The sequence below is a fragment of the Marmota monax genome, unplaced genomic scaffold (assembly GCF_021218885.2).
Source record: "Marmota monax isolate L192 unplaced genomic scaffold, Marmota_monax_Labrador192_F-V1.1 WCK01_AAM20220418_F8-fsc00045, whole genome shotgun sequence".
Lineage (NCBI taxonomy): Eukaryota > Metazoa > Chordata > Mammalia > Rodentia > Sciuridae > Marmota > Marmota monax.
The window spans coordinates 5966064-6110242 of NW_026692132.1; the positions used below are offsets into that span (position 1 = coordinate 5966064).

At 35.5% G+C, this 144179-nt stretch overlaps 2 protein-coding genes across 3 annotated transcripts; both read right to left on the bottom strand.

The window, feature by feature from the left end:
- Positions 1-468: 468 nt before the first annotated feature.
- On the bottom strand, positions 469-89107 carry Cul5 (cullin 5). Of its 2 annotated transcripts, XM_046466381.2 has the most exons (19): positions 88634-89107; positions 71319-71428; positions 57324-57423; positions 53474-53650; positions 51665-51806; positions 49836-49981; positions 49664-49744; positions 35434-35527; positions 33498-33628; positions 32963-33070; positions 28645-28709; positions 13447-13579; positions 12832-12963; positions 9724-9847; positions 9080-9255; positions 8383-8544; positions 7441-7559; positions 6696-6819; positions 469-4030 (listed from the first exon to the last, which is right to left on the bottom strand). In XM_046466381.2, the coding sequence occupies exons 1-19, from the start codon at positions 88655-88657 to the stop codon at positions 3836-3838; spliced, it is 2343 nt and encodes a 780-aa protein (XP_046322337.1). In that variant the 5' UTR covers positions 88658-89107; the 3' UTR covers positions 469-3835. The 2 variants fall into 2 exon arrangements, with proteins under 2 accessions (XP_046322337.1, XP_058442522.1); XM_058586539.1 differs by lacking the exons at positions 57324-57423; positions 88634-89107 and having other exon boundaries at positions 71319-71434.
- A 23894-nt stretch (positions 89108-113001) lies between these two features.
- Positions 113002-139884, bottom strand: Rab39a (RAB39A, member RAS oncogene family). Its single transcript, XM_046467137.2, has 2 exons — positions 139516-139884; positions 113002-114970 (listed from the first exon to the last, which is right to left on the bottom strand). The coding sequence occupies exons 1-2, from the start codon at positions 139740-139742 to the stop codon at positions 114544-114546; spliced, it is 654 nt and encodes a 217-aa protein (XP_046323093.1). The 5' UTR covers positions 139743-139884; the 3' UTR covers positions 113002-114543.
- Between the last annotated feature and the right edge of the window lie 4295 nt (positions 139885-144179).

The window sequence follows — 144179 nt, forward strand, 5'->3', positions numbered from 1 at the left end:
GTTTAGGTTAATATTACACCGAGACCAAACTTTTCTCTAGCTTCATTTCCAAGTGAACCCATCTCCTTCAACTCCCCTAGATCTCACTCACTGAAAGTCCAAAGCTGAGTTTAGGGGTCATTATGAAGTCAACTGTGTTTGTCCAGCCCAACTGCCTGTAAATATTTATTTCACAACTACTACAGTAGAAATAAATGAATTCTCAATTTAAAGAGATCTTTTAAACTTATTTGAAATTTAGTTAGTTTGTGCAAATATGTAAATATACCTGCTATATATTTTTTTTCTTTGAGACAAGGTCTTATTATGTTGCACATGCTGGCCTGAAATTCCTGAATTCATGTGATTCTCCTGCTTCAGCCTCCCAAGTAGCTAGGACTACAAGGGCACCACTACACCCATCTAAAAATTTTAATTAAACTCTTAGAAACTATTTTATAGTAGAAAAATCAAAATTTGGGGGATAAGTGAAAGCTTTTATATTACATTTTTATTTTGCAAGAAAATAAATTATACAACTTAAAAAATAAAATCCAAAAATTAAGCAGTTCATCAAAATATTTCAGCCTACTGCATACAGAAACTGCTACCATTTAAAATTGTACAGCATTATCATCTCAGTATGTAGTGGCACACATTCAAAATCGTATAGACCATATGAGGATAGATTACACCTTAGAAACTCAAAATTTGTTCAACACTCCAAAAGACATTAGTGTAGATGACAAGAAAGCTCTCATGTAATGTTTTTATCTCACAAACATGACCTTGGAAGAATTTATAAGACAGCATCCCAGTCATTCACATGAAAATAGAAAAACCAGCTTGAGTTTATGATAGCAAATCTTTCTTTAAAACTAGCAAATCTTTTACCCAAACTGAATTTTAAAAATTTGCCCTTTGAGCAGGACTAATGACATCGTACTGCAAATAATGCAAAATCCTTTCTTAACAACTAAGGTCATGTTTTGTATTAAATTTAATAAAAAGTAAGAAGAGAGCTAACATTTCATTTTAGGAAACTTTAACATTTATGCACAAAATAAGATCAAGGGACTTAAATAAACAGATTGAAAGAACTTGGGGACCCCTCCAATAAATGTAAAAATTGGAAGACTTCAGAATTTATTTCAAGATCCTCATCAAATCATTGGAACAGTAATGTTCTAATATTTATTATATCATTGTAAGCAACAAAATTGTCGTATATTTTTACTTCGTAAATTGTTTCATATCTTACTCTGGCAATGAGGTGGCAACAAAGGTTAACATTTTCAGACGGCTCTATCTTTAAAATCAGAAGATGAGTGGTCAAAACTTAACCTGAGGTGCCCTCTTGCCATGCTACTCATAAAAAAACTTAATTATATTTTGGTGGTGAAGTTGGTGACTGGGTTTTCTTTTTCCTTAACTATGTTAGGTTTCATTTCTGCTCAGATAGCACTAAGTGTTCATTGGAGAAAAGAACCTGATAAAGGTACACAGTTACAACTAGTATACTTTAACAAATTGCTGATAAAATTTTCTCTTCAGATTCTATTTTTTAAAATTAGCAAATCTATTGTCAAAACATATTTAAAGAAAATTCAACAATGGTATAGGCACCATGTCAACTAAATGGTTTTCATAAACACCAAAAAGTAGTTAAATTTTTGTATATATAACCCAAAAAAAAAAAAAGATGAAAACTTAAGTGTACAGTATTTGTTGCTGTTTAATCCCCAAAATACAATCAGGACATAATTAGCTTTAAAAAATCTATTAAAAAATTTAATAGAAAACTTTGCTATGGATTTAATCTTACTCACTTTGCATTAAATTTGCCTTTAGAAATCAAAACATTATGGCTCTCATTCTTAAATTAAATGATCAAAAATGTTAGAAATTCCAAAGAAATTCTGAGAACAATTATGGTTTAAAACAATAAAATTTAAATATAAAAAAAAGGCCTAAAATTTTTCTCCCTTAGTTTCTTCTTTTGTTATTCTTCTATTGGGACAAGCAAATCTGCAATACCAAAATATTTGTTAAACCTAAGGGTCACAGTTATTAAAAAATTATTTCTTCTAAATTTCAAATTTAATTAGAGAAAACAATGAACACTAATTTTAAATTTAATTCTTCACAATATCTTGGTCTAATGATTGACATATGCTATCTTAGAGCTGAAGTATATTTTAAATTCTAAACAAAATTCAAATTTCCTATGAGTTTCAGAACAGGCATTTGATTATAATCAGCAAACCATAAATGTTTTAAATTGACTTTCCTTCTTTGCATTGGGGAGCTCATAAAGCTTCTTGGGATAGGGAAGATTCCATGAAATGCTCTTAAAAGCTCTCTGCTATAATATAATACTGGATGCCTTTCAGCACTCCATTTCCTACCATTTTCAAAACCATACTTTTAAATATTACTGAACATCAAAAAGATATAAAATAATTTATAAGAAAATTCGAAACGTGCACCACAATGAATAAAAATCCATGTTGAGCCATTTTTTCCCCAATGGAAATAGTTTTGTTCTTCTCAGTTGTTCAAGTCCTCAAGTCCTAAAATTTGCACTGCTCTGGGTATTCAGTTGCCAGCAACTAATAAGTTGCTGCTTTGGATTGACTGAAAATAAAAAGGTAAGTGTTGCCTTCTGAACATTTTAAAAATGTTTATTTTTAAAATATATAAATATATATGTACATATTTGGCAAGTATACTGCTCATATTAAGACTGGAATAACTTTGCTTATGCTTTTCAGGTCTTATGTTTTTTCTTCTCCTCCTAGATGACTGATATTACTTTTTAAAAGAGAAGTCTTTCTTTCCAGAAACCTGAGGCTGTAAAAATCCCTAATCATGAGACTTTAAGATACCAAAATAGTTCTATGCTACAGATTGAGAGATCCGTTCCATAACTGTATTATATCACAGCAGGAGATTTCTGCATTGTGTTCAATAAATTTAGATATGGCATAATAAATACTAGGTATATAAATATTAAGTGTGTTAGTGACAGACACACTTAATGTTTGTTTTGCTGTACTGACCCTGTAGTCATAATGACCTACCTCTCTCCATAAATTTCTTTTGTACAACTGAAGCAACAATATAAGCTTCATTTTTTTCAAAACAAACTCTCCAGCCATATAAGATTTTTCAAAATTCCTTATCATTTAACAAACAACTAAAACAGCAGTCTCCTGCTTAAAGAACACCAACATTTGTAAGTTGGAAATATTTAATATCTTTTTTTAGGTCACCATTAAAATCCAGTTATCATACCAAAGCAGTGTTTGAACTAATAATTTGAAACTATGAAATACTTATCTTCTCACCTACATCTGCCCTCTCCCAATGTTGTATTGACCAGCTCACTCTCATCAAAAGAGGCCAAGAGTGCTACTTCTAGTTTTAATTGCATTTTTTTAAAAACAAAAGATAACAGCATTTTTCAGTGCATGAATATCTGAATATCCTTCCTTGTGCAAGTACATTTTTTTAAGAGAGGAAAAAAGCAACAAGAACCCCGCCCTCTCCCTTCCCAACTATATTTCTTCTGGTGGGTAAAAATCAAATTTACTTTTAAAAGTTCATAATGGGCTCTTCATGAATGCAAGTTTCTCCACAAAACAGCATGCTGTTACAGAGTGCGCAACATGAAGGGAATGCCATCATGCTAACTAATGTGAGTGGCAAAATAGAGTCACTTTATAAGGTAAGGCAGAGATTTTCATATTTATGTAATCAAAGTCCAAATAAACCTTTCTCCAGCTCAAACTTGTAACTTTCTGCCCAAGCACTCCAAAATCTGGGTTCTTAATAATGTCCATGATATTCAAAATTATGCCATATAAATGAAAGTGTTGATATCGGATTCATCTCTTCTGATGTATTTGTGCTCTATAAGCCATTCTATTTGCTCTTTTATCATTTTCTTTTGTGGCAAGAACATGTTTTTCAAAATTTCTACTAATTCAGTCTGAAGTTGGGCATTACTAATTTTCTTTCTCATTTTCATTATTTGTATGATAGCTTCCTAAAAGAAAAAAGAAAAAAAAAGTTAATATATTAAGTAAAGCAAAATGAAAAATGATTTTTTATATATATTTCATCCTCTATCCAACATCTATCAGAATGCACAGCAACTATTAAGGGATTAATCTTCTTTTAAAAATTTATATATGTGTGTGTGGGTATTAGTTGTTGATAGACCTTTATTTTATTCATTTATTTATATGTGGTGCTGAGAATTGAACCCTTGCCTCATATATGCTAGGCAAGTGCTATACCACTGAACCACAAACCCAGTCCATAAGGGATTAATCTTAAGACCAATATTTATTTACAAAAAGTAAATTAGGGGCTGGGGTTGTGGCTCAGAGGTACAGCACTTGGCAAGCACGTGTGAGGCACTAGGTTCAATCCTTAACACCACATACAAAACATAAAACAAAAGGTATTGTGTCAACCTACAACTAAAAAATAAATGTTAAAAAAAAAAAAAAAAGTAAATTAGCCAGGCACTGTGAAACATGCCTGTAATCCCAGTAACTTGGGAGATCAAAGCAGGAAGATCATAAGTTCCAGGCCAGCCTCAGCAACTTAGTGAGGCTGTAAGCAAGCAACTTAGCGAGACCCTGTCTCAAAAAATAAAAAGGACTAGGGATGTAGCTCTGTGATAGAGCGCTCCTGTACCAAAAAAAACCAAAAAATATGCAAACAATAAAAAAGCCATGTAAATTTATTTACTTAATAAAACACTTTTTTCACTGCTTATAAAATAAAATTTTATTAAAGAGATTTTGAAAATAAAAGCAAAATTACCCATAATCTCTTGGCTGAAAGAAATACGCATCACATCTATTTTTTAAATATATATTTTTTTAGTTGTAGATGGACACAATAACTTTATTTTATTTATTTATTTTTATGAGGTGCTGAGGATCCAACCCCGTGCCTCACACATCCCAGATGAGTGCGCTATCATTGAGCTACAACCCCAGCCCCATATCACATATTTTAATATATTTCCTTTCACTTCTTTAAATACATTTTTAAAATTTATCTTACCTGCGAACACAATATGTATATAAACTGATATTGTGTTTAACATCAATTATGATAAAAATCTGTATGTACAAATTTTCCCCTGTACTCAAAAGTTATTTCTTTGTGTGATAGTACTGTTATAAAATCAGTAAGTACTATTCTTTATATTTACCTAATTAATAAGCTACATTTATTATAAATATTACTTTTAATTTGAATTAATTCCATTAAATGTTTTAGCTTTCCTTTCTCTAGCTCTAACTGGTAACTTTCTGCTCAGGCACTCCAAAACTTGGGTTAATAGTGTCCATGATATTCAAAATTGTGGCATGTATATGAACGTGTTGGGCTTCATCTCTTCTGATGTATTTGTGCTCTAGAAGCCACTCTATTTCCTCTTTCATCATTTTCTTTTGTGGCAAGTACATGTTTTTTATATTCATGGAAAAATAAGTATTTTTTCATATAGGTAAATTTCATCAATATTTTTAATTTTGTTTTTATTTGTTCTTTTTAGATGTATAACAATAGAGTGTATTTTGACATATTATACATACATGTAGTATAACTTCCCATTCTTGAGGTTGTACATAATGTGGAGTTACACTGGTTGTGTATTCATATATGAACACAGGAAAGTTATGTCTGATTCATTCTACTATTTTTCCTATTCTCACTCCCCTTCCTTCATCAATATTTTTCTTGGCAATTTCTTTAATTATTATTAAGCTCGTTATTAAATGTTATCTGAAAATTATTAAATATTCTTTTCCTTTTACCTTTTCCAGTATAAGCATCCTATCTATCTTAGTGGAGATTAGAATTTGTTATAAAGGAAATGTGAAAAGAGAAAAAAGAAGAAATACATTTGGCCCTTTGTGTCTATAGGTTCCACATCCAGAGATTCAACCAACCTTATAGTCAGTTGTGCACCACTGCACCCAGCCAATTGAGTCTTTTAATTCATTGTTTTTCTGTGCTACTTTGTCATATTATATGATCTGTAAGTAATCAGATCATATTATACGATCTATAAGTAATTCTTCCTCTTGCTTGACATTTTATTACACTGACCAGAAGATTTAAATAATATTAAATAAAAAATAATAAACGTGGAACAATTTGGCTTTAAAAAATATTTCAAAGTTAAAATTATCATGTTAGTTTAAAATGGGTACTTTTTTAGTTGTAGCTGAATACAATATTTTTATTTAAAAAAATTGAAATCCTTATTTTTTTAATTGTAGTTAGATACCTTTATTTCATTTGTTTATTTTTATGTGGTGCTGAGGATCAAACCCAGTGCCTTGCATGTGCTAGGTGAGCGCTCTACTGCTGAGCCACAACCCCAGCTCCAAAATGGGTATTCTTTATCATGTTCAAAAGTATCATATTCTGAATAAATAAAAATGTCCCCTGGCACTGGGGATTGAATCCAGCGATGTTTTACCACTGAGCTACACTCCTAGCCTTTTGAATTTTTTATCTAGAGACAAGGTCTTAAATTTATGATCTGACCTTAAATTTATGATCCTCGTGTCAGACTCCAACTAGTTGAGATTACAGGTGTGTACTGTTAACCCCTCTAGTTTGAAGATTTCAATAAACTACCCCAAGACTTAATTTACATGTTTTATCATAATATCACAAACCTGGGTTCTTAATATTCTTAGTTGCACTATTCCTTCATTCTCCTCTTCTCTCATCCTTTCTGTAGTGAGCTGCAAGCGTCCAATCAAGTTGATTTTTCCTCTTTTCTGAACTTTTGCATTTTTTCTGTAAAAAACACTGCTCAGTGAAAGGGTTTTCAAACACTGTATTATAGCAACAATATCTGAGAGAAAAGATTTAGAAATATTCTAAAAATTAAAATCTAGAACTATTTAAAGGAGAAATAACAAATAACATATACCTTTATTTAAAACAAACCCTATTCTTCTCAATGATTTCTTATAACAAGCTTGATAATTTATACTGCCATAAAAATAATTAGATAATTGAACAGACATGGGTTGTGATTCAACTTTACCTAATTGAGCTTCAGGGAAAAATGCTCTGCCTAGATAAAATTGCTTTAGAGCACACAAAAAAGTTTACTTTTAAGATGAATATAGTATAATGTCAGACAGCAAAAATGTGTCCATATAAATATGGTAAAGAAGTAAACATCTTTACAGTTCATTAATATATTTTTTTTCCAGAGGCCCCCATCCTCCTGAGCCCTCTGGCCCCCTAATAGTTTTAATAAAAAACTAAATGACATTAAATTTAGATTGATGGTAATATATAGTTATTGTTATAAATATCATGTAAATAAAAGTTATTTTGCTTAAAAAAATAACAAACTAAAACTCAAACAAGGCATTTTTATTTTAAATTGACCAACATAAACCTTACATTAAACTGAACTCCTGGTTCACTGAGAAGAGGGTACCTTCTGTAAAGTCTTTGGGTGAATTCACTTGAGGTTCGTACAATAAAACTTGCCGTTTGAGCTTTGGGAAAGCTACTAAAGACTGAAAAATAAAGGAGAAAACAATTAGTATTTATAAGCAGTATGGGATATTAAGATCAATTCCCCAACACAACCAATATAAATAAGAAAGGATTATAAACACAAATTTACAATCCAAACTTGTATTTGGTATCTCTATGAATATAACAATTTAAATGTATGAAGCAGAAAAACAGGAAAAAAGAGTTGGTTATAAGGAAGAAATAAATATTCCCTTTATGGGAAAATAAAAAATTAGAATTGGTCACATAGGACAGTAGCAAATACCACTTAACAGTTATATACCAGCTCTTTCCATCATAGCAAATAATTACTCTGAAACTTTAAGTTGCTTATGGAGTAAGGACAGAAAGTAGTTACAAAGCAAAAAGCTAAAGAGAAAATTTTATAAATTCTGAAAAGATCTAAAGTGTTCTCTTAGATATTTAGTCATCATAAATTCTTTGTACACACTCTTGGTATAAAAATTAACATTAATATATGTATGTTTTTGGGAAGACTCCCACAGGCAAAAAATACCAATTCAATCTTTCTCCTTTTTTTTTGCCTTTCTCTGTCTTGGTAACTTGCCTCTTTTCAATTCATTTTTTCCAGAATACCTCATTTTTGTATTTTTCTTGGTTAAATGTCATTTTGAGAGTGTTATAAATTAAAAAATTCATCAGGGTCAGGGTTAGCTCAGTGGTAGGGTGTGTTGTGTGCCTGGCATGTGGGAGGCCTTGGATTTGATCAGCACCATCACCAAAAAACAAAAAAACCACCACCAACAAAAATAATCACAAATTTCCAGAATATAATTTGATAAACAAAATAAATAAACCAACCCATAAAGTCCTTCTAAGTTCAGCATCAGGGAGTTCAGTTGCAAGTTTTAGATTTTCAAAGCTGATTTTCTCTCTAGGTCTTTGGTTCCATGCAAACAACACAGCCAGCTGAAACGTGGTAACCTCCAAATCATATTGACCAACTTCATTCTTAAATGTTATCTATAACAGATAAGATAAATTTCAATAAGAAGCTCTTCATAATGATTACCATCTACCTAATAAAACATCTGTTACATGAGATTTTATGTGAAAATACTGTTACGTGTCTTCCAATATCCATTATTCCTTTCTTACAGGCTATGTAATTTTAAGCAAAGTTTAATGACTCATCTTCTGGCTTTCCCTATAACAGATAATGGCCATGTGACTGAGATCTGTTCAATGTGATACAAGTGGAAATGATGGAGGAAACTTCTAGAAGTCACCCTTAAATGAAGGTACACCTTCTCCTTTCTTTTTTGTTGGTAGGAAGATATACAAAGTGGGGATCATACTGGGTTATGCTGATAAGGGCAATACTAGAAGCATGATGGTGCAATCAGAAGACTAAGTTACTAACAATTTCATGGAACAGATCCACTATTCCTGTGAAAATTTTTATCTGTGAGAGAAGCAGAAAATCTGTTTTGTTTAAGTAACTCTTATTTGGAGTTCTTCCACTTTCACCCAAATAGAAAACTATATCATAACTTACAATTCCATTTGACATGAGATGATGCCAATGTAGTTTTCTACCACTATGATTTTTTTTGTAAAATTCTTCTACTTCAGGTATCAAATCCTCCAGTTCAGTAGGAAGCGAGACAAAGACTTTTTCAGAGCTTCTTGACCAGGCACCAGCATTCAGAATTTTTATATTAACTGAATCAGCTAAAGGGCAGAATATCAGAAAATATAAAACAATCTTGAGAATAGATAAAATTTACAAAATAAAATAAAAATTAAAATAATACAGGTTAAATTCTGGTAAAAAATAAACACGACTCTAAAGATTTTGTTAAAAAATTCTTTTGTTTCAAAAACTGGATTCACAAATCTACCATTCTGCTTTGACAGATGTCTCCAGGAATGTGAACATCATAACATTTCTGGGTCTATTACTGCTATTTAACTTTAATTACCACAAACACAGATATTCTTTTTTAAAAGTTTGAAATAGGGCTGGGGCTATAGCTCAGTGGCAGAGTGCTTGCCTAGTGTGTGTGAGACACTGGATTCGATCCTTAGCACCACATAAAGAAGAATAAATAAAATAAAGGCATTCTGTCCATCTACAACTACAATAAATAAATAAAGCTTAAAACATATACACACATATGTAATTATAAAGTAAAATACCTGGTAAAGCCAATTTATTATTTTTGTGCATTTCCTTAAAAGCTTGGTTCAAATCTTCAGATACTTTTATGTCCTGAAACATTCTAGCAAGTTTGTTTACATAATCTGCTGGCATACCAACTTCCTACAAAAACCAAAGACAGAAGAGACAAATGTATATAATCTAATATATTACCAGAATAAAAAATTTAACAGAAAGCTATCTTAGATACTTTAACAAAAATTTTTTTTCCCTTGACTCTTAGAAAAAAATAGGATAGTGAGGGTAGTCCTTGCTTTACACAATTTCAGTCTGCACAAATTTTACAGAATAGTTTTACCATCAGTTCTAAACAACACAGCTCAACCTCAGTTGCTACTATATAATAAATGTACTTGCATAAAGTACAAAACTTCACTTCTAACTCCTCAATCCATAAGTTATGACAAAAATAACAGAAACACAGGCCTGGGTGTGTAGCTTAGTGGTAGAGAGCTCACCTAGCATATTCATGGCCCTGGGCTTGATCTCCAGCACTCAAAATACAAACAAACAAACAAAACTTAGCAGAAACATAACATCAGCTAACAAACACAATACTTTATTAAAAATCTATCAGTCACTTGTTTATTCAGTTCACCCAACAGAGAGCAAAGTGTATTGTTTTTGCTGGCATCCTTGCCTTATAGTGATAAAACCACATATTTTACATAAATGGGTAATCAAAAGGCGCTTGGCCAACAAAGATGATAAAAATACATTAGAAAATTAACATACGTTGCTGGGTGCAGTGGCAAATGCCTGTAATTCCAGGGAGGGTGAGAGGAGGAGGATGGAAAGTTCTAGGCTAGTTTTGGCAACACAGTCTCAAAATAAGATAGCAAAAAGACCTCTAGCTCAGAGGTACAGTGTTTCTTCAATCCCCAGTACTGCCAAAAAAATAAAAGTAATAATGCTGGAAGTGAAAAAAAAAAGAACATAGAGTTGTAGAACAAAACTGACTGTGGAACTATAGTTGTAATGTTAATAACGCCAATGCTGAACATTCATTATATACAGAGGTATAAAAACTTAGTGAAACAAAGTTGTTGACATAAATGAGAAAAGTGGTAAGTTGCATGCTAGAAATGGATCCAAACTTAAATGGGTATGCCATCTCTTCAAGGCACAGAAAAGATGTTTATTGTACTGGAAGAGAGTAAGCAACTGCTATTAAACTATCTTCATTTTAATGATAGCTTTACTGAGACACATAAATCACCTCCCATAAGATTCATACTTTTAAAATGTAGCGGATTTTAGTATATTTATAGAGTTGAGCAACCATTACCTCAAATCTTAAGAACATTTAATTACTCTAAAAACAGGCCCCACGTTTATTCAGAGTCACTTCTCATTTCTACTTCTGGCCCCAATTTCTGCAAACCACTGAAAGTACTTTTTTTGTCTTTGTAGATTTGCCTACCCTCACATCTCATTTTACTGGAACCATATGACATATGGTTTGTGACTGGCCTCTTTCACTTCAGCATTATAATATTTCCTAAGTACATCCAAATTCTAGCATGTGTCAGTACTTCAATTCTTTTATTGAAAAGTCATATTCCACTGTTTGAGTAAACAACATTTTGTTCCTTCCTCAGCTTATTAACATTTGTCATTATTTCTAAATAATAATATAAGGAACATCCATATACAAAAATTTACATGGATATGTGTATATGTCCTCATATCTATTGAGTAGAATTACCTAGCAGTGAAATTGCTTCATCAAGTCTGTTTAACTTTTTGAGGAACTATCAAACAGTTTTCCAAAGTGGCTGCCCCATTTTAAATCCCACCAGCAACTTACCAGAGTTCTAATTTCTCTTCTTTCTCAACATTTGTTATCACCTCTATTTTTTATTTTAGCTATTATAGTAGGGATAAAGTGATATATCCAGTGATTTTGATTAGCATTTCACTAATGATTACTAATGCTGAGCATGTTTGTGTGCACTATTGCCCATTTATTTATCTTCTATAAAGCAATGTCTATTCACAATCCCAGATACTTGGTTTGCTAAGGCTGGAAATAGCCAAATTTGAGGCCAGCAAAAGGGCCTGAGGATATAGTTCAGTGGTAAGATGCCCTTGAGTTCAATCCCCTGTGCTGAGAAAAAAGAAACAAAAATCTATTCAAATTCTTTGCCCATTTTTAATTGGGTTATTTGACATTTTGTTGTTATATTTTAAGAGTGCTTAAAATATTCTAGATACAGTATCAAGAGATAAATTATAAAATATTTTCCTAATTACACTTGATGAATTTTTAAAATAACTTTATTTTGTTTATTTAGGTTTTTTTTTTTTTTTTTTTTAATGTGGTGCTGGGGATCGAACTCAGTACCTCACATATGCGAGGCAAGTGTTCTACCACTGAGCCACAACTCCAGCCCTGATAAGCTTTTTACAAAGAAAACAAATACTTCAATATAAAAAGTTTCTTGTGTTTTAAATTGGTGTACTAAAAACATATTAGTTTTGCTATTTTTCATCTTCCTATATGACAATAAGAGTTTTGACAAAAAATTTTTAAAAGTCACAGAACAATCATTATTTTTCCATCTATGCTCTTTCACTTAGTATGTTGCTACTTATTTACAAACAGCTCTATAATTAAGCATTTAGCATTAAAAATACCTTAAAAATGAAATAATTTACTGGGTGTGGTGGTATATGCCTGTGGTCCCAGCTACTCTGGAAGCTGAAGCAGGAGGATTACATGTTCAAAGCCCTGTCTCAAAATAAAAAAAGGCTGGGGAGGTAACTCTATGGTAGAGCCCTTGCACAGCATGCACAAAGCTTGGGGTTTAATCCCAGGTATCACAAAGAAAGAAATTATTTGTCCTGTGGTCTATTTAATAAGGTAATTTTTAGCAAGAGTGTATACAAAAGGGAATAAAACAGTAGAAACAAGGGTGCTTTACTAACTTCATTAAGAAAATGTACTTTAGTAGGTATCACTTTATTTTACAAGATATTCTGTTCTTACTAAAAGATCACTATTTCTTTAACATTACCAATATCACCACAGATATGAACCATGTGCGATATTAAAAACCAAATATTTAAAAAAATTTACTTACTCTTAGCCACTCTACCATATTTTCTTCAATTTCACTATCGGCAGAGATGTCTAATATGAGACGTCGTGTCAAGTGAGCTTTGTGATACCTCATAAAAACATCTTTGTTTTGTACGTATTTAAGTACCAAGAGCTGCACAGAAAGCAAAGATACTTTCAATTCTTATATATTCTTAGCCATCTGTCTCATTTAGGCCTTTCCATATCCCCTAAATGTCAAAATTCTGAAATCTATATAAGCACATAAAAATAGAAGCCTACTAAATTATTTCTCTGAAAAATCAGTTCTGATATACGTCACTGATTCAAAAGTCAGCAAATTTGAGACTAATAAAATAACCTCTTAGTCTTAAGAAATACCAGTTTTTCAGACTTTACATAAAATGCAACAATATTTTTTCACATGAAAATCAATGGTTCTTTCCCAATTTTCTTTTCTACTTATCTTTAGCCTTCCCCTTTTTTTTTTTCTGACACTAGCCATCTCTGTGATCCTTTTTATCTATACTTGTCCTCTAGCTTCACTTCTTTGCTCCCTGGCTTATTACAATTATGCTAAGCAGATAATAAAAGAATGAAAGCAACTAGCTATCAGAAATAGAAAAAATTTATATACCACTTCTTTAAGCTTTGCTTCAATCTCTTCAGAAGTTAGTTTTTTGCTTAATGGCGTTTTTCTTAGCAACATGTCACAGTAATTGGCAAGCAACTCAGGGCATTTTGATTCCGGTTGAGTTTTCAATCCCACTCTGAAAAACAAAAGCAGATGATGAAAAATGATTAATATTTGCAAAGTTTTTTTTCTAAAGTCAATTTTTTCAGAAACTAATTTTTTATGTTGAACAGCAAAATTCTTATGTGCAATAATCTAGGGATCAGGACTGGGGTTAAGGTGAGCAAGATATCTACAGTGCATAATTTAAGGAGGCATTCACTCTTGGGGTCCTGTAAATGCCACCCAACTCCTACAGGACCCTGAGAACAAGAAATTCCTTAAATTTTACCCTCTCAGTACCTGTTTGTTTAACCCTAATTTGGGCTTGCAATGATCTTTATTCAGATACTTTTATTTATATAGATACAAAGATTTATTCATATATCTGCTAAAATAGGAAAAACCATGTAAGTTCTTGGATAATTATAACCTAACATTCAAATTTTTTCATTATTAATGTTAAGATAAATCCATTACTTTCCTTTTTGAAATATATCTGTATTCTGTAGTGATGTGATAGCTACCAAAAACCATTTTAAATATTTGCCAAGTTTTTTTCTAAAGCCAATTTTTCTAAAGCCAAATTTCTCCTAAACAATGAAAAATTTATATATTTCCCTTTTCTGAGGAAATTTGAAAACCAGTATCATACTTTCATGCTTGAAGTCTTGCATTTATTCTTTTTTTAAAAAAAATATTTATTTATTTGTAGATAAAAATAAGTAAAGATACTGTGTGTTTGTGGTACTGAGGCTCAAACCCAGTGCCTTACACATGTGAGGCAAGCACTTTACCACTGAGCTACAGCTCCAGCCTTGCATTTATTCTTTATTCTACTTCTTAAACAACATTTGTAAGTAAACAAATTCAACATTTTAAAATTTCTCGTGCATACAAAATTCAAGTGTTATTTTCAAGGATTGAGTGATCTATATTATTATCAGTATATATATATCATCAAAAACCAAAATTATATTGTGTGTACATAAACATAAAATGTATGCAAATGTCTATTTTTACTGGATACATCAACTCTTTTAATTTTTTTTAATTAAAAGAAATATTTTGCCTGTAATCCCAGTGACTCAGGAGGCTGAGGCAGGTGGATCGTCGCACTTCAAGGGCAGCCTCAGCAACTTAGTGAGGCCCTATCTCAAAATAAAAAAATAAGGGGTGAAGATGTAGCTTGGTAGGAAAGCTCCCTGGAGAATGTGGGGAATGAAACTCAGGGCCTCATACATGCTGGGCAAGAGTTGTATCACTCAGATATATCCTTAGTCCCTGGATAAGCAGACTTTTTTTTTTTTAATAATTTTTTTTAGTTGTCAATGGACCAACTGATCGATCGATCTATCTATCTATCTCTGTATAGTGCGGAGGATCAAACCCAAAATAAATTTTTTTAGTTGTCAATGGATCTTTTTATGTAGCTTTATTTTTATTTATTTTTTATTTACTTACTTATATGCAGTGCTAAGGATCAAACCCAGGGCCTCACCCAGGAAAGTGCTCTATCACTGAGCCACAACACTAGCCTCCCTTTTAATTTGATGAATTAAATTGTTTCTTCTCCCAATTATGCCTTTTTTGTGGGTGGGGGAATGATGGGGATTGAACCCAGGCCCATGGGTGTTCTATCACCAAGCCACACCTCCAGACCTTTTTAATTTTTTTGAAACAGGGTCTCACTCATTTACTGAAGCTGGCCTCGAACTTGTGTTTCTCCTATGTCAGCTTCCCCTATCATTGGGATTACAGGTCTATGTCACCACGCCCAGCTTTTTCTTACCAATTATGAATCAGCATCAATTCTATTTCTACTTATTTTAATAATGTCTTTGTTCTGAAAAATCTTCATCATGTAAGTAAGCAGATGGGACTAGAATAAATTTTTCTTATGACATCAATTTTTTCCTCAGTCATTTGCTTAAAAAACTAATGTTGACCTAACATTAAAATTTAATTTTAACAATTCATATTTTCAATAATGACTAATTATAAACTACCCAACTTGCAAAGGCTCTGATAGCTAACTCATTAGAAATTCATTTTCTATACATCAGTACCACATGGCAAATACCTTCTTAGGCAATCTGGAGGCTTTTCTATCCACAGGCAAAACACTATGGTATGAAGGACAAGAGGTATTCCTTTCTTTACAAAGTATGGAGGGCTAATTGTGGAACAAGTAGAAAAGAAAAACTGCTATATGATAGTTCCATCAGAGCTCAGTTTTAGAAAAAAGTTGACACAGAAGTTCAAGATTAGGAACTGATTTCCTTGAAAGTATCCACACATAATATATTCATTCTCTAGGAAAATCTTTCTGTAATCCTCAACATAGGCATATCCCACTAATAATATGATAATTGGATTTCCATCTTTTCAAATCTTTTGCAGTGCAGATGCCAAGGTCAGGCATGAACTCCTGTGATAATCCAACTGCTATGGGAAGGGGGTGACCACTTTAATCCAGTTAGGAACAGGGCTGGTTCAAGGTCGGGTTGCAGTTCCTGCTAACAATCTGTCTACCTCTGGTTAGCCCCTGAATTTAAGGAATGTTCCTCCTTGGTTTTCAATTAAGGTTCCACCAGGTTTTGTCTCTTCAGTCCTGTGTGACCACCAAATCTCTCTATTGCCCTCCAGAAGCATTGCTCAGTCTGGGCCAAACCTTCATTTCCACGTACTATTTCTCTTTAAGGAAACAGTTCAAATTCTCAGTTAACCTCTAACAGGTTTTCTTACCTTCTGTTAAATTTCAATCCTTTCATCATAGCTGCTTCTGCAGCTCTTTGATAACATTAAAATTACTATTTTCTGTATTTACGTAATCATTCTAGTTGTTATCAGTGGCAGCACTGGTTTTTCACTTCTCAGAAGTGAGTCACCCAAATAACTTGAAAGCTAGTAAAAGTTTATTCTCCTAGAACATCACCTCCCCTACCTCTGAAAGCCACAATACCTATGTTCCGCTATCTGGGTCAGCTACTGATATTCATTTTGTTCCACAGAAATTTTTTACTTTAATCTGGAGCTAAAAGATATGGTAATCTCAGAATCTGAAAATACAGAGAATTCAGCAATCCTCACTTTTGGGAAACTATCTTGAAGACACAGGTTCACATATGTAAAATGACAACTGTACAATATTATTCCTCTGTTGCACTAAAGGTAGCAGCAAACCATTAGAAATAGGTGCAGGATTACTTAAATAAACAAGGGCACACCCACCAGACAGAATGCCATGGTACTATTAAAAATAATGAGATTATAAAAAAACTTACAGCTTATATCATAATGGTGAGCACAACTGAGAACAAATCCCCTAAAACCAAGAAAAAGATAAGGATACCTGAATTCACCATTGACATTCATCGCTGTACCAGAATTTCTAGTAAGAGCAATTGAGCAAGAAAAAGAAACAGAAGACATCTGAATTGGAAAGGAAGTGGTTAAAGTACCTATTTTCAGATGTCATGACCTTGTGTATAGAAAATCTAAAAGAACCCATAAAAAAGCCATTAGGGCTAATAAATGAATTTAGGAAAACTGTATAGTACAAAATAACATTTAAATCATTTATATTTTTATATACCAGCAACAAATAATCTGAAAGAAATAAAAGAAGACCTAAATAAACAAAATGACATCACATTTTCATGGTCTGAGAGACATAAAATTAAGATGTTAACAGTACCCAACATAAGCTACCAATTCAATGCATTTCCTATCAAAATTCCAGGAGCCTTTTTTTTTTTCCCCTACAAAATGGAAAAACCAATCCACAAATTCATGTGGAATTGAAAGAGAACTCAAATAGCCAAAACATTTGGGGGTGGGGAAGGTGGAGCATTCACATGTCCTGATTTAAAAGCTTACTAACAATGCTATAGTAACAAAACAGAGTGGTACCAGCATAAGGACAGACATATAGACTATAGGAATTAAATTAAGCATCCAGAAACAAACATAAATCCATGGCAAACTGATTCATGGTAATAGGGCTAAGACCATTCAATGGATGCAGGGACAACTTAATATCCACATGCAAAATAAAGAGGATATATATATATATATATATATATATATATATATACACACACACACACACACACACACACACACACACACACACATACATAGATAGATCTATATCAATATATATAATATTTATTTCTCTCTCTACCACTGCCACCCGCTGCTTTGGTACCATGGATTGAACCCAGGAGTGCTTAACCACTTAGCCATATCCTCAGTTTTCTTTTTTTATGTTTTTGAGACAGAGTCTCACTATGATGCTTTAGGCCTCATTAAATTACTGATGCTGGCCTTGAACTTGGCAATCCTTCCACCTCAGTCTCCTGAGTCGCTGGAATTACAGGAGTGCACCACCACACTTGGCTAGACCTAAACCAAAAAAATCTTAGAAATGTAAAGATGAATCTTCATAAACCTGGATTTAGGAATGAACTCTTAGATATGAAAGCATAAGCAAAAGCAACAAAAAAAAATTGTACAGTAGAAAATAGGATTTCATTGAAAGCTTTTGTACAACAGGCTGATGGTGTAGCTCAGCAGATTATTTGCCCACCATGAATAAAGTCCTGGGTTCAATATCCAGCACAGAGAAAAGGAAGATGAAAGAAAAGCTTTTGTGCAGGAAAAGACAATTAACTATAGAATCCAAAAAAATATTTGCAAATTATCTATCAATAAGGATTTGATGCCAAAATACCTACAAGCACATAAAAAGATGCTTAAAATCATTAGTTGGTATTAGGGAAATGCAATTCTAACCACCAGACTCCTTATACATTACTGATAGGAATGTTTAAACAGTTCAGTCACTATGAAAAACAGTATGGCAGTTCCTCAAAAAGTTAAATATAGAATTCCCATATGAACTCATTAATTCCACTCAGAGATATATACCCAACAGAAGTATTCAAGAAGTGCATGTACACGATACTCATGTTTCTAAGCAACATTACTCAAAATTCACAGAAGGGGAAAACACCCCAAATATCCATGGGATAGGAGGAAAAAAAATTATGGTCTAAACCATGTTATAAACATACCACAATATTATTTAGTCAAACAAGGGAATGAAGTACCAATACATGTTTGGAGGGAGAGCTCTTGAAAACAATGATACGGGGCTGGGATGTGGCTCAGCAGTAGAGCACTTGCTTAGCATGCTCAGGACCCTGGGTTCGATCCTCAGCACCGCATAAAAATAAGTGAATGAAATAAAGGTACTGGGTCCAACTACAACTAAAAAAAATAAATATAAAAAAAAAACCAAATGATAAATGAAAGAAGCTAGACACAAGGTCACATATTGTGTAACTTCATTTACACAAAATATCCATAGAGACAGAATGCAGATCAGTGGTTTCCAGGGGCTGGTATGACGGCAGAATGGAAGAAATTGCTCCGGAAAGTGTTTTACTTGAGAGTGTTAGAAATATTTTGGAACTAAATAGAGATGATGGTTGTACAATATTGTGATTGTACTAAATGCCACAAAATTGTTCAGTTTAAAACTTAAAATGTCTATTTTTAACTTGTTCAAAGTTGCTTCAATAAATTTTTAAAAAGAACAAGGAAAAAGTCCAACTTGAGAATGAGCAGAAAACTTGCATTATACCAATCTTCCTCCAGGAAGCAATTATAAACTCTGGAGATTTTTTTTTTTTTTCCAATAAACAACTGCCATGAAGACAGTGAATAGTGATCCACTATAGGTAAATCTCTAAATAAAGTTACACTTTGAAGAAAGTAATGGTACTGGTTAAATTTCCAAAAAGTAGACAATTTTGCTTTGAGGAAATCCTATCAATGCCACCTGCAGGGAAGCTAAAATTCAGATTGAAATCTGCACTTTCTGGCAGAACAATCAGGACAGTTCAAACAACCTAACAGGAACCATTCTGTGCAACATATCATTACACATTCAGGATAAAATCCAACACTTCCAAAGATGCAAAGATACATGGAAATGTTATGTATATATAAGAAAGGCAGTCAACAGAAATCTAGGATAATTTGAAAATCCAAATACAGGGCCATCAATTGTAATCCACTGAACAAAATAGGAAATAAGTCCCTACTGATATGATAAATCACTGTACAAATGAAAAATCTGATGAGGAATGGAATCTTTTATTTTGGTTTGTATATTTTTTTTATTTGTTCTAGTTAGTCATATATGACAGGAGAATGTATTTTGACACATCATACATAAATGGAGTATAACTTCTCATTCTTCTGGTTGTTTATGATGTAGAGTTATACAGGTTGTGTAATCATATATGCACATAGGGTAATAATGTCCAATTCATTAATGCTACCATCATTCCTTTATCCATTGCTCCTCCCCGCCCTTCAGTCCCCTCTGTCTAATCCATAGTACCTCTAAGGAATGGAATCTTTACATAGTTTTAAAGTACTACCCAAAAATATAAAGAGAAAAAAAGAGTACCTTTGCAGCAGGAAGATCCAATACATATCAACTTAATGAAGTGACCAAAGTAAAGTCCAGTAGTAGAGTAAAACAAATCATGTTCCTTCAGATAAGAACAAAGTTTCACTTTTTTTTTTTTGTTTGTTTGGGTATTAGAGATTTAACCCAGGGGTGCTTCACCACTGAGTCACATCCGCACATCCCTAGCTTTTTAAACTTTGAAACAGGGTCTCACTAAGTTGCTTAGGGCCTTGTAAGTTACTGAGGCTGGAGTCAAACTTGAGATCCTCTTGCCTTGGCCTTCTGAGTCTCTGGGATTACAGAGATGCACTACTATGCCTGGCACAAAATTTTACTTCTGCCAAAGATGCAAACCTGAATCTCATTTATAGGAACCATCAGATTAACATAACCTAAGGAACACTATAAAAAACTGGCCTGTATTCTTCAAAAGGATAAGGTTACAAGAGTCAAAGAAAGAGCTGGTTTCTGACCAAGAAAGATCAAAGAAATATGACAACATAAAAACAACACATAATTCTGTATTGAATATCTTTGCTGAAAAAACATTTATGGTCAATTCATGAAATTTAAATGGGTCTGACGATTACACTGCAGTATGTATCATAATTTCCTGATTCTGGAAGTTGTTTTGTGATTATGTTTACACTAATATACTGAATGATAAACAATTTACTCTCAAATGATTCTAGAAACAGTATTTTCAGTATTTGCTATGAGAAACAGATAATAAGGGCACAGTAGTTATGACTTTATGCATATATACACAGTTGACAACTAGGAAGAAATGAGTAAATTCCCTGAAAATCTAACTTAACCAAATAACTAGATTAACTGCAAAATCTGAAGACCTTTTATCTACTAAAGAAATTGAACTCATATTAAAAAAAACTTTCCACTAGAAAACTTCAGGCCCCAATGGTTTTACTTACGAATTCTACCAGACATTTAAGGAAGAAATAATACCAATTACACTAACTCTTTCAGAACATACAGGAGAGAGTAACTTCCAATCCTTATGAGGCCAACATAATGATACCAGATATTATAAACATTATTAAAAAGTAAACCATAAAAGCTACAAAGACCAGAAAGAAAGGCAAATCCTTCATGAATTGGGAATGAATTGGGGTGGGGGGAGAAAAAAATTATACCACCTAGATTCAAGATTTACTATAGAACTATACTAATCATGATTATGTGATAATAGCCTAAAGAACCCAAATAAATCACTGGAACTGAACAGAAAGCCCAGAAATGGATGACCATTTTAAAGTCACCTAAGGTTTTTATGGAAAGGTAATGTATTGGGGAATGGAAAGTCTTTTCAATAAATGGTCTGAAGCCTCTTTTCAATAAATGGTCTGAAGCCACTTACTAACCATATGGTAAACAAAAAGTAAACAAAAGAAATTTAATCTCCAACTTACAACATACACAACTATTAATTTAAGATAGATCTTAGATGTAACTGTAAAAGCTAAATTATAAAGTTCCTAGAAGAAAACAAAGAACATCTTCATGTCCTAGGGTTGAAGCAGAAAAAGATTTCCAAGATACAGAAAGCAACAACAACAACAACAACAAAAAGAAACACACACACACACACACAAAATTGCTTAACATCAGTAACATGAGGGAGAGGGGTATCAAAACTATAATGAGGGCTGAGGCTGTAGCTCATTGGTCGAGCACCTACCTCACAAGTGTAAGGCACTGGGTTGGATCCTCAGCACCACATAAAAATAAATAGATATTGTGTCCAACTACAACTGAAAACCAAAATTTTAAAAATGTGAAAAAAAAATCTATAATGAGATACAACCACATACATCTGGAATGACTAAGATTAAAATGACATTATCAAAACACTGATGAGAATGAGGATCAAATGGCACTTTCACACTTCGTTGGTGAAAGTGTAAAACAGTACAATCTCTTTGGAAAACAAACTGTTACATTCAAAAATGGAAAAATCTCAGACAATGCTGAATGAAAGAAGTTTTTTTTTTTTTTTTAAAATATTTATTTATTTATTTATTTATTTTAGTTCTCGGCGGACACAACATCTTTGTTTGTATGTGGTGCTGAGGATCGAACCCGGGCCGCACGCATGCCAGGCGAGCGCGCTACTGCTTGAGCCACATCCCCAGCCCCTGAATGAAAGAAGTTTTATATACACAAAGCACATATTGTATGATTCCATTTATATGAAGTCTTATATTAGACAAAACCTATCTATACTGAAATAATTAGACCAACAGCTGCCTCTGAGAGGAAGTAGGGTGAGACTTACAGGGAATAGATATGAGGCAATGATCTAAGATGATGGAGATACTGTATATCTTAATAGGAGTATGCATTTGTTAAATTTGGCCCAATTATACACTTAAGATGTATGCAAATGTCTATGTAAATTTTACCTCAAAACAAATTTCAATTTTTTTTTAATTTTTTATTGTTGGCTGTTCAAAACATTACATAGTTCTTGATATATCATATTTCACAATTTGATTCAAGTGGGTTATGAGCTCCCATTTTTACCCCATATACAGATTGCAGAATCACATCAGTTACACATCCATTGATTTACATATTGCCATACTAGTGTCTGTTGTATTCTGCTGCCTTTCCTATCCTCTACTATCCCCCCTCCCCTCCCCTGCCCTCCCCTCCCCTCTTCTCTCTGCCCCCTCTACTGACATTCGTTTGTCCCCCTTATATTATTTTTCCCCTTCCCCTCACTTCCTCTTGTATGTACTTTTGTATAACTCTGAGGGTCTCCTTCCATTTCCATGCATTTTCCCTTCTCTCTCCCTTTCCCTCCCACCTCTCATCCCTGTTTAATGTTAATCTTCTTCTCATGCTCTTCGACCCTACTCTGTTCTTAGTTACTCTCCTTATATCAAAGAAGACATTTGGCATTTGTTTTTTAGGGATTGGCTAGCTTCACTTAGCATAATCTGCTCTAATGCCATCCATTTCCCTGTAAATTCTATGATTTTGTCATTTTTTAATGCAGAGTAATACTCCATTGTGTATAAATGCCACATTTTTTTTATCCATTCATCCATTGAAGGGCATCTAGGTTGGTTCCACAGTCTAGCTATTGTGAATTGTGCTGCTATGAACATCGATGTAGCAGTGTCCCTGTAGCATGCTCTTTTTAGGTCTTTAGGGAATAGACCAAGAAGGGGAATAGCTGGGTCAAATGGTGGCTCCATTCCCAGCTTTCCAAGAAATCTCCATACTGCTTTCCAAATTGGCTGCACCAATTTGCAGTCCCACCAGCAATGTACAAGTGTACCCTTTTCCCCACATCCTCGCCAGCACTTGTTGTTGTTTGACTTCATAATGGCTGCCAATCTAACTGGAGTGAGATGGTATCTTAGGGTGGTTTTGATTTGCATTTCTCTGACTGCTAGAGATGGTGAGCATTTTTTCATGTACTTGTTGATTGATTGTATGTCCTCCTCTGAGAAGTGTCTGTTCAGGTCCTTGGCCCATTTGTTGATTGGGTTGTTTGTTCTCTTATTGTCTAATTTTTTGAGTTCTTTGTATACTCTGGATATTAGGGCTCTATCTGAAGTGTGAGGAGTAAAGATTTGTTCCCAGGATGTAGGTTCCCTATTTACCTCTCTTATTGTTTCTTTTGCTGAGAAAAAACTTTTTAGTTTGAGTAAGTCCCATTTGTTGATTCTAGTTATTAACTTTTGTGCTATGGGTGTCCTATTGAGGAATTTGGAGCCCGACCCCACAGTATGTAGATCGTAGCCAACTTTTTCTTCTATCAGACGGCGTGTCTCTGATTTGATATCAAGCTCCTTGATCCATTTTGAGTTAACTTTTGTGCATGGCGAGAGAAAGGGATTCAGTTTCATTTTGTTGCATATGGATTTCCAGTTTTCCCAGCACCATTTGTTGAAGATGCTATCCTTCCTCCATTGCATGCTTTTAGCCCCTTTATCAAATATAAGATAGTTGTAGTTTTGTGGATTGGTTTCTGTGTCCTCTATTCTGTACCATTGGTCCACTTGCCTGTTTTGATACCAGTACCATGCTGTTTTTGTTACTATTGCTCTGTAGTATAGTTTGAAGTCTGGTATCGCTATACCGCCTGATTCACACTTCCTGCTTAGCATTGTTTTTGCTATTCAGGGTCTTTTATTTTTCCATATGAATTTCATGATTGCTTTCTCCATTTCTACAAGAAATGCCATTGGGATTTTGATTGGCATTGCATTAAACCTATAGAGAACTTTGGGTAATATCGCCATTTTGATGATGTTAGTTCTGCCTATCCATGAACAGGGTATATTTTTCCATCTTCTAAGATCTTCTTCTATTTCTCTCTTTAGGGTTCTGTAGTTTTCATTGTATAAGTCTTTCACCTCTTTTGTTAGGTTGATTCCCAAGTATTTTATTTTTTTTGAAGATATTGTGAATGGAGTGGTTGTCCTCATTTCCATTTCAGAGGGTTTGTTGCTGATATACAGGAATGCCTTTGATTTATGCGTGTCGATTTTATATCCTGCCACTTTGCTGAATTCATTTATTAGCTCTAATAGTTTCTTTGTAGACCCTTTTGGGTCTGCTAGGTATAGAATCATGTCATCTGCAAATAGTGATAATTTAAGTTCTTCTTTTCCTATTTTTATGCCTTTAATTTCTTTCGTCTGTCTAAATGCTCTGGCCAGTGTTTTGAGAACTATGTTGAACAGAATTGGAGAGAGAGGGCATCCCTGGCTTGTTCCAGATTTTAGAGGGAATGCCTTCAATTTTTCTCCATTCAGAATGATGCTAGCCTGAGGCTTAGCATAGATTGCTTTTACAATATTGAGGTATGTTCCTGTTATCCCTAGTTTTTCTAGAGTTTTGAACATAAAGGGATGCTGTACTTTGTCGAATGCTTTTTCCGCATCTATCGAGATGATCATATGGTTCTTATTTTTAAGTCTATTGATGTGGTGAATAACATTTATTGATTTCCGTATATTGAACTAGCCTTGCATCCCAGGGATGAATCCTACTTGATCATGGTGCACAATTTTTTTGATATGTTTTTGTATCCGATTCGCCAGAATTTATTGAGGATTTTTGCATCTAGGTTCATTAGAGATATTGGTCTGTAGTTTTCTTTCTTTGAAGTGTCTTTGTCTGGTTTAGGTATCAGGGTGATGTTGGCCTCGTAGAATGAATTTGGAAGTTCTCCCTCTTTTTCTATTTCCTGAAGTAGCTTGAAAAGTATTGGTATTAGTTCCTCTTTAAAGGTTTTGTAAAACTCTGCTGTATACCCATCCGGTCCTGGGCTTTTCTTAGTTGGTAGTCTTTTGATGGTTTCTTCTATTTCCTCAATTGATATTGGTCTGTTTAGGTTGTCTATGTCCTCCTGACTCAATCTGGGCAGATCATATGACTTAAGAAATTTATCGATGCCTTCACTATCTTCTAATTTATTGGAGTATAAGGATTCAAAATAATTTCTGATTATCTTCTGTATTTCTGAAGTGTCTGTTGTGATATTGCCTTTTTCATCCCGTATGCTAGTAATTTGAGTTCTCTCTCTTCTTCTCTTCGCTAGCATGGCTAAGGGTCTGTCGATTTTGTTTATTTTTTCAAAGAACCAACTTTTAGTTTTGTCAATTTTTTCAATTGTTTCTTTTGTTTCGATTTCATTAATTTCAGCTCTGATTTTAATTATTTCTTGCCTTCTACTTCTTTTGCTGTTGTTTTGCTCTTCTTTTTCTAGGATTTTGAGATGAAGTATGAGATCATTTATTTGTTGGTTTTTTCTTTTTTTAAGGAATGAACTCCAAGCAATGAATTTTCCTCTTAGAACTGCTTTCAATGTGTCCCATAGATTCCGATATGTTGTGTCTGTGTTTTCATTAATCTCTAAGAATTTTTTAATTTCTTCCTTGATGTCTTCTATAACCCATTGATCGTTCAGTAACCTATTGTTCATTCTCCAAGTGATGTATTCTTTTCCCTTCCTTCTTTTATCATTGATTTTCAGTTCCATTCCATTATGATCAGATAGGATGCATGGTATTATCTCTACTCCTTTATATTGTCTAAGAGTTTCCCTGTGACATAATATATGATCTATTTTTGAGAAGGATCCATGTGCTGCTGAGAAAAAAGTGTAACTGCTTGATGTTGGGTGGTATATTCTATATATGTCAATTAAGTCTAGGTTATTGTGTTATTGAGTTCTATAGTTTCCTTATTCAACTTTTGTTTGGAAGATCTGTCCAGTGGTGATAGAGGTGTGTTGAAGTCTCCCATGATTATTGTATGGTGGTCTATTAGACTCTTGAACTTGAGAAGAGTTTGTTTGATGAACATAGCTGCACCATTGTTTGGGGCATATATATTTATGATTGTTATGTCTTGTTGGTGTATGGTTCCCTTAAGCAGTATGTAGGCGGACACAACGTCTTTGTATGTGGTGCTGAGGGTCGAACCCGGGCCGCACGCATGCCAGGCGAGCGCGCTACCGCTTGAGCCACATCCCCAGCCCACAAATATCAAATTTAATTAATGAGTTCATGCTAATGTGTTCAAGGAATAAGATTATCAATGTATGAAACTTCTTTAGAAATTCATTTAAGAAGTTGTCTGATGGAGGGCAGGGGTTGTAGCTCAATGGTAGAGCACTTGCCTAGCACATATGAGGTACTGGGTTTGATCCTCAGCACCACATAAAAATAAATAAATAAAACAAAAGTATTGTGTCCATATACAACTTAAAAAAAAAAAAAAGAAGTTGACTGATGGATGTATGTAGGGAGATATATATTTGGTAAAGCAATTATAGTAACTTTACTCTGAGTTTGAATCTTTCACAAAAAAACACTTGAGTATAGGAGAGTAAGGAAAATCTATATAATCACACATAGTTATCACAAAGATGTAGTATAATGTTTCATATATTTCATAATTGCTAAAAGAGAATGTGACCTATGCCCTTCACATGTCAATTACTATCATACAACAAATGACTCAGATGTCTTCGGTTGTTTTTTGGGGTTGTTTTTTGGTTTGTTTTGGTACTGGGGATTGAACCCAGGGGCACTTTATCATGGAGTCATATCACCAGCCCTTTTTATATCTTTTGAGACAGGGCCCTTACTAAGTTGCTGAGGCTGCCCTCAAACATGATCATCCTGCCTCTCAGCCTTTCAGATTGTTGGGATTACAGTTGTGTACCACTGCACCTGGCTCAGATGTCTTCTACTGTAATACTATTCAACCTATGTAGATCAAAAAAGTAAAAAATGAAAAGATTAAAATAAAAAAATCTCTAATTACTTTTCCTTAAAAAAATGTTATTTTTCAGGGCTGTAGTTGTGGCTCAGTGGTAGAGTGCTTGCCTAGCATGTAAGGCCCTGGGTTCAATCCTCAGCACTACATAAAAATAAATAAAATAAAGATATTGTGTCCATCTACAACTAAAATAAAAAATAAAAATAAATAAAAAATGGTACTTTTAAAATATTTTGGCATTATATATACATTTTCTTTAAGATAGTAATTAGCATCTAGAAAGTGTATCAAAATTTTTTAACCTTTATTGCAACTTAGTACTATACTCTGAAGGGAGTATAACTAGTTCATGGAGTAATATTTCATAAATTTCAATTCTCAGATGTTCTGAAATTATACATAGCATATGTAAATTCATCTTAGCAAAGTATTTGTGTGTGTGTGTGTGTGTGTGCGCGCGCGCGCGCTCTGGGGATCAAATCCAGAGCCTCATGCATACCAGGCAAGTGCTCTATCAAAGAGATCAAATTTTAAAAATGATAATACAACCTACAGTAAAATGATTTTCTGGGTGGGAGAGGAAGGGAGGAAGCATGGGGGTAGGAAAGATGGTAGAATGACTTGGACACCATTACCCTAAGTACACATATGAAGACTCGAATGGTGTGAATATACTTTGTATACAACCAGAGATATTAAAAAATATGTTCTTTATATGTAATATTAATTGTAATGCATTCTGCTGTCATATATAATAAATTAGAATAAATTAAAAAAATGACTTCTCTTTTAATTTTTATTTATTTATTTTATTTGGTACCAGGGATTGAATCCAGGGGCGCTTAACCACTGAGCCATATCCCCAACCCTTTTATTTTCAGACAGGGTCTTACTAAGTTGCTTAATGTTGCTAAGCCAGTCTTCGCTTTGAACTGGCAATTCACCTGCTTCAGCCTCCTGAGTTGCTGGGATTATAGTCATGCACCATCATGCCTGGCTTGATTTCCCTTTTTATATCATTATAGTGAATCCTCATTTTCTGGGTTTTCCATGTAATAGAATACCTTTAGCGACTAACAAAGGGAAAATAATCAAGTAGAGATTCTAAAAGATTAGGAACAACATTTTCTACTTCAAAAGATAAAGACAATATATTTTGGTCATAAAAGAAGAAGAAGAAGAAAAATATAAATTGAAGAGTTTTAATAACCAAGGACAACAAGAATCCTAAGAGAAACAACAATAAAAACAAACCTAATAGGGAAGTAGAGTACTCTGCTGACCTAGTAACAATACAGTCCAAGCAATTTAAATATTTTTAAATATGGTTTTTAAAAGCTTACCCTTTTTGCTTCAAAGGTAATTCAAGTTTAAATATAGTAGCATCATTTACAACTGCTTTATACGCCTGCAAAAAATAATTTGAAATGGAATATGAGCATTATTTTGAAGATCTGAGTAAACAGATAAATCAATACACTATTAAAAACATAAAAATACAAGTCAGGTGGTTTTTGTCATTTTGTTTTGTTGTGGTGCTGAGGAAAGAATAGAAGGACTCACAGATCTACATCCTCAGCCCATTTTTTTGTTATTTTAGTTCGGCTTTTTTTGTGGTAGTTGGGATTGAACCCAGGGCCTCTCCCATGCAAAGCAAGCACTCTACCTCTGAACTACACCCCAGCCCCAGCCCAGTTTTTACTTTTAATGGTATGTCTGGACTCAGAGAATATGTTTTCATAGACTTTGTTCAAAACTGAAATGCACTCTGGCATGCTATAACTATGAATATTCTCAAGTGAGGTATTAAAGCTGCCTGACAAATAATTCACTGTTTTCTCTCATCCTTCTAGAGGGTTTTGTACCATTTCCTTTCTCCTCAAACCTCCAATGGTTTCTTCTTCATGAATGCTCTCAACAAATAACGTAGCTTTCTATTTTACTGATAAAACTTAATCAGAATTTCCTCTTTTTACTCGTTAATTTTTCCCTTTCCATTGTTCCTCTAGTCTTAGCATACTGCATATTGTTATGCTCAACTCCTATAGAATAATTAAATTACCATCTCTAATTTCTTTCTGGCTTTTTTTTTTTTTTTTTGTACCAGGGATTGAACCCAGAGGTGCTTTACTACTGAGCCATATCCCAGCCCCTTTTTTTTTTTTTTTGAGACAGGGTCTAAGTTCCTGAGAACTTAGGACCTCTCTAAGTTTCTATGGCTGACTCTGAACTTATGATCCTCCTGCCTCAGAAGCTGAGCTGCTGGGATTACAAGTATATGCCACCACACGAGGCTTTCTTTTCTGCATTCTTATTGAAAACCACTAATCAGGCTTTCAGACCACCAGTCCACTCAACTACTCTTGTAAAAGTCACTCACAACCTCAATGTTGATAAAGACAATAATTAACAATTTCCATTAATTCTACCTATCAGTAGCGTTTTAAAATAGCATGTTACACTCCCCCCCCCCACCCTTTTCAAGCACACTACACTCTCCTGGTCATTCTCCTTCCTCCTGCATAAATGATGGTTCTTCATTTTTCTAACAACTAAATATCAGAATGCCATATTCTCTTTTCAATCTTCACTCATTACTTTGGTGACTGTAGGCAGTATTAATTATTTAAAAATCGCCTACATACTGGAGCTGCAAAAAATTATTTTTCCAATTCTGCTCTCTCCCTTAAACTCAAAATTTCCACATGGATGCTTAACAGACATTTCAAAGTTAATTTGTTCAAAACTGACTGTCTGATTTCTCTGCAACCATATCCCCAAAACTTATTTCTCTGAAAGTCTTACCCATCATATTATGTTATTTTAAATATTCAGATTAATGAATCTGAATGCCATGCTTTAATGGTCTCTATCACCTTACACATTTAATTCATTAGCAAGTCCTGTAGAGTCTTTTATCATAATATGATCTTAATCCCAGTGATCCCTTCTCTGGGAATATACTCAAAGGAAATAAAATCACTATTTTATTAATTTATTTTTTTACATCACCACTTTATAAAGATATCTGCACTCCTTTGCTATTTGTAGCATTATTCACAATTGCCAAGAGATAAAAACAACCAACCTAAGTGTCCACTGAAGGATAAATGGATAAAGAAACTATAGTACATATATAAAATGGAATATTATTCAGCCCTAAAAAGAGTGACATCTTGTCATTTGCTACAACATGAACAAACCTGGAAAATACATGCTAAGTGAAATAAGCCAGACAAAGAAAAAAATCTTGCATGATCTTACGTATATGTAGAATAAAAGCAAATTAAAAAATACAAAGGTACAGAACAAACAATGGTTATCAGAGATGGGAATGGGGAGTAGAGCAGGGAGGAAATGGGGAAATGCAGGTTAGAGAATACAAAGCAGTGGATATACAGGATAAGCAAGTTTAGAGACCTAACAATGTACAACATAAGGATCACAACTAATAACATATTACTGTATATAGGACTCAGGCTAATTAATTCATTTTAGCTGCCTTTGCTACTAAAAAATTAAAACATGTGACACAGTGGATGTTAACTGAACTTCACTCAGCAACTTTTTACTGTCTATATGTAGCCCACAATGTCATGTTTAAACTTAAATATACACAACTAAAAAATGAGAGGAAGGAAGGTGGGGAGGGAGGAAAGGAGGGAGAAAAGGAGGAGGATGGAAGAAGAGAGACATTAAATTTGAGAACTCAATAGGATGTTAGAGTTAGTAAGACGACAATGGCCTGGCATAACATCAGTGTGGACAGAGATTAGCACTCTAAGAACATGATTTAAAGACATGCTTTTGGGGGGTGGGGGTCAGCCAAAGCATCTCTGAGAAGTCACTTTTAGAGGCTATTGTCCCTTTTATCGTTAAGTCCCAAGCCACACAGCTAGTGAAACACATTTTGCCAATTCTCTTTGACATTCCCAGACTTTTTCCATTGTTCATACCTGTATCTGTACCTTAAAGGTGTTTTTTCTAAAACTGGAAATATGTGCAGATTAGAAAATGCCAGAAAATCAACACTTTCTTGGTGGGGTAATTTGAACAGTTTTTAAAAACTTTCACAAAGTTTCCTTGCAGGATTAAGCTATAGTAGCTCATTGCAGATATGACAAAAAAGAAAAAATTTGACAAAAAATATGACAAAAAAGAAAAAATTTTGTTGGCTACAGTTCCTTCTATCATCTTCTGTTTTCACCTGTGCTCCCTCAATTTTCCAAATAAATTACTTGCATTAAAAAAAAAAAAATTAACCACTTTTGACCACCTCTCCATCACTGTAAGTCTCCAACATCATTTATTTGATTATCTCGTGTTCTTGCTGCTTCTATTGACTTTCTTCACTTTTTAAAAAATTTCCCCAGTAGTCCTGTTAATATGTAAGCCAGGTCCTATGACTCTCTTCAAAATCTTTTGATGACTTCCCATCCTACTCACAGTAAAAACCAAACTCCTTACAAGATCTGGGATCCTGTGTGACTTCATTTCCTACTATTCTCGCCTTCACTCCCATCTACTCTGGCCACAATGACTTCTGCTGTTCCTGGATTATGATAGGTTATTTTCCTTCTTAAAGCCCTTGCATCTACTGTTTAATCTGGCTGCAACACTCGCCCCTTGGTCAGTCCCATAAACTTATTCCTTTCAGTCTCAATTTAAAGCTCACCACAAAAGCCTCTGTAGAGTACTTAAGACTTTAAATCACCTCATCACCTTCATATTCCATTAATTATTTCCTTAATTATGTTCTTAATTATCTAAAACAAACAAAGAGTGAGGGAAAAAGTCAACTAGAGAAAGCTGATTGTCCTTTCAGAGTCACAGGAAAAAAGTCAAATTTGGAAAGTAATAAAAGGTAGTTGAAGAGGGGACAAAACAAATGGCAACTTTTCATGATAGGTTTATGACATTTAAAAAGTATTCTCAGGACAATATGATGTTTCATTATCTTTGCCCCACGCTAGTGAGGATGGGAAAAGATGGTTCATTATGCAAATTCTTCCCTGGGAAGCAAAGACAAAGGTGACATTACTCTGGAAGGAGTCTTAGAGGACAAAGAATGGAAGAATCAACTCTGCATGTAATGAGCTGGAGACAGGTGGGGTATAACAAGGAAGTTCCAGATGAAGTATACATTGAATTAAGTCTTTGGAAAGATGAATAGGAATTCAATAATCAGTAATATTCAAAAACAGGACAACATTCCTGGGAAAAATGAAGAAGAGAATAATTTTTAAGCTAAGTTCTTGTTCAGAAGGATATCCAATGCTTACCAAAAAATCACCAAACCAAATATAATAAATACACTATGTTCACTAAAGAAAAAAATAGAGTTGCTAGGTTTTTAGTTTGAGATTTAATAGCATGATAATTAATGCTTATTATGCCAGGCACAGTGGTGCATGCCTATAATCCCTCAGCTCGGGAGGCTGAGGATCGTAAGTTCAAAGCCAGCCTTAACAATTTAGTGAGGTCCTGAGCAACTTAATTAAAATAAAAAATGTTTTTAAAAAACGGGTCTGGGATGTGGTTCAGTGGTTAATTATCCCTGGGTTTAATCCCTGGTAACAAAAAGCGAAACAAAACAAAACAAAGCAGTAATTAAAACAGAAGCACTTTTAATATAAAATGTCAATATACACAAATGGATACCTTATCTCTTGCAGTAAGAAATCGTGGATCATCCTGAAAAGCTTCTTTGACAAGTTTACTAAATCTATTGAATAGCGTAAGCAACTGTTCAACATATTTCTCAGAGTCCTGAAAAAAAAAAAATGTTTTACATTTAACTGAGTTTAATAATGGGATTCACTGTGACATTTTTGTACATGCATATACTGTACATTGTTCATGTCCCTCTATCCTAATTATGTTATCCTAATTACTCTCTCCCCAACTTCTTTCTATTCCCAATTTTTCTAGTCTTTTCCCAGTCCTTAAGTCTCCTTTCTACTTTCTGGCCTTCTTTTTAAAATTGAGTTTTAAAAGGAAAATAATTATACAAAAATGAGAAAATATAATTTTAATATAAGACTATAGTCTTAAAACTAGGGAAATTTTTTTCTTAAAAATAAAAGGTGTTCCAATATTACTATTTTGCCATTTCAATTATTATTTTAAATACTTGATCCTGCATTTAAAAAATAATCTTGATATACTTCTATCATTGCCACTGGAGAAAACTTACAGTAGTAATAGTTTCAGCAGCTGCTACCATATCTGCCAATCCAGCACTAATGATATGTTCTTCCAAGTCTTTCAACATTGGCTCTATCCCATTAGGAACTTTGTCCATCAATGAAAACATTAAATGTAACTCTGAAAGGACAGAACATACTCATATAATTATTTTATTCACTAGAATAAATTTTCTCTCTGATTTACATAATGAAATGCCTGTGGTAATAAGAATTTGGAGAGATATTAATTAGAAGTTTATAAAGGTAATAGTATTGTGTGAGTACAATTAGTTAGGAGTTGTAATTATAACTTCCTGATCTATCTTCTCAGTTTGACAAAAATTATTTTTAAAAAATATAATTAAACATTATTACCCTATGTACATATGTAACTATATGACTGATGTGATTCTACACCATGTACAACCAGAAGAATGAGAAATTATACTCCATTATATATGATGTATTAAAGTGCATTCTACTGTCATGTATAAATAATTAAAACAAATTAAAAAATATCTAATTAAAAGTGATCACAAACTGTAAAACCCAATTCCCATTTGACCTCCCATGACATTTTTTTTTTTTTTTTTTTTTGGTGGTGGTGCTGGAGATTGAACTCAGGGCCTCACACATGCTAGGCAAGCACTTTACCACTGAGCCACATCCCCAACCTGAGATAAAATATTTTTTATTTTAGAAAGCATAAAAGTACCAAAGTTTAGACAGAAGACTAGTACATTTCATAAAGTAGTTGTATTACTACATATATAGCCATATAATTAAAGGGTTAAAAAATTACAAGTAGTAAAAATTATAAAAGAAATATGGTAGAGATAATAAAAAACTGTATTCATAATTTTTCAATTCACAAAGCACTTTTTCCTGTTATATATCACTTAATTGACACAAAAACCTTAACAGTACTGATTAACACTAAGTATAAATCCTTTATTATAGAGAGTTCAACATGGATCACACCTACTTTACTTATACTGGCATATAAAATTCAAACATTTCACTTGTGCCAATGAGTAGCTTTCTCCCTACCCACATCTCCAGTATTGGGGATTGAACTCAGGGGCTTTCTACCACTGAGCTACAAACCTGCCTTTTTAGTTTTTGAGACAGGTTCTCACTAAATTGCCAAATCTGATCTCAAATTTGAGATCCTCCTGTCTCAGCCTCCCAAGTAGCTGGGATTATAGGCATGTGCCATAGCACCTGACTGAACTGCAACTAAAGATTAAAGGGGACCTTGCAGTTAAACACAATAAAACCTAGAAAATACACCAAAATGTTAAAAGTGGTTCTCTAAGGGTAAAAAGGATATGAACAATTTTTTTTTGTTTTATTAAAATACTTGCTGCCTACCAAAATACCTTTCTTTAAAAAATTTTCAATTGGAAGGAGGTAAGAGAATAAAAATTATTAACACAAAGTATTTCATTACTTTCTAAAAATATTTACCACAAGGTTCCACAAAAAAAGTCAAATACCAGGGCTGGGGTTACGGTGCAGTGGTAGAGCGCTCGCCTAGAGTGTGTGAGGCACTGGGTTGGATTCTCAGCACCACATATAAATAAATTAATTAAATAAAGGTCCATTAACATCTAAAAAATATTTATTAAAAAAAGTCAAATACCTAGTCCTATCCTATACTGTAAATTTACAATTTAAATTGGTCTTTAAATGCAGAGTTCAACTTTTGAGAAAAAAATGGGAAATTCACCACATACACCTAAAGAAATGAAATGCTTACAAATGAAATTTGCAAACTCCTTAATAGTCTTTCTGTCTTAAATATTTTACCATTTTCTTTAAGCTTAGGTTATGCTAACAAATATGCCTATGTGTAAAAGAATAATCTAACAGCAATTTATTTAGTGACCTGCTTCAAAGACACTCTTAAAACAGAAAAGTTTTATGTGATGTTTTACCTACTTTCAGTTTCATTTCGCTTGATCATGCCTTGGCACTCTGCTAAGATAGTCTCTTTAAATGACGTCACCAGGGCATTTACACAGCATTCCATGAGCTGAAACACAGTAAAAATTAGTCATGGCTACTCTAATTTTCATAGCACTAATCTATCCAACACACAAAATAAACCATGTTATTCAATAGAAAAAAATTAAGTAAACTAAAATAGATTTTACTTACCTTTATTATAGGATTATTGAGGATGGATACTTTATCCTAGTTTACCAAAGTATATTTCTCTCTAAGAATAATGCTATAGAACTTAGGTTCTCTTTAGAAATTTTAACAAAAGTCCCCAAGGAGGGGAGAAAAAACTAAAAATATACAAAAACAAAATAAAAAAAACCTTTGATTAATTTATCCTATTTGGAGAGAACCTATACTAGAATTAGATTCTAAAATATAGTGACATTCATTTAACAAACTATTACTGGATACCTACCACATGAGTGGGCATCAAAGATATGTTTAGAAGACACAAAAGAGTAAGATATAACCCCTGTTCTGGAACAGATCACTATCTAATTGAAGGTGAAAAGGAAAACCTAAAGTGCTCCCACAGGATAATATCTAAATTGGATCTTGAAAAATTAGTATAAGTCCTAAAATTAACTGCGAATTCTAGGGAAAAGAAGGTGCACATGGAAGGGAAGACACAGTAGAAGTCGGGAAAGGAGGGAGGGAACCACAAACATTAACAAAAACCTATGGTTTGGGATTTTATTCTACAGCTAGGAAAGAAAGAACCAAGAAAGGTTTAAACAGAGGATAAAAATAATGAGATTCTCATCTCCTCAAGTCACTGTTACAGATCCGTGTCACAAGAGGAAGGCAGGTGGTATGCAGTAGGTGCAAAAGACTGGTAAAATACTTCAAGTAAGATGGTGTCTAGAATTCTCGGAGGCCATCAGGAAAAATCCCCTAAAGGGAGCAAAAGATATCCACACTATTCCTGCTCCTTCCTTGTTATGCAATTACTTATTCCTCTTGAAGGGATCAAATAAAATAGGCTGTGAGTTCTGAAGTAAGATATCTTAAGGCTGATTATCTGTTTTTCAGAAGAGATACATCTATCTGTATTGGGGGGGGGGGTAGTATTTTTGTCTTAAAATTCTTTGTTAAAAATTCCTCTCTTGGGGCTGGGGTTGTGGCTCAAGCGGTAGCGCGCTCGCCTGGCATGCGTGTGGCCCGGGTTTGATCCTCAGCACCACATACAAACAACGATGTTGTGTCCGACGAAAACTAAAAAAAAAATAAATATTGAAAAATTCTCTTTCTCTCTCTCTTTCTCTCTCAAAAAATTCCTCTTGGAATCGATATAATGTTGATAATTACTTAATTTGAATTTAATTAATAAGTCATAATTACACTATTCTTCCTATTTTAAAAAATGTTTTAAAATTTTCCTTTAATAAAAAAGCTTTTTTCCTTCAAGGTTCTCTAATCCATGTATCTATCTCATTTCTGTCCTACCAAAAAATATAGACTTGAAATGGTTGAGAAATTCTTGCCTTGTAATGTGGGAAGCTCCTCCAGTCTATATTAGCTCTGGAATATACACAAGTGAACACTCCTACCCTTCTGCAGAAAAACCTGAATGAGAACGGGCAAAGCTAACTGTATGTAACTACTGGAGGACAAAGAAAAATTGCAATTTAAATAAATTTTAGGCCTCAGTCTCTGATCTGTTTTCTATTTCACTGAAAATTTTCACCTTGCATATTATCCTGGTCAGTCCAAATTTTTCAGATTCCAAAAATGTCGACCACTGTTTCAAACTGTTTGCTGTGGAATCATGCTTTCTTTCTTTCTTTCTTTTTTTTTTTTTTTTTTTGTGGTGGTGCTGAGAATTGGCCCATAGCTCAGAACATGCTAGGCAAGCACTCTACCACTGATCTATACTCCCAGCCCTTTTTATTCATTCATTTTGTTTTTTAGAGACAGATCTTACTAAGTTGCTCAAGCTGGCCTTGAACTTGGGAAACTTTTTCCCCAGCCTCCTCACAAAAGAAATACAAACAGTGCCTCAGAAGTATGCCACTATGCCCAGCATGAAATCAGTTTCAATGGCTGTAACCAGTTTATTTACTTTTATTTATTTAAATGATACAGAACAGGAAAAAAAAAAAAATAGAACACATCACACATTGTAACAACAAAACTTTTGTTTCAGATTATGTGCAAATGAACAAAGAACAGTAACCTGAAGTACAAAATGTATTTCTTATTGTGGATTACAATGAGGATTAAAAGAATAGACTAAACTGACAAAATATTGAAGAAAAATACACAGAACTTGGTAACTGTTTAGATAAAAGGCATTAGGGAAATAAAAGGTGTTGAAGTAGTTTTCAGCTTGAAGGGTTAAATAATTATTATAGGTAGGTTTATGAGTGCTTACTATACACTAGGCATAAGGCTAAATTCTTTACATCTATTATCTAATTTAACAAGCACGACCACCTTGTGAAACAGCTATTTAATTTATGTAGACATAGGCTTAGAGTGGCTAAATAACTTGCAAACTTTACACACTTAGTTCATAAGGACTAGAGCTATAATTTGAGGTTGGGTATGTAAGAAAAGCCTTCAACTTCTTTTTTTTTAACGACACCAATAGAGTATGTATGTATTTAGTAATGCCTACATGTTCAGAACTGAGTTAAGTGTTTCAAGGATTTCAGAAATAGAAAAAAAAAACAAAACGGTTCACACCCTCTATGATTCTATAGTCCAGTTGGGAACATATAATTTGGGGAGGTTAGATGAGTACTGGAAATTGAACTCAAGGCCTTGGGATGCTAGGCAAGCACTCTACCACGGAGTTACACTGTCAATTCAGGAACATATAGTTACATACCTGAAAACGTGCTTCATATATACTGATGAAAAGAAGTTCAATTTTACTAACAAGCAAAGAAGCAGAAATAGATGCATTATCATTACACCACAAATTCACAAGGACAGAGACCATACTCCATTCACAGCTATATAGTCATGGCCTTGCAAATCGTTGGTGCTTGATAAATAACACAACAAAACAGTCTATAATTTGCTACTAAATCTAGTGCAGAAACAACAGATACTGCGGGAATTCAAGTAAGAGGAAAGTGATAAATGCTGAAGAATCTGGGATACTTTATTACAAGTGGGTTATAAAGATACTATTAACATGAGTCTAAGAAAAATAATATAGAATGAGTTATATCAATGAGTAAATATTCCTCACCGAGTACAGTGACTCTTGCTGGACAGAATTAAATTAGAAAAACAGGTTAGGGCAAAATTCTGAAGAGTCTTGAAAATCAGTGTAAGAAATAATGATACTATGATTTTTAAACAAAAAAGTAAAATAGTAAAAATGATGTTGTAAAAGATCAGTTTAACTCAAAAGAAATACAAATGGTCAATAAGAACAAATATGCCCAGCCTCATTAGTCATTTTTAAATGCACATAAAATCATTTTTAATCTATGATTCTGGGAGACTGGCAAACATATACTGACAAAACCCTAATCAGCAGATATATGGATACAGAGGTACACTCTTGATGGGAGTAAAAATTACAAGATTCCTCAAAGTCATTCTGGTATTACAGAGAAATTTATAAATGGCTGATATCCTTTGTTCAGTAATCTCATTTTCAGGAGATTCCATTCCAAGAGAATGCCAAGTATGAGGAAAGAGGCATACATAGAGATATTAAAAAAGAAATAGACATATAAAGATATTCCAGGAAGTAGTACTTATAAGAAATAAATTATAAACAATGAAAATTGCCATTATTTAGGTATATTACAGTGTGGATAGACTGTAATAGAATTGTGTGGTGTAAAAATGCACAATGTCATATATTTCTGTTAAAATGCTAGAACAAGGAAGGAAGGAAAACAAATATTTTAGAGGGAAGAAAGTAAGAAAAAAAGAAAGAAGAAAAAACATAAGCCAAACAAGTATGACACAATGATACTACTGGTAGAATCTGGAGGCTGGGTATGGGTGGGTAAGGTTCACTATACTATTTTATCCCCTATGTAAATATTTGAAATCTTTCACAACAAAGCTTTTTTTAAAAACATAGAATAATTATAGTATAGATTCCTGTATATTGAAAAATCCTTCAGAAGACTATTTTATCTATGCAAAAAGAAGAAAGGGATACTACTAGATAGGGTTCTTTCCTTATTTCAAATGAGTTTTGTCCTAAATAGTGTTGGTTCCTTGAATTAAATTCTTCAAGGAGGACAGAGAACATGTTAATACTCTTCTAAATGTCTTCCCCATCATTTACCAAATTACTATATACATAGACTCGAACCTAAATATATACTTGTTATTTGAAAAACACATCTTGTATGGAAAGGATAGTGATAAACCATCTCTCTCACCTTGTATTCCCTTTCTGTCTCCTTTTGCTAGCTTCCGTGAAGAAAAAAACTTTTTGCCATATGCCATCAACTCCTGTACTTGTTTGCCTGAGATGAGCACAACTTCTAAATCCATAGCAATCTCTCCCCAGAGGTCTGCAAGGTGAAACACTTTAACTATCAATGTGCTTGATGTTTTACTCTCTGCTACAGCAAGACTATAAACTCTTCAAAGATGTGCCATAAACACAGCAGGCACTCGATAACTATTTGTTCAATGATGAATTCACAGGTCTTTGAAGATGAAAGGCAGGCTATGTGATATGGTAGATTCTTCTTTTGGTGGTATTCAGTTTGCACAATTAATTCTATTTCATTGAAATTTAGTAAAAAGCAACAAGAATAGTTCCGACTACCATTAATTATAGAAGTTTTTGTGAATAATAATTTGCCTTGCCTCAGCTATAAAATTGAGTTGAGCTAAAAATTATCTAAGTTTTTTCTACTTTAAGACAACTATCATCAGGCCCTTAACAATACAAGGATATCTGTACCATATTCAAGGGTTAATTTATTCTATGTGTGGTAGGCTATTCTCAAAATTAATTTCTCTTGACCTTTCTACCTTGGTTGAGATTCTTTTTCTATCAATATAACTGGTGGTCCTTGTTTCATTTCTAAACTATAAAAATAACCCTTTATAATAAGCAATTAAGAATGACTCCTGACTTTTAAAAAAATATTTTTTAGTTGCAGACAGACATAATGCCTTTATTTCATTCATTTTTATATTTATTTTTATATTTATTTTTTATATTTATTTCTTTTTTAGTTGTAGCTGAACACAATACCTTTATTTTATTTATTTATTTTTATGTCATGCTGAGGATCAAACCCAGGGCCTCGAACGTGCTAAAGGAGCGCTCTACTGCTGAGCCACAACCCTAGCCCTTTATTCATTTATTTTTATGTGGTGCTGAGGATCAAACCCAGTGCCTCACACATGATAGGTAAGTACTCTACCACTGAGCCACAATCCCAGCCCTCTTTTTAACTTTTGGGATACTGTCCTTAACATGCCAAAATACTGAAGGTTAACAAATATTTATTGTTATTTAATAATTTATAACTTGTGACCTACGTGATTTTTTTTTTTTTTTGGTAGGAGGTATTGAACCCAGGGGTGCTTTGCCACTGAGCCATATCCCCAGTCCTTTTTATTTTTAATTTTGAGACAGAATCTCACTAAGTTGTAGATGCCAGCTTTGAATTTGTAATTCTCCTGCCTCAGCCTCCCCAGTCGCTTGGATTACAGGTGTGTGACACTGTACCCAATACTTATTCAGTTTTTAAAGTCAGTTTTGCATATAGATAAGATAGTGAAACAGTTTCTACTCTTAGAATTGGTAAGCAATTTTCTTCAAAGTAGAACCTAATAATATAAGCTATCATTTAGGCACAGTCCTACATGTTTAATATACCATGTATTTTATTTAATTCTGACAAGAATGGGTATTATTCCATTTTATAGTTACGAAAACAGGGATACAAAAGTTGAATAACTTGCCAAACACAGACAGCTATAAAATAATAAGAGCGGAATTCAAATCTTTATTTGATTTTAACATACGTGCTTTTAACCATTATAATACACTGCCTCCTTATCTGTGCCCTGGTCATTCTAAAGAGATGAAGGCTTATACTAACAATACACTTTTTCATTACACTACTGTATAAATAATTCATTTGCCTTTGGCATCTTCCTAAAAATAGAGACTAGATTTATCTTATCATTCCCAAAAACCACAAGGCCTGGCACTATAGGTTCATAATAAATTCTAACTGAATTCCTTTAGGAAATGACCATCACCTAAAAACTAACAACCACAGATAAATTTTAAAAGTAATTTTGGTTTATTTTTTTTCCTCACTCTTTTTTGAAGTTGTATCACATTTTGCTGCCAATATGCCTGTTCAGCAGCACAGCTCTAGGGCCACTTAACCTTGTTTTACTAATATACCACTGCTCATTTGTTATAGACTCACATTCTGATAATCAAGTTTATCAGAGTTTTTATAAATTTGGACCCGAGAAGGGCTTAGTGGCTATCCCTTAAATAAAAGTTAACAGTGGGACTTCCAGACATCTAGTGCAATACTCAAATGCTCAGAACTCTTGGTTTATTTTCTAGATTCCCCACTAAATTGCAAATAAATAGCTAAACTTACTAAAAGGACTGTCCTCTGGATACATGAAGTACTACTATATTACACATACAAACGGAGACTCAAGTATGCTTATATACACGTGCAAAGACACACACTCAAACACATAGCATTTGATTCAAATTTGGGTACTTGATCCAAGCTGGGCCAATTAGAAATGTACTAACTGAAACCAGGAAGAGAAGATTTATCACCTTGGATCACAAATTAGAATAGGCTGGTAGATTTCATATTACCAACTTCAACAAAAAGCCTATCAATTGTAGGAAATAATAAAGTAGATGAGCAGAAAAAGACATTCTAAAAAGTCCTGACAGAATTCCAAGTTTGCATTTTGCTGTTGGTTTTTCCTTTTTCTTTGCAGTACTGGGGATTGAGCCCAGGGTTGCTCTACCACTGATCTACCTCCCCAGCCCTTTTTATTTTTCATTTTTTTGAGTCAGGGTCTCACTCAGTTGCCCAGGCCGGTCTCAAACTTGAGATCCTTTTTCCTTAGCTTCCTGAGTTGTGTGCACCATCTCCTGGCCAGAGTTCCCAAATTTCTGAACCCAGATGTCCTTCCTTTTGGTCTTCCCCTAGCCCTTTCCATGGTGGATTTTCCATGAACCAACACATTCACCTTTCTTCTCTATCCTTACCTTGTATCGCTCTCCTCCCCTCACCTACCATGTTCTTGACATACTAACCTTTTTTTTTTTCATTTGAGATGGGTTCTTGTACTAAGAGTGTTACATGTGATCATACACACACACACACACACACACACACACACAGTCTCTATGGCACAGCAGACACAGGTGATGCAATATGAGCAGAACACTATCTTTACTCTTCTAATGAAGGTAAACAGATAGGGCAAGTAAACAAACAAGTGAGAAGTAATTATTTATGATATGGAGTAATGCTACAGAGATTGAATGTGTGTGTGCATACATCCAAATTATTTACCAAACTATTTACCTTTTCTTTATATACTCCAAAGTACCTAACATTACCCTTAGGAACTCAAGATCTAATATTAAACTGAACCCCAGATTCACCATTCCCTAGTTATGGAGTGAGGTCCAATTCCTGAACATCTCTAAATTTCAGTTTCCTTGTTTGTAAAATAGAAAGAACAGCACTTACTTACTAGTTATACTTTCAAAATATATCATGAATCCATGTACTTATATATCCACCTCCACTGCCATCAACATCTCACACCTAGATTACCAGTCTGTAATTTAAATACCACACTGCCACCCAAATACTATTTTGTAGTATGGAGATCAAATCCATTCCCTGCTTAAAACCCTTGAATGGCTTTTCACTGCTCCTGCTTTCTTCTCTATCCTTATCTTGTATTGTTCTCCTCCCCTCACCTACCATGTTCTTGCCACACTAACCTTTCTCTATTCCTATAATAAATTAAACTCATGACTGCTTTAAAGTCTTTATACTAGCTCTTCCCTCTGCCCATAATGTTTTTGTCTCAGATCTTTAACAGGTCAGCTCTATACCATTTGGGTCTAACCTCCAATATCACTCCCTCTTATTTTTATTTTTTATTGGTACTGGGGATTGAACCCAGGGGTGCTTTACAACTGAGCCACATCCCCAGCTGTTTTTATTTTATTTTTTGCTCATATTGTATCCCCTCTGTCTGCTGTGCTGTGGAGGCTAAATAAATATTACAGAGCAATTGAGTACTCAATAAAGACAGGTAAAATGATATAATGAAAAACTGAATTAAATCAAGGAGACACAAAGAAAAACGAACGACAAAATTAAACCCTATAATTTTTACCCACATCCCTTCAGAACATCATACTATAAGAAAGGCAGTTCAGGGGCCGGGGTTGTGGCTCAGAGATAGAGCACTCGCCTAATATGCATGAGGCACTGGGATCAATCCTCAGCACCACATAAAGATAAAATAAAGATATTGTGTCCACCTATAACTAAAAAAGAATAATAAATTAATTAAAAAAAAAAAAAAAAAAAAAAAGAAAAGCAGTCCAGTGGGAAAAAGACTAGCTTGGAGCCAGGCAATTAAAGCCATAATTCATCAATACTATATAACGTTGAAAATGATGATTTTTCATTATTTTTCTAACCACACTGTATGAGTAAGACAATTACTTACACATGCTCCCCTCCCAAACTTATTTTTAAAAGAATATACAATCTGGCCAGGCAAGGTGGTGCATACCCATAATCCAAGTAGTTTAGGAGGCAGAGCCAGGAGGATTACAAATTCAAGGCCAGGCTCTACAAATTCAAATTAGTGAGGCCCTAAGCAACTTCACAAGACTCTATCTCAAATAAAAATATAAAAAGAGTTGAGGATGTGACTCAGTGTTTAAGCGACCCTGGGCTCAATTCCCAGTACCACAATAAAAATGAAAGAATTACCGGTGTATTATTAAAATGAAAAGAATTCACAGTATATTATTACATATCTAATGCTGAGGAGTTTTAGACCCTCCCCAAAATTTTAAGTTAAAATTCATTAGGATTCCTTAAGTTCTTTCAATTAATTATTTAAAAACTGGCAAGGCTCTCAAAATTCACTCCCTTTGACTCTACTCAGATTCATCAAATAACTTAAGCAATCTTTCAATCATTTTGAACAATCCTTTAAACCATTAAAATATCTACTGATTCTTCTTCAAAATGCTTTTCATATCCTTTCCTCTCCATTCCTTTGTCATCACTTATCTAGTTGGAAACTTTATTATATCATTGAAGACAGCTATAAACAAGTTTCTTACCTCTCTATAGACACTGAGATACACTCCAGGACAGATGAATCCTCCAGACTCTGCATCATCAATTCAATGGTTCTCAAAACTATCAAACCCACACTTTCTTACATAGCAAATATTAAAATGTGTTATATCATTTCAGAAACACCCACATAATTCTTTAATTATAATATACAGGAGAAATCAAAGGAAAAAAAACTTTATAAGAAGCCAATATATATTTCAACCTATAAATATTTGGCAACAACTAAAGTAGAAGAGATCATAAAGTAGTCCAATATCTGAACCTATAAGCAGCACAAATGGGAATGTGAAAACTACAAATGAATCTCACACACGTACACTGCTAACTTAATACCATAAGCAGTTTCATTGCAGGTAATATAAATTTCTTCTAGTGAAAAAAATTTTAAGATTCCAAACAAAACACCTTTCCTCAATTTATACAATAACATCATCCCTAGAACAGCAGATTAATATCATGTAAAAAATAATTTTTTTAAATTTACAAATAAAAATAAGTTCTGTTTTCCAAGAAGTAAAAATGATATTTCCACTTAGACGAGTGGCCAGTGGGACATTTTAAGGTCATTTGGCCTGTGGGGTAATTCTTGTTTCTGTGGGACACCATACTTTTTGAAAAGTAATGAAAAATCATTGGTCTCAGTATTATGTATGTACTGATGAGTTACACATTTGATTGCCCGACTCCAAGCCTTGTTTATATAAGACTGTGAGACACGTGGCATTCACAAATCCTTATTTACACTCCTAGACCCCTATCTTCTAACTATCCAATCATTTTAATAATCACAAATTGCCTCCATACATTTTTATAATGCTCCCCGGAGGTAAATACTACCCACACCGAAAACTTCTGACTTAAGAGATTTCAATCCAAAGATATTAGCCTTAAATTCAAAATGTCCTTTATAATGAGATCAAAATCTATCTCCTACTTTTTTACATTCACTTTCACAATGTTCCAACATAGTCTAGGCTTGAGAGAAAATAATTTATCTTCTCACCACTCTAACCCTATCTTTTGCTTGCTTTCATGTTTATGATGTCTAAACAACATATAGCATAACTAACTTTCCACTGATTCATCTGTCAGAACCTGCTATACTAAACATAAGCAAAAGAAAATAAAAGTTCATTAGGATAAACTTATAAAAGAATTCTAAAATATGATTCTGGGTACATAATTATATGTAAAATAATATCTAAAAATTTTACATACATAAAATTAGAGTGTTTTGTTTTGTGATGCTGGAAATTAAACCCCAGGGCCTTTCACATATTAGGCAAGTGCTCTAGCACTGAGCTATATCCCCACCCCAAAGGAGTAACTTTTACTGGCTAGATAGAATATGTCAAAATCCCTTTAGAGTGTAAATTTTTATCCATTAAAAATGTGATTTTCGGGGCTGGGGTTGTGGTTCAGCGGTAGGGCACTTGCCTCGCACATGCGAAACCCTGGGTTTGATCCTCAGCACCACATAAAAATAAATAAGTGAAATAAAGGTATTGTGTCCAACTACAACTAAAAAAATAAATATTTTTAAAAAATGTGATTTTGCGGGGCTGGGGTTGTAGCTCAGTAGTAAAGTGCTTGCCTCACATGTGTGAGACACTGTGTTCAATTCTCAGCACTGCATATAAATAAATGAATAAAATAAAGGTCCATCAACAACTGAAAAAAATTTTTTTAAATGTGATTTTGGGTTGTGGTTGTGGCTTAATGGTAGAGCACTTGCCTAGCATGTGTGAGGCACTGGGTTCAATTGTCAGCACTGCATATAAACTAATAAAATAAAGGTCCATTGACAACTAAAATAAATAAATAAAAATAAATGTGAGTTTTGTGAACACTCCTAAAGTAGAACAATGGTTTAATGTTAGGGATTCTGTTAATATGATTTGAAAAATTCATTCAATAAGGAAAATACCATATGGTAATCTCCGGTGATGCCTTCAAATAAAAGATGGCATTCTTCATAATATTCTTTATTTTTTAAACTTTCTATTTTGATTAAATGATTACAGAAAACTTGCAATAGCACAGAGAATGCTCATACCTCGATCACTCTACTTTTCCTAACATTAATATCTTACATAACTATAGCATAACAATCAAAATCACAAAAAATCATTGATACAATGTTATACTTGAAAATTGACTTTTTTTTTTAAACTAATGTCCTTTTCCTGTTGTAGAATCCAATCCTCAAGCACACATTTCATTTAATTGTTATATTTGCAGTCTGTTCCAATCTGACAGTTCTTTTGTCCTTTGTTTGGTCTGTTATGACATTTTTTTTGGACATTTTTAAAGAATATTAGTTATTCAGTAGGACATCCAGGGATACATAATGTCGATGTGTCCTATTACTAGTGATGTTAACTATAATTACTTGATTAACTATTTTAAGTTTGAAGCTTTTAATTCTGGGAATATTTCAATGAAATTGGCTCAGGTACATTAAAATAGGTTGGAAATCATAATCTAGAGCTTATAAGTGTGTTTGTGTATGTGTGTGTATAAACAAATATCACAATACTATAATAATTCTTATAATTATATTATTATTATATAATTATAGTATATTATATAATTGTGTATTATATAATATACTTAAGTTTTTAAAGGTGTTCCACATCTGGGACAATGAGTTAAGATGGTATTTTTAAGGTTTTTCCATTGTAAAGTTATTATTTTTCTTTTAGTAAATATCTTGGGGAAGATCTTGGAAACAATGAAAATAAACCTATTTTATTTCAAACTTTTGGTCACTAATTTTTGTATGCATTTGGTGGAGCTTGCCTACAACAATTATTACTGTGAAATCTGCCTAACAGCGATTATTTACTTCCTTTTACTCTATTTATAGAGTGGAACTCTTCTGTAAGAATGAGTTTTAAGGCTGGGCACAATGGTGGACACCTATAATCCCACTGCCTTGGGAGGCTGAGGCAGAATTGCAAGTTCAAAGCCAGCCTCAGCAACTCAGCAAGGCCTTAAGCAACTCAGTGAGAGCCAGTCTCATTTTCTTACTCTTAGTTGGACCTTTATAGTTGAATGGCCATAAGTCTAATGTATATAATACAGCTAAACTTGAAACACTGGGGTATTAAGATCAGAACAATTCCACCTTGTAAAATGGTAACACTCCCACTCAGATGCCACAGGAATATAAACCTATAAGAGAACTCAAATTTCCAAAACTGAACTCATCTTTATAAGACTAATTTTCATATGGAATCTCTCTGTGGCAACACTATTCTCCTGAGCTGAAACCTTTGAAACACTATTGGCTTGATTCTCTGCAATATATAGCTGCATACATGACATAATTTTCCACCTGTGGCAAGTCTTCTTCTGTACCTTCATCCTTTCCAACCCTATTATTATAACCCTATGTGGTTCTCCTAATGCCTTGCTTATTATTGCAATGTTAACATTGAGTAGTTATTAAATGGTAGATAAATGGTTATATGTTCTCATGAGCACTTTTAAGACAAAATCCTTCTCCATAAAAAATTAATTCTCCTTAGTAATTAATCTTTACTATCACCAGATTAAATTCCTGAGAGACAACTCAGTTCATGACACACATATTTAAAAACATTCAATGGCCCTGCCTTCTGCATAAAGCCCAAATCTAGCTTTAAATTTCAACAAATAATTTATACAACAACCACTAAGTTAGCTCCCAACGCTCGCCTTTCTTTGCCAGTATTAAAATGATTTTAATCATTGAAAGGACATATATTGCCAGTTATGAACAAGCAACCACCCCCCAAAATAAACACAACTATCAGTCAAGACAGATGAAAAAAAAATTTTAAAAGCCAGAAGTAAAATAAAACAAAACAAAATAAAAACATTTCTAAATCTCATCTATAGTTGCGAAATGGTTTGGTCATAGGCAAATTGAAATGTTAGTCTTGTCAATGTAAATTTAAATCTTGTTCACAGGTTCCAAATACTGAAAGGAATTGGAGGAAATACTACTGTTATTTGAGCGGATTCCAAGACTCTCCCAAACTTGATTACTACCTTCATTATTAAAGCAATACTAACATGAATTCTTTTTTTTTAATGAATTCTTGTATTAAAAACAAAACAAAACCCTTGACCAACCTCATTTAAATGAAGAACTTATTATATAATATAAAATAATAAATAAAGGTCGATGTTCCTACATCAAATAACAAAAAGAAATGCCTCCAAGGGGTAATAAGTGATTCAATAATGACTAATTCAGTTTTTGCAGCCACTTTACAGAATATATCTACTGAAAATAATGAGAATCATCTCAAGGACAGAGTGTGTGTGTTTATTAATATTTTTTAGTTGTAAATGGGCACAATATCTTTATTTATCTTTATGTGGTGCTGAGGATTGAACCTAGGGCTTCACACATGCTAGGCAAGTGTTCTACCACTGAGCCTCAATCCCAGCCCCCAAAAGTATATTTTACTTGCAACATGAAAAATCACTAAAATGATTGCCTTTAGAAATGTATAGAAAGAGGAAGTTGATTAAAAATTAAGTAGTGTACACTAAATACAGTAAAATTTAGAGCAGGGATGGCAAATAGGCTTTATTTTGCACACCAGCTCTGAGGAACAATGTGTTCTGAATAAGGTGCTTTTTTGGAACTTTGCTTTTACTTACTGGGAAACAATTAGTAATGCTGTAACCAATTAGTAAAGTTGGTCAGAGACATGAGAAAGGATAATGTCATTATATAAAGGATAGATAGTGTCATGTATTTGCCATCCCTATGCAATTGTACTTCAAATAATCTCATAAAATGTACAATTACAAAAATTACTTACTGCTTCAACAGAGTTGCATTCTCGTCTTGTTTCTAAATAACGTAGTGCTCGTTTTTCTTCTTCTTTTAATTTAGCATCTGCCTGTCCAGAAGCAAAATAGCAATCATTTTAAGACTATCAAGAATATCAAGATAACATTTCAAATTACCAAATGTATGAAGTTCTGACTTACATATTTCATATAATTCTGTACACCATTTTGTTGTAAATATGAGGGTGCCTGTGTTCTATAAAATCTCTCTGTTGAATCCAAATATGCCTTCTCAAAATTGTCCCTATAAATCTGAAGTTTATCTTCAGGATTAGAACAAAGGTTAACTGAAAAATAGAAAATAAAATTTTACTTTATATTGAGGAGTTATTATATGGAAGATGACAGTGTTCGTGAGAACATATAATTGTTTAAGACAAAAATCCTTTATAAGACAAAAATCTCCATAAAAAACTTAAAAAGATCAAAGCAGTTAAGTAACAAATACAAGAAAGAATATGAACTACTTTGTTTTGGAATAGTAAAGACACTGATTTCTAAATCAATGATCAAGAAATCATTTGCAGAACAGATGAGATTTAAATTGAATTTAAAAAAATAAATAAGAATTTGCATAGACAGATTAGTAAGATAATATTCGGAAGCAGAAAAGCACAAGCTATAATGATTAGGTGGTCTAAGTCAACTATAAGGTTAATAGAAAATAAGGAAGAATGGTAAATTAGGAATGGCTAAGGAAAGTCACAAATCTCAAACTATGTAGTCTGTATTCAGGATGCTGTTGGTAAAAACAAAAAACAAACAAAAAAAACAATAAAATAATACTAAAGAAATATGGGAGCAAAAGGGAAAAACCAGTCAAAAACACCCTAAAGGTTCACTAATACTGGGGGGAACAATACTGACCAAATTATATTGTTATATCATGTGCATGTATGAATACGTAACAACGAATCCCACTATTATATGCAATTACAATGCAAGAGTAAGAAATGAAAAAAAAAAAACAAAACAAAACAAAAAAGAAATGAAGGTTCATTAATTCAACAAATGCTTGTTGAGAGTGATTTTCTGTCAGGCATTCTACAGAAAGATACAGGGTCAACAAAATACTTAGTATTATTCTAGGGAGACACAGATACTATGAAACATGAAGTGATAGGATCTAACCTAGTGTGTGAATTAGGAAAGGCCTCCACGAGGAAACAAAGTATAAAAAGGAATCAGAAGATGAAGAGAGTATTCTAAGTCAGAGGAAACAATATACATGATTGAAAATACAAATGAAAATACTGCCAGAAGCTGAGAGGTAGAGAAAATGTTCAGGGTGAAGTAAGTTCCTGAAAACAAACACAAAAGCAGTTACCTTTTATGACTCACATCCAAATTTACATTCAAAATTTATGTATTTAAAAAATACATCCAAATTGTCATTTCTTTAATTTAGGTCACTAAAAAGATTTGTTAGCAACCAAGTGTGGTGATGCAAGCCCATAATCCCAGTGACTCAGGAGGCTAATGCAGGAGGATCTCAAGTTCCAGGCTAGCCACAGCAACTTAGTGAGACCCCGTCTCAAAAATAAAAAATAAAAAGGTTGGGGGTATAGTGGTAGAGTGTCTCTGGTTTTAATTTCTAGTACTAATAAATACATACATAAATTAACAGTCAAGAAATTAATGATATGGAGGAAATATGACAGACACATCAATATGATTTTTTGCAGGTTTCTTAAAAGTACAATAAGCGTACAATCAGAGATATGAAAAATTGTGCTCTATGTGTGTAACAAGAATTGTAACTCATTCCACTGTCACATATAAATAAAAAAAATTTAAAAATTTTTTTAAAAAGAAACTCTAAAAACAAGTATAATGAATACCATTTGTGTACTATTAAAAGCATCTGGAACAAAAAAAAATGTCAATTTATATGCTGATAAACATAACTCTGACAAAACTATAATTGTCCTGGAATTTTTATGACAAAGAATTAAGAATTTAGAACATACCATAGGATTCTCTTACTCCAATGACCAGCTGAGAATCAAAAGCTTCTCCCAGTCTTTCAGCATGTACCAGCTTCATTGCACTATCTTGAAGTCTGTTTTTTATATTTGAAAAAATTGACTCATTCCATGTATCAAGCATGAGCTAGGAAAACAAGAACAAAATATGGAATTATTTTCAACTATTAACATAATGAGTATACCACCTCCAAACAAACACATATTTTAGTATGAACACTAAAAGAAATAAAATTCTTAGGCACACATTTAGCATTCTTCAGGACAGTAGTATAATGGTAAAAAAAAGTATTTCAGAATCAGACATAACTGAATTTGAATCCCAGTTCTGTTTATAAAAATATACATTAGTGAATATGTTTTAATGCTTGGAGTAATAGTCAGGTGTAGAATAAATGTTAGTGATGGCAGCAACAACATAAAGAACTCACAAGGCATTAATATTCATTACATATCTGAGACTGCTCTAGGTACTTTCCATGTATAACTCAACCTTCATCATCTTGATATAGGTACACTCTTATCCCCTCTCTAGATATGTGGAACAAGGGACAGAGAGAGCAAGGCCACAGTCATGCAGTTTGCAGTTGCAACACTGGGATCTGAATCCAATTCTGGTTCTCAGAATTGATGCTCTTAAGGGATGCCACTTCCCACAATGCATATAGAATTGCAAAAAATAAAGGAATAACAGAAAAATAAAAGAGGATAAGATTATAGAATTACAAATTAAATAGCATCTGAATGTGTCTTTCTTTTCTGTGCAAATTAAGAAAATTTTAAGAGTGGGATGAGGTAAGAATGCCTAGACCATGATATTATTATTACTTTTTTTTAGACCATGCTATTTTAATGCCTGAGTTTTAATAATCATCACAGCAAACAGTAGGTTATTTAAAGTTCAAATGGCATTTTTAACTTTTCAGTTCTCTGGTTGGGATTTAGGATGTAACTCAGTGGTAAAGTGAGGGCTTAGTATGTGTGAGGCCCTGAATTCAATCCCTAGCACCCCCTCACCCCTGAAATATACCTCTAGTTACTTTTGATTCTCACAAGTAGGAAGATACTTGGTAAAAGAAGACAAAAAGTTGAAGAGTGATTTAGAGTTCCAAGGGAAACCTTTATCACTTTCCAGATTGAGTTCTTTCCATTAAATCATGACGAGCTACTGGGCATGTGCTTTTAATTAGAATCCATGCAAAATATAAAAGTATGATACATACTGAGTTTATAAGATTATAAAGATGATAGCAGTTTATCAAAAATTAAACACAAACTTATTAGAAAGCAAGCTAATAAAAGGATTACTAAAAACAATAACTTACAGAAAAATAAAAGGACAAAAAAAGAACAGGAAAATTAAGTACTGAAGATAATAAAAAAAGTTGAAAGTAAAAAGGAAAAGCAAACGAGATGTTTTATTTTTTTTAGTTGTAGATGGACCAATACCTTTATTTATTTATTTATTTATTTTTATGTGGTGCTGACGATCAAACCCAATATCTCACACATGCTAGGCAAGCTCTCTTAACACTACAACCCCAGCCCAAAGGAGATAATGTTTGAAGACAAAGATCTATAGTTTAAGACCAAATAAAAAGATGAAAGAGAACTAAAGTTAAAGATAGATAAAAGAAAAAAATTAAAAATATTATTCAATAAAATACAACAAGAGGTAAAAAGGAATTTATATGTGAAACAGAAAAACTCACTTAAAGTCTGCATTATTTTGAAATGCCTTCAAACAACGCTTTCTAAAGAGTACCAGAAAAACGATAGGAAAAACTGACTTACCTTTCGAACAATACTATCTTCCACATTTGACTTTTTATTGCTGCCCTGTTTACCCATTAAAGTAATCTCTAGTTGACAAAAAGGTTTCGGTAAAATATCACATTGTGTAAAGAATTTTCTCCATTCAACAATATATGCTTTTAGCAAAGCTGTGTCATCTTGATGGCTCAGTACTCGCTGGAAAAAAGAATCATACCAATTTGAAATAAACATAGTGTGCTTTGAAAAATAAGAACAAAACATATTCAAGTCATAATTTTAAAATGTTTTATTTATTGCACAAACTGTATTATATCCAAGGGCAATTAAAGCATGTTCCCAAAAGTCTTGTACACAAATGTTCATAGCAGCACTATTCATAATAGACAAGAAGAAACATCCATCAACTGATGAATGGATAAACTATATGTGGTAGAGCCACATGATGAAATACTACTATTCATCCAGAAAAAGTAAAAAATACTGATCAATATTACAACATAAAATGAATCTTGAAAAGATTTTCCCAAGTGAAAATGTGATCATAAAAGGTCACATATTATACGATGATATTTTATAGGAAATATCAAGAACAGGCAAATCTGCAGAGGCAGAAAACAAGAAATGGTTTAGTGGTAAGGAGGTGTACTAGGAAGTGACTGTTAACAGGTACAGCCTTTTGTTTTAGGGAGATGAAAATACGTGGCAATTAGTGGATGATGTATCCAACTTTGTGACCATAATAAAGCTCATTTGAATGACAAGCTTTTAAGACACTGAATTTTATGATATGTGAATTATATCTCAATTTGCAGGGTAGGGGAGGAGTGGATGTGCTAGGGATCAAACCTAGGGGCTTGCACATGCTGGGCAATATATCTCAATATTTTAAGAAGCTGGGATGGAGTCAATTTGACCACTGCTTGTGGTTAGGCTGGTCTGGTAAACTGCTATGACCAACAAAATGTCAAAGTAGTAAAACGAGATTTCCAAGCCTAGACATGAAGAAGTTTTATAGATCCTTATCTCACCTTTAAGGGTGATTTCTTTGAAAAATGAGAAATTACATGGTGAAAGAGAAAACCAGCATCAAACACTAGTAGGCCCTCTTGGGCCACCTGGTTCTGCAGAGCCAACAACCAACTACTGCTGAATTAAGAAGCTTGGGTGAAATCAGTTGAGTCAGCCCAAATAACTAAATCACAAAATTATGAACAAAATAATTATCTTTGGCTGGAACAATAATCCAGTGCTATAGTACTTGCCTAGCATGTGCAAGGCCCTGGGTTCAATGCCCAGGATTGAAAAATAAAATAAAGTCATTATGCTAATCTAAAAAAAGAAAAAACCAATTTCCTAATGATTTCTCAAATATTGTTTGCTTTTGTTGTCTTGCTTTGAGATAGGTGGTTTCACTAAGTTGCCTAGGTTGGTCTTTAACTCCTAGCACCCCCTCACCCCCACAAATATACCTCTGGTAATCTACCAGTGAGCTATCCAGACCCTTTTTTGCATCATTTTAAATAATGCCATAAACATTTTAATGCATAGTACCTTTCTTATTTGGGAAATATGGTTCTTCCTAACAAGGTAAGTTCTAATGAATCAGAAAGCTAGATATTCTTGAGTTAAAAAATCTTTTAAAATTATATACTCATGTCTGCCATTGATATTCCTACAGTTTTAACTGCTCTGTATCAGTGGTCTTAAGTTCTTTTCAAAATTTTTGGGGGGCAGGGGCACATAACTGGGGATTAAACCTAGAGATGTTCAACCACTGAGCCAAGTCCCTACCCCTTTTTATTTCTTATTTAGAGTCAGGGTCTTGCTAAATTGCTTAAGGACTCACTAAATTACTAAGGCTGGACTTGAACGTGGCATCTTTCTGCCTCAGCCTCCCCAGTCACTGGGATTATAGGCATGCAACACCGAGTCCGGCCCTTCCTCAGATACATATTCTAGACTTTATCGGGTCATGTTACAGTGAAATTCTTACATATTTTGTTTGCTAGTATTAAGTAACTACATTTTTAAACAACTGTTAACAATATCTAAGAAGATTTTGTTTGTTTGTTTTTCATACTAGAGATTGAACCCAGTAGCACTTTACCACTAAGCTACATCCCCAGCCATTTTTGTTTTTTAATTTTGGAATAAATATTTTTTTAAAATATTTCTTTAGTCATTGGTGGGTGGACCTTTATTTATTTATTTGTATGTGGTGCTGAGAACTGAACCCAGGGGCCTCACACATACCAGACACGTGCTCTACCACTGAGGCACAACCACAGCCCATTGAGAATAAATGTTTTATCACTAAATTGCTGAGGGTCTTGCTAAATTGTCCAGGTTGGCCTCAAACATGGCATCCTTCTGCCTCAGTCTCCCTAGTCACTAGGATTATAAGTATATCACACCTAATTTAAGATGAGTCTTTATTAGCCTATTTCCAGAAACTAACAAAACTATCAATTTGAAATAAACATAATTTATCTTTACCAAAAGTTATAAACAGAAAAGCTCATGTTTTCTAATCCAAATGGAAAAGGTATTTCTAAGTCAGTTTTATGCATAGTTTTAATTAAATTGATTTGAAACATTTAATTTCATTAAGTAAAGCTTAAAAACAGGATTTATTTTCATTAAAAGATCATTTCCTATAAAACTATAATCCTAAAAAACTTATTTATATTATCACTAAAACAATTTTGTAAATAATACCCATCATTCTTATCCTATCATGGCAGTGGCTACCAGCAGAATTAAATATACACCAGTCATATACTTGATTTGAATATCTTCCTTTGAGTTCTATATAGAAAAACTCATTTTTAATTTTGAATTGCTAAGCAGCTATTAGTATTTAACATTTTTAACAAACAACATTTACAAATGTTGTACAAGACAAAGATTTACCTAGAGAATAAGAAATTCTAGCCCTCTAGTTTTCATTTTATACAAAAGAAAAATTTCATGTTCTTAGGCCACTTCTCAAAGTGGTAAGGGATTCATTCATTTTGCTAATGTTGTTTCAAAATAATACATTACTTCTGCATTCACTTTTCCAAAAAAAACAAAGGTGTCAATGAAAACAAAACTAATGCTTGTATAATGAACCAATGGCCTAAATGACCTTTGTCCTCATTTAAGTAAAATTAAAATTTTACTCATAATACCAACACAAGAATGCTGACTTCAGGCAGCAACAGCAAAACAAAGGACACTCCCAGGATTTTTTATTCAGAGAAGTATCTAGAATTGAAGAAAATTACTATCCACCTGAAAGAGGTCATGAGATGAAAAAAAGATTTATGTGGCTTAACCTAGGGCCAAAAAATAATGACAATGGAGACTTCTTAAAAAATGTATAAAAAACTAAATTCCTTATAGCATCTTTTAATTAGAGATAATAGACAGAAATTATCACAATAAGAGGTAAACATCCAACAAATGACAATCATTTCATTTTTAAATAAACAGATGTGTCAGAAGTCAATATAATATTTTAAATTACTTCAGAAAGTCTTACTTTATTTTTTGGGAGGTACCAGGGATTGAATTCAGGGGCACTGAACCACTGAGCCACATCCCCAGCCCTATTTTGTATTTCATTTAGAGACAGAGTCTCACTGAGTTGCTTTTACTGAGGCTGGCTTTGAACTCATGATCCTCTTGTCTCAGCCTCCAAAGCTGCTGGGATTAAGGAATTCTTACTTTCAAAATCACAAAATATAATATTGTCTGTGTAGTTGTATAACCAATCTGAGGCTGGGATATAGCTCAGCAGTAGAGTATATGCTTAGCATCTGTGAGAGGCCCTAGGTTCAAATCCCAGCACCAAAAAAAAAAAAAAAAAAGATACAGAACTTACTGCCTGTGCTTGCTTAATAAACTCAAGGATATCTTCCTTTAAAGCCTGATGAATTTTTGCTGGGCCTTTATCATCCCAGAGACAGACTGCATGCACATCCCTGTTAAAAATAATAAAGTAAACAGACATTATTAATGGAACAAGAACAGAAAAAAAAATTCATCTTAAGATCTGTATAGGCCAGCTTCCATGGACCGTGGTACATTAAGCTAATGGTGCTTGAATTCATTCCCAAGAATCAAGCACTCTAAGTTGCCTCACACAAATACATCTGTTTTTATTTGCATTTTCCTTCTTAATTCTCTTTTTTACTATATAAAATTTCATTATAAAGGCATATCTTCATATCTCAATCTCACTCCCCAAAGCCAACTTACTAACATTTTCTTGTGCAAAAACAAGTATGTCCTTACAACAGATATAAACTATCTTTTTAAGAAAATTAGATATTAAAACCCATTAAAGCATATATCTCAGCTTCTCCTGTCTATTCATTACAGGGACAACTGTCTCCTTAATTTAAACCAAAAATAAAAACAACAAAAAGCTATCATAAATTAGTACATAAAAACTTTGCCAGGCGTGGTGGCACCCACCTATAATCCCAGCAACTTGGGAGGCTCAGATAGAAGGATCACAAGTTCAAAGTCTGCCTCAGCAACTTATCAAGGCCCTAAGCAACTTAGTGAGACCCTGTCTCAAAATAAATACAAAGGGCTGGGGATGTGGCTCAGAGGTAAAGTGGCCCTGGTTTCAATCCTTGGTACCAAAAAAACAAAAAAAAACTGAACTTATAAAGCTGACATTTTATCAGAAGGCAAATTATTTGGTTATTAACATATAATTCTGGAGATATTTTGGGGTTTTTTTTTGGGATAATCTTTATATCAAAGCTTCCATTATCTATTGACTGCATCCCTGGAAAATGAAAAAAAAAAAAAAAATATATATATATATATATATACACACACACCCGTGTGTGTGTGTGTGTGTGTGTGTGTGTGTATGTGTGTCTCTACATTTTTTTTTTTTTTGGGTGGTGGTGGTGTTGGGGATTGAACCCAGGGCCTTGTCCATTCTAGGCAAGCACTCTACCAACTGAATTATATCCCCAGCCCCCTATATATATTTTTTTAATTAAATGAATCCTCAACCTAAGATCCTTCCCCCAACCCACCATACTAGTGGGGATTGAACCCTGAAGCATTTAACCACTGAGCTCCATCTCCGGTCCTTTTTATATTTTATTTTTGAGACAAAAATCTTGCTAAATTGCTGAGGCTGGCTTTGAACCTGTGGTCATCCTTCCTCAGCCTTTGGAGTAGCTGAGATTAGAGATTTGTGAAACTGTGCTTGGCAAACTATTTTGTTCTAAGTTTCCCTGCTCTATAATGTGGTAATTAAGAAATTAATTTTCTGAACATGTACTCGTATTAAATATATTTCTATATTGTACCTATCTCCTAAATATCCGATTTGGACATGTCCAATACCACAGTTACCATTATCTGTTATTTAGTTTTCCATAACAATATTAATACACACAGTCCTGGCTTACTATATGCTAGGCAGTTCACACTGACTCCTGCATTAGTTTAGATCTTTCAAGAAGCAGATAGGATGAGAAATATGAGATACATTGAGGGAATGAATGACTTGAAGGCGCATGGAAAGTGAGCAAGAAAATGTAGGTCTGATCTCTGTAAGGGTAAAGAAAGGTAGATGGGCAGCAAGAGTCCTAGACTGCAGTGCAGTTGTAACAAGGTTGATTAAAGCTGGTGAAGGGTTCTGGAGCCAAAGTCACCCATCAAAGGAGTCCTGTGCCTACCCCATACAGGCCTATCTTAGTATCCCTGACATACTCAAACCAATGCCGGGTATATGTCAAAGGGCTTAACTGTGACTTGAGTTTCATAAGAAAAGAGGAATGGTGCGGTAAAAAAGATGGGGTTGGAGAGCTTCCTAGAAATTTTACCTAAGTGGGTTGGGGGGGTGAAGAAATCTTACCTAACAAACTTTTGAGTGATCAGGTACATTTTCCCTAGTTCTTTTTTCTCAACCTCCAAGTTATTCTTTGCTTCAACAGGGAGGAAGGTTTCTCAATGTACACTTTTTTTTTTTTTTCCCAAAAACACATAACAGAGCATGGTGAATTTCCTGGTCAATGTTTATACACATTTTAAGTAATGTTCTATATTCAAGGAATGTATTATATGATATCCATAAAGTTCTTTATGTTCCTTTTCCTGTTCTTACCCTCCTCCCTACCTCCCAAGAAATAAACAAGTAGAACTTTTTCCCCCTCAAGTTTTACCAAGTATTATGAGAATTTTTTAACTTTATGGAAATCTTCTTATCAAATAACAACTTTTTCAGATAATTTTTCCACTCAGCATTGCTTCTGATATTTATCCATATAGGTGTATGCACTGTTATATCAAAGATTATAATTCAAGATAAAAGGGAAGATGCAATAGTGAGCAACAAATACATGAAGCTAGGCCATAACGAATAAGAACATACTCTTTGGAATATATAGCCAAAATGCTTTTAAAAAAAAAGGATATGCTATAAGGAAAGTTGTTTGTAAATGCTGAACTATATCAGAAAAATCTTGGAGTTGAGGAACTGGAGAAGAAGGAAATAATTGCTTTTCAAAGATTTTAAAGGAATAAAGAGATGGAGCAGGTGAAAAGGAAAAGCAAAAGATGAAAAGTATTCCAAAGATTTTAATTTCCTTGGAGAGAAAAGAACTAAAATAGTAACATAAAAATAATAAGATGTTGCTTCCAATCAATAATAACACTATGGGATGCTTCTGAGAGTAAGAAACAGGAAGATAACTATTCATAGAAGTAAACTTTTCAAATTAACAAAAACAAGGAAAAGAAGACTAAAGAAAGGGGGGAGGGTGGATGATGGGAAAGGCAGCGGAGCACAACAGACACTAGTATGGCAATTTGTAAATCAATGGATGTGTAACTGATGTGAATCTGCAATCTGTGTATGGGGTGAAGGTGGGAGTTCATAACCCACTAGAATCAAAGTGTGGAATATGATATGTCAAGAAATTTGTAATGTTTTGAACAACCCACAATAAAAAATTAAAAAAATAAATAAATAAATAAATAAATAAATAAAAAAAAAAAAAAAAAAAAAAAAAAAAAGACTAAAGAAAATATAATACCTCATAAATGCTAGAGTGATAAAAGTAATAAAAACAAGAACATCAGACATAATATTAAACTTGAACTGAAATAAATGATCCATTAAAAGACACAGCATGCAGTGCTGGAAACAGCTCAGCAGCACTTGACTAACATGTTCAAAGCCTAGGTTGGATCCACAGTGCTGCCCAAAAAAAGACAGAAAGGGAGGGAGGGACGGAAGGATGGAATGCAGACTGGTAGAGTGTATGCTTAGCTTGCTAAAGGCCCTAGGTCCAATCCCCAACCCCCTCCACCACACAAAAAGGAATATGTTTCTCAAAGTACAAATACTGTATGATTCTGCTTACAGCAGTTCCCCTTGACTCTCGAAAAACATGATCCAAGACCTCCCTGTCAATGTCTGAAATGCCAAATAGCACTATGTTTTTTTCCCCCATACAGGCATACTTATGATGTAGTCTAATTAAGGAAACACTTAACAGCTTCTCTTTCACATATCTGAATTACCAGCACCACTGCTCATGTGCTTTGGGGACATTATTAAGTAAAGTAAGAGTTATCTAAACACTGGGATGCAACTACCTTCAACTACTAATCAAGAAGCCTACTGGGTGCCTAACAGAGTAGCATATATAGTATGGATATTCTGGATAGAGGGATGATTTATGACCCAGGCAAGATGATGTGGGACAGCACATCATGCTACTCAAAAAAGCACACAATTTAAAACTTATGAAGTGTTTATTTCTGGAACTTTCCACTTAATATTTTCAGACCAGAGCTGATAATAGGTAACTGAAACCACAGAAAGTGAAACTGTGGATAAGAAGGACTAGTATTTATGAAATACCTAGTTAGGTAAATTCATAACAGAAAGTAGAATGGAGTTTACCAGGGATACGGGGCTGGGGGAAGAAGAGTTGTTTTTGTTTTTGTTTTTACAGTACTGGGGATTGAACCCAGGGTACTCTGCCACTGAGCTAAAAAATAAAATCCAGCCCTTTTTATTTTTAGACAGGATCTTGCTAAATTGTTCATGGCCTTGAACTTAGGATTCTCCTACCTCACTACCACCCCAGTTAGTTGGGATTATAGGTATGTGTCACTTTGTCTGGAAGAGTTAATTGTTTAATGGGTACGGAGCTTCTGTTTAATATAATAAAGAAGTTCTGAGAATGTACAGTGTTGATATTTGCACAACACTGTGAATATAATTAATGCCACTGAATTGTACAATTATAAAGCTAATAAGGTTTGTGTGCATTTTATCATAAAAGCGTATGTATATATACACACATATACCTCAAAACAGTTTATTTTATAAAACACCAAACACAAATAAAAAAAAAAAAAAAGCAAGACTGGAAATATTGATATCACCCAAAGAGGAATATCCACCACCACCCCACCACTCCACTACCCTTCAGGTACTAGTGATTAAATCAGGAGCACTTTAGCCCTGAGCTATATCCCCAACCTTTAAAATTTTTATTTTGAAATAGAGTCTTACTAAATTGCTCAGCCTAGCCTTGAACTTGAGCTCCTCCTGCCTCAGCTTCCCAAGTAACTGGGGTTACAGGTATACAGTACAGTGTCTGGCCCAAAGAGAAATTTACAGTTAAAAGTAGTAGTAAGAAGAAATATTATAATTGATAAAAGCATTATTTAGAAGATATGTCAATCTATTTATATGTACACACATGTACATATAAATAGAAAGCCAAAAACAATTATAAATGTAAGAGCTTGGAAAAAAAAAAGCCCACATTGACACAAACACATAGGAATACTTTACACATCCTTTTATCAGTTAAAATGCATTTGGCTAGTTAAGTGCAGTATTGCTCATCTATAATCTGAGTGAGGCTGAGGAGGGAGGATCCCAAGTTGAAAGCCAGCCTCAGCAACTTAATAAAGCCTTAAGCAACTTAGCGAGATCCTGTATCAAAATAAAATAAAAAGGACTGGGGATGTAACTCAATGGTGGAGTGCCTCTGGGTTCAATCCCTGGTTTAAAAAAAAAAAAAAAAAAAGATGCCTTTGGCTAAAACCAAATAAACTCAATTAATAGCAACTTAAACCATTAAGATGGTATTTTTCTCACATAGCAAGAAGTCTAGAAGTAGGCAATTATTAGTGTCTGTTCAGAGACTCACCAGGACCTTTTTCTTTCCACTCTGCCATCTTAGTATGTTAGCCTCTTATCTCCGTGACTACAAAGGGAAGAAAGGGAGGACAGTGCTACGCACATTAATTTAGCTCATCTTGGAAAGCAAAAAACTTTCCTACAAGTCTCCTGGAGTAGTTCCAGCACTGTCACAGAGCAACCCAAGCATCAAGGAGGGCCAAAGAAGTAAACAGGAAGTAACCAGCCTCTGTAGTGGAAGGTATACAAGTAAAAAGAGAACTGGGAATGGGTGTTGGCTTAACTAAGGAACAGCATCTATCACAAACTCTCTACATTTGAAAATCTAGTAGAAAAAGTTAAAGACGTAAGAGAATTTAGAAATATAATTAATACACATGATTTAATAGGTAGCTATTCTGGCAACCCTCAAAAAGTAAAATGTTTCCTAAGAGACTATGCACACAGGACTTGAAGTAGTCTCTGAGATGCCCTCCCCCAATGATACATGCCTCCTGGTGTTCATACACTTGTTTAGTTTCCCACCACAGTGTACAAGGATTTGTCTGCATAATCAAGAGCACAGAGTAGAAGTAATGGCTTGTCATGTCCAAAATTATGTTCTAAAATACCATAGCTTAGGTCTTAAGAGCACTCTTTTCAGATTATACTTAAGCACCAGAGAATGTTTCAATGAGAGTCACATATACAGCAGTGCCCCATAAGATTATTATGGAGCTGAAATATTCCTATCACCTAGTGATATCATAGTCATCATCATGTCATATCTTCATGTCACAGCACAGGTATAACTCATGTTAGTGATGCTGGTATAAACACATCTACTGCACTGCCAGGTATATAAAGGTATACCACATACAATTATGTACAGTATGCAATACTTAATAATGCTAATGAATGACATTATTGGCTTATGAGTTTACTATATTTTTATTAAGAATGTACTCCTGGGGGCTGGAGTTGTGGCTCAGCGGTAGAGCGCTTGCCTAGCACGTGCGAGACCCTAGGTTCGATCCTCAGCACCACATAAAAATAAATAAAATAAAGATATTGTGTCCAACTACAACTAAAAAAATTAATATATTTAAAAAAAAAGAGTGTACTCCTGGGCTAGGGTTAAATTTTTAGCACCACATAAAAAGTAAATGAATAAAATAAAGCTATTTAAAAAAGTCACCTCACTAAAAAAGAGTATAATCCTTCTACTTATTAAAAAATAAAGTTTATTGTAAAACGGTATGTCATGTTGTGCTGGCAGTGGTCTCAATCATCTCACGTTAATTGCGTTTTTCTTGATTTTATCAAGAAGATACCTTGAGTGATTGATCTATACTATGTAGGCTGTGAAAAGTACATTCCATGATGTTCACAGAATGAGGAAATCATCCGATGATACGTTTTTCAGAATGTAGTCTTATTGTTAAAGGATATACAACTGGACTTTCTCTAGGGAAATCAAGCTATAAACAGCCGTATGGAAGGACTGAAGTCTTCAGTCAAGGGCACATGAAGATCTGAGCCCTGCTAAGATCATGTGAGTGAGCTTGGAAGATTATTCAGCCCTGTTTGAATTAGGCATAAATCTTTTGCTAAAAGCTTGACTGTGACCTCATGAGAGATGCTGAGTCAGTGAAACCATTACCATTCCTAACTCAGAAATTCTGAAATAATAAACATTTGTGGGTTTAGTTGCTAAGTTTTAGAGTAATTTGTTATGCAGCAATTAATATACAGAGGCAAAAAAAAAAAAAAAAAAAAAAACACCTGGAATGAAGTTCAATTCAAGAGATATTTAATAAAAATCTATAATACCTAGTAATCAACTAGACATAAAGGAATAAAAATCAGGATATTCAAAGATAGTCTGAACCAAAAATCTGGAAGCTATGAAAAACATTTTTATCATTCTGAATTTGAAGTACATATGGAAACAGATTTATGCAGGAAGTAAGTGGCCACATGGGTTGAAAAGTTCAACCCTGGAGAATAATCTGGACTGCTTATGTAGACATGAGTATTCAGGTAAAAGAAGAAAATGGAGCTCTGGAAGAAATAAACATTTGAGGGGCACACAAAGATGAGTTGGCTAAGACAACTGAGATGAGATAAACAGGGAAACGAGAAAATGACATTATAAAAACCAACTTAGTAACGAAAGAAACATCTTTCATAACTGAATAATAAACTGGGCATGATGGAACATGCCTGTAATACCAGCAGCTTGGGAGGCTGAGGCAGGAGGATCACAAGTTCAAAACCAGCCTCAGCAACTTAGTGAGGCCCTATCTCAAAAATAAAAAGGGCTGGGGGGCTGGGGATGTGGCTCAAGCAGTAGCGCGCTTGGCAGGCGTGCGAGGGGCGCTGGGTTCGATCCTCAGCACCATATAAAAATAAAATAAAGACATTGTGTCCACTGAAAACTAAAAAATAAATATTAAAAAATTCTCTCTCTTAAAAAAATAAAATAAAAAATAAATAAAAAGGGCTGGGAATGTAGCTCAGTGATAAGAGTCACCTAACACCACAGATCTTGAACAGCAGTTCTCAATGGAAGGAGCTATCACTTCCCCAAAAGGATATGCAGAAACACATGAAAATTTCTGTTTGTTTCATTAATGGGGGTAGGGAGGCACACAGGGAATATCCACTACTGGAGACCGACAAAGGTAAAAACCAGAGCTGATAAATATTGCACAATATTCAGGACATGCTCTTATGCTACCCACCCAAAACACCAATAGCACTCGACACAGATTATGAGAAAGGGGGAAGAAATTTCCAATAATCAATATAGTTAATATTAACACATTGTATTAGTTGATCAGACATAGAAAGATAAAGGGCAACCTAAATTTTAATGATTAATCTAATCAAAATATGGCTAAATTTTTAGAAGAGTCTTAATTATTGTCACATAACTTTGATGATGCCATGATAAGATATACACAATCATTTTATCTGAAAGGATTATATAATGAGGTATTTTAAGGTATGAAGGTGCTTTAAGGTACTCCAAGAAGATCAAGGCCACCAACTATGGCAGGTACAAGATTATTATTTCTGCTTAGAAAAATACTTTAAGCAGGGAATATCACCATTCTATGCTTTTTTCCTCCACTGAGGGGTATTCAGAAAACATTACCCTAGATGATAAATCATATTAACAAAGAGCACCCAATAATAAAATCAAAGAATATCCAATCAACAGGTAGAGTCAACGTATTATTTATAAGATTACCAAATAATTTAAGAAAAATGTATGTATACATGAATGCTATAAACTGATTTTTTTTTCTTTTCTTTCTTTTTTTTTTTTTTTTTTGCAGTACTGGGGATTGAATCCAGGGGCATCTTACCATTGAGCTACTTTCCCAACTTTTGTTTCAAGACAGGATCTCACTAAAGTTGCCCAGGCTGGCCTCAGACTGTGATCTTCCTGAGTTGCTGGAATCACAGGCATGAGCCACTGTGACCAGTGAATGCTATTAAAAAAAAACCCAAACCTTGGGGCTGGAGTTGTAGCTCAGTGGTAGAACACTTGCCTCTCATGCGTGAGGCATTGGCTTCAATCCTCAACACTTCATAAAAATAAATAAATAAAATAAAGGTATTTAAAAAAAAAATCTAGCCAAGATCTTTGTGTTTATTTAAACAACAACAAAACCTTTTCAAGGCCTCAGCTGTTTCTTATTCAACTATAATTTATCAAAGGGCAGATATATGGATACAAATTAATTGTTGTGCAATAAGTTCTTGTTATTAAGAAATTAGTATTCTGCCACGTGATAAAGCATATAACACTTTAATCTGCATAGGTTATGCAGTCACAAATCTATAATTCATTGATATAGTACTTTACTAGTATGCAGAAAAAAAATTATGATAGCAGGCCTGAGATTAATATCCTTATAAAGACCTGTCTGCAAGACTGGCCTGTGGCTAGCACCTAGAAATTTCAATTTAGGGAGGGTTTCTACCATTTCTTGACAAGAATGCCCCATGCTGCCTAAACTGTTTAAACAAAAAAATGTGATTTACATTGGACACTTGCTTTCCTTGTGGGAGTCTAGAATTTTGGTATGTTCCAAGCAAAGGCAGTTATGAGACTAGCCCTCAATAAAAACAATGAGTACTAAGTCTCTAAGGAACTTCGCTGGTACCCAGCATTTCTTATGTGTTGTCAAAATTAGTTGCTGAAAGAGTTAAGTCATCCTGTGTATCTTCTCTGGGACATGACATTTTGGAAGCTTATACCTGGTTTCCCCCAGACTTTGCCACATATACCTTTTCCCTTTGTTGATTTTGCTTTGTATCCTTCACTGGAATAAACCATTGCCATGAATATAACTACATGGTGAATCCTATGAGTCTTGTCAGCAACTGCTGAACCTAGGATGATCTCGGGACTGCTGACATGGTTAGTGTCAGGAGTCACAAGGCAGGATGAAGCCAGCAGGTTGACACTCTTGCTGAGTGGCTATGAAATCAACCATGATTTGAAATAGCAGCTGAGCTTCTAGGTGTTGTGAGAGGTAAAAGTTATCTATGAAATTTCAAAAGGACAGATCTAACCCCAGGGGAATTGACCCTCTCAATTGTCTTTGGGTTTTGTTCTTAAGGGGGGGGGTCCCCCCAAAGCTCCCAAAAGTGAATTCTGGATGAACTAAAAATGTTTAAAAAACATTTATTTATTTATTTATTTTTCCCCCCTCTAAGTATGAGCAAATAATAGTTAAATCAGAGACTGGTGCAAAGCTTTACACAGCCTAGTCTCTTTTTATTCCATGCATTTCAGTCAGGATCTCCCAGCAACTATAATATTAATCCTATGAATGCTGATTTACAAGTAGGGGTTTAATTAAATGTGTAATGAGGATAAAAGCGGGGAGATGGTGAAAGATGGCTTTGTATTTTGTTGCTATTATACCTAGATATATGATAAAAACTGATGTACTATGTTTGTCATTTCACAGAAGTGGTAGAGCTTGCCTAGCATACCTAAGACCCTGAATCCAATCCCCAACATCACAAAAATACATATATACATACATACTAGATGGATCACCTCAATCAAGAAAAGTTACCAAAAAAAGTAGTCTATAACTTGTTTTTTTTTTCCCCTGCTAGTGAAGAAACTGGTATTTTAAAACTCTGAGCACTAGAAAGAGAATAAATTTCTATATAAAATTTATTGTAGATGATATCAACAATGATTTTTTAATCTATTGGGGGTCTCTAGAAAAAGGGATACAAACAAAGAAACAAAGGAAATTGCAAGATGGAATTACAATTTGGGAGGGTTTTTGTTTTGCTTTTTCAGTTTGGTAGTTTTAAAAAGCAGTTTTGCATTACTACTAAGCTCTTGTGAAATCAGATGTCTGACTGATTAGAGGCTGATGATTTTTCAAGCTTAGTGCATATATTTGAGTGGATCAATTGGGACTCCAAGACTAGACAAGATATAATAGGCTTAGGATATGCTTGCTTGTCATCTGGACTTAGAACATGTTTGTGAAGGCTGCAACATCTTAGCTTTGCCATTGTCAAAGAAAAGCCAAAGGCTTTTCTGAAGTCCTGAACTCACATATCTTAATTGCCTGGATCCAACTCCAGGCTGAAACCCGATTCTGAGCTTGGGCTATTTCAATCTCAACACAAGCTGTGCTAAACTGGAAGCAGGAATATGCTCCATAAACATGACTGTGCCTTGAAGATGTTTAATATTTAAAAGGTGCTCTTCTGCTGGACATGGTGGTGGCACACCTGTAATCCCAGCAATTTGGAAGACTGACGGAGATCAAGGCCAGTTCAAGGCCAGCCTCAACAACTTAGTGAGACTCTGTCTCAAAAAACTGAAAGGATTGGGGATGTAGCTGAGTGGGTAGAGTACCCTGGGTTTAATCCCAAGTACTATAAATAAATACATAACACTCTTTTGTGGATCCATAACCTATGAAAACATCATGGATTCTAATTGGACTGTCTCAATCGCTTACAGATGTCCAGAGAGAAGGACTTATTCTTTGACAAGACCATCCAAAAATCAAGTGGCTAATTGGCTCTAAATACTAATATAGAGACTAACAACTGCACTCCTCACTGTGGTTCCTGCTAAATGTTACAAACTGAGATAAGGCAAACCACAAAATGTTAATCCTTTACCCACTCATTACAGATTGGACTCCTGACCCAGTCTTGAGATCACACTGCTACTGACTTGTGTTTAGCTTTCCAGATTAGCTACAGTTTGCAACAGATTAATAACTTAACTCTATTTCTCTTCCCTTCTCCTCACCCCTCCTGGTAAACATACATTATTAAGGCTGTTTTAGCTATTAAATACAGCTGCCCACAGAAAGAAATATCTTTTCTAGGCTGTTTAATAGATGAATGAACAAGGAAAATAGTGTAGGAGGTAACATAAGCCCATCTTGAAAAGTTTTTAAAACCCCAGTTTCTTCCTTTACTTTCTTTTTAAATATTTTTTAGTTGTAGATGGACACAACACCTTTATTTTATTCATTTATTTTTATGCAGTGCTGAAGATCGAACCCAGTGCCTCACATGTGTGAGGCAAGTGCTCTACCACTGAACCACAACCTCAGCCCCTCAAGCCCCAGTTTCTGTACTTCCATGTAAAACACCTCCAGATACTGTTCACACTAGTGAGGCAAATGAACTATTGTGACAGATAAGCAAAAACTGACATCAGGCAAGCCATCAGAAACCAACGCCTGAACTGAATTAAACATATTGTACTACTGGCCTTGGAACCCTAAGGTGAAAGGTCCCACAATAGGAGGCAACAGTGGGGGCCTTGTTAATCTGTACTACCTGACTAAGGTATGTTTTACTTAGGGAACACTAACAATTGAAAACTTGTTTCCAAGAATTTCACATTTGTCCTCTAAGATTACATTTGTGTGTGCGCTCTGGCCATCATCACCTTGATATAATCCTGGAAAGCTTTCAGGTTTGCTTCAACTTACTGGCTCTTTGCCTAAATTGATGCCTCAGACCATCTTCTTTTTTTTTTTTTTTTTTTAAGATTCACTGGATGTGGTGGCACAAGTCTATAATCCCAGCTACTCAGGAGGCTAAAGCAGGAGGATCACAAGTTCAAGGCTAGCCTAAGCAACTTAGCAAGACTGTTTAAAACACACACACACAAAACAAAAATGGTTCATACAGAAACTGAAGAAGGAAAATCACTTGGTCTTCTAAGGTAAACTTTATGGCTAATGGAATTTGTTTTGGCTTGCTAAATCCAGTGTCATACACTGGATGACACAGTATTTGTGTATTACCTAGATATACTTTATTTATTTTTGGTACCAGGGATTGAACTCAGGGGCACTCAACAACTGAGTCACATCACCAGCCTATTTGTATTTTATTTAGAAACAGGGTCTCACTGAGTTGCTAAGTGCCTCTATGTTGCTGAAGTTGGCTCTGAACTCAGGACCCTCCTGTCTCAGCCTCTGGAGCTGCTGGGATTATAGGCATAAGCCATAGTGCTGGCTAGATACACTTTAAATAAGGGATCTGGGGATGTAGATCAGTAGAGCACTTGCGTAGCATGCATGAGGCCTTGGGTTTGTCCCCCAATACTGCAGAAAAAAAACTTTAAATAATCTCTAGATTACTCATAATAACTATGTAAATAGTTGTTATACTGTATTGTTTAGGAAATGACAAGAAAAAAGTCTGTGCATGATTAAAGTTGGTATAATTTAAAAAATACATTTTTGATCCATAGTTGGTTGAATCTACAGATACAGAACTGTGGGCCCTCTAAAAGGTAGGGGAAAAATATGTGTGTGTGTGTGTGTGTGTGTGTGTGTACACTAAGGGTCAAAACCAGGACCTCACACATGCAAGGCAAGAATTCTATCCCTGAGCCACATCCCCAGCTCTCCTGGCAAAAGGTATAATTGAGATCAATACTACATGTTGGTCTTATCCTGCTACCTGGAGGCCTACTAACAATAATTTTGCTATAAAGACATTTTACTCAAAGGACAAAAGTTAACACAGCAAAGCCCACACTGAATTCCTTAGAAATGCCTGCTTGTAAGGTTATCCTTTGGTTGGCAGTGGAGAACGTAAGTAGTCAACAATTTCCTACACTTTCCTGAGAATAGTGGCCCACTGTACCTAAATTGTTTATATAAACAATTTGGTTTACACTGAACACCTGCTGTCTTTCAGGTAGTCTAGAATTTTGGTACGTGCCAGGCACATACTATGTAATCAGTTCCTATAAAAACCCTGGACACTGAGTCTCTATCAAGTTTCTCTGGTAGACAACATATCACAAGTTGTTAATCTTGTTGCTGGGGAAATTTATTGTGCCCTGTGTAACTCCCCTGGGAGAGGTCTCTTAGAAACTTGTGCTTGTTGCCTTCCTCCCCTCCCCCAACTTCACTGCATGTGCCCTTTCCCTTTGCCGATTTTCATTTGTATCCTTTTACTATAATAAGTCATAGCCATGAGTATGACTTTATGTTCCATCCTGTGAGTCCTTAATGAACCTAAGGAAAGTCTTGGGGACCCCCAACAAAACTAGTAATAACTTTAAACAGGTAAACAGACCATCCTGAATAACACATTCCATTTGGGTACAGAAAGATATCAAAATCAGCTTTATGGTAGCAACAGAATTAATAAATTACTTACGAAAACAGATCAAACCACTGTTGTTTTGTAACAGATTCTTGGCGTAAAAGCTTCAAAACAATCGGACGCATGAAATCCCACTTGTCTTCAAACTGAAGAGAACCTTTATTCTTTAAAAAAAAAAAAAAAAGTACTTTAATTTAAATGCAATTATATCAAAAGTGTCTTGTAGCTTTTGTCTTTTAAGGGCTACCTAGAGAAATGCAAAGCTCAAATTTAAAAGAGCCAGTTTTCCATAATGGAATCCCTCTAGGCTTATATCAAGAAGTCATAGGAAGAAAACTATAAAAGAGAAAAACTGGAGATGGGGATATAGCTTAATGGTAGCACTTCAGCCTAGCATGCATGAAGCCCTGGATTCAATCCCCAGCATCACAGACATTTAGGGGTGGGTGGAAGATGGGGGCTGAAGGAGGGGGCGGACAGATAAGAGAGAGAGAAAAAAGATGGAGGCTGAAATTTTAAGAGAAAAACTGGGGTAGGGGTACAGCTTAATGGTAGACCATTTGTCTATCATACATGAGACTCTGGATTCAATTTTCAGCACTGCACAAAGGGGATGAGGAGGAGAGGTTGATAGGTTGATTAGCATACTGTCACATTCTGATGCCAGAAGAAAAATGTGTGCTGACTACATAGGAAGAGGACATCAGAAGTTCTGTGTTTGAATCCCTCCTAGACTGCCCTGTTCTTCTCTTCCTTTGGCAGATCTTAATCTGAATCCTTTCCCTATAATGAATAGTAACTAAGATTACAACAGCTTTCAGTAAATTCTAGGAGCTTTTCTACTCAGTGTCAGCAGTAAGGGCTGCCCTGAGCTTCATAAAAAGAACAGTTGTTCCCTGGTATCCACAGTGACTGCTTCCAGGACTTCACATGGATACCAAAAGCTTCAGAGGCTCAAGTCCCTTACATACAATGATATAGTGCTTGCATATTACCTACATATACTTTAAATCATCTCTTGATTACTTATATTACCTAATGTCAATGCTATGTAAATAGTTGTTATACTGTATTATTGGGAAATAACAAGAAAAACGTGTATACATGTTTAAAGGTCTGTACAATATTTTCCTGAATACTTTCAACCCATGGTTGGTTGAATCCACAGATGTGGAACTGTGGAGAGGGTTACCTGTATGTTGGAAATCTACATAAGCTCTCAAAATTGGGGGATGAAAACATGGAAAGGTACTCATCCATTTTATAATGCCAACAAAACCTTGACACCAAATGGAGAACAAAAGAAATAAAACTCTAAGCTAATTTTACTACAGAACACAGATGCAAAGATCTAAACAAATACTAGCAGCCAGGTGTGATGGCACACACTTGTCATTCCAGTGGCTCAGGGGGCTGAGATCACAAGTTTAAGGTCAGCTTCAACAACTTGGCAAGACCCTAAGCAATTCAGAGAAACCCTGTCTCAAAATAAAAAGGGCTAGGGATGTGGTTCAGTGGTAAAATGTCCCTGGGTTAAATTCCCAGTATCAAAAACCAAAATAAATAAATAAATAATAAAAACAAAGCCCAAATACAACCAAACCAAACAAGTGGTATACCAGAACAATGATTCCTCATAACCATACATAGTTTATCCCAGGACTGTGAAAATGGTTCAACATTAGGAGAAAAAGAGCCCATTAATTCATTACATTACCAAAAAAGAAAGGGAGAAAGACTTCATGTGTATTAATCACTAGTTCTGTTCCTTTTCAAGTTAAATGTATCTGCCCATGTGACTTGTTTTGGCTAATATATTAACAAAAGTCATTAATTTTCTAATATACCAGCACAAAACACCTTATGGAATTCATAATGTTTTTTTAATACAAATGTTGTTGAGGACATTGCTCACTAATCACAGGTTCTTTTTTCCCCCCACTTACAGGTGCTGGTGATTGAACCCAACAGGGCCATTTACATGCTAGGTAAGTGCTCTATCACTGAGCTATACCCCCAAGAAAACATTTTTTGTTCCGTCTCATGAAATATACAAGATCAACTACAAAACCACTTTCTCCTAATATTCAAGTAAAGGAAGAATTTAATAACTGAATGCTTTCATTAAAACAGATTCCAAAAATGATGCAATTTTTGACCTATTCTCTATTAAATTAAGAGTAAATCAAATTCTTAACCTGAGCTTGATGTCCTGACTGCAAGTTTCCTGAAATTATAATCCTGAAACAGTTTCTCAAAACATGGTCTGACAATAACCCACATCAAAATCACCTGGGGTGGTGAGTCTACATATAAACTCCTAAAGCCTACCACACACCTACTGGATCAGAATCTCTTGAGTAAGATCAAACTACATAAATATGTTTGAAAGTCTATGATCCCAAAAGGTTAAAAACTACTAAAATCTTACAAGAGTGAAAACAAGTGATGCTTCTTATATTCACACAGCTCCTCCTCCTGTCTTGCCCCAAGTGAATGTTTCTAACATATCCAACACACAGTATTCTGTATAAGGGCTGATAGAAGATATTCACTCAAAACTTAGTACCAGAATTAGTTGTTCTTCTTCCTTCAGTAACTAGTTTGCTTTTATCTTAAGAACTTAAGTTAATTACATAGGTAACTTTGCTCCTCTTATAATGAGAAATTCAGTCAGATTTGTGAGCCTGTGATAATATGTTACTAATCTTATGTTTAGCTTCATGTTACTTTTTCTACTATTGTTATTTTCCTGTTAACTTCACTTCTTCATTTACTTTTCCCTCTTGAAAAAGAGTGTGCAAATAAACATATATGAAAGAATCACGAAAAGAGCATACAAGTTTCAAGAATTTAATCCCCAGTACTGCCCAAAAAATTGTTTTTCCTTGACTTTGGCAGGGAAAATCATAATATCCTCCTAATAAGAGAATACTCTCTAATTTCAACTAAGTCTATTTCCATAAGCACTTTTGGTAATTTATAAAATTAAACATAGTAGTATCAATTTCCATGCATATATGAGTTTGCCGTGATGAACCTAACTATTATGTATAATTATAAAGCTCTAGTAAAGAAAAAAGTTGAACGTAGTATAAATCCTGCAATTCAAAATCAAAATGGTGCAGAGGACTAGAATAGCAGGTACTTCAAATAAATTAAATACTGGTTATGATCTGAAATCCAATAGATTTGGCAAGAAAATATTTTTTGTTCCGTCTCATGAAATATACATGATCAACTACAAAACCATTTTCTCCTAATATTCAAGTAAAGGAAGAATTTAATAACTGAATGCTTTCTATTAAAACAGATTCCAAAAATGATGCAAGCAATTTTTGACCTATTCTCTATTAAATTAAGAGTAAATCATTAAATCATAACTAAGCAATAGGATACCAAACCTCCTATCTACAAAAGGAAATGCCTCATCAATAAGCATTGAAAGTCAGGTATGGTGGCACATGCCCATAATCCTAGTAATTCAGGAAGCTGAAGCAGGAGGATTGCAAGTTCAAAACCAGCCTCAGCACTTAGTGAGGTCCTAAGCAACTCAGCGAGACCCTGTCTCTAAATAAAACACAAAAAAGGGCCAGTGATGTGGCTCAGTGGTTAAGTGCCCTGGGTTCAATCCCCAGTACCCCCCTCCCCCCAAAAAAAGCAAAGGAATCTTCAAATCATGAACCCTGAGTTAGTAATGTTTCCACTGACTGAAGGCTGCTTCCTCTCTATTAACTTGCTACAAAATCTCTTCTGCTTTCTTTCACTACTACTCCGAATAGCAAGTGGGAAGGCATTCGAATTGTTAATAAATCTAGGATCATCTCACACACTAGCTTTTTTACCAAGAACTTCCATATTTGCCAAAAGCATATTGAAGGGAGTGATTATAATGATTGAAAAAGAGAATTAATACTGGATAAGGAGGTGGAAAAGGACATTAAGATAATGAGAAATACACTTCAACTATGATGGGATAACAGGCCAGATTTCCCCTTCCACCTAAACAACTAGAAAGCCAAAAGGCAGTCCAGGACAGTACTTCCTGAGAAGAGAAAAACAAGAGACAAGCCCCACGAATTCCCAAACAAACTGCCTAGAGAACTTCCAGGCCTCAGAATAGGAGTGGAAACTCAAACAGAGCCTTGGTGATTTTATGATGCGGAAAAGACAGGGTTAGGAGAAGTGAGGTGATGGGAATTTGTGCTGCAGAAATAGCAGGGGAAAAAAAAGGAAAGGGATCTGTAAAGGGGGCCCCTCAAGTCTTTGATATTTAACTTTCCAATAATCTTCAATAGAGATGTGAAAATCATTCCATCACTCTGATCATTTTACTTCACAATTATATGTCAGCTAGTATACTATTCTAAATACAAGTTACTAATTCACTTAATCTTTACAACTACCCTTTGTGGTAAGTGATACCATTATTCCTGCTATATAGATGAAAAAACTGTACACCTTAATCTGAAATTAAGTTAGATTATTTGCACAAAACTAAAAGCAATGAGTGGCAGAGCGGGAATTCAAATTTAAGCAGTTTAGCTCTGTTAAAGCCACGTTCTTAAGTATTACCTGATTCTTTCCTGGATAAAAATAGAGGGACTTCTAACCTATGTGCCAGAACCAGTCCTTGGTTTAATTGCATCAGACTTGTAAACCACAAAAAACCAAAACCAAAAAACTGATTATAAAAATTTAGTGATAATTATCTAGAAACAATAAGATGGAAACATCACTACATAAAAGACATTTCTTTTTAAAATATAGTCCTCCACCTCTTCCCAAGTTATATGGGTGGAGGGAGATGAGGGGAAGGACTCTATTTTCTAAAGTTAAATATTTCTTTCCAGTAAAAAAAAAAATTCATACTATGTTCCATTTAAATTTTTAGGGTTTTTCTTTTTTTAGCTGTTGATAGAATTTTTTTTTAGTATGTGGCGCTGAGAATCGAATCCATTGCTCTACCACTAAGCTATAACCCCAGCCCCTCAGTTGATTTAAAAGAAAAAAAAAAAAAATTAAAGCAAATTCTACACAAGGCCCTAGGTTCTATCCCCAGTACCCACCCTCCCCCCACAAAAAAATCCCAATAATGTTTGTATTTTTTGAAACCCAACCAATTTTAAGGAAAACCTAAAAATAGTACTGATGAAAAACTTTATACTTATTTTGGGAGGATTCCTTGTCATTTGTTTACTACATTTATTTATTCACTGGACAGAGTTAAGTGTCTATTATGCATTGAGACACAAATGAAAGGTCCTCAAGGAACTCACATTCTAGTATAGTGTTTTTAAAACAGTGGTCCATGAACTCTTGAAGGGTTCCAGAAAAAATTCTTGAAAAACTTTTCATTTTTATTTTGTTTTGAAAAGTTCAGTCAAATATCAACACAAGTAGATTCTGGACCATCTGTATCACCCTGAAACCAAGCACTACATAAAGAGAAAAAAAAAAAAAAGCTGATAAATTGACTATATTAAAGATAAGGGCCAAGTGTGGTGGCAACATGTCTGTTATCCCAGCAACTCAGGAGGCTGAGGTAGGAGAATCACAAGTTAGAGGCCAGGCTTATCAACTTAGCAAAACTCATCTCAAAAGTTTAAGAAATAAATAAATAAAAATAAAAAAGGGCAGGAGATGTTGCTTAGTGTTAAAGTGCCTCTGGGCTTGATACTCAGTACTGGGGGAGAAAAATTAAGAACTTTAGTTCATTACAAGATACCACTGAAATAAAAGACAACCCAGAGTAGAAGATATTTCTATTATGTAATCCAAGAGAGGCTCTTATCCAGAAGATGTATAGAACTTCTTAAAAAAAAAAAAAAAGCAAAAGAAAGACAACTTAATTTTAAAAGTGGATAAAAACTTAAACAGACCTTCACAAATGATATATAAATGGTGAATAAACATAATAAAAGGTACCCATCATTATTAATTATCAGGGGAATACACATTAAAACCACAATGAAATATCACTATTCACCACCTAAAAGCTAAAATAGAAAAGAATGGTAATACCAAATATTGGATTCTAACCAAAAGACACTTAAGAAAGTTGATATCTTCATTCTCAGTAGTAAAAAAAAAATGGAAACAACCTAAATGTCCGTCAATGGTAAAACTGATAAACTGTGGAAGACTCACAACAATGGAATACTACATAGCAATAAAAATTAGCATAAAGATGAATCTCACAATGTAGAACAAGGAAGTCAGAATGCACACTATGTTCATGAAGAGATAAACATATCTACTGGGATTAGAAGTCAGATGTGATTATCTTAAGCAGTTTGCAAGTTAGAAACTGGAGTACAAGAGAAGAGCAGTTTTTCAGCATATTGTTAATATTTCTAGATCAGGATGCTGATTATGCAGTTGTTTTTACTTTATTAAAATGTATCTAATGCCACACTTAGGATTTGTGTGCATTTCTGTATGTAGACCATACTTTAATAAAATTTACTTTTAAAACTGTCATGCTAATATTATTCACTAATTCTTGAGTTTTTAGTGTTTATTTAATAAGTAAATCTATTTTTTCAACCATAAAAGAATTATGAGCTTTAGGAATTTATAGTTAACTTGACACCTGTAAATGTTAAGAATGTTATATTAGCCTCTCAACTTCCACCCTTCCATCCTTCCTTCTTGAATATTTAATTCAGTCTAAAAACCAGGATTCTAGCTGTGAAAGAAGTTATATATGTGGAAAAGGATGATAGAATAAACCTTGTGGTGTTGGAATGGAATTGGAGGGATTGGGGTAAACTAACTTTTTTTTTTTTTATAACAGAGACAAAAAAATAAGTATAGGGGTGTGCTTGTGTATATATATATATATATATATATATATATATATATATATATATATATGCATATGTGCTTCACCGTCTGTGTCCTAGCTCAGCCACTGAGGGCCTGGAAGGAGCAACACTACAATAGCAATGAGCATACTGAGAAAACATACCTGGGTTTTAGGATACCACACTCACAAAAAGGACTCCTCAGAGAAAATGCTAATTCCAAGGTTGGGACAGAGATGATTCTGGAACACTCTTTTTGTGCCAGAAAGTAAGAAAGCAGTCAATCAATCTAAGCAAAATAAGCAACAATAACAGATTTTAATGCATTAAATAAGATATTTCTTTAAATTGGGAGAGGGATAGCCAGTGGCTATTAATGAATTTATAGGTGACTTCTCTATATTAAACTCATAGAAAAGTCACCTATAAATTCACTAAATAAAAAACTGAAAGGGAGTTGAACAAAAAACTACTGAGATAGTTCACAAGAGCAATACATGATGAAACAATAAACTTAAGGCACTGAAATAGGAAGATGCAGATATAAGATATTCACAAAGCAACTTTATAATAATAGAACTATGGCTTAGCTACTTGCCAGCTGTGTAAACTTAAAGCAAATTACTTAAACTCTGTACTTCAATTACATCTACTTAAAATGGATTTAATAAAGTATCTACCTGAAAGGACTGTTGGAAGAATTTTATATGTGAAATCTTCAGAGAAGTGTCTAAAGGTTGGCTATCAATATTACATTAGTCCTCCAAGTATAACTACTACTTCTACAATAATATAATTTGCTGTTAATTGTGAAAGAGAGAAAGAACTTTGAAAATGACTCAACATATTAAGGCTGAGGCTTTCAAATGACAATACTTCCTCCCTCCACTCAATATAATTCACAGTACAAATGATACTAAACTTAAAATAATAGGCCATAAGCCCAAAAGTTTTAAGAAAATTATATAAAAGACAACCCCACATACAACATTTTTTCCTCACTTTTTCTATGGTGGTGATGGGTTATCCTAAACATGGGCTTTTCCTTCCTCTTAAATTATATAAAATGGCTCTCAGATTTCTTACTCGAATGAACAAGTAGCAGAATCACTGACCAAACAAGAAATGCCAGGGAAAGAATACATGGAATTGGATGGTTTAGAAAAGGTGATGAATGCAGTTTGGGACCTGTCATAGTTTAAGCAGATACTGAGGTTGTAACTCTGATCTTCATTTCTTTTTCTCTGTATTCTCCTGCTTTTGTTTTAAATAAGTTTATTTATTACTAAGTTACTTTTTACTTAATGACTTCCTCTCAAGGCTGAGGAAAAAATATCCGCATAAAGTTTTTCACAAGTAATTAGGAGAAATAGGATGAAAACAATATTTAATAAAAAAGGGGAAAAAAGTGAACAAAGGTTGAGTTCCCCTTCCCTGACTTAATAAATATAAAGAAATAAAGATCTCTTAATATAACTTGGTTGTCCAGACCCAAACAAAATACATTCAGCTTTATCTGAAAAGTCTCTAATGGAAGAAATCAGTTATAAAACTGATTGCCAGTACAGTCCTAGACTCTTAGCCTGTAGCCATGATAGTGTTTCAAAGAAAAGCAACCATACATTAGAAAGTAGACTGCAGAAGAATATGACAGTTTAATTTTTTAAAAATGTGTTCAAGGTGGGCGAAGGTGTTATAGGCCAGAAATTAAAGATACCAAATAGTTCTTTTAGAATATTATCACTTTAAAAATCTTCACATATCCCACTGAAATTCAAAAGTGCTTTTATAAGCACTTACTTTACAACAAAATAATTCAAATATTTACATACTGGTTTGCCCTGAAATATCCAGAAATCCCTAAATAACATATAAGACAAAACATGCCCCTCTGAATTATAAGATCAATATTACTACAATATTTTATGATGTCATATTGTATTTAAAAGAACACAAAGAATGTAATTATTGTTATATATTTCTTTTTCTTTTTAATATTCTTTAGTTGTTGACGAACCTTTATTTTACTTATTTATATGTAGTGCTGAGAATCAAACTCAGTGCCTCACACATGCTAGGCAAGCACTGTTCCCTGAGCTGCAATGCCAGCCCACTGTTATATATTTCTTGCTATATCTTCGTCAATGTTAACAAAAGTACAAGAAAAGTTAGGGTGAAAGGACAAGTTGAAGGGAAGATCAAAACCAAAACAAAACAAACAAAAAACACCTCACAGCATCCACACAACTGAAAGCAATTTGTTTTTTTCACTATGCTCTTGCCCAGAATATACTGAACACAATACAAGCTTAGTGGTTTTTTTTTTTTTAATCTGTTTTTTGTTTCTTTCAGGGAGTCATGAAGGTATTTATTATGGATTATATCCAGGATGGCATTCTAATAACTCCCAAAACAAATTCAAGTTGCATGTTTTAGATCTTTCATGTATATTATAAAGTTAGTTGGCTATTTGAATGTGCAGGTTCCCACTAATGTTCTTAGTTACATGATTTTAAATCACATTTGCCAATCCCCATCTAAAAAAAGAACCACAAAACTCAGTATATATTTGAATGCTGGCTATTCTTAGTATTTTCTAGCCACACTAGCCTTTTAAAATACCTTCAAATACGCTAAACTCATTAGTGCATTTCAAGACCTTTGCCTTAGAATGCAGATCATTCAGGTTTCAGTTCCAATGTCACCTCAGAGAGGTCTTCCCAAACCACCCTGTGTTTCTCTCTATACATCCAGAGCCAACTTTTTGAGCTGGTAAAAGAAACATTTTGATTGGCTATGAGACTGAAATTTTAATTCAGATTACTAGGACTAAGGTGTTTTGTTCTGTTTTGTTTGTAAATGTTCAATGTCACTATTTTATTTTTGTGTTTCTGCAATACTGGGGATTGAACCCAGAACCTCAAGCATACAAGGCAAGTGTTTTATCACCAAGCTACACCCCCTGGCCCAAGAGAACTTTTTTTCTTTTTTAACTTTTAAAAACGTTTTTAGTTATAAATGGACATAATATCTTTATTTTGTTTCTTTATTTTTATGTGGTGCTGAGGATTGAACCCAGTGCCTCACACATGCTAGGCAAGCACTCTGCCACTGAGCCACAACCCCAGCTCCCAAAAGGACTTTTTAAAAAGACCAGAAAGCTATAAAATCTCACTGAAATGCCATCAATCAGCAAGAAAGGAAAACCAACAGAACAGAGTTAAAAAGCAGAATTTGAGGAAAAAACAAAAATTATTTTCTGCCACTTGTAAACAAGTAAAATAGTAGCCCCCTCTTCTGAACACACACACACACACACACACACACACTCTCTCTCTCTCTCTCTCTCTAGAGAGAGAGAGAGAGAGAGAGAGTTGTAGTTGACACAATAACTTTATTTTATTTATTTATTCATATGTGGTGCTGAGGATCGAACCCAGGGCCTCACACATGCTAGGCGAGCGCTCTACCACTGAGCCACAACCCCAGCCCTGAACACTCTTAATATAGTGTTTTCATCATAGCCTTCATTACTGGCAAAAACTAAGCAGTGTATTATTTCTGTAGTGTTAGCATTTTCCCTCCAAAGACTAAGGACCCTGTCTGTCATATTCATTACTGTATCAGACACTCAGCATAATATCCTGCCAAGTAGTTATTCAGACATTTATGGAATGAACAAACCCCAGTTACACAGATCAATTACCCTTGACATTATTTGTATGTACTGTTCATCTATGTTTTAACCTGAGTTGTACCCTGCTATGTTTGCAGAGCATATCTGGCACCTATTTATTCTACCTACTATACCAAAGGCAAGAGCCAGATGGCTTTTAGTGACACTAACTAGGTTCATCAGAGCCTTAAAGCAAAATATCTAATAAGAAAAACCTGACTATTTTTCCACACTTCTAAACTAGATTGATAATTGGTGGGATTTTTTTTTTTTTTTTTTTGGTGGGGTGGGGTACTGGGAATTGAACGGGGGGGGGGGGCACTTTACACTGAGCTACATCCCCAGCTCTCTTTATTCTTTATGCTAAGACTGGGTCTTGCTACACTGCTGACGTTGCCCTCAAACTTATGATCCTCCTGACTCAGTCTCCCAGGTCACTTCGTGATCACAGGCATGACTAGTGTGTTCTTGATACTTTCTAGTATTCTAAAATCTCCCTCTTTAAATCCATTGATAAATGACTGATCGCTCAAAGTTTAAATGTCACTTCCTTTTAGTAGCTTTAATTAACATACATCACCTCTAGCTTATCAAAACTGAGTAAACATTTGTTTTCACAAAGCACAAAAGGTTTTCCCATTTATAATTATCACAGTTTATTACTGATTTAGTCCACCATTCCCATTCCCATTCTTACATATCCCTAAATTCGTTTCCCTCTAGGCTGTGTCATAGGCATTCACATTTCTAGGCAGGACACTGAAATGAGGAAAAGCATCCCAAAGGCTCAACGCCCCTCTTTGATGACCAATTCAAAATAGCAATTCTTAACAATCTAGCAAAAAATTGACAAGCTAAGTTAATTAGCCTTTCTTTTATGTTCAACTAGACACATTAAAAAGCATAATCTAGTTATGGCTGGGTATGGTGCACACCTGTAATCCCAGCTACTTGGGAAGGTGAGTCAGGAGGATGGTAAGTCTGAAACCAGCCTGGTCAATACAGCAAGACCCTATCTCAAAATAAATTTTTTTAAAAAGGGTTGAGGCTGTATTTCTGAGGTAGAACACTCCTGGGTTCAATCCCCAGTTATGTATCTTAACCACATTCACTGAAAACATTCATTCAAATCTTGGTATCACATCCATATTCCCTACCAAACTCGATCCTGACTCAGTAAATTGCACTTGCTATTCCCTAAATACAGAACTCCTCTCCTAAACATGTATGGTTGCTCCCATGCTTCATAAAGGTCCTGCCTCAAATATCATCCACCTCCTCAGAGGTCTTCCTTGATCATTTTGTCAAAAATAACACCTTCATTCTCTATTCTTTACTGTTTTCCTTCAAAGTATTTATCACAATATGACTTATACTACATATTTATTTGCTTATGTTTATTGTTTCTTTTCCCCACAAAAATGTAAGTTACGCAAGGGCAGGAGTGAATCTGCCTGGTTCACCATCATGTAGTTAGAATTAGAAAAATGTCAATTTCTTGTTCAATTATTAAATTTATTTCCTGTAGAGTTAATGACTCATTATGTTTTTTTTTTTTTTTTTTTGGCTTCAACAGCAGAACTTTATTTTCTCACAGTTCTGGAAGCTGAAAATCTGAGACCAAGAAGTGGGAGGTTTGGTTCTTCTGAGGTCTCTCTGTTTGACAGGCAAATGGGTGGCTGTGTTCTCCCTGTGTCCTCATGTGGGCTTCTAGGCACTTCTGTGTCCTGGTATGCTCTTATAAAGACATTGACTCATTATGGTTTTAACGAACATATCTTTAGTACAAATACTCCTCATCCACAGCTATCCCACAAATGAGATTTTGAGTGCACATAAAATATAAGTAAAATTTTGTGTGTAAGAGCCAAAATAGGTTGAAAGTTTGACAAATCTCTGCTCACATATTTTCCAAATATTCCCCATTATCTATGGAAATTTATTTCAAACCCACTTACTTATGTAGCATCAAAGGCCCTTCACTATCTGACTCTTTCTTTTTACTTTTCTATCCTGCTGTTTACCTATATTCTGTGCTACTATGCTCCAATTCTAAGGAGCACCTACCATACAGGATGCAACAAGTCCTGCTTATACTGCAGCCAAACTGATCTAGTCTCTATTCTTACCAAATTTTCTTCTAATCACCACGTACAGAAAAAGTACTCATTCTTCAAAATCCACCTCCAATGCTTTCTCCACAAAACTTACCTTGATCATCCCCTGAGAAATTACTACTTCAATCTGAGGGACCACACAGCAGGTGGTACTACACCTGAAATTCTTCCTTATAGTAAAATCATTAGTACCATTCAATCTTCTTTAGTATACGACAAATTCCCAAAGAGCATGGACATTGCTATATGTATAGCTCTGTATTCTTCCTGGTGTCCTGCATATAGGTATCTAATAAAATTATTTAATAACGAATAAATTCTGTAGACACTTTGAATCACTGCTATTTCCAATTTTTTTCTTCTCAAAGGATAAAATTTTTCACTGAGAAAAATTGTGCTTCACATTTCACTTTCAAATTTGGATCCTCTCGTGAATTGATTGTATACCACTCACCTCATCAGTTTGTCTCTCTACATCTAATTAGGAGAAAGGTAGAGTTAGTTATAGGAAAAAAGACAATCTCTAAAATGCTAGTGAGTCAACAAGTAACCATCAAGGTAGCAGTGTGTCAGTGAGACAGATAATTAAGGAGAAGACACAACTGGAAAGAGCTCAAAGAATTTGAACCATCAATGGTATCTAAGCAGGAAAGTGATATGGTCAGAACTGTGTTTTGGTCTAGAGCTCAGATCAGCTCTACGAGATAAAAATAGTGGAATCATGAGAGTTAAGACTGTCCCAGAAAAAAAGTACCCAGATAGGAAAGGGCTAAAGATTAAATTCTGAGAAATAATTATGTTGGGGGGAAGAGAGGGAGGTCAGTGAAAAACACAAGTGATTTGAGAGACAGTGGACCAAGCAGAGTATTCTCTCTCTCTCTCTCTCTCTCTCTCTCACACACACACACACACACACACAAAGAAAAAAAAAGAAAAGAAAGGAAAAAAAAACAAAAGACAAAAGAAAAGCAGAGGAAGTGAGCAATAAAATCATAAGATAGAATGAACATTATCAAAGAAGAATCTCTTGGCAATCATAAGGTTGCTGGCACACTGAAGACTTGGCAGCTTCAACATAATTGGGTGGGGGAAATTAAGGAAAAAGGTGAAGAATAATAAAGGCAGCAAATGGGAGCTGCTTTTTCAAGAATTGTGACAGTGAATAAAGAGAAAGAGCAAAAGTTTGAGACAGAAGCAGAACACACATTATATTTATATAAAGAAATACGTGAACTTTTCTTATTGGCATAGAAGTGGGGGAAAAATTGGGGGAACATGCCATCAAGTTCAGGGGGTAAAACTAGGACCAAGCTAGGACAGAGGGAAAGCAGCAATTTAGGAGGTGGCATGGAAAAACAGCAGTATACAGGGAACACTAGAAAAATTTGTGGTATTGACCAACGTAATTAAGGACATTCCCAATAGCTACATAAAGTAATGGGCAAGAATTCAGAAAAGTAAGGATCAGAAGAAGAAAAAAAAGAGGTTTGAAAGATTGCTTTTTGAAGTAGGATAATTAACTAGACATGAAGAAAATGAGCACTGAGGGCCCAGATAACTGCAAAAGAAAAGGAACAATTATGTTAGAATTAGACACAAGTAATCTAAAACACAAGGTAAAACTATCAGATTACTATAAATGTTCTATAAAACAACGAAAGAAAAAAACAAGATGAAGTAGCAATATGGAAAAGGTTTTGTAAATATAAGCCTCTCTGAGCAGTTGATAATTGTATGTCAAAATGTACTACACAAATCTTTGTATAACCAAAAGAATTCTCAGATTCAGCAATAGTCCATTTGCTTTAAAAAGAATAAAATTATTTTAATCAACTTCCAATATTAAAAAATTTGGTGTTTTTTATCGCACTGGGCTCTAACAAGTTTCACGTCAAGAAAGTTCTGAATATTATCTTTCAAAACATTAGCTATTCCTTTAACTTCTTCTGTCACCCACAAACTCAATAAACTTGATTTCATCAAAGTTACTGGTAAATAACTAAAGAATGTATACTTTCAGTAGGACACTAAAGTACTCCCTTTAGGGTTGATGACTGTTTATTATTCATCGTTTTCCAGGTAAAGTTGTTTAATTTATAATCAACTCTTATTTAGCTCACATATCTCTATTTTGACCACTAGACATGATCAATTTGTCAAATGTGCCATGGTGAAATCTAATTGCACAATGTCAACAGCATCTCACTAATAAACCAGTCAACTAATCCTGTTAAAAAAGGAAATGAAGGCTGGGGATATGGCTCAGTTGGTAGAGTGCATGATTTTGCATGCACAGGCCCTGGGTTCAATCCCCAATGCCAAAAAAAAAAAAAAGGGGGGGGGAAATGAGGCTAATTTGGTCACTCCGCAGTCAGCCCTGTCTCTATTCAAGGTACCTACAGCCTTGCATTTAAATGATGCTACAAATTATGTTCTAGACGTGGTAGGTTCTCACTATATTTCTTCCAGAAGATAAACTTCCATTTTCCCACTCTATAATTACTACTTTTTAATGTAGGAGTATGAGGCAATCCTCCCACTTCCCAATAACATGAAGAAAAAAAAAAGTTTTCTGGCCAACTTGAATACATAAACTTTTGTTAATAGATAACAGAACCAAATGTCTATTTGTAAAGCCACTATATAACATAAGTTATACATATTTAAAATCACATGCTATATAATATTCATTTAGAAATGCTGCCTTTTCCCATAGTTAACATTTCATAAAATAATTTTATTGAAATTTTTCCAAAGTATTTTTTGGCATCTGTCTTCAAGTTTACTAATATAATGGAGTCACTCATTTTCAATGCATTATCGCCTTCCTTTTATTTATGAAAGTTATTTAAACATTTTTTAAGCACTTAAAAAAAAAAAAAAAGGCACTAGCAGAGATTTATTTAAGAAACTCAGGTTTACACATGAGAAGGAAAAGAGAGAGTAAGGGCTATTTTGAAAGTAAGATGCTCCTAATTTCCTCGTGATCTTTTTACCCTAACCCTAAGTGCCCATTTTCTATAATGCCTGGCAGGTTTTGTTTGTTTGGTCCCACTCTTTGGTGTATGTTGTAGATACAGGCTCATAATCTTTACAAGGTAACCACTTGACTTGCAATTGATGGAAGTAGCTTTAGGTTTATACCTCTTCCAAAAAAATCCTTTGTGAGGCTTTGTACAGAGAGTAGCAACTTGCTATTTTCTATAGAGAATTTAGAGGGTGGGAGAGGAGACTTTGCTTCATATCCAAGTAATCAATGAGTCAAAAACTCACAAAGAATAAGGAGCCAAATCATTTCTTAAAACTATTTCTAGTAACAAAAAATACTGCCCACATAAAACATGGATACACTAATTTCAAAAGTTAAATTTTCTTTCTGAACTAATATATTAAAACTTTCCTATATTGTTACAAAAGAAAGAATGAGTTAATTCCTATGGATTAGTTTTCTTAAAGAAACAGGAACATTAGTCCTAGTAATTTACTGTATTGTATACTAATTAAGTGCCAGGCACAGTTACAAGAACTTTACATTAATTCACTTAATTACAGTGCTTGCTCAAAATAGGTGTTATTGCTCATTTCATTTTACTGATGAGGAAACATGGGCACAAGAAATTAGGAAACTTGTCACACAGCTCTTAAGTGGCAGAAATTCAGAGTCTAGTTCTAGGCCCTTGTAAAAGGTGATATATTTCTCTTAGTAAAATTTGATTATTTTATAAGACTTCAATTGGGCAGCTAATTTAGTGGCTTAAAAAAGATATGAAAATGAGGTTTCAGTACACTTTAATATATTTTCTTATTTGTTTTAATTAGTTATACATGATAATAGAATGCACTTTGCGCTTTAATATATTTTCTATTCTATTATTTTTAATAACCATTCACCCTGCCTGAGGGGATAATGATGGCTCTGAGAGAGAGGTAATCACTACTCCCATTTCAGACAGTACTGTTAAGGCAAAAGATACTAAAGAGCAGAATAGTTCATGTCTTCCTCATTCTCCTCCAAACTTTTAAACTTATAATGGAGAATCTGTCCCTCTGGGCCTATATCTCTTTTGCGATAAAAAACTTGAAATGTTTTATTTGATAAGAACTTTCCTAAAACGATGGATATAATATCAGCACTTATTCACTGTCATTTGGTAGTGTCCTCTAACGGGGGTGAAGGTTGGGGAACAGCCTCTTAAGGAAAAGAAAGGGGATAGGAAGTCAAAGAATGAGAGAATAGGAAGGAAGGTGTAGCATGCAGAAAAGGGAGAAGGAGGATGGAGTGGGAGGCACTGCTGTCTGACTCGCATTGCGTGCAGACAGTATGAGAACAGAAATTGAGGAGCTGTGGTAGAGTCATTGAAACCTGTTAGGCAGAATTTTCTTGGATTTCCCTTTTATGCGTCCTAGACTCTTGCTTCAGAATGAACAGAACCTAAGAGGAATAATGGCCCAATGGTAGGGGCACAGCGACTATTCATCTCTCGTTCCCAGCCAGAGCTGGTCCCTAGAAAACACTGCTCCCCGCCAGCCCTCGGCAGGGCTTCTCACACACCCGTCAGCCAGAGAGAGGGGAGGGACCACCAAAGCCTCTCGACCCCAAGGCCAGGGAACGGCGTCCCGGTCCTCGGCGCAGCCACCGCGGCTTCCCTTCCAGCAGACAACCCCGGAGCACTGCCGCATTTCGCCACTGAACTTGAACCAAGCCGTTCTCGAAGAGCTGAACCCGGAGGCTATGGAGTAAAAAGCAAGCTGGAGTAAGGGTCTTACCTTTAACAGATTAGACGTCGCCATGTTCCTTCAACTTAGACTCTCGCGAGACGAGGCGAGAATTCGTGGCGCTCCGTGCCAGGCCACAACAGGAGGCCGGAGTTCCCACCAGGGCCCACGGGCCCAGTGGCCCGTACCCGGGGTGTTCAGGGCGCTCGGGCGGCGTGCCGGCAGCGTTGACCTCGTCCTAGGCACCGGAGCTTTCTCGCTTTTTTCCCCTACATGGTCACTGGAGCTTCCCCACGCGAAAGAGCTCATGCAAAAGCTCAGAGAGACAGGAGCAACGAATGGTGAGACGGTAACAGGAGCCGACCTGACTTCGAGGAGGAAGCATCGACTCTAACGGACTCCCCCACTCCTTCGGATTAGCCTTTGTGGTTGCACCCACAGCGGCCACCGGCAACGAATTTAACTCAGCTTAGGCCCTGCAGCTCAGGTTCCGTGGCCGCATCACGTGATGCGGCGGACGGGGGCGCGCTCGGGAGCGAGCATGGGAGCCTAGAAGCCTACTGAGTCCGGAGGGCTGGGGCGCGCCCTCTGCTGGCGAGACTGGAAGTTCCCCTCACCCTCACCCCTTGCCCTTAGTAGCTTGCCAGCTCACCCCAGACCTGGGGACTTCGGGTTAGAGGAGATGAGATACATTATCATGCAGGGATCATGACAGCTGTATTAAATAACTGGCTCAGAGAAGGAACCCGTAAATGTCTGTTGAATGAGTGAATGCACAAACGTGTTAACTATTGACATTTCTGATCAGGAGTGACTGGTACTTAAATATTCTATTAAAGCTTAAGTGGTCAGGGCTGGGGCTGTAGCTGAGTGGTAGAGCACTTGCCTAGCATGTGTAAGGCATTGGGTTTGATCCTCAGCACCCACATAATAAGTAAATAAAGATATTGTGTCCATTAACAACTAAAAATATATTTTAAAAAAGATTAGGGGATGAGTATTAATTGGATTCCTTGAAGGAACACTAGCCTAGAATATCCTAAACCATAGCCCGCTAATTTTATCCCTTCAAACTACAAATCACTGGCCTAAGGAAGGGAACATTATTTATACCGAGTTTACAGGATACCTGGTATTGTATTATGCAAGTTTTAAAACAGTATTTGTTCACACCCTCATAATATGTAGAAGTAAATAAGCTCTGGAGTAAAGCAAAACAAAGAGGTAAGGCTACCTAAGGACTCCAATTCTTTATGTGGTAGGTGCTGGAAATACAGGATTAAATAAAACAGAAAACCTCTGCCTTCTTGGAATTTATGAAGGGAACCAAATATTAAGCATAGTTACTCAAATACATTTGACCCTCCAAATCCGTGAGTTCCATGTATGTGAATTCAAACAACCACAGGTGAAAAATAATTGGGAAAAAATTTTATGTGTAACTGACTTTTTTATCCCTTATCATTATTGGCTAAACAATACAGTAAAACAATTATTTACATAGTACTTACATTATTAACATGTATTATAATAATGTAGAGATGATTTAAACTATACAGGAGTATGTGTGTATATTATATGCAAATACTACACCATCTTATATAAGACATGGGCATACAAGGATTTTGGTATCCTTGCAATCCCCTGTGGACTGGGAGAGTTAGCTAAATTACTTATAGTGTTGGAGTACTAAATGTTACAAGGGAAAAATATACTGTGCACTTGAGACATGGTAGAAAGAAGAACTAATATCTTAATCTTCATTCATACAAGCCACACATTCCTTATGAATGGACCCTTATGAATGAACCTTAATGACTACTTTTGAAAACTCCATTCCAACATCCCACTGTCTAGCCAAAAGAGTTGTCTGGTAACACCACCACTACAACTCTTTAACATCAATGAGTCCATTCCATTGTCATATATCACTTCCTTGTCATGTATCACCTCCTCCTGTTTTTGTTTTGTTTCTCATCTAATTTAGACTCAATGATCCATCATTATAAAAATGTGTGTGTGTGTGTGTGTGTGTGTGTATATGTATGTATATATATATATATATATATATATGTATGTTACATTTTTTTCCAATGCTGAGGATTGAACCCTGCAGCACTCTACTAATGATATACATTCCCAACACTTTTTTTAATTTTTTTAAATTATGAGACAGGACCTAAGTTGCCCAGGCTGGCCTTGAACTTGAGATTCTCCTGCCTCACCCTACTAAATCATTGGGATTACAGGTATATGCCATCATGCCTGGCTAAAAAAGTCTAAATATTTAAGATATTTAAATATTTACTTTTAAAATAGAGAACACAAGCATATGGCACAAAATTCTAAAGATGCTAAAAGCAATGCAATCAAAAGTAGGCCTTCTTCTGTTTTCTGTTTGTTTGGTTTTTTTTTTTTTTTTTTTTTACAGTATTGTGATAGAGATTAGGGTTATTCTGATTTATGCATTTGTCAAAATTCAGCCAATGTATCCTTAATATGGATACATTTCATTCAAAAGAAAATATGGTAAACACAATTTGAAATTCAGTTAATCATGTCCATTATCTAGAATGTAGGGGTTAAGTGAAGTTATATTTACAATTTATTTTTCAGTGTATCAAAAACTAAGGTAGATTGATGGTTGAGTAGAAAGATTAATAAAGCAAATATAGTTAATGACAAAGTCTGGGTGGCAAATACTAGTGTTCCCTATGGGTAATTCTTTCAGCTTGTCTATATGTTTGAAATGTTTTATGATTAAACATTGGGGGAATTAAGAAATAAATAAGCCTCCCTTTCTCCATAACCTCCAGCATCTATTCTTCCTTCTTGGAGACAACCACAGATACTATGAACCCCTAGGATGTTCTGTACTTATATAAGCATTCCTATATACATTCTTTTTATTCTCCCCCCCCCAAATGATGGCATACTACTTATACTTTGTAACATCCTTTCTTTTTTTAAGAAAATATATTTTTAGTTGTAATTGGACACAATATCTTTATTTATTTTTATGTGGTGCTGCCGATTGAACCCAGTGCTTCACACATGCGAGGCGGGCACTCTACCAGTGAGCTACAGCCCCAGCCCTCACATCCTTTCTTTTCACTTAGCAGTGTGACATAAATTAATGAAAAACATTTTTGTGCTTTTTTTTTCACTTACAGAAAGTCAAACAATTATTGATCTAATGCATGCATTGTGTCCAGGATGTTTAGGATTATTACTTCCAAAATAGGCTCTTGAAATCCATTTGATGAACAATAGTTATAAAGTTAAAGTTTTTATTTCTGAGGCCATAAACATTAAAAATATTTGCACTTATCAAGAGAGTATGCAAAGTTTAATCAGTAAACTATGTATTTATGAGAAAATTGGTGAAAAAACCTAGATGAGGCACCAAGAGTTCACAGGATTTTGGAGAACAAGGAGCAAAACAGACCCAAGAGTTGGAGGAAGATGTATATCAGAGCCTCCTGAGCCTCTCAGTACCACAGGGAGAAAGAGTCCACCTTAAAAGACTGAACCACTGTCTATTATCAGAAAGACCTATAGGGGTGAACCCTAAATCTAACCTAACTGGAATTTTACAGTATACTTATATCAATTTCTATTTTTTAAAAATTGTTCTAATTAGTTATACATGGCAGTAGAATGCATTTTGACATGTTGTACTTAAATGGATCACAACACATTCCTCTGTACATAGTGGAGAGTCACATCAATAGTGTAATCATATACATATATAGGACAAATGTCCATCTTATTCCACTGTCCTTCCTACCCCTACACCCCTCCCTTCCCTCCCTCCCCTCTGCCCAATCCAAAGTTCCTTCATTCTTCCCTACCTGCTCCCATTATGGATCAGCATACACTTATCAGAGAAAACACCCAGCCTTTGGTTTTCTGCGTTTGACTTATTTCACTTAGCATGATATTCTCCAGCTCCATCCATTTACCTGCAAATACTGTAATTTCATTCTTCTTTAAGGCTGAGTAATATTTTGTTGTGTATATATACCACCTTTTATGTATCCATTCATCTACTGAAGGGCATCTAGGTTGCTTCCACAGTTTAGCTATTGTGAATTGTGCTGCTATAAACATTGATGTGGCTGCGTCACTATAGTACATTGATTTTTAAGTCCTTTGGATATAGACCAAGGAGTGGGATAGCTGGGTCAAATGGTGGTTTCATTCCAAGTTTTCTAAGGATTCACCATACTGCTTTCCAGATTTGTTGCCCCAATTTGCAGTCCCACCAGCAATATAAGAGTATGATTTTTCTCCCATATGCTCACAAACACTTATTGTTGCTTGTATTCTTTTGGGGGGAGGGGGTTACCAGGGATTCAACTCAGGGTCACACAACCACTGAGCCACATCCCTAGCCATATTTTATTAGAGACAGGGTCTCACTGAGTTGCTTAGCGCCTCGCTAAATTGCTGAAGCTGGCTTTGAACTCTGGATCCTCCTGCCTTCACCTCCTGAGCTGCTGCTTTTATTCTTAATAACTGTTATTCTGAACTGGAGTGAGATGAAATCTTAGAGTAGTTTTGCTTTGCATTTCTCTAATTGCTAGAGATGATGAACGGTTTTTCATATATTTGCCGATCAATTATATTTCTTCTTCTGTGATGTGTCTGTTCAATTCCTTAGCCCATTTATTGATGGGGTTATTTGTTTTTTTGGTGTTAAGTTTTTTTGAGTTCTTTATTATATCCTGGAGATTAGTGCTCTATCTGAGATGAGTGTGGTAAAGATTTTCTCCCAAACTGTAGGTTCTCTCTTCACATTGTTGATTGTTTCCTTTGCTGAGAAGAAGCTTTTTAGTTTGAAACCATCCTATCTATTGATTCCTGATTTTTTTAATATTTACTTTTTAGTTTTAGGTGGACACAATGTCTTTATTTTTTATTTTTATGTGGTGTTGAGGATCGAACCCAGTGCACCGCACATGCCAGGCAAGCGTGCTACCACTTGAGCCACATCCCCAGCCCCTGATTCTTGATTTTACTTCTTACACTTTAGGAGTCTTGTAGAGAAGTTTGGTCCTAAGCCAACATGATGAAGATTTGAGCCTATTTTTTCTTCTACTAGTTGTAGGGGCTCTGTTCTAGTATCTAAGTCTTTGATCCACTCTGAGTTGATTTTTTAAAAAATATTTATTTTTTTTTAGTTGTAGTTGAACACAATACCTTTTTTATGTGGTGCTGAGGATTGAACCCAGGGCCTGGCATGTGCTAGGCAAGTGCTCTACCACTGAGCCACAACCCTAGCTCTTGAGCTGATTTTTGTGCAGGGTGAGAGAGACAGGGTTGTAATTTTATTGTGCTATATGTGGATTTCCAGTTTTCCCAGCACCATTTGTTGAATAGGCTATCTTTTCTAAAGAAAAGATAGAATGTATTTTTTGGCACCTTTGTCTATTATGAGATAAATATATTTATGTGTGTTTGCCTCTGTGTCTTCTGTTCTGTACCATTGGTCTATATGTCTATTTTGGTGCCAATACCATGTTGTTTTTGTTACTATAGCTTTGTAATACAGTTTAAGGTCTGGTATTGTGATGCCTCCTGCTTCACTCTTCTTGCTAAGGATTGCTTTGGCTATTCTGGGTCTCTTATTTTCCCAAATGAATTTCATAATTGCTTTTTCTAGTTCTATGAAGAATGTCATTGGGATTCTAATAGGAGTTGCATTAAATTTGTACAACAGTTTTGGTAGTATAACCATTTTGACAATATTAATTCTGCCTATCCAAGAGCATGGGAGATCTTTCTGTTTTCTTCAATTCTTTTTTTAGTGTTCTGTAGTTTTCGTTGTAGAGGTCAATTTCTATTCTTACTGCTCAATCAGATCCTTCCTTACTATGCCATGGAGTACTATGCATTGCCTGTGCTGAGGGGTATATTACTTGTGTTTCTTGGAAGAGTGCATCTTAGCAGTAAGTGCCTTCTCCATATTGCCTACAAGACAATCATCTGCACCTTAAGTCTTTGCTCAGGCCATTGGGACTACTCTATTTGGATGACTGTCTCATGGCTCCAAACACTTTTAAGCTCCACCATCACCTCCAGAAAGTAGAATCCACTACAGATGAGGGTCCTACCAGTCCAATTTACTTATTACATAATCATTTCTTACAAATGTGTTCAACACCTAACCTCTTTTCTCCTCTGTCATACACTTAGTAATAAAATCACAAACTTGAGTTAACCCTTGTTTCTTCTCTATGCCTATACCCAAGTAGCTATACATTGCTAGAGAAAAGCCTCAAACACAGTTGAGTGGGTTCTCAGTAAATGATAAACTCAGAACTTGTGTGGGCACTTAACACTATCCATACAATCCTGCCATGTTTTTCTCTGGTGAGCTTGCTGTTTCACTTCATTCCCTAGTATACATACTTTGTTTAGTAACCTCTTATATACATAATTACATAGTGAAATGCTCAGAATATGATATGTGAAAATCATATGTAAAATGTGAAATCCTATTTACATTATGATTCCAACTTTGCAAAAAACAAAACAAAACAACTTCCTGGTCTGAATAGGGAGAAACTTGAAAAAATATTAAAAATGTTAGCAATGTGTTATTGTTTGGATATGAGATGTCCCCCAAAAGCTCTTATGTTAATGACAGTGGTAAAATTACTAGGATTATGGGAGCTATAACCTAATCGTAAATTAATCCACTTCATGCATTAGTAATTTGAAAGGACTGCTGTACTGGATGGTAGCTGTAGTCAGGTGAGGTGTGGCTGGAGAAGGTGGGTCACTGGGGGCATGCCCTTTGGGAATATAACTTGTCCCTCTGGCTCTTGCTTCTTTCTCCTTGCTTCTTGGCTACTGTGAGGTGAGCAGCTTTCCTCCATCCAGTCCTTCTGCCATAATACTTTGCCTCATCTTGGACCCAGAGCAATGGAGTCAGCCAACCAAGGACTGGATGTGTGATCTGAAAATAAACTTTTCCACCTCTGAATTGTTCTAGTCAGATATTTTAGCCACAATGATGAAAACCTAAACTAAATCATAATGGTAGAAAGTGGGATAATTTTTACTTTTTATTTATTTAGAAAATGTAAGTCCCCTATAATCTAATCTCTTCTATCTTGTAAAATATCTACTGTTAACTGGTTGCCTGTTTTTTCTCCTTTGTTTTCTGTGTATACATGAAAGGATATATAAAGGAGTTTCTCAAATGTGGTCACAACATCACTTCATCAAAATAAACTAGGATGCTTTTTATAAAAGCAGATTTCCAAACTCCATCCTCTGAAGATTGTGATTTCATAGATCAGGAGTTAGGTTCAAATCTGCCTTTTTCAAAAGCATCTTAGGCAGTACTAATAGCCAAGAACCCCTTGTATAGTGCTTAAGAGTATGTGCTTTAAAATCAATCATGACCCTCCACTTAGGAGCTGAGACCTTGGGTGCATTACTTAACATTATTGAGTCTTAGTGTCCTCATCTGTATAATTAGGATAAAAGTAGCATCTATGGCATAGAGTTATTGTAAGAATTAAATATGACAATATATGTAAAGCATAATAGAGCTAACATGTATAATGCCTATTATATGTCAGGCATGGTTCTATGCACTTTATGTAAATTAATACATTTGATGCTATGTTTTAGCCTCTCCTTGTCCAGACTATTATTTGAACTTCACATGTAAGAAAAGTCAGAAGTACTGTTAGAAATGATCCAGTAGAAGGGTCTGGGAATGTAGTTCAGTGGTAGGGTGCTTGCTTAGCATGCAAGAGTCCCTGGATTCAATCCCCAGAAACACTCTCCCCCACCATCAAAGAGCCAGTAGAAAGAAAAAAAAAGATTTTGCAGATATATAAGGGTGGGGAAATTTGCTAGGACCCTGTCCTTGATATAGAAAGAGGATGGTATTTAGTGTACAAGTGAAAAGAGATTCATATTTACTAGAACCACTGAGTCACACAAAATAGTAAGGATGGACACAAGACAGTAGATGGGCTATTGGAAGTGAATATTTCTCTCTCTCTCTCTCTCTCTCTCCCTCTCTCTCTCTCTCTCTCTCTCTGTCTCTCTCTACCCTTCCTTCTCTCCCTCCTCCTCTCCCTCCATAGATACTGTAAAGCTTTTATTTATAGAATTTAATGTTAAGATGGGTTTGGTGGCATATGCCTGTAATCCAGCATCTTGGGAAGCTGAGTCAGGAGGATTGTGAGTTCAAAGCCAGCCTCAGCAACTTAGTGAGACCCTGTCTCAAAAAAAAAAAAAAAAAGTGAGAACCAAAACAAACAAACAAACAAACAACAACAACAACAACAACAACAACAAAAACCCACCACTCCAAACAGGCTGGGGATGTGGCTCCATGGTTAAGCACCTCTGGTTCAATCCCTAATTACCCCCTCCCCTTCCCAAAAAAAATAAGGTCAAAGTTTTAACATAAAGACTGCATGCATGGTTCCAACTTATCTTTGTTGAAACTAGTGATTGCATTTCACCTGCTTCTGGAGTTTTAATAGGTTCTAGGTTTGAAAGAATTTCTTTCTTGACATCAGTCCCATCTCCATATATATTTCCTCTCTGCCTGAGCCAGACTGGCTTATCGTCAAGCCCTTGAACCTCAGGTGCTGCTTCATTTTCTCTCTTGACCTGGTATAATATCCTGATTTTTTCATTTGGTAGCTCTTGTTGAGCTTGTTCACTGGGCTTCAGAAAAACCCAGTCTCAACAGAATAGGAGGACTCTTGACTACCTTCTTGTCTTTGTAGATTTGGGTTTGATCTTGCTTTTGAACTTATAGTTCACATGGCTGAATCTCAGTGAGAAAGAATTAAAATGCAGGAATACCACCTCACCTGGCACAGTTCTGTGTGTAGAAAGCAGACAAGGTGCATCAAAAGTTTTTTTTTTTTTTTGTGCTGGGAATGGAACCCAGGGCCTCATGCATACCAGGCAGGACCTCTACCACCGAGCTCCATCCCCAGCACAAAAGTTCTTTGATTGAAGATCAAAGATAATGAGGATGTTGCAAGGTTTAAGAACAAAGGGAAAAAGGAGAAAATAGTAAATTGTTATCTACAATTGTGGGAGAGTAAAGGGACTGGAGAAATGTATTGTGATTCTTGTGCTGTTCTAAGTGCCAACTTGAGCCTAGTTGTTCCAAATTATAATTGAGACCATTCGACATAGATAAGAAAACTAAGATTCAGTAGTTTAATAATATTTCTAAGATCTTACAACTTGTAAGTGGTAGGACCTATTTAATTCTGAAGTCATATCCAGCCACCCAAGTGCAGGCACCAGATATGTATAGAATAGGATGTACTTAACAAGGTTGAGGTTTTGTTGAGGGAAAAAGATGAAGGTAGTTGAGCATATATACAAGGGGAGTCAGGATGATGACTCACCATCAGAGTTAAGCTGAATTAGGAGAGTGAAGAACTATAAAAAGATGCTAGGATCAAAGTACTTTATATGCAGGTAAGGATCTAAGGATTGTTGGAGTCATGAAACAAGAAGGACAGGGTGGGAAATATAGATGGGTAAAATGGAGCATAGGCTGTTAATTGGTGGCAGCCATTGGTAATGACTAAGGGCTAAGCTATGATCAAGGAAGAGAATAGTTGAGGTAGGGTAAAGAACAGAAACTTGGAAATGAGGAGATCAGGGAACTGAGAAGCTAGGCATTTCATGTTCCTTTGGTGTAGAGTCATACTTCTTGACCTGCTTCTGATTTCAACAGAAGTTTTAGTGAGTATTCTATATTAGTGCAGTCTCCTTAGCTTCCCACTTAAAAATGGAACCTCTCCTTTCTGCCTTCCCCTTAGAGTCTTCTCCAAAGCCCAGGAGGCTTTGAGGTTCATAGGCAAGTACAGCAAAACAACAAGAAGAAAATGTTTCAGGGAACATCCCTCAAGCAGTAGGGTGAAAAAACAGTGAGTAAGGGCCCTAGTCTTTAGTCTTTGATAGATAATATTGTGAGGCACTCAAATGATTCCCAAAGGTCTCAGTGTACTCATGTCCCCTTTGTCCATGGTATGACCCTGATGGTACTCCATTACAGAGACCTTTTCTCCTTCCCTATCTTACTCTCCTTCCTTACTGCTTCCTGGATTATCTTCCAAATAAGCCACTGGTACCCAAATCCTTGTCTCAAACTCTGCTTTCAAGAGAAACCTTACTATATAACAAGCATGTTAATAATCCTCTACACAGATATTGAAATCACTAACAATTATATCAGAAATAGTGTTGGAAGAAAATGATAATGGAGTCAGGACCTACCTAAATTCATTAAATAATAAGGGCATGTGATCTAGAGAGTTAGTATGTGTCTGAAACTAGGAGGGTTAACAGATGGTTATTCCATTAACAAAGACTCAAGATGAATGTTTTTAGTGAAGCAGGGAGGATGATGTGGAAATGGCAGTGGGAGCAAAGACACATGAACTCCAGACCCAGTGCTACATAGGCCATCGTGTGTGTGTGTGTGTGTGTGTGTGTGTGTGAGAGAGAGAGAGAGAGAGAGAGAGAGAGAGAACAGAGACTTTAGGGGGAAACAAATTTTACTTACAACAAGAAAGTAAAAGGATGTTAATAAGAGTTAACAAAGATAGAGTATTTACTACCTGTCCAGAGGCACAGAAATTATGAAAGCATAGATGAAGTCAGAAGGGAGAATGTGCTTAGGTGAACCTGAATGAAGGTGTCCTAAGGGTAATCTAGTCTTCTTTGGAGACTGATACAACAAGGATAAGGACATAATGAGTTTTGCCTAACATTGGAAAAGTAGGTAGGGGTGTGTGTGTGTGTGTGAGAGAGAGTTGTAGCAGGGAGGGTTGCTCATCTCACAAGAAAAGAACTGAGTTTTCTACAATGAAAACTATGCTAAATAAAGAAATCAAAGAAGACCTTAGAAGATGGAAAGATCTACCTTGCTCTTGGACAGGCAGAAATAATATCGTCAAAATGACCCATACTACCAAAAGCACGATACTAATTTAATGCAATTCCAATCAAAATCCCAATGGCATTCCTCATAGAACTAGAAAAAGCAGTCATGAAATTCATCTGGAAAAATAAGAGACCCAGAATAGATAAATCAATCCTCAGCAAGAAGAGTGAAGCAGGTGGCATCACTATACCAGAACTTAAACTATACTACAGACCAATAGTAACAAAAACATCATGGTATTGGCACCAAAATAGACTTGTAGATCAATGGTACAGAATAGAGGACACAAGAGACTAACCTACATAATTATAGTTATCTTATATTAGACAAAGGTGCCAAAAACATACATTGGAGAAAAGATAACCTCATCAACAAATGGTGCTGGGAAAACTGGAAATCCATATGCAACAAAATTAAATTAAACCCCTATCTCTCACCATGCATAAAACTCAAAGTGGATTAAGGACCTAGGAATGAAACCAGAGACACTATGCTAATAGAAGCAAAAGTAGACCTCAATCTCCATCATGTGGAATTAGGCCCTGACTTCCTTATAAAGAATCCTATAGCTCAAGAATTAAAATCAAATATCAACAAATGGGATGGTTTCAAACTCAAAAGCTTCTTCTCAGCAAAAGAAACAATCAGTGAGGTGAATAGAGAGCCTACATTTGGGGAGCAAATTTTTACCACACGCACATCAGATAGCACTAATCTCTACAATATACAAAGAACTCAAAAATCTTAACACCAAAACAACAAATAATCCAATCAATAAATGGGCCAAGGAATTGAACAGACACTTCTCAGAAGATGATATACAATGAAGCAACAAATATATGAAAAAATGTTCAACATCTCTAGCAATTAGAGAAATGCAAATCAAAACTAAGATTTCATCTCACTACAGTCAGAATGGCAGCTATTAAAAATACAAACAATAAATGTTGGCGAGGATGTGGGGGGAAATGCACACTCATACATTGCTAATGGGACTACAAATTGGCCAATTTGTAGTATGGAGATTCCTTAGAAAATTGGGAATGGAACCACCATTTGACCCAGCTATCCCACTCCTTGGTCTATACCCAAAGGACTTAAAAACAGCATACTACAGGAACACTGCCACATCAATGTTCATAGCAGCATAATTCACAATAGCTAAACTGTGGAAGCAATCTAGATGCCCTTCAGTAGATTAATGGATAAAGAAAATGTGGTATATATACACGGTGGAATATTACTCAGCAATAAAAGAGAATAAAATCATGGCATTTTGCAGGTAAATGGATGGAGTTGGAGAATATAATGCCAAGTAAAATTAGCCAATCCCAAAAATATAAATGCCGAATGTTTTCTCTGACATAAGGATGTTGATTCGTGATGGGTTGGGCAGAGAGCATTGGAAGAGTAGATGAACAATAGATAGGGCATAGGGATAGGAGGGGAAGGGAGGAGGCATGGGGGTAGGAAAGATGGTGGAATGAGATGGACATCACCACCCTAAGTACATGTATGAAGACACAAATGGTGTAACTCTACTTTGTGTACCACAAGAGATATGAAAAATTGAACTCTATGTGAGTAATATGAATTGTACTGCATTCTGCTGTCATATATAACAAATTAGAATAAATAAAAATTAAAAAAAAAAACACTGAGTTCTAGGGTCCCCTCTTCTTTGCTGCAGCCAAAAGTGTGAAAGCTGGAAAAGGCACTCTTTTTTAAACAATTTTTATATATTTTATTGGTGCATTATAGTTGTACATAATGGTGGGATTTGTGTGACATATTCATATATTCACACAATATAACAATAGAATTTGATCAATATCATTCCCCAATATTTCCCCTTTCTGGGAAGGATACTATTACTCCAAAATTCACAGGTTTCTTGGATTTCTCCTGATCCTCGCTAGATGAGGAAACCCAGTGAGAGCATATTCTTGTTTGGAATACTGAGAGTTCTGTGGAACAAATTTTAATGACTAGCTTAGGGTTAGGCTTTTCAAAGTAACCGTTGGATAGTCATCCATTCTTTAAAGGTTCCTCATTAACAACTGTTAACCAATGCCCAAAGCTGATGCTTCAATTACATTTTCTAGACAAGGATGAATTTAATAATGTAGACCTTATAATATTCTCTTTATATAACAGGAAACAACCCCCAAATGCTGAAAAGTGGCACAAGTACCTAAAGATTGAAAATATTACAAAACAACATCTTCATACACCAACATTATCAATTCTTCAAAAACCAGTTATTAGGTATATAATTTTTAAAACAAACATTTTAAACAACCTATTGGGTTGGATTGACCACCTTGCACCTATAAACCTCCTTGTTGTCCAATTATCTTCCACAATAGTGTGGTCAACTGACAGAACTGAGACTAGATACAGGCTTTTTTTATATAATTTTAATATTTATTTTTTAGTTTTCGGCAGACATAACATCTTTGTTTGTATGTGGTGCCGAGGATCAAACCCGGGCCGCACACATGCCAGACCAGCACGTTACCGCTTGATCCGCATCCCCAGCCCTAGATATGGGCTTTCTTAATTATGACTGAATGCTCATCTCGTTTGAAGGATGGTTTCAGAGAAAAACATCAAAGGAAACAAAAGCAAAAAGGCTCTGGGCATGATTCTCTTCTCCTGCCAGGCAGAACTGTCTCTTTCAGACCTGATTCTTCTGATCTCCTCTGTGACTTCTTCACCAAAGACAGACTCTGGTTCCTCTCTGTCCTTTGTCCACAACTGTGGACCTCCCCTGCTTTACTCTCAAGATGTACCCTAATTCTCTTCCCATGGGAGAGGAGTGGTTAAACTTGAGATGGTTCTAGGTTGTCTGATATTTCTTTTGGACGTCTTTGTTTATCCTTTGACCTATTTGCTTCAGTGCCTAAATCAGGCTTACCCCTCGTCCTTTCCTGGTACAGTAAATAAATTATCAAGCAGCTAGAACTTCTCCACAGAAAGAGGAGGCAAGGCATAGATTTTAAGGCCATGTTCTTTACCCTTTCCACATCCTCCAGTGGCCATTCATGGGTTTGCAGCAGCTGAGATGAAGGATGTTTAAACTCTCAATTTCTCCCTCATTGGTGTAACAAGTCCAGCAGCAGGAGCTGCCTTGTGAGGTCACGTTGACTTGGTCTAAAGGGGATTTCAGACAGATTCACACACACACACCACTTCTAATACTTGTTTCATTATCCATAATTGCACAAATAATTATTCAATTTTCCAATACCAGAGAAAAACAAACAACATTAACTTGTCTAATTAGCACTAAGTAAACACACACACACTCACACACACACACACACACACAAATTGGCATCTGTTGATCAATTACAACACTATTCATGCTATCATTTGGAGACTTTGTCTAATTAGAATTTTCTTTTAAAATTCTATAATAATTTTATGCAAGCTACTATCATTTAAAAGCTTTATCTAATTTTCAAATTCAGTTCAGACGATTTACAAGGATGGACTATATGAAAATAATATTTCAGTAATAGGATTTAGAGATTTACTTTCTAAATGAAACTCAATTTCTCCATTGAATTAAATCTGAAGTAAATTCTATGAGGTCTTTTTACTGTGCCAAAGCTATCCAGTAGTTATAGTACAAAGAATGTATCCTGTGTTTTTTGCTTAGTAAACTATTTATTACTTATAAAATTAAAACTTTCCCAGGCTTCACAAGTGTAGGCAATGAGGTCACATCGACGTTAATAGCTAAATGTTCCCACTTCTTGCGAGCTTCCACTTTGGCTCCCTCACTTTTTATATTGGTTTGTTAATCTCTAGAACCTGCTTCAATTTTGAAGCAGGATCAGTTCTGCTTGTGTTCTTCAGCTCCATTAAGCTTCATCATTTAGCCAGCTATATACAATGTATTGCTGATTTCAGAGAATATAATTAGAAATGCTAATTATAAGCCAATTGAGAACAAGCTTAAGAGAACAAATAGGGCTTAAAATATTTACATTGAAGTAGTAAAGCCATATAAGAGAATATATCTTGAAAGGGAAGCCAGGTGGTCAATTTTTCTCTCTCATTAAACTTGCTCACTGTGTCATGAGTAGGACTGCAAGAGAAAACAGACTTCCCTTCCACTCCTGCAGTTTAGAAGGGGCCATAACTTGAACCTGACTACTAGACACACAAAAAAAAATCAGCTCCAACAACAGGAACATCCCGTTGCACTTACCTTTGATACTTCTTCCAAATTAATCAGTGTATTCAATAAAATTCCAACAAAATACTTTGATAATCTTCTTCTTCTTCTTCTTCAGAAAGTGATGAGTCAATTAAAAATGCATTTGGGAGGTACAATGTGGAAGAACAACAAAAAATAATATTTTAGGGCTGGGGATGTGGCTCAAGCGGTAGCGCGCTCGCCTGGCATGTGTGCGGCCCGGGTTCGATCCTCAGCACCACATGCAAACAAAGATGTTGTGCCCGCCGAAAAAACTAAAAAAAATAAATAAATAAATATTAAAAAATTCTCTCTCTCTCTCTCTCTTTAAAATAATAATAATAATATTTTAAAAAAGGACTTGCCCAACTACAAGCCAACCCATACTGCCAGCTTCAGCAATTTAGTGAAGACCAAAGCAACTTAGTGAGACCTTGTCACACAAAAAAAGTGTGGGGTGGGGGTGGGAGGAATGGGGATATCGCTCTGTGAAAGACTGCTCCTGGGTTCAATCCCCAGTACCAAAAAAGAAAAAAAAAAAAAAAGATCTGGACTGGATAAGGGAGGAAAGAGACTGTAATCTAAAAGGAGTGCCAAGACTGTCCACATGTGCCGGTAGATTACACATGACATGGATTTCTGAAGGTGCTTGACCAGCAGGACAATGTATAAGTTTGAATAAGGGAAAATTTTATTGATTTGGGAACATTCTCAGAAATATTAGATTTAACACTCTGGCAAGAACCCCAGAAGACAGCACCAACTTTCTCCCAGCATGCCTTCTGACAACATAGAAACCAGGTGTCCACATTAAAATGAACTTGTAATGCTAGAACTGCTATGATGAATAGCAGAAAACAGTTAAAAAGTAAGAAAAGTGAGCATGGTAAATGGATATACATGTAAAGTGGAAATTTTCCAGATTACGTATTGCAGAAAGGCCTAGAGGATACATCATTTACCTGGACAATAAGGAATGTCCTGGTAAGGGAAGTATCTGTATCATTCATCAAGGCAGTCAGTTGTGGCTTTCCTCTGTAGGTGAGAGCTTATGATAGGACAGGTCATGATAGAATTGGGCTTTCTGATAGGAAATGCAAAAAACAAAACAAAACAAAAAACCAAGCTAGGTGGCAACACATAAATCATAATGTATGTCAAGGTCAGGGGGCATCAGAGGTGATGAATCTGCAGTTATGGAGATCATTGAATGTGGCATCTGTATGGCTAGTTTTGAAAAATTGAATATTGACAAATTATATGTATGTATGGAGTAAAAAATGATGCTACATGTATTAAAATATGGATTGACTGAACCAAGGTAATCAACACACACATCACTTCAAATACTTCTCATTTATTCCTTCTAACTGAAACATTGTATCTTTTACCAACATCTTTCCATTTCCCCAACCCCTAACCTCTGGTAACCATCATTCCTTGCTTGGTTTCTATGGGTTTTATTGTTTTAGATTTCACATATAAGAAGAATATGCAGTATTTGTCATTCTGTGTCTGTTGTATTTCACTTAGCATGATGTCTTCCAGGGTTATGTGATGGATAATTTTATGTGCAGCTTGGCTGGGCCACGAGGTGCCTGAATGTTTAGTCAATCATTATTCTGGGTGTTTCTGTGAGAGTGTCTTTGGATGAGATTAACATTTAAATTGGTGTACTTTGAGTAAAGCAGATTACCCTCCGTAATGTGAATGGGCCTCATCCAAGCAGTTGAAGACCTGAATAGGACAAAATGACTTCCTTCCCAGAGAACGAGGGAATTCTCCAGAAGACTACCTTTGGACTTTATTTGCAACACTGACTCTTTTTGTTTTAATGGCAAATAGCCTTTGGAGTCTGGCTGCAGCATCAGTTCTCTTGGTCTACTGTGTGCCAACCCACCTTGAAGATTTTGGACTTGTCAGCCCCCATGTGAAAGTTGAAGTTTCAATTAGTTCATATGAGCCAATCCCAATAATACATATCTTTATATATAAACATTCTATTGGCTCTGCGTTTCTGAAGAACCCTGTCTGTATTGTATCTTTTATAAAATAGGTGGGCAGCCAAACTGGCATACTCAATCTATATCATCTAAAGAAATCAAGAATGTATGATCAGAAATGTATTAGTTTTCTGTTGCTATAAAAAATACCTGAGATAATTAACTTAGAAAATGTTTATTTTGGCTCACAATTTTGGAGGTTCTAGTCTAAGATCAGACAGACCTATTGCTTTGGGACTCCTGTGGGCATTCCAGATGGTAAAAGAAAGGAGTGCATGGCAGAAGTTATTTCATGGTCAGGAAGCAAGAGAGAGAAGAGTCAGGCGGCCAGCATGGTGGTGAACTCCTGTAATCCTAATGGCTTGGAAGGCTGAGGAAGGATGATTGCAAGCTCAAAGCCAGCCTCAGCAACCTAGTGAGGTCCTAAAGCAACTTTTTTACATTACAAAATGTAAAAAAGATATGGGAATGTGGCTCACTGGTTAAGCACCACTGGGCTCAATCCCTGGTATTAAAAAAAAAAAAAAAGAAAATCTGATATCCCATAATACCCTTCAAAGTCTTGTCCCCAGTAGCATAAAGACCTCCTCCTATGTAGGGGTTCTGTGTTTGGGATTGGGGTCTCTGATAAACTTCATGATTGTGGCATGCTTGGTGGCTAGGAAGTTTCTGTGCAAAGGCACAGAATGCCTGGCTGCTGGGAAACTTGTGTGTAAAGACACAGGATGCCTGGCTGCTGTAGGGATGTCCCTCACCAGGAAGCTCTGTTTTAAAAGAGTTTTATCAGCTTCACCTTCAGCTCAGGCACACAGCTCCTGGGAATATTAGAAAACCACAATGTTTCACTGAACCTAAATCTGTCCACATAATAGTAACTTTATACAATGGACTTTCTTGAGAGCTACACAAAGCTCCTAACATTGCATATTGCAAGTTAGTATGTAACTGAGGAATATGCTGCATAATGTTGCTAAGTCTGTAACCTGTCCAGTAATACAATGAACAATATGTACTAATGATGCCAATGACCTAAGTAACCTTTTAAAAATATTTTTTAAATTTCTGATGGACCTGTATTTTATTCATTTATTCATATGTTGTGCTGAGAATCAAACCCAGTGCCTCACACATGCTAGCAAGTGACCTATCACTAGGCCACAACCCAATAAAGCTTGGCAGCTTGGCTTCTCTGCCATTCTGCCATCTTTCTTTCCTGCCTCTGCATCTGGTCTCTGTGTCTCCCTTTTTATTTTTCCTTACCCTCCTAAGTTTCCCAATAGCATCACCTGGGAACCAAGGCTTTAAAACGTGGGCCTTTGGGGAACACACAACATCCAAACTGTAGCAAGGAGATTGACAACAGTCATCAATTTCTTTGCAATTAAACTAGTTTTCAGATCCAGAGCCCATGGACTTTTAGAAAAGATTGGGTCCCCAGGAGGGAAAACCTTACGATACCTCAGCAAATATACTATTATGATGGAAGTCTTCATAAAGACACATATACTTCAGAAACAAACATTCAGGAACTCCCACAAGAGTAAAAATTTTAGGGATCAAGTGATCAGGTGCATGCTGCAGGATATTCTATCTAAAGTAAAGAGTTAATTGTTGTATCCTATACTTCCCATCATGAGTTCTGAAGGCAAACTAATCTACACTAGATGACACTGCTCTGACCTGTGTACCAGGCTTCTTGAAAAGGAAAGGGATTGGTAAGGAAGTTCATTCAGATTGTGGTGGAAGTGGCCTTGCTGCTTGGACCAAACAATCAGCATTTGATGTATTGGTGGTGAGAAAAACCCTTGTGGAGTTAATGGCAAGACCCAGGGGAAGAATCACAAGTAACCCCAGGTTTATGGGTCGTAGTCATTCCAGCTGTAGTGGGGAATTATGTACCTTTTTATAAACAATTTCTGACATGCCATTAGACACTGGTAGAGGTAAAGAGCCTGATGATGAAGCACTAAATGACCATATGGCAATTGCCCTTCATGAGTTGGTTTCCATTGGTGCCACCAAACACACAACACTTTCATGAGATGAAATTAATACATTCGGGATCACAAGCCACACCAGAATCACAAGCAAGCTGTGTATTCGGGAAACTTGGATCACAATAGTGTTGAATGTACCTTCTTCCTTATATACTTGTGGCCACATGACCAACTGATGAAGGAGAACAAAGCCAAGCTTGATTCATAACGGTTTGACTCTGTGTGTGTACAAGCTAAATAGAACAGCAGTTGCACCAAAGCCTTGAAAGGCAATGGTCAAGAGTGATCTGATCTGCCCAATGGACAGAGCTTTGTGTGGTGTGTTTGACAATGTTTCTCTCCTTGCCCAAGTCCTCTGAGCCAGACTAGATTCCATCTTGAACACATCCTAGAGTCCAGTTTTAGTAAGAAGCCTGCCAAGTCAGTATGAACATAATCCCTCAATGCAACCTTGATTTCTGATCACTCTCCATATCTTCTCATACTTCTCATGCTCCATCATCCCCCTGGTGCTGTCAAGCCTTAAGCAGAATCTTCCCAAATGCCTGGTATTTTTGTTAGTAATTTTCCATTCATTGTCACCCTGTCCCCTGATCCTCAGATATAAATTCATACTTTTTCTTACAGAATTTGAAATTAAGCCTACTTCTACAGGGAGGTTTCTATTCTCGTATTGCAATATTTCCTGAGTAAAATCTGTTTTTACCAGTTTACTGCCCAGCTCTGGTTTTTCTTTGACATCTTGGTCATTCATTTTGTGGGGGAAAGAGAAATGGCATAAAGTTAGAATATACATTATTTCATAATGGGAAAAAGTTTTATTAAAATGCTACTGCTACTTTGAAAACATTATATGAATGAAAAGAAGCTAGTCACAAAAGGCCACATATTATATGATTCCATTTATCTGGAATGTTCACATAGGCAAACATGCAAATACAGAAAATAGTAGTAGTTGATTAGGACGCAGTTGTTGTTGGGGAAGGGGTATTGAATGATAACTAAAGGGCACAGAGATTTCTTTTTCAGGTAATAATAATGTTCTAAAATTGTGGTGATAGCTTGCATAACGGAATATAGTAAAAAACATTGAATTGTACATTCTAAATGGTTGAATTTTATGACATGTAACTTATGTCAATAAAGCTGTTACCAAAAAAATCTTTTAAAAAACAAGGCTATTGATAATAATTTTATGTAAATTAAAAAGTCTCATCCTGTGACCCACAGTCCTCACTACCTTAGGTTCATGCACACTCTTCCTGGTGGTGACTATTTACAGCACTGCTGTTGGGACATGCCACATTCATTCTAGCACCTGTCCCATTGCTCAGATGCTGTTGTTGATCATCAGCAATCCCCTAAAAGTGTATCATCTTCTCTGTGTGCTTTAAGGCACACAGAGATATGTGATAAATATTAGATAAATATTAGACCGTTTCAAAGAGTCATGACCATTTGAAATGAACTAGCAAGATAGCCATTACCAACAATTCTGCCTAACCATGGAGATGAAAACTGGCTTCTTGACAACTTGATAGTTATATTATTATTAAAAAACAGAAGAAAAATAAGAGGACATTTATCAAGTGCTTACTATGTATCAAGCACTAATGGTAAATAAATATTTACATGTGTAACTAGTTTTATGTGCAGGAGTATGAACATTTCCTGTGTGATTTAACAGTTTGATTTAAAATTTAATTAGCTTCTGTTATGTGTAAAGCTGAAGCATAACAAAGATGAACCAACTAGAGATCACAAATTTAAAAATATCTGTTAGTTCAAGGCCATCATCCTTTTTTGCAATTCAAAATCCAAAATGCTCTAATTTTTTTGTAACTCATTTGACAGCAAAAATCTGACCTGACCTGATGATAGATTACTTATAAACTTATCTCTTCTAGTGTGAATACTAGCCATTTTGCTGTGTAAATATTGTTTGATAATGGGGCTCTGCCACATACATACCATTGAATAATGCAATATATATGAAATTGCAAATTTTGAATTGATTCTCATTTGTATTTCATTTGTGAACACACATACACAAGTGCAACTGCAGTTAAAGTAGTTGCTTCTGTTTTAAAATACTATTGTAGGTGAATTGCTAAGGATGAATAATGTAACAATCTTACTCTCATTCTTCTTATTCATAATTTAAAGTCAAATAAGATTAATAACACACTTCAAAAGTTTATGCCAAATCTTACTTCTCCTGGCTGTCATCCTGAAAAAAAAAATGCCAAGAAATGATGATAGCAAAACATGTTTATTCCCCCATGGAATGTATAAATTAAAATCAAGTATGTGGAACTCACATTTAATAGGATTAATTCAACACATTAACCATCAATTAGCAATCACTGAATGTTACATAATAAGACAATGTATTAGGCACTACTTTTTAAAAAGACAAAAAATTTACCCAGAGAGATAACAAGGTACACTTATTTTTAATATATCTTTCAAATTTCTTCTCATAATTTTCTACCATGGTTATGTGCAATAAATGAACTAGACTGTGTAATGATTGATATAGATTGTCACAGCTCATCACTCGTGTGTCTACTTGCATCAGTTATTAACTTTATAGAAATAACAGGTCATGCAGCAGTTCACTCAGGTTCGGGAAAAATAGTGCTAGGTATTTCAAGACCAGGTGAAGATCAATTGTTCAGGAGTTTGGTGAAAACATTGGAAATGTATTCTACTATTTTAAAATACAAAGGATCTAACTCTAAAGGCTTTACAGTCTTATATTTCTTTCCCTAAAGATTATATATTTCCTTTGCATTTCCAAGCTAAATCTTTCCAGGCAGTTAGTGGTAAACAAATGAATATGCTTACAAAATGGTTGTTTAGTCTTCCTAGTCCTCCTCACTGTAACAGACTTAAATTACTGAAATTCAGTGCACTCTTTGAAGTTAATGGAAGTTTTGTTCTTAATTGAGTAAAGGGCAGTATAAAAACAGATTAAAATATTAAAATACTCTCAAAATGATTTTAGTAATCCATAGATTCATTTTTTAATGATGAAAAGATTGCTAAAAAGACTTTGTTCTAGTAAAGTTATCTTAACCATAATATAAAAGATGGTTTTTCAGTTGCCACACACAAAAAAAAATCATGGAGTGCTTCAGACTTCTAGAATCCTAAACTCCATCTTCTAGGCTCAAGAAATCTTGTTTGCTACTATTATGCATATAAAGGCCACATTTAAAAGCATTCTGATTACTTAAACATTTTGGTTTAAAGCTTACTATTTAATGAATCATCACATCACTACATGCACTCAAGGTGTTAATGCAGCTCAAGATGAGTAATTTCTATTATGGAAAAGGTTACTATACAATTAGATAGTTTTTCATTTCTTTTTAAAAATTACTATTTAGTAATTAGTTACATCATTAGCTTTAAATTTTAAATGAGCTAAAAGTTAATTTTAAATGAAGTAATTTTAACATAAATCAAGAATAAGATTACTAAGAAACTTAGTCAAAATGTTTTGCCTAGAGCAAAAATTTTTACTATTTTTGGAATTATTATCCATATTTTCCACAGTAATGTATAAAAAATAGGTCAGCTATTATATATATATATATATATATATATATATATATATATATATATATATATATATATATATATATAAATGAATAAAGATATCTGGCTAAGGGTATACAGGTGTTTGGCAATCTTGTTTAAGAACTCAGATCTTTGCAGTCATTATTCGCTGTACTATGGTTTTATCACAAACAGCTTCTCTAAAATATAAAAATGATTTAACCCAAATTTAGAATTTTGTTGATTCCATCTGATTATACTTCCCCTTTCCTCACATTCCTCAACAACCAGCCATGTGCACATGCATGCTCATGTGAGTACATGCATGCAGGCATGTGTACACACACACACACACACACACAAACACACACACACACACACTCACACAATAACTCACCCCCCCCAAGCATGGTAATCAAGATGTTAGGAGACCAGAGTGCTAGGCTTGCTTCTACTTATTCAAGTATTAAATTTTGGGGTTCTGCTTTCCCAATTGTTTCTCCTAGTTTCTTAATTCTGTTCTAAATCTTGGAACACATCAAATCCTTCAGCCTGAATAATTAGTCTCATCCAACATAAATATTATAAAGGGTGTCCACTGAAAGTTAAGTCACATTTTATATTATAGCTGTTTAACTTTACAAGTAGGCACAGGTGACTATACTTTAAATTGCTGTTAGATACCTAGTAGTTGAGCTTATGCCATTTTGGACTGATGATTTTTAAGATTTAAAATTGTAATAGTAAAAATAGTCTACTTCACATTTTGGGCGACAAATATTTCTCATCTGGTCAATTATGGTATGAATTCACTCATGTGAAATTAATTTAATAATATAAAAAAAGTTGACAATGTAAATATTCAAAATTTTATAGTGACATAATTTATATTCTTCTATTCATAAACACTATTGAAAATACTTACAAGAACCTAGAAAATGTACAAGTATTTGAAAATACAATTAAATATCCACTTCAAAGATACACAAAAAACACATTCAAATGTGACTTTTGATTGAATTAATTCTCTGGGGACTTCCTTCCCTATCATTTCTTCTTTGGAGGAATAGTGGTTCAGGGTAAAAGGGCAGAGGATAAGCTTCAACCCAGAAATCCCCCAGGTCCATGAAAACATGTACCTTCTTTTGCCCCTTCTGAACACACATGAAAGATAAAAAATTCTCATCCACTGTAAATATGTATGCCCATGAGAAGTCAATATCAACCTCACATTTGTGAATGCTTTCTCTATTTACAAGCTTTTTATTTTCATGATTCACTTGATTCTTAAAATAATTCCATGAAACTCAATAAATGAGGTTATTAGTCTTTTTTTTTTATGGTGTTGGGGGTTAAACCCAGATACCCCTAGACCTTTTCATTTTTTATTTTGGGATAGGGTCTCACTAAATTGCTTATGGCCTTGATAAATTGCTGAGGCTGGGTTTGAACTTGTGATCCTCCTGCCTCAGCATCCCAAATTGCTGGGATTACAAGTGTGTACCAACATGCCCAGCACTAGCCTTGTTTTATAAATGAGAAAAATGATGCTTAAAGAGATCAAATGACTTCCTTATGGTCAAATATTGGTAAGCAAAGGCAAGTTTAGAACCAAGTTTTTCGATTTCTTGCTAAAATATTCTTTCTGTTATACCATTTTGGTTTTCAAACAAATGAAGAAACTATAGTTCAGTGGTAAAAATTTTATGCTTCTAGAAAGGCAGCTTCATTTGGTAACTCTTTGTAATAAGAACAGTTTACAGAACAAAATGGACATGTATGTCATATAAAATATTTGATAGTATGCTCAAAATGTCCTAAGAGAGAAAGTTTAATCAATAAATTCAAAATTAGAAAAGTTGAAAGTCATTTTATATTCTTAACTGATTCTCATCCATTTTGTCTATCTTTACTTGTACTGGGGAGATTGTAAAATGCAATTTGAATGCTAAATTTATCAAGCATCTAACCCATTTTCCTTGTCCAGAAAAGTCTTTTTTCTACACTTCTATTGTATTGAAATGGGAAAATTTGGAAATTTACTTGGACAAAAATGCTGTTACTAAAAACATTCTTGTGTCTATATGGAAAATTTTGAAAGTGGTTCAAAGTTAATTCCTTTTTTCATGGAAAATGTCAGTATATAAATAAATTTTGTATTTTCTTGTCTAAATCCAGACAGTATACTACAACATCAAAATATCTGCGATTGAGTGGTCCTTCATTTTTGTTTTTATAAATATTTGCTTAAAATATTTTGTCTGAGGGCTGGGGATGTGGCTCAAGCGGTAGCACGCTCTCCTGGCATGCGTGCGGCCCGGGTTTGATCCTCAGCACCACATACAAACAAAGACGTTGTGTCTGCCGAAAACTAAAAAATAAATATTAAAAAAAATTCTCTCTCTCTCTCTAAAAAAAAGTATATATATATATATATATATATATATATATATATATATATATATAGTCTGAATCCTTATACATCTTATAAAATAAAATTTTCAAGAGCAATAAATCAAGCAAAAAATGAGTATAAAACTTATTTTCCCACTTTCAGGCAAAAATAAGGGAGGATAAGTACTTCTGAGAATCGTAAAAAATCTGGGATCTTAAACAAGGAACAGCTACTTTTGTCCTAGTCAATATTTTTGAGGGCTGGGTTGTAGCTCAGTGGTAGAGTGCTTGTCTACCTTGGGTGAGGTCCTGGGTTCAATCCTCAGCACCACACTAAAAAAAAAAAAAAAAAAAAAAAAAAAAATTAAAAAAAGTTAAATTCTTAAAAAATACTTCTGAGACTGTTTACTTTGCAATTGAACAGCATACTTTTGAATGCACTTTAATATTCAATATTAATTAACTCAAGGTAATATAACTCCTAATAAAATCTTCAATTAGACAAAAAAATCCATTTTGGACTGTCAAGAAAAGTGCATAATACTGACATATCTGGACACTAAGGTCAGCTATATGCTAACAAGGTAAGAAGTATGAATGGAGGGAATTATGTAGATACTCCAGTTTCAAAAAGTTGTCTGCCTCGCCTGATAATTTAGCAAAATACCCAATCTTGTAGTGTAACAAGCATAGTGCTCTGAATCAAATAGCTTACAAAATAGTATTAGTATAGGCCTAACTTTTTAAAATGCTATCATTGCATCCTTCTGCCATTAATGTTGATATTTATCCTGAAGTGACACCCAAACTGTTCTTGTTCTTTGGCATGTTTGAAGTCAGCAAAAGCACTCCTTCCTGGGCTTTACTGCTTCCTCGGAAGAATGCACAGTATTTGGAACAAAACCACTTTTGACTCCTTCCCAGCCATCCTGAATACAAATTTCTCCCTTTTTAATAAGTTCATATATGTCTCTTGTCAAGATTGTGAAGGATTCCTCTACATTTGTAGCATCTTTTGCTGAGGTTTCTATATACTTCATTCCACAGTCTGCTGACAGTTTTTCAGCTTCTTCCCTTGTCACTTGACGTTGTGAAGCTAAATCACACTTATGTCCCACCAGTAGAAATACAATCTGAAATGGCTGTACGTGCATTTTTGCTTCTTCTAGCCAATCTTTTACATGTTCAAAAGATCGTCGGTTAGTAATGTCAAATACTAAAAATCCACCAACTGAGTTGCGGTAATAGGATCGAGTTATTGATCTGAAAAATAAAGAGAAAAGGGGTTGTATAAGACAATGTATTATCTTCCTCTCCTTCAAACAATGTAATACCATAAATAAAATTTGAAGATATTTTAATGTGATTTAACTAGAATTTACAAATCAAATATAAAGTGTCTCAAGTGAACAAAAGTATTCTATAAGACTAACATGCAAACCTGTTTCATACACTGACAGAACATTAATATTTTTAGATGGATATGGTATGTCATCTCACATGATCTATGATTATGTTTTTAAATATCTGATAGCATAATTATTGCATCATTATAGGTAAAAACAGTCATATAAAAAGACTAGAGAGCGTCGGAGTTGTGGCTCAGTGCTTGCCTAGCTTGCATGAGACACTGGGTTCGATCCCAGGAACCACATAAAAATTAACAAATAAAATAAAGATATATATAAGACTAGAGAAGGACAGAGGTTGCACAGCAAGGTGAATCCTAAGAATCTCAGCCTGTCATGTAATTCAACAACTCCCTCCACCAAAAGTTTGGAAAAAAGAAAAAAGAGCAGTATTATGGACTGAATGTTGTGTTCCCTTCCCCCAATCTTTATGTTGAAATCCCAATCCTGATTGTGTTGATGTTAGGAGGTAGGCCTTTGGGATATAATTTAGGTTATGAGGAAGGACCCTTATGAATGGGATCAATGCTCTTATAAAAGAGACCTCAAAACTCTCTAGTCTTCTTTCTACCATGCGAGGCTACCACAAAAAGATGGCTGTCTACAAGCCAGAAAAGAGTCATCACCAGAACCAGACCATGCTGGTACTCTGATCTTGGGCTTCTAGCCACCAAAACTGAGAAATACAATTCTGTTGGTCAAGTCTCCCATTCTATGGACACTTGTACTAAAACAGAAAACGTGTTCCAATATTAGCTACAAGTATATGCCTCTGCTATACCTATTCAAGAAACAGGAAGTTATTTGGACCTGGGATATGAATCTGAGGTGTGCTAGTGATTCTCAGTTTGCCCCTCCAAGGATTCGTCTCTACTCTTTTCTCGGCTTTAGGAATCTGGCCTTTGGGGAAAGATCTCCAAATGGAGGTCAGCCAATGGGGGATGCTAGATGGGGACTGGAGGAAAGGGAAATAAGGATATCTATTCCTTCCTTTGTCTCTGTTGGGCATGGCACAGCAGTGGTTGTATTCCTCTGCTTCTGGTAAAGTTCCTTTTGGGTAGTCCCTTTCCCATGGCTACAGCTGTCATCAAGTTTTGATAGTACCATTCTATCAAATATTTCTTCCAGCCAGGTAGTTAATGGCCTCACACTGTTGCTATTCCCTAGATGCTTCAACATCCTTTGTTACTGCCCTTGACTTTGACATCTATGGAAATAGTCACTTTATTCAGCTCTTTTCAGTTAACCTACTATTGTGCCACCTGTTTCCTGGCTGAATTATGAGGTAACGTGGCAAGACAGCACTGTTGTTTTTTGTTGTTGTTTGTTTCTTGCCCTTACCTATGTTATTTTCTCTACCTATCATGCCTTGTAGCCCTTTTCTGTCTAGCAAACTCCTATATCTCCTTCAATAGTCAGCTCAGGAATTATATCACCTGGAAGGCCTTCCCTGCCACTGACTCTTAGGCTCTGTCTTAGGCACTCCTTCTCTTATTTCCACTGAACTGTTGTTGCCTCACTGCCCTCATGATTATATCAAATTTCACAATGTGCTGACTGGATTTACTGGTATGTCTCCTACTCAATTCCAAGTTCCTTGAAGGTCAAAAAATAATTTTTTAAAATGTGTGTACCTAATAATCATGTTGCCTGGCAAATACAGATGTTATTAAATGTTTGTTATACTGGATTAGTGAATCATCTTGGAGAGGGAAAGAGCTAATTGTTCTGAGTCAGGGATCCTGTGTGTGTGAGTGTGTGTGTTTCTAAGTTGCCAATGCTTCTCATAAAACTACCTATTTGCCTGAGGCACAAAGATTTTTGTGAAGTGCCAGTGGATTGTCTGGTGCTCTCCTATTCTCCATCTTTCATACATCTTCATTATCCTTATTGCTAAAGCTACAGCTCAGTTCAATGACCCAATACCACAAATACTTTTGTTGTCAGAATGTGAAGAAAGTATTTTACCTCGCTTTTCTACTTCTCCTGCCTCCCAGTTTCTCCTCATAATTTCTAATAGGTTCTTGAATGACTATTTCTAAAACACTATTCTTGAGGATTACATTACTGCACAGTAATTGCCAATAAGAAAAATCTCCCACAATCTTTAGCAGGCTATAAATAATGCCGTTCATTTAAGTTGTTGCTGTTTTTTTTTTTTTAATTTTCACAGGATAGTTAATTTGTTATTGTTTTGCCACTTTATCTTTATATGTTTGAATTTAGGCAGATGTGCAGTGTCGTAAGAGAAACTTAATTAAGGCTGTCTTGTTAGACTGAAAGCTTTAATTTATTCAGGCACCAAGTTTTCATTATTTTACCCTCTCCCAAATTTAATTTGCCATTACTATAATTTTTTACAATGTGCCTTTTGTGGTTGAAAAGTCAATATTGAAATGCTTATGTAGTACACTGAGGCATGTCTTACACATGTAGGAAATACCATGTTTTCTAGTCCCTGGTATTTAATTTTGGAAATCAAATTTGGAATACAGTTGGAAAATCATCCTATAGCAAAGTATTTGTAATACACTCTACAAAACTATCCTTATTAATAGTTGGAATAAAGGTCTCAATATGACATCTGACATTTTCTATGTAATAACCGGATCTCCAAATTCTGTGTGTGAGTCTAGATATTATGTTTAGAACTCTGACCTGTGAGAGCTGGAGATGTAGCTCAGGGGTCAAGTGCTTACCTAACCCAAATTCAATCTTCAATCCCCAGTACTGCCAAAAAAAAAAAAAAGAAAGAAAGAAAAAGAAAAAGAAAAGAAAGTAGAATTCTGACCTCATTAGGCTTGGCTTCAGATTTATATATAGTTGTCCATGGGATACGGTTTTTCCTGAAACAATAGGTATCCATGCTGTCAGTTAGGGAAAGGGCAGGCCTTCAGATAGAAAACTTGAACTTGAAAGGGAGGTCTTACAGGTAATGATGTAATGAGGAAATTTTTTCTCTGGACCTTCCTCCTTTAGGTCTTTAGAAGTTTTTGAAGTTATTATGAAGAGGTAGGGAACAGAACTCAAAAGAACTACATAGGTGGTTCTCCCACTAAGGAACTTAAGAATTCATGATAAGTAACAATTCTTTAAAAGCAACAATACTTTTTTTTCCATATTACTTTATATTTATTTCCTTCTGGGATTTGAAAGCCTCACTGAATGAATGGATGACTTAAAGGAAAAAAACAGAGGAAAGGCAAGAAGAACAGAAGGAAGAAAGGGAGAGAGTAATCCATAAATGGATTGTAAACTGGTCTCATGTGTATAAAGGTGGAATTAAGAGCTGTGAGACCATCCTCTGGCAAGAATGATAAAGGGGTTATAATGATGTGATATGATAGGAAAGGTGAGTTATAGAGGGCAGGGATCAGGGCTACAAGCTCTTAGTAGCTCCTTGTCCTTCCCAAGAACATTTTTTTTTTCTGGTTCTGGGAACTGGACCCAGGACTTCACATGCTAAGCATACACTCTGCTATAGAGCCACACTACTATTCCCTGGTTTTGATTATAAAAGAAATCTGCTTGTTTTATACTCTGAAGGCTGTACTGTCAGCATATATTATTTCATTTCCTGAGGAACAGTTTCCTCAGAATGTTTTATCCAACTCCTGAAACTTGCTTTCTCTGCAGCACATTCCTGTTGCTTATTCTGTAGGATCAGGAGGTGCTGGCTTATGTTTCCTCAATACCACATCCAGATAGTTATTCCCTCCCAACCCTTATTGTAAAAAAAAAAATCCTCCTCTCCTGAGAGGCTTACGCCATCTGGCTTGTCATCTGCCAACTGCTTGGTCATTTTCCATGTATTCAAGATTTTAGCAGTTTACTTTGTTTTTCTTTTTCAATTCCTGTCCTTTTGCCTACTGATTTCAACATCAATTTGTATGTGTTTTCCAATGTCATCTCCTAGTCTCTTGAATTCCACTCATAAACTTTCTCCTACATTCTTCCTTTCTTCTTTTATCATCAGCAGAAACATTCACCATCTCCAAGTCTGCAAATTCACAAAGTCCATTTTTTAATCAAACTCTCACTGCCTGCCTGCATATTTTTACCACAATAATTCTTTAATTTCTTCAAGATTTGTAATCCACTGATCAACTCTATCACCTATCTGTACCTTTTTCCATATCTTAGATTCTGTCATCATTATCACTGTATGGAAACAGCTACAATCCCAAGCCTTTCTCCCTCTAACATATTCATCTGGGAAAACTCTATTTCTTGATCAGTCCATCATGCAACTGAAAGTTTCTGGGGAATATCACTCAATCAGGCAGACTGGTGTCAGTATGAATTAATTATAGATAATCCCAAGTGGGTATTTGTCAGGAGCTGCCCTGGATGCAGATGCCTTTAAGTCCTGATACACGGGGTTCTGAACAATTATTGCATTCAGTCTGGTGCGATAGTGTCAGGTCTCAGTAACTTGGGTGTTACCCCAGCTTGGATAACAAGGCGTGGCTCCAGGAGTAGGTGTCACCTGCTGGGGTTGAGTTACACTCACCTATTCCTTTGTAATCCTACACCTTTGCCCTTTTTGGGATAGAATATTCCATGGAACCTCCTCTTGTGTGTCCCCTATATAAGAATAAAGAATTACAGTGGCTCTCTCTATTTCCCTGACCCTTAAGGTTGGAGAGCTGTCTCAGATTTTGAAAAGGTACTTCTGTGTGTTTGAGTGCTTCGTTGTTGTTTTCTTAAGTTATTGGAATAGTCAGATTTTGTGAACCCAGCATGGGTTGCCAGCTAGGATAGATGGCAATAGGTTCAATACTGCTGAGGAATACTTCTAGTATTAAGAGAAATTCTTCTCCCTCTTTTCTCACATTTAGATTTCTGCCCCAGGAAGAAATGGAATTTCCATTAAACTGTTCTTTACACAAATGAGAACTGGAGGAACACTTTAGCCCTTTTATGAATTCCTCTATAGAAGGACAAATGGCTGCTCTGCTTGGTTAGAGTCTAATTCTCAGGTCAGGGGACAGGGTCAATGTGTGTTCAAAAACTTTCAGCTGCATCATGGACTCTGGCAAAACATCTTTTCTCCTTCCTTTCCATTTTCTGCATCCATGCTACTGGCTTCTTATGTGACAGGCATGCAGGTGCCATGTTTAGTTTGCTCACTGGTGAATACCCAGTGGTTTACAAGTGCCTGGCACATGAAGGGTACTCAATCTATCTTAGTGAGTTAATGAATAGTTGATTTCAGAGTCATATACATAGCTGTTGGGGAAATAGGAAAAATGACAGAGTAAGGAAATTTGAGGGAAAAGGATAACAGCAGTACAAAAAAGAAAGTTGTTCAATAGTAGATCCATTAGTAGTGTGGTCTTATATTCTCACACCAAGGTCACTGAATTGCTATGAGAATATCATGTAAGAGGTAAATCAAATATTCAGAAACACACGCCCCATGAAAATATACTAGCCAGCAATCTCTGCTGTTTCTTGAGTGAAGTGGTTCTTTAATCAGGAGCAGATTGAAGAAAACAAAAAGATAAGTTTAATATATTATGTTCCCTACAATAAGAAAGGTACATAATACCTGGTGAACCTTTTTGAATTTTGAAGGTAATTTGTATAGTAAAATGTGCTTCTCTGACCCATTAAGTGGGCAACCCAAAAGGCTACCCACTTTAAGAAGACTGAAAATGTGAAGTTCCTTTGGTTGGTCTAAACTATACTGAAAGCAATTCGCTATTTGGGTCATGGGCCATCAGATCTAATGGTAGCTGTATATAGTGCCTACAGCAGACTGGGATGTTCAATTAAGCCCATGGAAACCTCTACTGGACAATTGTAGGAGTGGCATTTTGGAATAAAGTTATGCTTTTTGTCAAAGGCTATTATACTTTTGAAAAATAGCTCTTGGTTTATAACCTGGCTTTGATAAAGAGTAAATGCCTGGCTACAGAACACCCAAAGACCTTGCAATCTGAGTGCTCACCAGGAGCTGAGTGTTCTGTGATTTACCAGACTGGAGCTTCATCACCAAGCAGAAGTCATATATACAGGCAGGAGTATAGGGTGGGACCTGAACAAACCTGGAGCAACAAGACTTATACATCACCCTCTGAACCCACAGCCATATCTATATTTCCCTATATTTAAAGAAGAAATATGTAAATACGTCTCACAAAATGGCTCTAAAAATATATATTAGCATCAGCCAGCTCCCCTCTATGGTGAACTTGAAGATTAATGGAAAAGAGAAACTCTCCAACTTGTGGGGCTTCTAGTGGTGCAACTCATTGCCTACTTTTTCCAGGAGGGATGGAGGCATACAGGTAAAGATCGACACCAAACCATGAGCAGAGGCTAATAGGATTGATAGGTTTAAAAGCAAAACCCCCAAACCAAACTAAACCAAAACAACAACAACAAAACATAATTGGAGGACTGGTAATTGGAGATTTGGGGAAGATGCATGAGTCTAGAGTATATCAATACTTGTATCTTATGTGAATGCTTACCAAAAGCTGCCTCATGGAGTTCTTATCATTAGTAGAACAGAATGGACCTATAGTTATTAGTATTGTCACTCCAGTTTGAACTCAAAGTAATCATGGTACAGAGAGGGAGGCTGTGCCTGAGCTCAGTAGAGACTTTCTCTTTCCTAGGCTGGCCTAGACTATCATTGCTTACTACCCAGTTTTCCGGTAGCTACTGACAACTTGGATGCGGTGCCTTACTCATGGAGTGGATGCTGACATGTCCTCATTGTAAGGTATTTAATCTGGAATCAGGCTGTGCTAGTAATACTATCCATGAATTTAGGAATGCATTATATACGGTTATGATGTTCTACATGTTGCTAACAACTAAAGAATTCATTTAATAGTAGCAGAGACAGGAAAAAGGGCTGATGACAAGGGACTCATTGATCTTATCATGTCACTAACACCTAGAGACATACGGCCCTATAAAACTGGGTTAATAGGACTGATTTATGTCCATGTCCAAGTTATGACACCTTGTAAGATTTTGGCCCAATCCTTCAGGATATACACATTCTAAAGTAGATCAAAACAGTAAGTGGAGTTTTCCCTCATAAACAGAAGCTGTAGTATGGGAAGCAAAGGGTGAAAATTGGGTGATGGTGCCTCTCACAATTGCACTTAATGAGTCACTAAAATTTTTTGTTGCATCTAATCCCTGTGACTCTGAACTATGCTGATATAACAGTTTTAGTATTCAAGGGTGTTTTAGTCAGCTTTTTTGTTGCTCTGACCAAAAGACCCAACAAGAACAATTTAGAGGAGAAAAAGTTTATTGTGTCTCATGGTTTCAGAGGTCCACTCTATGGTTGGTTAACTCTGTAGCTATGTGCCCGAGGTGAGGCAGAACATCAAGGCAAAAGGGTGTGGCAGAGGAAAGTAGCTCAGGATGTGGGAACCAGGAAGCAGAGAGAGAGAGAGCTCTGCTCACTAGAGTCACTAGAGACAAAAATATAAAACCCCAAAGTCATGCCCCAGTGACCTACTTCCTCTAGCCACTCCAGATGTCCAGTTAGCATCAGTTAATCCATATTAATGGATTAATTGACTAATTAGGTTATAACTTTCAAAATCCAACCATTCTACCCCTGAACATTCCAGCATGGAGTCACACCTGAGCTTTTTGGGTGGGACACTGCATATCCAAACCATAAGAAAGGGAGAAATACGTTCATTGGAGGACCCTGTTGAATTAGCAGCTGAGGTTGCCAACTGGCCATGTGGGACTTCTTTTTTTTTAAAATATATTTTTTAGACATTGATGGGCCTTTATTTTATTCATTTACTTATATGCAGTGCTGACAATCAAACCCAGTACCTCACACCTGCTAGGCAAGCACTCTACCATGAGTCACAATCCCAGCCCCCATGTGGGGCTTCTTATGGTAGTGAGTAGGCAGAAAAGGAGCAATTGCATCATGAGGACCACACAGACTTCCTGTGGTTCTGATGCTCAGAATTCATGGGATCTTTTGGTTCATTTTAAGCCTGATCCTCTAGCTTTCTTACAAGTTTCTGTGACTCAGACATGTTTCTTGTTTCCTATCTACCAAAGATCTAACTGATAAAGTCAGCATAGATTTTTTTTTTTTTTTTTTTAGTTTTTAGATGGACACAATATCTTTATTTTCTTTATTTATTTTTATGTGGTGCTGAGGATGGAACCCAGTTGCCTCACATGTACGAGGCGAGCACTCTACCACTCAGCCACAGCCACGCCTCCATAGTTAATTCTTTTTTTTTTTTTTAAACTGTGACTACAGGTAATGGTAATGTACTATATATTTCAAAAATCAAAATAAAGGGTTTTAAATGTTTTCACCATAAAGAAATTCAAATGTGGAGCTGGCTATGTAGATCAGGGGTAGAGTGCTTACATAGTCATGCACAAGACTCTGGGTTTGATCCCCAGCACCACATGAAAGAAAGAAATGTGGGTGATGACATCCTCCTGGGCCTTGGCAGGGCTAGGAATGAACAGCACACAAAGAACCCTGGATAAATAAAATTTAAAAAATAAAAAAAGAAATACAAATATTTGAGAACATAGATATGTTTAATCTAATTTAAACATGTACAATATATACACATATCAAAATATCACATGGTACCCGATAAATATGTACAATTTTTTGTTTATGAATCAGCTTGAAGTTAATTTAAAAATTGTGAAAAACACAGTGAGATCTATCCACTTAACAATTTTTAAGTGTACAGTATCATAGTGTTAACTATAAGCACTGTGTTATACAGCAGATCACTATCAGTTCCTCATTTTGCATGACTAAAACTTTATATCCACTGAACAGAAACTCTTCCTCTTCCCCCTCCCCTGTCCTTTGACAATCATCATTCTACTTTGCTTTTTTAAAGGTAAATAAGTATTTACCTCGTATAAGTGGAATTATGCAGTATTTGTCCTTCTTTAAGTGGCTTATTTCACTAAACATAATGTCCTGAAGGTTCATCCACGTTTAGTGTATGACAGTGTTGCCTTCTTTTTATGGCTGAATAATATTCCATTGTGTGTATGTAGCATATTTTCTTTATTCATCCACAAAGTTCATTTTCTTTCTTTCTTTCTTTCTTTCTTTTTTTTTTTTTTTGTGTGTGTGTGGTGCTAGGGATTGAACCCAGGGCATTGTGCATGCGAAGCAAACACTCTACAACTGAGCTATATTCCCAGCCCCCACAAAGTTCATTTTTACATATGTATTGCTTCAGAATAACAGAGAAGAAAAATGGTTGTCTTGTTCATGTAAAAAGTTTTAGTTGTTTAAGTTCCCTCTCTTTAATTTTTTCCCCTGAAATAATATATAGACAAGTGATTATGAAACAGCACCAGAGTTTGCTTACATTTTGTTAAAAGTGGTCCACTTTATGCTTTAAATATAAACCTTGCTGCTTTGCCACTGCAACTTATTTTTATTTTTTTTAATATTTATTTTTTAGTTACAGGTGGACACAATATCTTTATTTTTTATTTTATGTGGTGCTGAGGATCGAAACCAGTGACTCATACATGCTAGGCAAGCACTCTACCTCCAAGCCACAATCCCAGCCTTGCAACTTATTTTTTATGTTTTTTCTCTTCCTCTCTCCCTGCTCCTCCCTAATCTCCCCCCTTCCCTAATGTCAAGGGAATAAGGATTACTTTTCTTCCCCATTTTAGGCAGATTTATCCGTCCCTAAGTAGACACCTACCATAGGAATGAAGTAATCCAGACGTTGAGGATGGCACCAGAAGATCTCAGAAATGACTATCTCCCAAATGAACAAGTGAATTACATCTCCAGACAGAGAACAAGTGTAATGTAATAAGTCACCTCTTAAAAACTTCCTGGGGCTGGGGTTGTGGCTCAGTGGTAGAGCGCTCGCCTAGTATCTGCGAGGCACTGGGTTCAATCCTCAGCACCACGTAAAAATAAATAAAGATATTATGTCCAACTACAACTAAAAAAACCCAAAAAACAAACAAACAAACAAAAACAAAACACAACTTCCTGTTCCTGTTGATGGGCAGAATCACAGTCTTTGGGACAGGAGTCCCCAGTGTTTCTCCTTGCTAGCAAAGTAATAAACCTTCTCCTTTCTTTTTCTCAAAACTGTGTCCTCATTATTGGATTGGCATCAGGGACAAGGACCAAGCTTTCAGCAACACATTTACAAAGAATTACTTAATATATGATTAATTCGATCAAGTGTGAATGACAAATACCTTAGCAAATTTGTAATCTTTTCTTTTACTGGGGATTGAACCCAGGGCACTTTATCACTGAGCCACATTCCCAACCCTTTTTATTTTTTTATTTTGAGACAGGGTCTCACTAAGTTGATTAGGCACTAAGTTGCTGAGGCTGGCCTTGAACTTCTGACCCTCCTGCCTCAGTCTCCCAAGTCACTAGGATTATATGTGTGCACCAGCACACTCAGCAGGGAATTTATAATCTTTTTGACACAAATGATATGATTATTGAGATTCTAAAAAATGTAAATGATATCTCAGACAAGTTATCTATTTTCCTGGTAGGCACAGAAAACAAGATGCTATTGTCACATGAAAGACAAATTCTATAGGCATCTGAATGCTCAAGATTATATTTAATTTTTCCCCTGAAATAATATATAGACAAGTGATTGAGACAGCATAATTTTATAAGTTACTTATAAGTAAAATTTTAAATGTAAGTGGCAAGGTTTTATATATATTATGTACTATCTATATCTATATATCTCTCTTTATATCTTGTATGTTATTATGAGCTTTGCTATGGACATAGAACTCTTTAAAAGAGCCACAAAATATTGAGCACTTGCTGACTTAGATAAAAAATGAACCAGATGTTTCATCCTGGAAATGCCCTTCTTGTGGTTTGGCCAACTTTAAAATAGGCATTTAGAGAATGCCGAAGGCTGTTGGCAGCTAGTAGCCTATGAGCACATTAGCCTCGTGAGTGCCTCTTATTCACCATGACATTATATTCCTTCTGTCCTTCTGGGAATAGTCACTGTGTTGATGTTTTATTTACCTGCTTCTCTTGCCTTGTAAAGCTGGCCCTCAGAACTGATTTCCAAAGACTAAAATACAAGTCTCCCATACCTTTTATTACTACTGATTACTATTGACTAATCCCTGCCCCTGCCTAAGATCCTGAAACCTGGCACTTTACACTTAGGGTAATTCTTTTTTTTTTGATACTGGGATTGAACCCAGGGGCACTTAACCAATGGGCCACATCCCTAGCCTTTTTTTGTATTTTATTTAGAGACAGGGTCTCACTGAGTTGCTAAGTACCGCGTTGTTGCTGAGGCTGGCTTTGAACACAAAATCCTCCTGCCTTATCCTCCCGAGTCACTGAGATTACAAGAGGGCGCTATCATCCAAACAAACATCAGAACTCTTTTTGTTGGTATAATTCCAGGGTCTTTTTATCAAAAACCTGGTCTATGATTATAGAAGTTCTATATAATACTGACAAGACCTAATGGACCATATGATCATCATTCATTCCATCTCTAAAATTATCCAGCTTTTATTTCCAAGTCAATTGAATAGATGGGGTTCTTTGTCTTCTAGTTTCTCTCTTTTATTAGGTTTGTTTTCAAAGTTACCTGTGTACTTATCACTACCTGTTTCCCACTCTTGAACTTAACAATATTGTTATACCATAATTTTGGTAAGATCATTTCTTAACGTTTATGTTATACTATCCATATAAATTTGGTAAATTCTTTATTCTTTATTGTTTAATGGTGCTTCTTACCAACCCAGCAGTCTCTATTTGCCTTTTATACTTTATTATTCTTTGTTATGATTAACATATTCTGACATCCTATAATTTTTCCAGCTTATTTGTTTATAACCTGACTCCTCCCATTAGAAGACAACTCAGAATAAAGGACTTTTTTTGGTGAGGGATACTCTTTCCCTAGTGCTTGAAACTGAACTGTATATGCAAGTGTACTACTAATATTTGTAAATAAATAAACAAACAATTGAATTAGTAAATTCATACCCTATTAGGTTGAGGAAATTGGAGAATAAAGAGTGAAATACAAAAAAATCTCACCTCCTTTTGATACTGAAAGTAAGGTCAAAGGGGGTCATAGATTGAATAACTGCACACACCATAAACTTATAGTTGAAATTGTCCACATTTTCTAAAGAACTATCAAATTGTCCTTTTTAGTGGATTCTGGAAGGTAGAACAACTTATGTGTAAAAACTGAAAGTTTATCTGGAAATTAATGAGAAAGGTTTCTAGTTTCACTGTCTTCTAGGTGAAAAAAATGAGTATTTTCTATTTGGAAAGGCACTTATCCCAATGCTTTCTGATTTTCTGTTTCCATAACAATAATGAGATGTCTAGCTTCTCAAGGTTACTTTATTTTCTATATAACATAGAGAGGATTATATGATCTAACATAAGGGGTATGTTTTCTTGGGTTATAATTCTCCTACCATTTCTGTGACTGCTGTCTGCTTCTATATGGATTTCTCCATACTGCTTTGTTTCATGACTTCCTATATCTCTCTATATCCGAGAATTTACAATTGATGTTTATCCTTTTCTCACTTCATTCCATCTCTAAAATTATCCAGCTTTTATTTCCAAGTCAATTGAATAGATGAGGTTCTTTGCCTTCTAGTTTCTCTCTTTTATTAGGTTTGTGTTTTTATCAAAGTTACCTGTGTACATTTCCCACTCCTTGAACTTAACAATATTGTTATACCATAATTTTGGTAAGATCATTTCTTTTTTTTTTTTTTAAGAAGGCAGTTTCAGTCACTGTCAAATCTTTTTTTTTTTTTTTAAGAGAGAGTGAGAGAGACAGAGAGAGAGAGATTTTTTTTTAATATTTATTTTTTTTTTTAGTTTTCGGCGGACACAACATCTTTGTTTGTATGTGGTGCTGAGGATCGAACCCTGGCTGCACGCATGCCAGGCGAGCATGCTACTGCTTGAGCCACATCCCCAGCCCCAAGATCATTTCTTAACATTTATGTTATACTACCCATATAAATTTGGTAAATTATTTATTGTTTTGATTTCTCCCCTCTGTTTTTTTCTGATCTCTTTTTATGGAATGCCTAATACTTGTACACTGAACTTTTTGGACTGACTCTCTTATTTAATATAAACAATTTTTCCCCTCTGCCTTTGTCTTTTGTCCTTTTTTTTTTTTTTTTAGAGATTTTCTCAACTTCTTTTTTTTAAATTTTTAGTTGTAGATGATTGATGTACACAATATCTTTATTTTTTTTAATGTGTTGCTGAGAATTGAACCCAGTGCCTCACATGTGCTAGGCAAGTGCTCTACCACTGAGCTACAACCCCAGCCCCTCAACTTTTTTAAATATTTTTTTTCAGTTGTAATTGAACATAATACCTTTATTTTATTTATTTATTTTTATGTGGTGCTGAAGATTGAACCCAGGGCCTCCCACATGCTAAGCAAATGCTCTACCACTGAGCCACAACCCCAGCTCCCCCTCAACTTCTTTTTTTAATGGTAGTTTCAAAAGCTCTTTTGTTCTTAGAATATTCTTTTTTAGTATCCTGTTCCTTTTTAACGATTGCAATTTTTTTCCGTTTATTATCTCTGAGGAAATTAAAGACAATTTTTGTTTAGTTTTTAAATATTCCCATCTCCTTTATTAAGTTTTTGTTTCTCTAGTTGTTTCCTGTTGGTTTGTCTCAAGGTTTCACATTAAAGATTTTCTATTATTTCTTATAATTTTCCATTGAGACTAAAGGCCTCATTATAAGATGATTAGTCGGGATTATTTAGTTGGTGGAAACTCTAATATTGGTATCTTTAAGACTTTCCTTGTGGCTTGGTCAGATTCGTCAGAACTGACTTCACCAATGTCCTGTCTGAAGGGTGAAGGCTTGACTACTAGCATTCTGGGAGCTATGTCCGGGAAGAGGGCAGAGGGCATCTACCATGCATATATTCCCTTAAAGGTCTTACTTTTTAACAAGGGACCACGACCCCAATCATTTCTGGTGCTTTCATCCAAAGGCCTTATGTTTAATTCTTTTCAAGAATTAGTTTTCAGTTTTTTGACAACATGGGAGAAGAAGTCCCTTGGTGTGTAGAGGATGTAAGGGGATGTGAAGATCCAATCTTTCTTTAAACAGACTGATAGTGATCCATCCTTTAGCACTCCTACTTCCAGAACTATCTGGTGCCACCATTTTGTGAGTCTTTGGAGGATTCAATGGTATGCATCAAGTGGGTTTTGGATTTTTTTCAACCATTAGTTTAGAAATCATTGAAAAAAATTTTTTTTCAGTGCTCAAGATTGAACTCAGTGCCTCATGCGTATATATTCTACCACTGAACTACACAGCCCCATAATTCAGTTATCTTGAGTCTGACCATTCATTTATCATGCCCCAACAGTTTTCCTTCTTCTCAAATTTTGTTGCTGTTATCTCTTTGTTCAGGAGGGTTTACGGTTTAAAAAAATCATTATTGTGATTTTAGCAATTTCAGGAAAAAAAAAAAAACAACTAAAGTAGATATAGCTGTTCAGTCTGCTATCTTTACTAGAAGCCAGGTCTTTTTCTATTGTTATTGTTTCCTACTGTTTTCCATTTATTACAGACATATCCATCATGTCCCAGCATCAAGCACCACCTTTTTTGGGATACATCTTCTGAAACTGGCCTTCACTCTAAACACAAATGGCAATTTCTCCTTCTATTTTGCCACTGAAATTTATTTTAGTACTTACTATCCCTTACTGTAATTATTTGATTATTTTTCTTTATTAAAATCTGCAAGAGGGCTAGGGTTGCAGCTTGGTGTTAAAGTGCTTGCCTAGCATATGTGAAGTACTGGGTCCAATCTTCAGTACCACACAGAAATAAATTAAATAAAAGTATATATTTTTTAAAAGTCTGTAAGAAGGACTATCCTAACTGTCCCCCAGAATCTGTTCTACTATTTTCCTTTAGTAACAAAACCCCAAAAGTTTTAGCTGGTACTCAGAAACCCATTTAGAAATTATGTTCCTTTGTGTTTCTTGCAGTTATTTGTGGTCATGGCACTACTTTGAGTCACAGGATCTGATAAGTAATGTGTGCAGTCTAACTAAGGTTCATCTACTTGAAGAAGAAGCCATTTGTAAAGACATCCTTTGCCTGTTCTTGCCTGCTAAGCAATGGCAATGTTGGAGATTCCTGGAAACTGATGTTGAGGCAAAGCCACTCTAATTAACCAGGAGTGCTCATTCTATAATATATGATTCTATTATAGGAGAGAGTAATTAGGCTCTATGTTATTATTTAAGTTGCCATATTTTGGTGGTTTCTGTAATAGCAGTACAGCCTGTTTTCTATCTACTACAGACACTACAAGGACTTTAAATGTGAAACAGTATTATTTTTATACCTCTAGTGACTGGTATGTAGTTAAGCTAAATAAATGTATATATTTCCACAATTAAATTACTATCTTGGTTAATTTTGCTTCTAAGCAAGCAAGCAAGCAAGCATTTAAGGATTGGAAAGCTATTTCACTATACTTATAAAACTTTAGAACACTATATCCAGTATTTGCTCTCCAACACCTCTCCTTGTCTAATGAGGCAAATACCTCATGTAAGTTTCTTCACTTCAGTGTCAGTGTTCATTATCAGTACTGCTACTAATATGTAAAGCTATTTTCCCTTTTGTTTTTTGAATACAGCAATAAACTCAAGGTTTGGGTTTATGGGGATAAGGAGTTGGGTTGTATGCAAACAGAAATACTTTCAGGATAGAAATTGCACAGCACTCATTCAAATCATTTCAACCATAACAAGAAGTCTAGTATAGTAGAAAGAGCACTGAACACAACATTAGGAGAACTGGGCTCTTGTGCAAACTACCAACAAGCTATGAGGCCTTGGGTAAGTCAAAGGTTCTCTGGATATTAACCATATTATTTTAAAAAATGATACTTTTATATCAGATCATCTCTATGTCCCTGGCAGATTCTGTGGCTATAGTTGCTTTTCTACCAAAAAAAAAAAAAAAAAAAAAAAAAAAAACCAAAATGTTGAGCACAGTGTAGCTGATCTCTGTAGTTTCTTTCATATTTTTTCCTCCTCACTTTCTTGGACTTTGTTTTTAATTCTTCTCTAATTTTCTTCACCTTCAATAATTCTCTGCTATAGTATTAATTATACCTTCTCTTCTACTTTTGATTCTCTTTTCAGTGTGTAGCCATCTGTTCTCTAAAATTTTTCTTAAATTTCAGCTATTTACTTCATTAACTTTAAAATTTTTTTTTATCAGTGTATTATTGTTATACATAATAGTGGGGTTAGTTTTGACATAATGACATATGCATGGAATATAATTTTTTTTCATTTCAATTCCCAGTACGTCCACCTTCAAACCTCCCCTCCTTCCCCCGATCATCTTCCTCTACCCCACTGATCTCCCTTCTATTTTTATGGGATCTCCCCGCCACCCCTACTTTTTATTTTCTTCTAGCTTCCACATAGCTTTATTAACTTATGTTTTCCTACTCCCAAAGCCTTTCTGTAGTAATTTTATATCTAAAATATCTAGTTATGAATGTTTAACTATTTGCTTCTTTATATTCCAGGTTTTCTAGTGGTTTTTATTTGAAGGCTTTGTGCTTAAAACAAATACTAATGATTTTTATGATCTGTGTAAAAGTTTGACAAGTGGCTAAAAGTCAGACAAGAACATAAATCTTTTAGTTTTGAATGAAGGACAAAAATCAAAGGACTCTTGAGAGCTTCTAGAAGTCTCCCTAACATATAGTAAATCAAGTATTTAAAAAGGAAGCCTTGATGATATCCCCTAGAAACACTAGTAAAAGTGACAGAGAATCATGAGAGAAGAAAGGAACTGCCTACACTTTAAAGCGGTTCCAAAAGTGCATTCTGTAGAACGTTATTATAGCAAAATCCTCTCTGTAAAAGCACTCTGGACTGGGAGACACTATATCTACCTCAGGGGGTCACAACATATACTAGTATATTAAATGACCCGAGAAAGGCTCAGGGGTGCAGCTCAGTGATAAGAGTGCTTGCCTACCATGTATGAGGCCCTGGGTTCAATCCCTAGCGTCAGAGTGGTAGTGGTGGGGATCTCTGAAAAGTACTGCAATGACCTGGCATTTCCAAAGTTATGAGATCAAGAAAGGCTTCTCTCATATGACACCTATTAACATCACTTTGAAAAATGCAAGCCCAAAGAAAAATGATAGGCAATGCCTATAATTTGAGAATCTATAATTTTTCTTCAGATGGCTTTCTCTTATAGCTAGGATGTTCTTAGTATCTACTAACTCCGTTTTATGGCATTCTCTCTTGATCTCTTTGCAGAGAAGAGGTTTCAGTTGGGCCATTCACTATTCTTTTATATGTCTGTCACCAAGGCTATACTTCAGTTTTATCTATTTGAGGACATCCCACCCTAAGTCCTGTGAAAAGGAAATACTTTTTGAGAAGCTAAAGAATCAGAAGAAAAGCCATTTTTCACATTCTGGGTAGAAAAAGATAATTTTAAAACATTATGACCAATCATACAAAAAGTAGGAAAAAAAATAGGCACAGTGCTCACAGTTTGTCAAGAAAAGTCTTTGATGACCTTTTGGATGTACTATGATAGAGAGCTTTCTCATTTGACTTCTGATGCACTCAGCTAAGAGAAGTCTCCATTTCCTTATCTCAATATTTTTGGCACTGAGATATTTTTTATGGTGCCCTAACTATTGATCAGCATATAGTCTTAAAGACTTTCTGTCAATAGTGTGATCATTTGCCTTAGCAAGATGTCCCTAAATTAAAAATCAGTCATTACCATAAGAAGGAAAATAGAAATAATCACTATATTTCAAGAATGTTTAAGAGAATACTGTTATGACTTTAAATCAAACTAAGATAATATGCCAGCTAGCTACCAACACTTAACCAGTAATATATATCTACAAAACTACTATCTGCACTTTGGTGGGGTTGGGTGGGGTTACCAGCGATTGAACCCAGGGGTACTCTACTGGAGCTACGTCTCCAGCCATTTTTATTTTTTATTTTGAAATAAAGTCTCACTGTGTTGCTCAGGCTGGTCTCAGATTTGTAATCCTCTTGCCTTAGCCTCCTGAGTAGCTGGGATTATAGGCGTGTGCTACCATGTCCAGCTACTATCTGTATTTCAAAACTCTTTTATAGCTTAAACTAAAGGAATAATTTTAAATTTAAAACATACTTTTGTCTTCTACATCACATTTTTCTGGAGTTCCTGTAGGCAAGTACAGAAATTAACCACATGTTTTGTAATAGGCGAGGAAGACTGTGTGAGGTAGCAAATTTTAAAGTGAATGTCCCTGAATCATATATTGTCAGAATTGATTACAAGTTACTGACACTTAGAGGTAGATTTATTAAAATCATAAAGTATAGGCTTTATAGGTATTTTGTTTTAGAAAGAATTAAAGAATACATATATTTTTCTTTTCTTTTTTTTTTTTTGGAGGGGGGCAGTACTGGGGATTGAACTAGGGGCTCTCAACCACTGAGCCACATCCCCAGCCCTTTTTAAAAATTTTTATTTAGAGACAGGGTCTCACTGAGTTGCTTAATGCATCAGCAAAAGCAAGGCACTGGCTTTGAACTCGAGATCCTCCTTCCTCAGCCTTCAGAGCCACTGGGATTACAGGCATGTGCCACCACCGTGCTTGGCACTGAAAATAATCTTGAGAGTATAAAAATGTTTGGCTACATGGATCATCTTTTCACATTCTGTTACACTTGTTAAAAATGATGTTGCCTTATTCTTACATACATTTTACTCTGAAACACCACAAAATAGTCACTTTGGGAGGAGACTGCTCACTTTCCTCCTCTGTCAATTTTTCTTTCCAAAAAAGTGTACCATTACAGACACATTGCATTATGTGACTCATAATGCCTACAAAGAGTATTTATATTACAATATAATATTGTATTATATGTGAGTGTATCTCAATAATCTGATGCAGGGGAACTGATTCACTGGCTAAACACCCAATTAGATTATCTCCTTCAATAATTTCAATAAGAGGCTCAGAGGCAGAGAACTGGGAGCCAACAAAATTCAAGAATAGAAATAGACTAGTGGGGAAATCCATTTGGAATTTTCATACTTCCAAACACATAGATGTTTGGGAACTAAAGAAAGAGTTAAGAAATATGGTAAAGAAAGCAGAAGAGGAGTTGAAGGAAAGGAGATGAAGAAGCATGTGGTTGTGTAGAGAGAAGCCCAGTAGATCAAGTGGTATTGGAAACCATCCCAGGTTTTTTTTGGTGGGAGGGTACAAATAAAGGGCTGTCTCTTACGTAACAGGTACTATCTATACCACTTTGCCAAGTTAATTAGCTATCTAATTAATGTATGCATGTCTTCCATTGCTCCAAACTTTAAATATGTAGTAATTCTGCCCTCCCACCACCCCCAAGTGACTAAAGCAATTCATCATCAGAGGGAGCTTTTCCCAAATGACAGTCCTTAGAACACTGTCATCATAGATTTTCATATTTTGAAAATAGTCCCTCAAATAAATTTGGGAAATGGAGTTTAATCAAAGTTAAGCAGGTTTCTTTGCTGCAATTCTTAGAGCTTAGATATGAATTTTAAAGGAAATGTTATATGGAATACAGAAATGTCCAAACTTATATGATCACAGAACTCATCTTTCAAAAAGAATCACAATGGATATGATCTGCAGAAAATACCCTGCAAGCACTGCAGGAGGAGGACATTATTCTCTGACCTTTATATTCAGTGGCTATAACTACAACACCCCAAGACCACAGACAATGTGGAAAAAAGGCCAAATCTGTCTTGAATCCTGGAGATTTCATATTCCTATCATCAACATTGCTACTTCCTTATTCCACTTTATGTATTAGTTCATTTTCTGTTACTATAATAAAATATCAGAGGTTTTATAAAGAAAAGAGGTTTATTTAGTTTACTTTTGGAGGCAAAAAGTCCCAACTACATGGCTCTGGGAATGGTGAGGCTCTCCTTGACTACATTATGTCATAGGGGATGGTATCATGGTGGAAACGTGTAAAAGGGAGAGATCACATGTCAAGATAGGAAGCCAGAGAGCAGAGAGGAACCAGACTAACTCTTTAATAATAGTTCACTCTTGTGGAACTAACTGGGGTCCCATAAGAATTACTTAATTCTTTTCAAAGGTGATACCCATAATAACCCCAAAATTACCTTATACTAGGGCCCACTTCTTAAAGGTCCCACTATTTCCTAATACTGCCATGTAGGGAACCAAGCTTCCATACATGAATCTTTGGGAAACAAACCACATCCAAATCATAAAACTTTATATTTTTATTACTTTAAATGTTTTTTATGGAAAAAGTTCAAAATTTATATTCTTATATTTAATGCTTTCCATATTTCCAGCCTACTACTATACTTATCCTTATTAGCACTGTATTAAACATTATTCTTATTTTCTTTACTGTGACACTTCTCCTGTGATTAAAATTTTTTAAAAAGTGATGCTAGGTGTAGCGATACATGCCTATAATCCTAGCAACTCCAAGGCTAAGACAAGAAAATTTTAAGATTAAGGTCAGCCTGGACAACTCAGTAAGATCTTGCCTCAAAATTTAAAAAATATTTTTAAAAAGTGGTAGGGCAGTCAGGGTTCAATTCCCAGTATTGGAGGTGAGAAAGAGAAGAAAAAGAAAAAAAAAATATTAAAAGTGGTGATTGATAGTGTTCCCAACAACAATGCCAAACATCTTCCCTACCTCCTGGGCACATGGTGGCCTAGTCTGTGTGGCCTTGTAACTAAAGTTCTCTTTAAGGAAGTGACAGTCTAAATGGTCTGTACCATGTTGTCCTAATTTTTTCAAAAGGAACATCACTTGGTTTAGATCTCTTTCCCTTTGCTCTGAGCCTACATGGTGTGCCTGCAATCCAATTTTTGTGCATGCAGATGATGAAAATGTCCTAGGGATGGCAGAAAACTAAAAGATAAGGTATCTGAATGATACCTAGAGCAGAATTACTACACAAACTTGAACCACTTACCTTGAGATTATTATGATTATATTATTATTACATAAGATATGGGGCCTAGGTATTATATGAGAGAAAAATAAACTTCTATTTTTATTGAAGGCACGGTAATTCTGAGTTTCCCTAACACAGAAATTTAACATTTTCCTTCATTAAAGAAATGTTAATAACAGAAAATTAATATCTAAGTTTATATTATAGTTTAGAATATGGTCACATATACACTTTTTTTTTTCACATATACACTTGTTTGAAAACTTTTTTCACTTTGAGTTTGTTCCTTTTTATGTCATATAGGTAGTTATCATTTACTAGAATACGTTAATCTAAAGACTGAAAACAAGCTAATCATGATCATAATTATCAGCTGTTCTATTGTTCTGAGCCATATTTTTTATTTGTTTATTTTTATTTATATATGACAGCAGAATGCATTACAATTCTTATTACATATATAGAGCATAATTTTTCATATCTTTGGTTGTATACATAGTATATTCACACCAATTTGTGTCTTCATACCTGTACTTTGGATAATAATGATCATCACATTCCACCATCATTAATTACCGCATGCCCCTTCCCTTTCCCTCCAACCCCTCTACCCTATCTAGAGTTCATCTATTCCTTCCATGCTCCCTCTCTCTATCCCACTATGAATCAGCCTCCTTGAGATTGGCTAACTTCACTTAGCATTACCTTCTCTAACTCCATCCATTTACCTGTAAATGCCATGATTTTATTCTCTTTTATTGCTGAGTAATATTCCATATTTTTATGTTAAGCTACTCCATAAGTTTCTAAAGTAGGATCCTTTTGTAAGTTTATGTCTAACCACCAATAAACCTCCAAATACAGTTTTTTTTTTTACTATTTTTTTTAGTTGTACATGGACATACAATATCTTTATTTATTTTAATGTGGTACTGAGGATCGAATCCAGTGCCTCACACATAGGAGTCAAACATTCTACCACTGAGTTATAGCCCAGTCCCCCAAATACAGTGTTTACCAAAAATTTCTCATGGTGTGATTATGAGAAATCACAGGAATGTATCTTCAAGTATCATTTTCTATGAAATAAAATGTGCAAGAATATCTATTATTCAAAGTAAGTATATTTTTCTGGATAAAGATACAAGATGATTTAATAGTAATCACTTTAAATGCAATTTTACAGTAAAACATTCTGCTACATGATAGAAAAGCTAAGCATTTGGACATAGCTACTGAAATATGTATTTGTGAATATATCTTTGGTAAAGAGCCAAACAAAATAAAGTATGACTCATTGTCAGTAAACATTCCCTAAATGTCCTTGCATTACAATGAAAGAGTTACTGTGTGCTTTTAATAATGTATATAAAATGAATTACTATTTACATTCTTCTCAGAAGCATTAAAACCCAATCATCTATTTAGCAAAAAGGTCTTTAAAGTCAAACAAATTAATTATCCTTTACTTTCTTGTCAAAAAGTTGAGGAGTCACTTACTTATAAGCAAACAATTAGACACAGTAAGATTTTATTACCTATGTTTCTTGTAGTTGTAACTCCTAGAAGTTACTTGAAGTTGAAGGCACAAATGTCATGTTTTTATTGTACTGTTTAGAGGACAGAGAAAGAGTTACTTAATAAAAGTTTTTTTCTACACCTGAAACATTTCAAAGTTCATCTCTGATTGAGATCACAGAAAAATTTACAACCAACCTGAGAGTTAAAACTGGGAAGAAATCTTTGAGATCATAATGACACCTGCCTTTCACAGATGAATGACAAGTTTGAAAAGCTATTTTAATTAAAGAAGACTTCTTGAAAAAGAAACAGAATTTCTTCATGGAATCTCAAGTATTGTATAAATCAAATCAATAAGTTTTCACACCTGTCAGAAGATAGGCCTTACCAACTTTCCATTTCATACACAAGAAAACTAATGTATAAGCAAGCTAAGCAGTTCCCTTATTATCTCTATGAATCAGTGTCACAGCTGGGAATGAAAGCCAAAATTCTGAATATTGGACATTCTCAAGATGTAGGCTGATCTCATTCGGATGGATGCTGGCTGGGGGTAAGGGGAAGCCATGTTTGGGAAGTCCCCTCAAGGAACACTATTTCACGAACAGAGTATTTGCTGAGGAACACAAAATGCTTGCTTAAATGAGATTCAAATGATAATGTGATCATTAAGAACCAAAACACTATAAGATATCGGCTTTCTTACTTTCCTTTAAAATAAAGTGTCCTTGAATCATAGGACTTGAAAATGTGCTTTAAATTTGGATCAATCTCAAATATCCAAGAAATGCGCAGAGTTTCGTTTACTATTTAGTTACATGAGCTGCCTTTGTGAAATCCTTTAGACTCCCAGTGAACCTTTAGAATGAGACTATTTGGGTCCCTCTTTCTCTATTTAGAAATCTATTTTCTGTTCTATTATCACCCTGGTACATTAAGAAGCGATCATAAGTGAAATAAAGAAGCTCCTGACAAATTTCTTTCCCCCCCCCCGCCCCCGCCTCTCTGTAAGTAGATAGATATATCCCCACACCCCATCAACGAACCAATGGTGACAAACTTCTAAAGACAATTCGAACCTTTAAACACCCCCTACCCCCACCTCACACACTCACACAACTTCAGCAGTGCCAATGTCCCTGATGTTGCACGTAGTTGTCCTATAAACCATTCCCACGGGTCATGGCCCAGTATTTTCTGATGACCACATTCGGTGCTGTGAGGTGTTCAAACCATTACCGCATCCATCTCCCCGTGAACCATGCCCAGTGAGCTCATGCAGTAGCCTGGGTTGGGACTCTGCTTGCTGTCAAGCTTAAGGATCAATCACGAATCAGGGAACACTACTTCACAGTTCTCCCCGGCCGCGTAGACAGGGCGCCTCTTGGTTAGGGCACGAAAAGGGGCACTTGGAGGAAGATGATCGGATCGTAGAGTGCTCAGACTGGAAGCCGGGCAGGGGAGAAAACAGCGGCGGAGCCCAAGGGGATCAAAATGCCATCAGGGGCAGAAAGAGTTGGGGAAGAAGGGAACGCGAGGGTGACCCTGATTCAGGCGGGAAAGGAGAAATAGAAAGGGGGCGCAGGAAGTGGGCGCCAAAGAAAGAAGTGAGAAATTGCGGAGGAGGAAGTCGTCCCTGGAAGAGGAGGGGCAAAGGGGAAGCAAGAATGGAGTGTTTGCACTTTCAGGAGGGAAGGGCCAAAGCCTCTCCGGACCAGGGCTGGCGGGGCCGGCGCTTGGGGAGGGGCCGTTTGGGCAGGCGGGGTGGCTGCCCGCCCTCTGGGTCCCCGTGGTCTCGGCGCAGGCGGCCCTACCTGAACCGCTCCTGTCCCGCCGTGTCCCAGAGCTGCAGCTTTATCCTTTTGCCCGGCTCGATCTCCAGCAGGCGGGAGAAGAAGTCCACGCCGACCGTGGGGTCGCAGGCAGGGGAGCGCAGCCCGGGGAAGCGGCCCTGGGTGAAGCGGTGCAAGAGGCACGACTTGCCCACGGTGGAGTCCCCGATCACGATGAGGCGGAACTGGTAAATCCAGATGGTCTCCATGGCTCACGTGCCCCACCGGCTCCGGGCCGCCCCACCCGCGCTCGGCCGGGCAAGTTCGGCGCGGGAACTGTCCCTTCAGCACCTCCCGGGCGCCAGCCTGCCGGCTTCCAGCATATTCCTGCGGCTGTGGCCGCCGCCTGGTCCCCGCCCTCTTGGGAGGGAGAGGCGGGGCCCGGCTGGGCGGGGGCGGGGCCTCAGGCTGGGGGGCGGGGCGGGGACCGCGGCGCCCGAGAGGGGGAGACACGCTTGCGGCACGCCAGTTCCCGCCCCTGACCGCTGTAAATCACTTTACTCCAAAGCTCACTGGGCGCTGACGCGAAAGTGGGAGTGGCGAAAGGACGTGACGGCAGCAACAACCAATGAAAATAAATCAAGGTCTCAACTCCGAGAGGGTCAGCCAATGAAAAGTGAGAGTGATTATCTTACGGGCGTCCCGGCGGGCTTGTCAGATTAGGGCTCTGATTTTGGAAGAGCAGGAGGCCATAGCTTTATTCTGTTCTCCTGCTTTTTCTTTAATCGGTTTGTTACATTCCGCCCTTCTGAAGGTCCCGCTTGGCGGCTTTCTATTGTCTAGTCTTGTTGAGCGCCACCTCCTAAGTGTTCTAAGGCAAAGGAGTTGAAAACATGATCAAAATAAATTTGCGGAACTACTTCTGAATGCTTCTAATAAGGACTACCCATTGCTGTTTGCCACCGTGGTGTGGTCTCTTCACTGTCTTTTGAGAAAAATATCGCGTATTTCCTTCATGTCCTTTGGGGCCCACGACCTTGGAGAAGGAAGGGAGAAAAAAAGTGAAATGTTTAGATGCTCATAAAAGTTCCAGCTCTTCTCTATAATGGGGGTGGGGGGGTGGGGGGAGCGGGGAGTCTACAGTTAGTCTCGGATTGTTTGGTCAACCATCTAAGAAAATAAAGCAAAACTAAATTCTAGAGAGAATTTACTACCTTCTCATGCCTTTCCTCAAATTAAATAGTAGTGAATCCAAAACGTATTCTTAAAAAGTTAAATCTAAGTTAAACGACTTTTTTTTTTTAAATGAAATTATGGTGTTGCTGGTAAATGGATGGAAATGGAGAATATGCTAAGTGGAATTAGCCAAACCCAAAGATCCTATGTTTTCTCTCATATGCGGAAGCTAGAGTAAGATAAAGAAGAAGGGGAGGGAAGGATAAGATTAAATGAAGAAACAATCAAATGCAAATTAATAGGTGAAAGAGAGTCTAGTAGAAGAGGAGGAAGGGGGATCATGAACTGAAACCGATTATCACGCATGTATGAGTTTGTTGGGATGACCAACTACTATGTATAACCATAAAGTGCTAATAAAAAAATAAAGAAACCTAAAAAAATGGTTTTAAAGTTCATGCTTACTGAAACAAAATTTTCAACAATTCCACTTTTTTTTTTTTTTCTTAGATACATCTAACTGCTACCACTACTGTTGTTTGTCCTTACTTCCTTTCTTGATTTGGAGTAAGAGGTTTTACTTTTAAGAATGCCTTGTCATTTATCTTTTTGGGCTTTCCCCTAACAGTTGACCTTTATTTTATGCCTTTTATACCTCAACTCTCTGGCTCTCCATTTGTTCCTATCTCTCAGCCTATAAACGTAATACAATTATCCACAATCTTAAAACCAAGCAAAACACCTCTTCATTATGCCTTTCCTTCAGATTTTTGCTTTCTCTATTAATTCTCCTTTTCACACATCAGAAAGAACCATCTATTTTCATTACTCACCTACTAATTTGTCTTCAGTAAGTCTAGTATAACCCTAATATACTTTCTATGCCTACTATACCCATGAAACAATTGCTTTAGATAAGGTTGCTAGGAACTTTGTAATTATTAAATCCAACTCCCCACCTTCACTATCCTCACTTCCCACACCACTATCATCTATCTTTAGCTATCATTCTCCTTGACCTCCTACCATTCCTTCAGTTATGGATAACCAAGTGACGGAGTTCTGACCATTGAGGTGTGTGTGTGTGTGTGTGTGTGTGTGTGTTTGTGTAGTGTCGTGTCTTGTAAAGTTCTTCTTTTTGTAAGGACATGGCACCCTTCACTTTTTCTTCTTTCTTACTCCCTGGAAGGTGTAACAACCATCTTGTGCCATGAAGATGGTAGGAGAAGGAATTAGGGTCCCTGATGACTTTGCTTATGTGTTATACCAGTTCTGTACAGCCCATTGAGACAAATAAATTAACACCCGTTGCAACTATTAGTGGCTCCGTTTTCTGTAGTACAACCTAAACACTTATATTTCTTGGTTTCCACAAAATCATTTTTCCTGGTTTTCTGTTCTTTTTAAACTTCTTCACTGACTCCTCTTTCTGTGATCCATATCTTAAATATTGAAGATTCTTTGATCTTCATCCTTCATCTCTTCCCCCTTTTTACTTCATCTCTTTACACCTTTATGAAGAACTTCATCTACTCCAGTGATTTCAGTTACTCCCTTACCCAAACCATACACTCTCCTACAACTTCTGCTTTAAGTTTAGACTTGTATTTCCAACTACTCTCCTCTTAGAAGTTCACATTTTATACTCAATACATCTGTGTTGTTTAGGATTCTTTGAAACAAACTCCAGTGAGGGTAATATAAAAAGCTGAGTGCACTTGTCCTAAGGATGTAGACATGTTTTTATAGAATTCACAAGCAGAAAAGCTGCTGGCATCAGAAAGGTATTGGGACAAAAAAAAAAAAGAAAAGAAAGAAAGAAAAAGAAAACTACACTACAGAACCCATATCTCTCCATCTCTCTCATCTTTACTTCCTTCTAACATCTGCTTATTTTTTTCTGTGCTGCATAGTCTATAGGGAAGACTATAGCTGCTGCATTAATTTTGTGTTAGATATTTAGACACATACAGAGTTTAATTTCTGTTCCTCTATAGAGACAGTTTTGTTGGTTCAGTTTGGAAAAGGTGTTCATACCGGCTATAAGTTGTACCTTAAATGTTCCCCAAAGGTTGTGTTAAAGGCTTGGTCAGCAGCTTGGCACTATTCAGAGGTGGTGGACCTTTAAGAAGTGGGATCTAGTGGGTGGAAGTATTTAGATCACTGGGAGGTGTGTCTTCAAAGGGGATTGTGGGACCCAGTCTCCTTCCTCTCTCTCTTTCACTTCCCAGCTATGCAGTAAGTGGCTTGACTCTACCATATGCTTCTGCCATGATGTGCTGCCACAGGCTTAAAACTATAGGGCCAACCACTCATGGACTGAAACCTCTAAAACTATTCGCTGGAGTTAACCTTTCCTCTTTATAAATTGATTATTTCAGTTATCTGTTATAGTGATAGAAAGCTGAATACACATGTTAAAATATCTGGTCATTTGGATAGGAACATGTACTAGACCATCTGCTTTGATTGGATGTATGAAGTAGTTGTAGTCTTGAGGAAAGTGGGGTCAATGTCTTGCCTTTGTGGGGGGAAAAAGTACCTATTCTGTACAATGTCCAAAGGTGAACTCAGTATCATTCTTCACATGTTTTCTTTTTCTGTGTTTTACAGATTGGTTCATGGCTTAAGTATCTATTTTAGCTCTCTAGATAAGTGAGAGCTTGTAGTATTAAATCTGAGCTGTAACGGGGTGGGGGTTGTGCTGTATATAGTGAAGAGACAGAATTGATCTAAAGGTGAAAGAATTCATAGCTAAGAATAATTTCATAGATAACATTCAGGACAAAACTCAAATGGGAAAAAAGTGGGCAGGTCAACTAAAGTCTCTTAAAGGGACTGGATATAAAGAACAGGATATTGTAAAGATATTATAAACCAACATAATGAAAAATGGAATTCTAGCCCAAAGAAAGGTTTGAATAAGAGGTCAGAAGCATAGCTTGATTTGTTAACACTATCCAGGGGAAGTAGTAAGGGGATATTTATAAGATCCCTGGCCTTGGGAGAAATGTAATAAAGACACCAAAGTAGTTTAGACACCACTTAAGGTTGATTAAGATAGGAAAAAAGCTTCTTCTATCTTGGACTCCTCCTTCTTCTTTGGCATATTCAGTCCATCACTAAGCCCCCTTCCTTCCTTCTTTCCTTCCTCCCTCCCTCTCTCCCTTCCTTCCTTTCTTTCTTCCATTCCCTCTTCTTCCTTCTGGAGATGGGGGGAGTCTCATGACATTATCCAGGCTTGCCTTGAATTCCTGAGCTCAGGTGTTCTACTTGCCTCAGCCTCCCGAGTAGCTGGGTTTACAGGTGACTGCCACCACACCTAGCACTCTTGTTTCTTTTACCTCATTAATGTCTTTTAGATTCATGACTTTTTATGAACAGCACAGATTATGGTTTGGATGTAAGGTGTATCCTCAAAAGCTCCTGTTAATGCAGGAATATTCAGAGGCAAAATGATTGGGTTGTAAGAGCCATCCTAGGTTGAATGAACTTACTAGGGGCAGGTAATTGTAGGCTGATAACTGTAG

Bases quoted from the DNA above. Each gene is read 5' to 3' on its own strand.
- Cul5 (XM_046466381.2), bottom strand. From the start codon at position 88,657: ATGGCGACGTCTAATCTGTTAAAG. The intron at 49,982-51,664 runs GTATGTTCTAAA...TCTATTTTTCAG, and splicing joins TGGAGTAAGAGAATCCTATG to TTAACCTTTGTTCTAATCCT. The intron at 9,256-9,723 runs GTATTTTACTTT...TCTGCCCTTTAG, and splicing joins TAATAAATTGGCTTTACCAG to CTGATTCAGTTAATATAAAA.
- Rab39a (XM_046467137.2), bottom strand. From the start codon at position 139,742: ATGGAGACCATCTGGATTTACCAGTTCCGCCTCATCGTGATCGGGGAC. The intron at 114,971-139,515 runs GTAGGGCCGCCT...TTTATTTTTCAG, and splicing joins GCGGGACAGGAGCGGTTCAG to ATCAATAACTCGATCCTATT.